Source organism: Phragmites australis, chromosome 2, assembly GCF_958298935.1.
Source record: "Phragmites australis chromosome 2, lpPhrAust1.1, whole genome shotgun sequence".
Classification (NCBI taxonomy): domain Eukaryota; kingdom Viridiplantae; phylum Streptophyta; class Magnoliopsida; order Poales; family Poaceae; genus Phragmites; species Phragmites australis.
Window position 1 is genome coordinate 37,809,508 of NC_084922.1, and position 128,267 is coordinate 37,937,774.

Sequence of the window (128,267 nt, forward strand, 5' to 3'; positions counted from 1 at the left end):
CTGGGGGCTACGACAGCCCCTCAGGTGAGGCCGCGGTCCGGGCCCGCCGGGTACAGCGATCGGTGTACTTTGTCAGTGAAGTCTTCCGGGAGGCCAAAACAAGGTACCCCCAGGCTCAGAAGCTGCTCTACGCCATGCTCATCGCTTCCCGGAAGCTGCGCCATTACTTCCAAGCGCACAAGGTCTTAGTGGTTACCACGTACCCACTGGGACTTATCCTCCGGAACCGAGAAGGCACCGGGCGTATTGTCAAGTGGGCGGTGGAGCTGGCGGAATTCAACCTGCATTTTGTCAGTCGCCAGGCGATCAAAAGCCAGACACTCTCTGACTTCGTGGCAGAGTGGACACCCGTCCCCGAGGACGTCCCAGAAGAGATTTATGCATATCCCGGGCATCATGCGCCCGGATACTGGATCATGCACTTCGACGGTTCCCTCTCGCTGAAAGGCGCGGGGGTCGGAGTGGTTCTCACCTCCCCAACGGGTGAAGAACTCCTGTACGTCGTGCAGCTGCAGTTCCGCGCATCCAACAACATGGCGGAATATGAAGGTCTCATTGCTGGCCTCCGAGCCGCGGTGGGCCTCGGGATTCGTCGCCTCCTGGTCAAGGGAGATTCCCAGCTGGTAGTCAACCAGGTATCCAAGGAGTACCAGTGCACGGATCCTCAAATGGCGGCGTACGTGGCGGCAGTCAGGAAGCTGGAGAAGCGCTTCGATGGCCTGGAGCTGCGGTACATCCCTCGCCGCGACAACGCTCTGGCCGACGACCTCTCCCGCCTGGCCTCCTCCCGTGCGCGTGTCCCTGCCGGAGTCTTTGAAGAAAGACTCACACGGCCTTCCGTCCTGCCTGCCGAACAGGGCGAAGGGGAAACCTCGAACTCAATTCAGGGGACCCCGGCGGCGCCCTCAGTGGGAAGCCCCGTCAGGGTGCCGCCGTCCGGCCAGTGCGCTGCACTTGCTGAATGTTCTCAAGATGCCTCGTGGATGGACGACATCCGAGGGTACTTGAAGGAAAAGTTCCTCCCCGGGGATGAGGCGTCTGCCGAAAGAGTTGCTCGGCAGTCCAAACGCTAGGCCATAGTAGATGGGGATCTCTACCGGCGTAGCGCAGGCGGTGTTCTCCTGAAATGCATCTCCCGGGCAGAAGGCGGCGAGCTTCTCGCTGAGATCCACGAGGGTGAGTGCGGTGGCCATGCATCGTTCCGCACGCTGGTCGGAAAGGCCTTCCGGTAAGGTTTCTACTGGCCTACAGCCCTCCAGGATGCTTCCGAGCTGGTTCGGCACTGCAGAGCGTGCCAGTTCTATGCAAAGCAGCTTCACCAGCCAGCTCAGGCTCTTCGCACCACCCCCCTGTCATGGCCTTTTGCGGTCTGGGGGCTGGACATTTTGGGTCCATTCCCCCAAGCAATCGGGGGCTATGAGTACCTCTACATCGCCATCGACAAATTCACCAAGTGGCCGGAGGCGGTCCCAGTCATCAAGGTGACCAAGAACACGGTGCTCCAGTTCATCTGCGGCATCACCAGTCGTTTTGGTGTCCCGAACCGGATCATCACCGACAACGGCACCCAGTTCACAAGTGCCCTGTTCGGGGACTACTGCGAAGACCTCGGCATCAAGCTCTGCTTCGCCTCCGTCGCTCATCCTCGGAGCAACGGGTAGGTTGAGCGCGCCAACGCGGAGATACTAAAGGGGCTCAAAACCCGGACCTATGATGTGCTCGCAAAGCACGGGAAGGGGTGGGTCGACGAGCTACCTTGCGTGCTATGGGCCAATCGGACCACGTCAAGCCGCGCTACCGGGGAGCCTCCTTTCTTCCTCGTGTACGGCGCTGAGGTGGTCCTCCCCTCCGAGCTCACTCTAGGCCCCCCTCGGGTGCATGCCTATTCTGAAGGCGAACAGGAGCAGCAGAGGCGCGACGACGTCGATTACTTAGAGGAGCGCCAGCGGCGTGCCGCCGTCCGGGCGGCTCGTTACTAGCAAAGTCTGCGGCGCTACCATCAGCGCCATGTCCGGGCCTGGTCTCTCGAGGTGGGGGATCTAGTTCTCCGACACGTCCAATCACGCGAAGGAAAGAATAAGCTATCCCCTATGTGGGAAGGCCCCTTCACCGTGATCGGGGTCCCGCGAGAAGGCTCCTTCCGGCTGGCTGCAGAAGACGGGCAACCGCTCCCCAACCCATGGAACATCGAGCACCTGCGCAAGTTCTACCCGTAGATGGCCATGTTCGCGGCTCAGGTCAACCAGGCCGGGGGCTTCCCCCCCCCCCCCCGGCCCAAGTTGACCGGGGGCTACCACTAACTGGGTAAGTCACCCAACCTTGTAAAAAATTGTCAATTCAGCATGAATGTTAAAATGCAATCATGTGTCAATTTCATTTTTCTGGATTCCATATGTTTAATCTGTATGGTGAGATGCTCGATTGTGCGAGAAAAGTTCGCTCTCTCTTTTTCCCCGCTGATAAAAGAATCCCGATCGGTATGCGTGCGGGCAGTTGCCGCTGACTTACGTCTGATGTGGTAGGCTGTGGTGTTCGGTGTCGTGGCAGGCTCCCGGGTACTACCGAGTCCCTGGGCGCCCTGGGTAATCCTATCGCTCGAGCTGCTCGAGTAGTCCGGAGCCTAGGCCCCAGGGGCGGGCTGTCGGTGCTTGGCCTGGTCTGTCATACCCGGGCGCCACTGAACTATAGGACCTCTGGGTTATCCCTCTGTCTGCTCTTGTCCGCCGGTCTGGGTATTCGAGAGGTCTCGGGTTGAAAACGAGAGCAGTTTATAACAAGTACCGCACTAACAGAGCGCACCAAACAAGGAATTTCTCCATTTTCTCTTCAGTCACAGATCGACAATCAAATCAAAAGCAGCTCAACCGCGAGGGCCTCGATGCCTAGGTCGCTGCTCGACCCCAAGGGTCCTCGGGTGGTCCTACCGCTCAAGCATGAGTGGTCGAGATCACCTGACCCCGGGCTCCTCGCGCGCCCCTTGGTGCTCGGGCGCCCCGGCTGAGGGAACCAAGTCCCCAGGCACCCTGAGCTCGGAGCGCACGCCCCTCCTGGATCGGTTGGCCGAAAGGCTGACAGCTGTCCGGTGAGTGGTTAAATTTAGACGAATTTGCATTCAATAATATTTCATTCTGAGTCATCCTCGGGGACCCTCGTATTCTAATCTGCCCGGTGAGATGGTCTCCTCGCGCACAAAACCCTACCGCGTGTCCACTTTTTCCTAGAACGACAGAACGGTCCATAGAAAGGTGTACCGTGCGTGCAGTAATGTCCGATCGAAGTCTTTCATGGTGGTCGTGGTGTTCGGTCCGCTTTTAGGGCCCCGAGCACTACCGAGTCCCTGGGCGCCCTGGGTAATCCTATCGCCGAGCTGCTCGAGTAGTCCGGAGCCTAGGCCTCAGGGGCGGGCTGTCAGTGCTCGGTCCGGTCCGTCCTGAGCCTGGACACCACCGAACCATGGGGACTCTTGGTCACATTCCCGCCCACGCGTGTCTCCGGTCTGCTGACTGAGTGGTCGCATGGTGGAAAAGTGTTCACCGGTCATGGCGTGCTCCGTGCTAGATCGACCTATCTCCCGAGCAAAGAAGTTCGTGCCTTTGTCTTTTGACTTAGCCGATGCAGACTCGCGAGGGCTCAGGGGCTGAACGCACCGAGAAGGACGATTGGGAAAACTTCATTCTCAGGGAAGGAAAGGTCGGGGCCGGTCCGACTGAGTACTCCTCGGGGCATCAAGTGAAAACAGCGGAAACAACACTAAGTACTCAGGAGAATACTGGAGTTGCGACCCCAAAGAAAGGCTTCCATTATATTCACAAAGAAGGATAGCTGTTCTAAGGGATCACTCCCATATTTACATCAAGTCAAAAAGAAAAGAAGAAGAAAAAGCTACTACAAAAGCCTAATCGGAGTCGGAGTTAGAGCCTTCGTGGCCGCTCCTCGGGGCTGGGGGCAGCGGCACCTCCCGCTTGAAGCCGGCCGCCACCATGGCAGCGGTGCTCCGAATTGCCTCCCGGGCAGCCTCCTCCTCGGCTTCGACCACCCCTTCCTGAGCCGGCTCCAGCGGGAAGTTCGGGTCTCGGCTCCGGTAGCAAGCCAGGACGTGTTCGGCCATTACTTGGGCCAAACCACGCCCCTCCCGGGCGGCGAGTTCCTGGACGGCCCAGGGCAGCACCTCGAGGCGCTCGCAGACCTGCTGGAAGCCTAGGGCGTGCCGGCCAGGGCCTCCCACCTTCGTCTCCACGATGAGTTGCCCGAGTCCAGCCGCCGCCACGAACCGCTGCATCCGCTGGAGGATGTCATCCAGCATCAGCTGCAGGCTGGCCCGCTCGACAAAGGCGGCCTCGAGCTCCTCCTTCGCGATCCGTAGCTGTTCCTTGAGCCCCTGGCTCCCGACCACGCCAGAAGAGCCGGCGCCGGGTGCATGGCCGGCGGCCAGCTTCACCTGCCCCGCCAGGTCAGACAGGGCCTGCTCGCGAGCGGTCAGCTCCGCCTTGGACTTGGCGATCCGTTCCTCCCTAGCAGCAGCAGCTGCCGCCGCCTCAGCAACCTCCGACTCCCGGCGGGCCAGCAGTTCCTCTCGGGCGCCCAAGTCCGGTGTGCTGGAGCTCCTCTGCCCAATGTTGGAGATCGGCGCGGGTCCGGTCGACCTCGCCCTCCTGACGAGCTAGGTCAGCCTGGAGGGCCTCTGCTGCCCTCTCGCGGTTCACAGCCGCCTCCTCCCGCTCCTGTGCCTGCCTCTCCCTGGCAAGGGCCTCGACAGCCTGCTATCGTGACGCCTCAGCCAGGCGGGCGGCGTCTTACCGCTCCCGCGCGACCTCCGCGCTGATGTCCTCCCAAACCTTCCGCTCCCGCGCGATCTCCGCGCGGGCCTCCTCCATAGTGCGCTGTTTGTCCTTGTTGGCGGCGCGCACCGCGATGAGGCTGTCTTCGAAAGAGCGCCAAGCAGTGGTAAACTGCGCTCTCTCCGTGTCCAGAGCGGCGCGCTCCGCCTCCAGCTGCGCCACCTCCCCCGCTACGGCCGCTTCCAGCCGCCCGGTCACCTCTCGGGCGCTCTCAAGCACGACCGGGAGAGGGTCGGCGGGCTGGCTGGGCGGCGGCTGGGCGCTGGGTCCCCTGTGAGCCTCCTCCGGGGGGCTCGGGGTCCCCAAAAACTGCCGCACGGTCATCCGCCCCGGGCTCGGCGCGCTCGGGGCAGGCTCGGACGGAGCCGAATGCTCGAAAGGCGGCTGCTTTTCGTCTCGGCCACCGCGTTCAACTGCCCTGTCTCCGCCGCGTCCGCCGGCCCCATCTCCGCCGCCGCGTCCGTCGGCCTCGTTTTCGCCGCCGTGTCCGCTGGCCCCGGCTCCGCCGGTGCGCTCGGCTCGGGCGCACTCGGCTCGGGGGCTGGCGCCGGCCTCGGTGCCTCCGGCTACCCCTGGCCTTCGGCGGCGCCCGCAGGCGGCTTGCAGGAGAAGGACAAAGACTAAAATCAAAATCCAGAGCTTAGTTCGGACAAAGCATGCCCAAGAAAGAATGAAGGACAAGACTTACACGGTTGTGGGCCTTCGGTACTGCCATTTCACCGTCGGAATCCTGAACTCCGGGCTCGGAGGTGCCGGCCCAGAGTCCTCCCTCCTCCTCTTCCGCCGGGGGTTCTGTGGGGCCGCCACATGGTCTCCGGGCGTCGGGTCGGGCCCCATCCGAACAAAGCGCGGCTCTAGAACTAGGAATGCCGCCCCCGCCGATGGCGACGACGGGGACTCCGACACAGGAGTGAAGAGCCAGGGGCGCTTCCCCCGGTCCTCCGGCGCCGGCGCCGCTCCGCTGCCGGCGGTGCCTTCTCCTCCGGTGTGGTGGTTGCTGCCCGCAGCGGCCCCACTGCTGGCCTGCGGCTCGCCGCTCACGGAGCCCGGGCCACCAGTCCACGACGAACCGCTCGTGGCCCCCTCACCGGCCACCTCATCCAACCCGGGGATTTCTGCGACCTCGGGACTCCGACTCCTCTGCCGGTCGACTAACCCCTGGGCGTCGAACTCCGGCAGCTTCGCCTGGATCGTCACCCGCTCGGGATTGGCGCAGAGCGCCATTTCTCTCCACGGGAGCTCATCTCATCCACCACGGTCACCACCCGGAGCATGCCCTTCAACTCCGCCGGGCCCAGGTCCCAGCTCGCGCCGATCTGGGTCCAGGTGATGTCTTCAGGCCCGGTGTAGAGCCAACAAGGCCGGACCCGCTCCCGCAGGGGCGCCAGGCGGCGGCGCAGGAAGTCCGCCACCACCATCACCGAGGTCGCGCAGGAACCTGATGCGCTCGAAGACCGGCTCCAGCCGCGCATTCGACGGCGGCGGTACCTCCCAGGTCACCTTCTAGGGCTCCGCCGCCACCACCTCCAGCAGGATGAGATGGTCGTGGGGGTTGACGTCGACGTAAAACCAGTCTCGCCGCCACTCCTCCCACTTGCTTCGCAGCACCTAAGGGATGTATCGCTCTCCCATGCCGTCCCGCAGCCGGAGATTGCAGCAGCCTGCGACTTCTACGATGGAGTAGCCCCTCTTCTTCCCGGCCGATCGCAGCGCGAAGAAATGCCGGATGAGCGTCACCGACGGCGCCACTCCCACGAACATCTCGCAGAAGTGGGCGAACACCGCCAGGATGACGACCGAGTTGGGGCTCAGATGCACCAGCTGAACGCCGTAGGTGTCGATGACTTGAAGAAAAAACATTGAGAACGGCGGCACCAGCCCTGCCGCCACGAAAGATGTGAACAGGACGATGCGCCCGGGGCGGGTCATCGCCGGTGGGAAGCTCACCGGCGTCACCACCAGGGCCCCCTGCTGGCCCTCGGGGACCAACATCTTCCTGATCTTCCCCGCCGCCTCTTCGTTCATCAGGCGAGACTCCGACAATACGCCATCCGGAGTCCCGTCACGGCGGCTTCCTCCAGCTCTCGGCATTTCATCGGGGGGGGGGGGGTGATGGTCTGGACGGCGGAAAGGAAGATGAGCTCTGATCGCCTAGGAGATTCTAAGGGCTCAAGAGCGCGAAGGAAGCAAGAGCAGGATCACGAGATGGCGTAAAGAGGAGGTCGGTTCGCTCCCCTCCCCCTTTTTTATACCTCAGAGAATTCAAACGTCTCCTGCCACAGCACACTCGGCGGGATAGTTTCCTCGATCGACGCAACTGCCAGGCGAGTCTCCCACAGGTCGTGCGGTGTCAGCGGTTGCCAGGCGTACTTTCCTCGATCTGCGCGGCTACCGCACGTGCCGCCCGTCCCGTTGTCATGCCCTTCGGGAGTTGTGTGGACGCGTGTCCATTCATCTCCCCGTTGGGCCGTACCAAAGGCCCGGATCGAAGGGGTCACCTTCCGAAAGCTTGCCACGTGGCGTCCACGCCGGCTTCGTCCTCGTTCGCGACGAAGGGCCCATCCGCAGTCTTTGGGTCATCGCCTGCCAATGGGCCCGAGAGCTACTGTCGGTGTATCAGGAACCGGGGGTCCCCGAATAGCGAGGCCAGACCAGCCATCCGCCACATGGCGCCATCCCGCGAGGTCTCTCTTGTGGGATGAGAAAAGGTCAAGTGTCGGGAGAAGGTGCCCGGGGCCACGATCGGTGGCCCCCGAGTACCCCAGTACCCCGATGATCCACGGAATTCGAGTATCGGGAAGAAAGTGCTCGGGGAGGTGCCCGGTCACCCCCGAGCACCCTAGTCCCCCGACGATCAGAAGAGCTAAGTTCCGGGAGAGAGTGCTCGGGGCTGCGTGCGGCAGCCCCCGAGCGCTCGATTCCCCGAAGATCCGTACAAGAGTGCTCGGGAGAGAGTGCTCGGGGCTGCACGTGGCAGCCCCCGAGCACTCGGTTCCTCAAGGGTTCGTGCAAGAGTGCTCGGGAGAAAGTGCTCGGGGAGGTGAACAGTACCCCCGAGCACCCGGCACCCCGAGGACAAGGATAGGCATTCTCGGGAGAGAGTGCTCGGGGATGTGAGCAGTACCCCCGAGCACTCGGTACCCCGACAACCCAGAAAGGCCCCCGAGGGGCCTGCCGATGAGGTGTCGACCAGCCAGAGGCCCAATGCCGCATTTAATGAGCGTGCGTGGCCTGTCGCCTCCAACTGCTCCCACCGCACTCAGCGTCAGTTCCTGCCACGTTTTGGCAGAGAGGCGTGGGGTCATTAATTGCACAGGTCCCGTCCCGTGCCATCCGGCTTGTCTCGGGATAACATCGTGAGGATCAAGGCGTTCTGTCTACCGCACTGCTGTGGCAAGGGAACAAGACAGGGCGAGCACGCCGGGTTGCTCTGCGGCTGCCCGGTGGGCCCTCTCCACGGCGTCCGTTGCTAGGGCATTTATGGTGACTGGCGACCGGGCGTGCGACGCATTTTCCACCCCCGGTCACTTCACCCAGAAGAAATGATGACGCCCTTTCCATTCATGGCATCTTGGAACTCGTGCCCCCTCCTTCCCATTCGGGGCATGTCTCGGCCGGCGGGTATTTAAAACAGCCGACGGCACAGAAGCAAGGATGGATCCCTCCTGAAGAACAACGAGAGTTCGGGAGTAGACACAAAGAACACAGCGCAAGAGAGACACTGTGAGCAAGGTTGAGCACAGTTCCAGTCCGAAGAACAAGGAGCCTGAAGCTCTTAGTTAGGCCAACATTCTTGTAACCAGCAACATCCTTGAGGGACTTCCTCAGGACAGTTATAGCATCCATACAGGAGTAGGGTATTACGCCCCCGTGCGGCCCGAACCTATCTAAATTCCGGTTACTTCTTCTTGCACTAGGTCATCACCCCCACCACCGGCCGTTGCATTTATTCCCATTTATTCCTCCGACGAACTTATTCAGGATCATCCCTCCGGCCGAATATCTAAAAAGGGGTCTCTCGAGATCCTTGCGACAGGAGTTAATCCTCCGACAGTGTCCTCTTCAGGTTCATCCACAAGAGAGTCAGAAGATGGACTGTCTGGATTCTGAAGAATGTCCAATAGTTCCTCCACCACATGTAACGATGGCCATTGTTCCACCTTTCTCCACGCTTAAAGCACAACCCTCTAGCTCGGGGATAAGTTCTTAGAGTGGCCAACTTGTCATCCTGTGAACGACGGTCAGATACTCGAGAGCTTTCCAGTCCACGACGATCGACTGCCAGTCCATCGGCAACTGAGCGTCCTGTTGATGTTGGAAAAACTAGATGAACTCCGTGATTTTGGTGCTGCGAAGCTGCAGCTTTTTTCTGTGTTTGATTCTTCTATTTATTTGCAAAACGGAGAGAGCATGTGTGAGCCACAATCGGCATGCTGCTGGTGCCATCCCACGAGCTCCGATCAAGCCGCACATCGCGCGCACGACCAGCACTACGCTGGCTGATGCTCAACTGCCTAACTGAACGAACTGACAGAAACAAACAGAAGCAAACTAACTAGCTAACTAACTAAGTATCAAGCATGGATTGAAGTGTCAATCTTCCCCCTTAATGCTGGCCTGATGCTTTGAGCTCGACGACGCCGGCTTCACGCGCATCTCGTGGAAAGGGCTTCGTCAGCAAATCCGCCAACTGCTCCTTTGAGCTAACGAAATCCAGATCAATTTGTCCATCCACCACGCACTCCTGAATGTAGTGATACTTGGTATCTATGTGTTTACTCCAGTCGGGCGTCGATCCGCTACTTTTCGTTGGTGTCATGGTTTGGACTTTTGCAGTCTTCGTCTGTAAATATTCTGCTCAAGTTATCCTGAAGTCGCTTTCGTGTGGACCGTACTAGTCATCTTAATATGTATACATGGCATTTGGACTAATGTTTGCATGCGATTCGCGTTGCTCTTCGTCCTATGATGCATTTGTGAGCTGTTTGATCATTGCTGTGTGGATTCTTCGCTGCTTCTGGATTCAGGTACCTACTCGTTGTCTTTTGCTGAGATATTCAATCGCTTTCATAGCAGCAACGACAGTCTCAGAACATTGTGCCGCCCAAAACGTTGGTTTACCACGTCCTGGGCCGGAGCTACAGGACGCCACGGCGCAGGCTTCGTAGCTCGTCCGCGCCTCCTGGGCAGCGACATCGTCGGCATGGCGCACAGCGCAGAGAAGCGGTCGAGCTTCTCACCTCGACCCCCGTGCAGGAGGAGCGCGCGTGCGGCAGAGGATGGTCCGGGCGTGGCCGCCGCGCGAGGTGGACGGGCTGGAGAACCACGACGCGGCGGGCGGCGGGCATGTGGCGAGTATGCTGCTGCATACGCGCGCTAGAGAGCACGGCGGCGCTGTCGTTCGCGTCGCTGCTGATCAAGTTCGTGCGCGGCTGGGCCACGTTTCGATGAGCTCTCGAGGCTCGCCAGGCAGGTTCACGGTAGAAGTCGGCGTGGCGAGCTAACCAGCCCTGCCACTGCCAGGATCTGCCGAGTGCACCATACGTGTCAGCTAGCCTCGTGGCCATCAGGCGTTAACGACATGGTTAAACCATATTAAGCCTCTAGAAAACTGATGATCCATTGATGCAATGAGGGTTTGTGGCCGTCAGGTGGCCCTTTCAACTCTTCAACTGTATAAATACATTGTGGCATTACCGCATTACTGTATATTGAAGCTGTGCCAGCCTGCCAGTGCCCTCAATGAGCTGGTTAATGCATGAACGGTTAGCTCTAAGACTAAAGCTAACAGTTTCTCTTCGGAGATAAAATTCTCGTTATGAAGAGATTTTTTTTTTTACCGTTTCAACGGTTTTCACAAAGTGATTTTTAAGATTATTCTCTTTAAAATAGAATTATCTTTTATTTTTTTCGTGATTCCTTTCGAAAAAAAGTTATTGAAGATGAGAGAAAATAAAAAAAGTATAAACAGGAAATGAAATTAGAAAAGAAATAAAATAAAAAAACTATAGTTGAAAATGATCTAATTAAACAACATGTTGCTTCACCCACGGCATGGACAAGGAATTGACGACCGAACAAGCGGAAGCTGCACTGTGAGCGTTGCTTATCCCTGACGAGAACGCACGTCTCGGTTTTCGTGGCGCTGATGCCTACCTGATGCAACGAGGCCGTGAAGGAAACGACGCGGTTCAGTGAAGTGAAAGCTCGTACCACGTCCGTAGTTGCAGCAGTAATCTTCGTACGAGCGCGTCACGCTTCCTGTCCCCCGTCTCTGACAGCAAGATTCTCTTCTCCCGTCCTTCTGCTACAGTGCTGGGCAACTGGAACAAACCAGCGACAACGAGTCTTCTCAGTCAAGACTCACAAGATTCATTTGAGAAGATTCAGGGAAGGGGTTGCCAACGACGGAGATTAGAGGACTAACTTTGTTGCCGGTTTTAGAATAGATCCTGCCAGAGAGAGGCTGGCCGTGGGAGACGAATGACCTTCGGTAAGCCAGTGCTGAGGTGGGGAGCGTGAAAAAAAATTGTTAATGAGAGAGGTGTGAGTAGAAGACAGAAGCGAGCCAGCGTCGTCGGTTGAAGAAAGGTAGAGCTCACAGTCTCTGCCAAAAAAACCCAAAAAAACTGTTAGATAGCAACTCCTCTGAACCAAAGCTTCGACAGGAGGGAACCTAGTGCTCTCTGTTGCTCTGGCTGTGGGACCGGATCAATACGCACTGACAATCACTTAGAGGCGTTTGGTTGAGCGCCGAAGGTTGGATGGGATGGCCACGGGAGAATTATTCGTTCAATGTGCCGGATGGAGCGATCCGGCCGATTCGGCTGGATATAGCTATCCAGTACTGCGTAAGTGTGTGTTATGTTTTTTTTATTTAATTGACGATTTTATTTAAAAGTATAAAAGTGGTCTAAATTTTTTAAATATTTTTATAAGTAAACTAGAGTTCACTGGTGACTCATTTTAATTGGTTTGATAAAAAAAAGACTAAATCAACATTTAATTAAAATTCTTAAAAAAGTCTACCCTCATCCTATCCACTCTTATCTCATCAACCAAATAAAAATATGACTCATGCTATCCACTCTCATCCCATCAACTAAACAGAAAATTGATTCATTTCATCTATCTTAATTAAATAAAAAATTAGATCATCCCATCTAAAAATATGAATCGTCATATCCCATCTAATATTGCTCTCCATCCAAATGCACCCTTACATACGGGCCCTACACGAGAAAGACTTGTGGGTCACCATTGTCATTGAGTGTTTACAAGGAAAACCACGTACGCGCGGGAAACCACTATCCATTTCTTCCTATGACCCACGTCCATTTCCTCATCATGCGGAGGGATAGGGTACACTTCCCAATTCCCATTGCCCTTGAAGGAGATCACAACCGTCAGTGCACGCGAGAACCTGTTTATTTTCTCTCATCTTCAACAGCTCATGTTAAAAAAATCATAAAGGAAAGAAAAAAGAATCTTTTCATAGAGAGAATGACCTTAAAAATCTCTCGTAACAAGAACCGTAAAGAGAAACCATTAAAATGTTAAAAAAACAAAAATTCCTTAAAAAATCCTCATCCACGAAGAGACTCCTTCGAGATGGTCTTATATACATGCTCCCCTTAAGCCATGAGTCCATCTGATTCTAATCTCCGTCACACAAGTTCAAAACCCCAAGGAGGTTGGATGTAGATTCATATAAAATTCAATAAACAAAAAGGTTGAGAATACACTAGGACAACAAGTGCGCTTCGTGGACCGTAAAGAGAAACCATTAAAATGTTAAAAAAACAAAAATTCCTTAAAAAAAATCCTCATCCACGAAGAGACTCCTTCGAGATGGTCTTATATACATGCTCCCCTTAAGCCATGAGTCCATCTGATTCTAATCTCCGTCACACAAGTTCAAAACCCCAAGGAGGTTGGATGTAGATTCATAGAAAATTCAATAAACAAAAAGGTTGAGAATACACTAGGACATATAACGATGCCACTAAATGGTCTGTTCCGAGAGCGGTAAGCACGTTGGGTATTATGCTCTTGTTTCTATATATATGGAATAACACCAATGATCATGTATATTTCTGTCACTAGATGGATTGACACAGAATCTCTGCTAAGATGAATCTTTTATCTTCTTTGAACAGCAAAAATAAAACAAGATATTAAGAAAAGGACGAGTAATACAGTGATATAAAGTGATTTTGGTCTAAATTTCTTTTCAACTATGCATATAAAATTGTAGCATATGTGTTGTATGCTTTTGCATGTATGACATCTCTCTTAACTAAATATTTAGAAAAAACCTTCCTTTCGAGCAAATTTGCTAGGGAAATACCATTCAAAGTCTAGAGCTTAAGTTATGGATTTGTTAGTCTTTTGAGATAAGATGACTTTATATCAAAGTTAGCTTTAACTAGTGCAAAATCTAATACACATGCTAAATTTAATTGAAAGTTTTAAACACAAACTTTGATTCCTTTTTTTTTCTCTATTTATGTGAATATTCTTCTATCATTTTCCTATTTTGAAGATGGTGATTGGAGATGAACTTAAACTGCCTCCGGTCTCTTTTCCTCAAAAACAAGAGAGGGTCACTGCTCAACAAGATGCGGAGGCCACTTCTCAGGAGCAAATAGAAGAAACTTAGTAGCTAAAGCGAAAGCGAGGTGACCGACGAAAAACCAAATACCCACGGGTCATAAAAAAACCAAATACTACCCCAAATAAGATTATACAGATGGCCTATTGAACAAAGTTGTTTGTAATATGTGTATATAGTAGACGGTTGGTTGCCCATTTGAAAATCTTTGGTAATCACCGACGCTTTCTGGCAGACGAAACAGAAACCGTCTGCTATTAACTTTTTTAGCCGTTTATACTGACCTTTTTTTGGTAGTGTAGGATCAGATGATCATGACGAACCCATTCCTCAAACAAGGTAGATAGTGCAAGTTATCTTTTTTTCTTTCTCGACCAATAAAAATAGCCCAGCCAGAGTAGAAACAACCTCTTATCACCATCCACACACTAGATGCTGAGTGAAACCTAAAGTATATATTCCAAGTTATCCTAAGCGAATTCAGTGTAGGGTGAAGTGCGACTAACTTTCAGAGTATTTGGTTTGAGCAAGGGGTTAGTGATGGATCATCCCATCCTAGCTCTAAACCTAAGTGAGTTGTTTGATTTGTGGAATGAGATGAGTTGATCCATCAACATCTTATTCCTTACAGGTACATGATTAGTATAAAGATGAGGGTTGCCAAAATTCATGGGATGATTCATATTACCGTTTTTAAAGAATCTATGATGTTTTGGAGATCAACATGGTCTCCAACAAGCAACTTCAATAGTCATTTATACAAATACGCTGGTATGAGAAGAATCACAAATTTTGTCTGTTATGAAAATGCTTTTCATGATAAATATAACTGTAAGTACCATTTTCACAAGTTATTTTATAGGTAGAGATGTTTGTACTATTAAACTGAGGATTGGTTGTTTTCTACACAAACTTGAAACCTTATAATTGCGCCAATAGAAATTGTACAACATGAGTTGGAGCCGCACGTCACCTTTCCAAGGTACACGCTGATTGCAACGTAAGTATATATTCCTAGTAATTTTCAAAGATATATTCCTTGTTCTCACAAGGGAATTTAAATGATTCAATGTATTGTGAAATGCAACCAATTGATGAAAATATATACTCCATTGATGAGGTGCCATGTTACTGCCAGCTATCAGTTGTAGAGGCAGAACTTAAAAACCATATAGGCTAACATGGTTTTCAGTTTTGCAATGTTTAATGGGATTTCCCACTAGATACTTCTCACATATTTTACATGTATTTTGAAAATAAAATCTGTGGGTTCAACCCACGGCCGTAAGCTGGGTTTCGCCACTGCCAAATTAAATATCAATTACCAATCATCTCTCTAAGACTAACAACAAACGACCTCAGTCACTCTCTCCACTTGTACAGATCAACAGATATTCCACATAGCAAGCCTCTATAGACTGCTATCATCAATGCTTTTGTATGAATAGCAAGCGTATCCCAGCAGCTATATATGTGAGGTTTTCTGCCGTTCTGTTCTGTACTTGCGTAGTACAACGTTTGTGCGATGATAGATATTATACGGGAACCACAGACTTGGACACATATGTTGATAACTAACATAAATCATCGAAGGAAACACAACACTCCATACAAAGCATTTCTTAGGTTTACTATATTCTCACGGAAAGAATATATATATATGTCATATCATGGATAAATTCTCTACACCACTAAGATGAACCTATGCTCCACATATCATGCGGTAGATGCATTATTATGGCACTATAAAAGAATGGCTAGTTCTACCACCATGGACTCAAGCAGCCAAGAGTGCCACCAGAAAAAAATTATCAAAAGCACTCTCTATTCACTGCTCATTCACACGACACCGACATGTCTGCCAACGGGGTGAGCAGGGTCTTCACCCCTGTGATTCAAGGCAAGAACCAGCAGCGCAGCATGAACAACATGCAGGTAATTAAACCTTGTAAGCATTCTGGCAAGCATTAAAGGTGATGTACAGCCTCTCCCAATACTCTAACGTGGCTTATTTCTTAGACAGTAAATAATCTTGTAACGTAGGAATTTTTATGAGGTGGCAAACAATCAAAGAAGAGAGAGAGCTAGTGTCTTGCTAAAGACATAAGCTAGGCATATCCAACATAAAAAACAAGTTAAGAAATACGTTCAGGTGTTTAATGTTCATATTCAAATGTTAGCAACCAATGGGAAACAATTGATAATTGAATGAGGGCTCATCATTTGAGGTGTGGAAGAAACTATGCACTGGGGAGAGAATTTATATAGATATACCTTCGATCATAAATATTTGTCGCTTTATTAAGATTCGATCAAACTTTTAAAATTTTGATCGTCAATAACTTTCAAAATATTTAGTTTAGAAACATAAAAATTATATATGTAGATTTGTTTTGAAAAATACTTTCATAATATTATATTTTTATTAGATATTTTAACTATATTCTAATAAAAAATAATGATCAAAATTATATCTTGGAAACCGTAAAAATTCAAAAATGACAAGTATTTACGACCGGATGGAGTAGTGCCCATGTTAGGTAGAAATAAATGAACATTGCACTAAAACATTTGTATTGAAAGTGACCAAATAACCTATTTTTCTTACTCTTGTAGAATCATAACACGGGAAACAATACAAGTGCCCCTGTGACCGGCACGTCGCTCACCGGTGGCTCCTTGCTAAGTGGCAACTCAGTTAACGGACCAGCACCGCCGCAGGTGAACTCCCCAGTCCCCACACCCCTCCCCCCTTTCCTTACTTAATTATCAGCGGTTTGTCAGAAAGAAAATGCCACTGAGTTATTTGAAGGACTCATCTGATGACATGGAGAATAAGTAGGCCCACGGAATCATGGGCATCGTCACTTGGAACCGGACGTAGTGATTTCATAGGAATCCTGTTGGGTTTATATTGTTCCTCTGATATAAAAGGAATTTGCTCTTTGTTGGAATCTGTAGAGTGTTCTTATTTTGCCATACTTGTTCCAATGAAATTTACTTATCTTCCAAGTTTCAAGACCAGAATGAAAGGTAAGAATTTTGCCTAGCAATTTCAAAAGAGTAATATAGATCCATTGTGTTTATTTGGTGAATTTGCTATATGTTAATTCTGTTACTCATCTTTCGAGTGAGCCAGTGGGGTTACTAGCTAGCTAAGACTATCTCCAACAGCTACATTAAATTTTCATCATAAAAATACTATTACAGTATCCCCTATCACTATTACAGCATTCCTTATTTTTTTCCATCTCCAACAGCTACCCTATTTCTTACTTTCTACTACTTTTTTCCTCCCTCCGGACCCACGGTCATCCTCTGTAAACAGTGCTGCTACAGTATTACAGATGCTACAGTACTCTGGCAAATTCACAGTGCCATACTCTCTCCACAACACTATGACGCACTGTAGCAATAGGTAAGAGATCCGTATGAGATGCTACAGTAGACAGTAAAGTACTGTAGCATTAGAATCTGTAAATTTGAGGATTCTGTTGGAGTTAGCCTAACAGAGTAATACTTCGATTTTTTTCACATTAGGTCCCAAGCAAGTCTACCTTTGGCATCGGGGGAAATTCGAGCTTCTGAGGTGGCAGTAGCAGGACCACGGTCCAGCTACCAACCTGAACTAAATAGCACGAACCTGCAAGAATAAAGCACGTACTGCATATGTAATGTACGTCCAAATAAAATGACCTTACCGCGTATTATGGAGTCTTGTACATGTATGCTTGAATAAAGTGATGGGCCTAGCTAGCTCAGGGCTTAGCTAGAGAGCCGATTGACGCATATGGCTTCGACTAAAAAGCAAGGCAGTCTGTTATGCTCAACATGCGTTCATTGAACGTCTTATCACTTCCTTACATGTGTTAAGCGAGCTCTCGATTTGTTATCGTGAAATAAAGTGGTTAATCGGTGATTCTTAATAGCAAATGAAACTACACACCCAAACACGCGTACAAGCACGTGAGTGCTTCTACAGGAGACCGAGGAAGAAGAATATGACCAGTATGGATACATCAAGGGAGATGGGAAGTAAGTTTTATAGAATTTTATTTAGAAATTTATCTTATAATCTAATAAATAGGCTAAAAGGAGATAGTGGACATATATTTTTACAGAAGAAAGGATCTTTCGTAAAATATTATCCTATCTAATAGCATTAAATGTTGTAGAATATGACTTTACAGGCTAGCACAGTGGCGCACAGAGACATAATATATAGAGCCTTCAGAGTAAGTGAGCACATCTTATCCTTCGTAATAATAGTTTGAATTAGATATTAAGATGAGCAGAGATTTTCTGTTTAGATCCTCATCTAAGTTCTCCTTCTACTCCCTACAATATAAAGGGATAAGAACCACATTTATATGAGAGTGAGATAAAGTCTGACAACTAGTTAAAACATCATCTGTAATCAACTGAAATCCTCAGTAACACACAAGATATAGGGGTATTATCCTCTGAAAGACCCGAACCTGTGTAACTTTATGTATCCCCAAGTTCACCATCTACACATATACAGTTCCTGAAACACCGTTCACGCACCTACCATACAACATACCACGAAATTATTGTAAATGATTAACCCTCAACAAACTCCATACACACAGTAGATCATATACATAGTAGATCGAACATATTCATTTAATATCATAAAGTCACACATATATCATGTCACAAAATCATACATATAAACAGAAGTAAAATATCAATATTATATAACCTCACAACATTTGCAAAGCAATCTTCATTCTTCATTCTTAATCAACCCGTGTCTGACAATATATAAACCAACAAATTAGTTTTAGCACATTGAATTAAAAGAAAGTAATGAGTTCATTTGATATTTAACTTATAATACATCAATAGACTGCAAGATGCAAGCATTTTCAATATATTGAATTGACCTATTTCTGTTGAGATTACAAACCTTACTCATAAAGTTCTTACGATCATGAAATTCGCCGCTCTCCTTTAAGATCTCTACATTTATGAAATGGATGAGCCGTTTTTTAATATACATAAGATCCACCTTCTCGAGACTATTTGTAAGAAATTTATGTCTATAGAAAAAAAATTAAAATAGTTAGACACAACGATAAAAAAACGTATTTTAATATACTATAATTACACTAATTGATGGATATACTGATGGATTAAAGCTAACAATTTACATCATATACTAGGCAACATAGTATCGGCAGAGGTTGATACCCTGCGGCTGCTTGTGACACTGCAGAAATTTGTGCACAATAAATTTAATTCTATAGAATACATATTATAATGGTAAATTGATTTGCGACGGATAAATTATTACCGAAAACTTATGTTGTGGGTCGCCGAGGGTTTATCTCTCCATACAAGCCCACCTATCGAAGCATACTTCTCCAACACCCTTGTCAGTAAGTCTGTCAGATCTAAATACCTCTGTGTTGTAGTACATTGAGTCGAGGTATATGCAGTGTTGTTTGTATGTATAGATACAAACTAACATCCAATGGTCTCGGTAGTTATACGGTAGAAGAATAAGGCTAAAAACATGCCAATGAAACAACATGTAAACAGGACCATCAGTATCCACCATCATGTATATTCCAAGTACTAGATAGCATGAATAAAAATTGAATAAATGTGCTCTCGAAAACAATATAACAATTGTCCTCAGGACTAACATGGTCCTTCTCCCTAATTCCCTAATTGTCCTATCGAATTCATCATCAATTAGACAATGTTCCTAAATATTCAGCTAGTAAGAAAACATGAACAAAGTTCTCATTGATCAAAGAATCATCATGGGTAATACTGCAGTGTTAAGCTAAAGTGCACATACTCGAAACAAGACTAGAAGGTCACTGCCGAGACCATATCTCATACAAAAACAAAATTGAACAACAAATTGCAAAAGGGATAGTAACAGCAATTGGATCACCAATTTATCTAGTATGAGATATGTAAAACTCACTCTGAAATCCACTGCAGCACTAATCTAGAGATCAAATGAACTGATTGCACATAGGAGAACAAAACCACCAGGTGTATCTCAATGTACACTTATTGCACATAGGAGAACAAAACCACCAGGTGTATCTCAATATACAAGAATAGAACTGAGACACACACTAATTAGCCTCCAGGTGCTATCGATTCAACCAAACAATTAGAGATATCACAGGCCTAAGCTAGAATACTCAGAGAACATGCCCAATTCTTAGTATATATATTCATCATCGAGCAAAATCATAAGTGAACCTTGCTATCTAGATCAGCAGAGAGGGAGGACAGGTGAACCTTGAGGGAGGTCGCCAGGAGGGGGGCCGTCGGGGAGGAGCGCGGTCACCAGGGATGTCACCAGGAAGCACGTTGGAGAAGGAGGCGGCTAGGGTTTAGAAATGAACTAGGTGACGGCTCTACCTTATGACCCATCTGTACTAACATTAGTACAGACGACTATTTATAAAGAACCGTCGGCATTAAATTTAAAAAATTTATCACCTATGCACAAAGCAGAATGTATTGCTGCAGGGCAATGTTGTGGAACAGTGGGCCGATTTGGTTGCTCTGCATTATAAAATCATATCCGAACTTTGCTTAATCCACTGTTTCGGGAAAAAGTAGACAATACATGAGTACAGTGATATAAATCAGGATAATCTCTGAGAACTTGAATCAATATACTAGTACATAGATCTAGGATATGAACATGATAAAGTTGTAGATGAAAAGAATAAAGAACTTGTGTAGGTATGAGGCATTAAAATAAATTCCGCAGCAAGTAACCAAGGTTCTGAAAGTCGGTAACGGATAATCATTTGATCATCCACCTAGCAGTGATTCTACGGCCTAGGCAGACCGATTATGCAACCTAACCGGTGATTATACAGCAACAGCTAGGGGCACCCATTTCTTGTACAAAGCTTACTGCCCATTTTTAGAGCACTGAAGCAGACTAAATTATACTAGCGCAGCCGCCAGTCATACAAACTTTTTATGAAGGTAACCCTGACTTCCAAAGTCCTGACACTACAAAAGTTCCAAAACAACTGCTACAAAATATGAAGTAAAACTCCAACGCACCACAGTTTCAGAAGACAACTAAATCAGCTGGATTCAGTCTTATGTATAGCTGTACCGACTACATGTACGAATACATCACTGCATTGTTTTAAGTGCGCACATATATAACGAATTCCAGAAAGCTACTAATTTAACTAGATATATGGAGCAGAAACCTCTTTTTTAGCGAGGAAGGAGAAAGTTGTTTCATTAAACATAAGTTAAACAATATGGTGAAAAGTTTCCATTTCCTAAAAAGAAATACCAAATGTAAATTCTTACCAGTGGAAGAGTTTTCTAAAGTCTGCCCAGATGATCTGGCACCACAAGCATCCTCGCCTGAAGGCCTTTTGCAGGAATATGATGATTTTAATTGTTTAACAACAATCGTCATTAGCTTTTGTGTTAAAGCAACAGTAGCTCCCTGGTCACACACCAGACGTCTTTCATAAGGAACAGAACATATGGGCATGTGGCAAAGACAACCAAAGACAGTAATGGATGGCAATTACCTGCCAGAAGGAGTAGCAACCATCAACCAATTTATTGGTTCGTCCTTGAAATCCACATTCCAATCCTTGGCGAAACGCCACCCAGCCCTAAACAGTGACAACAGTCAGTAAAAACGCCAGACGGTTTTGTATTAAAATAATGCTGCAACAGCAAACAACACATGTATTGACTCTATGCCGTACAATCAAAAAACAAAGGACTACTAAATGAACAAAGGGTTCCTATTCAAATATTCCTGTTGCTAAAAACATGAAGTCAAAGTAACACAAAACACACATCAGAGTAGAAGTAAAAATAAACAAATAATGGGATTGGAGGTTTGTCTTACAATCAAGCTAGGCAAGTTCAGTTTCTCTGCTTCATTAAGCAGGATCAATGCAGCCAGCCCACAAAACGTGTACCTTAACAAAGCAACTTTTACTTAAAGTTCTAAACAAATAAATTAGAAACATTCATAGAAAAATCTCAGAAACATACCCACCATGAACTTCAGCATAGGGTTCCCCAGCAATACCACCTTCATAAGTTTGACATCTGGAAGCATTTAGCATACGAATTGACTGATCATTCTATAGGGAAGGACTGCAACCAAGCATTTGCAGTTGGAAAATTGGCAATCATATCAACCAAAGCAAACCTTGCTATGTAATCCCCAACACCTTTTGCCAGTTCCTGATGTTAGAGCAAGCTGGCAGCCTAACATCAACAAGAGGAAATATCAGAGAATTGCAAGGAAAACACGAAGGACCGCAATAAACTCACTGAGATTGCAGTATAGCAAGCACGGACATCAATTTCACCACCTTCATGCATTCTGGCAAGTTAAAAAAGGTGCAGACATCAGGGTGGAAGGAACTAAATATGGAAAACAAACATTTCCTCCCATGATATATTACTCATGAAATGCATACCTGAAAGCACCTGATGTATCTTTCACCCGAAGCATAAACTTGTGCAGGTTGTCCCTGACAGACAATGTAGAAATTGAAACCAAATGACGGGTGCATAGTACATGTTGCCTAAGAGCAACCATAAGAGTTACCTATTTATCGACAATAGTGCTTTTTCACTCCCTATAGTCACAAGTGTATTTAAAGCAGCATAAGTTGTAGCAAGATGAGGCAACTAAAAAAAAAAAGGTGAACAAGGGAATGGTGTCAAAAAAATAGTATTTATAAACTCTCTTGAACGAGTCACAAACAACAAACCCAAATTCGGGAAATCAAACAATAAACAAGATTCATGGTCTACTCCGAACTGCCACAAATTGAACTAAAGAAGATAAAATCAAAGCACCCCAATAATTTAGCTTTGCTAGCTAAAAAATACCTTTGAGTGATATAAACGCCTCTGAAACACCGATACTTCAAGAGTATCCGTATCGGATACCATATCCGATATCGATACGTGTTGGATACGTATCTAGCAAGTATCCAAAAATAATAATTATGGATACTTGTCCGATATTTCGGGGACACATCCCAGCTCATTTGCGCCCGCATGACCTAACAAGTCGCCCGCAATCCCACACGCCAGCCGCCGCCTGCCTCCCATGATGCCCTCACAGCCACATCAGGTGGCAACGATGAGTTCCTCTCCAACTCTCCCCCTTTTTAGATTAATTGGTTAACAAAATTGGCCGGTGGTCATGATTCATATGGAGTTGAAACAATTTTGCATGTTGTAAAGATGACAAAGCAAATTAATGTTGATATTGTATAATTTGAACTACCTTTTGTCATCTCATATGCAAATTACTGATGAGTTAAATCTAGGTATATGCTCTGGTTTGATAGCACATGTAGGCAATAGTAGTCTCTGAGTGATTCAGATAATATAAGCATGCCCTACAAACTTATTACTTTTTTTAAAAAAAAGTAAAACATATCCGCATATTGGGTTTCCTGGGAAAATGACGTATCCCCGTATTTGTATCAGTCCGATACACGTATTCGTACCGGTGCTGCCTAGATAAACGCATCTCAGTGGATAGCCAAAACATAAATAGATACTGCATATAAAATGGATATTCAGAGACTTTGATCACCTCAAAGTGGCCTGTGGATGTTATTTTGTTCATTCACATGAACATGTTAAGTGTACCCTAGATTAGTCCAAACAGTCAATTTAAAAGACATTTAATGTGAATGAAAGAACAAATATCTCTGTCCCTGAATTATCAGGACATGTTAAGTTTGATGAATGAATTGCATAAATCTCATTTAAAAATTTGACACAAAATGTTAACCAACCAAAAGCTATTATCCAGCCAAAAGTGGTAAACTCAAAATGTTGTGAGGTTGGAGCAAACCTGTCCAGGTCCGCCACCATATCCACCATCTTTGTCCTGAAACAATAATAATAACATCAGCATAAGAAGAGACCACATGGTGATTACATGTAAATGCAGATGGATAGCTTCAGTAAATTTGTTTTGTATAATAAAAATCCGCCTGTTCAGTTGTTATGCATAAGCAAATTCACATTGATCCGTAAACTATTTGTAAAGGAAAAGAACAAGTAACCAAATGACACGAAATAAAGGTAAAGTATACGCGCCATCCTTGTATGAAAAGAAATATGTGTTATAATTCAACTGAAGAACTCAATCATTTAGGCTTAGCATTTACTATTATGCACAAACTGACTAAATTTTTGTGACAGCTGATTTATTAGTTCCTGAGTATGTATGTCTGCAAAAGTACATATGGACTGAGAAAATCTATTCAGACATCTAGTTCCACAACTTAAGCAATTTGGCCAAGCAAATTTATCCATTCCATCTTGCTCTAACATCAGGAAAGAGAGTGAAAGAGTCATCAATAAATACCTTCAAGCATAAATTTTTTGAACATTGAAATGCAAACTGTAGCAAGATTAGCAGACAATTATATAGCAGCTGATTAACAAACCTGACATCGAGCTAAGAAGTCCACAATATCATCCTCGAGATTATCATCAAGTACTTCGTTCAATAAAGCAAGTGGATGAACTATCCAGTAGCACAGCCAAGGTCCGTCCACTAGAACAATTAAAGACAAATACCAGCACAACTATGCATTAGTGATATGAATTTAAACAGAATGTTCCGCAAGATAACTTAGCCATGGACAAACATTACTTGGCATCGAGCACATGAAAGTTTGGCCCGAGATGTCTCAGCCCTTTCGTCAAAAAGTCGATATGCTGATCACGCCACCGCTCTAGCCTGCAGCAGAAAGCAACCCAACAATCAGAAAACTCAGTATAAGGAGGTGGCGCACATCGTAATCTCAACTCTCAAGCGAGCATTTGTGGAAGCTCAAAGACACTATCGTACAACACCTAATTGGCGGTATTAAGCTTCTGTAAGCAACGATGTTAGCAAGCCAACCAGGAGTCCAGGAACCCAGCATCCCTTCAACTGTGATGGTGCTATAGGTGAAGTTGTCGAGCTAAAGTCTATCAAAAATCTCTAATCCCCAAACAAAACCAGGCAATCAGCCTTTCTCCACGCGTGCAGATCCGCCACTCCACTACCGGCGCAATCACTAGCCATAACAGGGGAGTGCTCTGGGGGATGCTCAAACGACGGATTTCGTGTTGGACGCGGCTCCGAAGAGGACGCTGTAGATGTGGACCACCTTGGCCTCCACATTCATCTGCTCCACCTGCATCACCGTGAGCCGGGGCGGCTCCGCGGCCTCGTGATCCGCCGCCGGGTCGCCCCCGGTGGAGGAGTCCGCTGCTGCGAGGAGTCCATGGGCGCGGCGGCCGGGGCCGGAGTTGGAGGCGGACCGCTCTCGCTTTTGCTGCGGTCTGCGGCTGCGAGCTCCGTGCCGCCGAACGAACGGATCCTAGCGAGAGGCGAACCATGTGCCGTGCCCGTGCGGGTCTCGACCGCTTTGTTTTGTTTTTGTTTTTTTTTTTGTTTGAGAGAGAGGAGGCCGCTTTGGTGCTGTGACGTTTCTGACGTGCGCCCCACCAGAATTTCGCTGACGCGGACGGGGAAAGGGGTGAGCCCAACCCTTCAGGGGCAGGGGAGCCAATTGGTCCGACCCAATCACGGTCCGAGGTTTATGCAACCCGGCCCAGTCCCCACTCCCCAGCAACGCAACGCACGGCCGAGCCGCAGGGCAGCGGTTCTGCTTTCCGCTTCGCCGTCGCGAGGGTTTTAGAGGGGAGAACACAGGGAACGCCGAGAGGTTCATAGGGAGAGGGAGGGAGATGGCCGCCATGGTCGGGGCGCGCAGGGCACTCCTCGCCGCCCGCTGCTCCCCTCGCGGCGCAATCGCGGCAGCGGCCGCACCCGTGTCCCCTTACCGGCGCGTGGATTCGCCGCCCAGGTACCCTGCGCTGCGGCTGCCTCGACGACTTGTTAGGCCCTTTGACGGTGTCCATATTCCTTTCGCCAATCATGTGTGTTTTGTCGCTTTTGCTGGTCTTCTGTAGTGATTCGTTTCTCTGAACTTTTGCCCCGATGTCATAAGAACGAAGCCCAGAAATTTACCCCCTTTTCCCGGAACGCTATATTTTTTGGTAAAGATTTTGGATTGCCTGTGGTTTCCAATTAAAACATGAAATGGAAAATATGAAACGCATACTCCTACTCATGCCACCTTAGAGACAGCAGATTGTAGGTCACGTATGCTGAAACGCACTACTTCAATACTGATTTATAGTACTTTCATTACCACATAGTTGAACACAATGATTTCACATATAAAGTTGTCCAAGTTAGCGTTATTCTAAATACATGTTTCCTCTGAAATTCACTTGCCGTGTTTTCTTGTCTTGCAGTATTCCAGCTGAAAGAGGTGGTCTGCAGTCTCTGGTTCCACATCGAGGCGCTGGCAATCTCGCATCTGAACACATTGATGGAGACTACCACCATGAGTGGGGAGCAAATAGTGCAGGGAGTTATGGAGACCTTCGTTCAAAAAACCTTAACCACCAACTTCAGAGAGATTTCCCTTCGTCTGGTTCTACAACAGGTGTTGATAGAAATAAGGGCGTGAATGTTGGTGGCTGTGGCAACACACATTATGGAGGCAATTGTGAGCAACCTTACGGAAGTGGTGGATCATATGGTTTTCCAAACAGTCATCAGCCATATGCTAGTGCAAGAGTGAATAATGAGACACCTAAATATAGTGTGAGGCAACCTTATGGAAGTAGTAATCCATACAATCAGGAAAGCCTTAGTGAGGATCTTCCAAGTGCTTGTCAGGAGTACAATGGCACGGAAGCTAATAATGGCCTTTCTGGATATGGTAAAGGGCAAACGTTTCATGATCCTAACAGATACGATACAGGATATAACACCCAAAGTAACCAGAAGATCTATAAAGGAGAGGCAGCTACTTCTGGGCAGTATGGATATGGTCCTTCACGACAATCATGTCCCAACTTAATTGGAAACACGTATCATGATTCTAATGGATATGATGCATATAGCTCTGGATATAACACCCAAAGTAACCGGAAGATCTATAAAGGCGAGGCAGCTACTTCTGGGCAGTATGGATATGGTCCTTCACGACAATCATGTCCCAACTTAACTGGAAACACGTATCATGATTCTAATGGATATTATGCATATAGCTCTGGATACAACACCCAAAGTAACCAGAAGATCTATAAAGGAGAGGCAGCTACTTCTGGGCAGTATGGATATGGTCCTTCACGACCATCACTTCCCAACTTAATTGGAAAAACGTATCATGATTCAAATGGATATGATGCATATAGCTCTGGATATAACACCCAAAGTAACCAGAAGATCAATAAAGAAGAGGCAGCTACTACTGGGCAGTATGGCTATGGTCCTTCGGGACAATCATGTCCAAACTTAATTGGAAATGATGAGCAAGTCTTTCAGAAACAGAAATGTATTAATCATAGATCTGGTGGCAGTTATCCAGATCAGCCTGGATATCCTGCATCCCAGTCCCAGTATGCAAATCCAACTGGTTTCCATAAGGAGCATGTTGCAGGGTTTCAGCAAGGCAACAATAGTGATTTTGGATACAAGGCTTCACAAGCATATCAATGCCCTTTTGTCACTAGCAAAGCTGACACACAGAGTAATCATCGAGGATATTCTATGAACCTAAATGCCGATGTGCAACACCGCCCTCATGGAATTTATCAAGAAAAGCATTCACATATTCAACCTGCTGCGTCATTTGGGAATCACTTGAACAGTGCACCACATCAAGATGGCATATATTATCAGTCACTACCTGGAAACCCTTCAAGATATGGATCGCCTAATGAAGTAAGAAGCAAATACAATGGTACTGTTGAGGAACTGGAGAAGCTATGTGAAGATGGCAAAGTAAAAGAAGCTTTGGAAGTTCTGGCTTTGCTACAGGAAAAGAAAACTGTACTACATGCTCCTCAATACTATAGATTGATGCAAGCATGCAGTGATTCAACTGCTCTTGCAGAAGCAAGAGTAATACATAGTCAAATATCTGAATCGTCACTTGCTGTTGACACAGATCTTCAAAACAAAATTTTGGAGATGTATGCTAAATGTGGTTCAATGGAAGACGCAAAGAATCTTTTCGATACTATGGATCATCATGATTTGACTTCTTGGAACACTATGATCTCTGGTTTTGTGCATAATGGTCTTGGTGAAGAAGCAATTGATTTTTTTTATCAGTTTAAGGAGACAGGGGATAAGCCAGATCCTGGCATGTTCAAGCATATTTTCTTGGCCTGTGGAATCTTGGGCTCTGTTGATGAGGGTATGTTGCATTTTGAATCAATGCAGATAGATTTTGGTATAACTCCTACCATGGAACATTATGCCAGCACTGTTAGTATGCTCGGACAGTCTGGCTACATTGCTGAAGCTCGTGAATTTGTTGAACGGATGCCTGTGGAACCAAGCATTGATGTCTGGGAAAGCTTGATGAATATGTGTCGACTTAATGGCTTTTTAGAGCTTGGAGATCTTGCGCTCAAATCATTGAGCGTTTGGACTCTTCTAGGCTGAATGAACAGTGTAAAATGGGTCTTCTCCCTGTTGACGCTTCGGACCTTGCGAAGGAAAAAGAAAGGAAAAAGGCTAGTGTTGCTGAAGCTAGGAGCAAGGTCCATGAGTATAGAGCTGGAGATCGATCCCACCCTGACACTCCGAAGATCTATGAAGAGTTGAGGTACTTAGCTGCTCATATGAAGGAAGCTGGGTATATCGCTGATACTCGATTCGTGCTTCACGATGTTGACCAAGAAACTAAAGAGGATGCTTTGCTAGCTCATAGCGAGAGGCTGGCTATCAGTTACGGTCTTATAACTAGTGCTGCCCGTTCACCTATTCGTGTTATAAAGAATCTTCGCTCCTGTGGAGATTGCCATACGGCTTTGAAGATAATCTCAAAACTTGTTGGTCGTCTGATCATCGCAAGGGATGCAAAGAGGTTCCACCATTTTGAAAATGGTGTGTGCTCTTGCAAAGACTATTGGTGAACAAGATACTAGAAGACCACATCATTGTCAATTTTGATCCACAAAACCACAATAGGTTGTTTATATGCTAAAGGTAGGTTGTTGCCTATCTAATATTTAGTTAGGCACTAGTTTCATGTCAGGGATATGTTGTATGATGTCTTCTTTGTAACACTATGCCCGGTTAGTGTTCTACTTTGCAGTTCATGCGTTTAAGCCAGAAGCATATTCTTTAACTGCTGATGCCCTTGGTTTATTTACTTGCCACTGCAAAATAATTAGTAGAATGAACTAGGTTTTGATCCCCTGGTATGTAAACTTTGATTCAGCTGACTACAGAGCTTTCTGACTGCTTCATGTACCCCTGTTTGGCTTCAGCTCTGACTTAGATTTTCTTTGGCTCTGGAGCCTTTCTAAAGAAATTGGCTATTAGAGAAACTGAAAAGCAAAAAAAAAATGTATTTGGCTTGAATTGCTTCCCTCTTTGTTGGCTTCGCTTGGATTAAGAAGCTATAGATTCCTTGCAAAAGTAACTTCCCCCTCGCGGTTTGCTTTTGTTGGCTTGATTTTTCCAAGCCAAATGGTACCTTAGCCCTTTTCGAACTCAGGGATTTCACATGAATTTTGCCTGAATTTTACAGAAGTCCACGAAAATCTAATGTTCTAAATTGAACCTTAGAATGTGCACCTTCTTTCTTGAAAGATCAAAATGTGCACCTTCAAATGAAGAAATACGAATAAGCTATGCTGCCTTGTAAGGTCCAAAATTTTAAAACACATGTAAGCTATGTTAGCAGATTTGAACTCCAATCGGCGGCACCACTGTCAGTTGCAGACGGCAAGACGTTCACAGCTTGTGCTATAGACCTGGTCCACGGAGCCCCCCGGCATTCTCAAATCTGCAAAGGGCCCGAGAAGGGTTTTAGAGGGCAACCGCACCATCGATGGCGGCGGCGGTTGGCGGCGCGCGGCGAGCCCTAGCGGCGCTGCGCTCCGGTTCCCCCTCGACTCTTTCCGCAACGCTCTCCCGCCAGGCTGTGGCTCGCTCTCCGGAGCTGGCAGCCGCGTCTCTGCCGCGCGCCTCTCGCCGGCGACTCGCGATCTCGAGGTAGCCTGGCGCTTCTGATTCTCTCGCGAAGCATTTTTTTTTTCCTTGCTCAGATTCGGTGTGGTCATCGTGTCACCAGGTTGCCGGTGGCGGCGCTCGGCGGCGTGCAGTGTTCGCTGATGCCGATGCACAGCGCTACGGCGTCGGCGCTTCTCACCTCCATGCTCGGGCTCAAGCCCGGCTCTTGGGGCTGGCTCTCAGAAGGTATATTGGTTATACTCCGTTTCTTCCACATCTGCGCCGTGAATGATGCATGCCATTGTTACTTAAGGTAGAAAGTTGAAATAAACTCTTTACTGAATCAGATCGGAATTAGATTTCTCGTTCTCACCTTCAGTTGATTATCAGTGGTGCCTTGTGAGTAATTATCTAGTTTACTTGCATTTTCCTTGAACGATACTGGATGGTTATAGAGCCTAGGCTAAGGGCACTTTAAAATGAATAACTACGCCAAAAGTTGAAGTATAGTATTAAGCTATGCTAGTGGTTAGCACAAAGCGTGCGCCAACGCAAAGTTTGGATCGAAATGCTTGATTTCCTCCTCCTTACTTGTGTCTTCTATAGTGGATGGGCTTGAAAAACTTCTGTCTAATTTGCATTCCTTGGATCAAAATGCTTGATTTGCCGCCTCCTTACCTGTGTCCTCTATAGTGGATGGGCTTGAAGAACTTCTGTCTAATTTGCATTCCTTTTAAGTTACCTGGATGCCATTTCTACTTAACATTGTCGCCGCCATGATTAGGATGCACTTGTCTAAGAGATCCGGAATGCACAATATCTTGAGATGGATGTTATTGTTTGTGTTAGCTACAGCTCTTTTGGCTTCCTAGCAACAACATTTGATTATGTACAGACTTGGGAAATCTCTTCTTGTTATGTTCTTTAATTTTGCATGCATCTTGGCATATTTCTTCTTTTTTAGAACAGGTATTCATATATTGCACATTTCCTCACCTACTTGTCATCACCTCATACATATATATATAGTTACTGTCGCACCACCCCCAGTTACAATCTAAAAAATAGTAGAGTTACAATCCGTAAGATAGAGAGTTACAACCAGACGGAAATAAAAAAAAAATTGAGTTGTAATTGCATTATAGATAAACGTAACTCCTAATGAATTTCTTACCTAATGATCTACAACCTAAGGAACGTGATTGTAATCATAGTACAATCTAAAACGTAATTCGCTAGCTTTTCGTGTTGCAATTATGTATTTCTGAACGCGCGGTTGTAATTGGTCTACCTAGCGGATTGTAACTGATAGTTGTTTGAGTTGCAACTGGAGGGTGGCGCAACAGTAAACTACAATGCGCCTAGGTACATAATAGACTCGCCGTATGTGTGTGTATCCATTTTTCATGTAGTTCGCATAATAGACTCGTTGCGTGTGTGTACTCCTTTGTCACTAAATGAAATAGATATACTCCTTTGTCACTATGAGTGTACTAGTTTTCCATATAAATGAAATGGATATACTCATTTATCACTATGAGTATACTTATATATTCATTCTAAGATACTCCATATGAACTACATGAAAAAATAGAAAAGTAGTCCATCAATTTTATTAGATTTTGATAATACCTTTGTATTTGTACATAAAATGTAATATACTCAAAAAAATATGTGCAAACCACCTAAAAAACTATACATACTACTTGGATGATCTTATTACTTACATGCTCCATGTACATACCATTTATCACATGAGATACTCTCTATTTATGAGATACGTATGTGGGAGTACATACTCCCAGGAGTACCGATATATATATGTGTGTGTATACATATATATATATATAGGCAGTTACTAGTGTGGACTTTTGGTGATTTTGTTGGCTGGATGACTTGATGAATTCCTTTTCCTTGCCAAAATGGATATATTCTACTGACAAATAACCCTATGTTTTATGGGTTCACATTACGTGTAGTACCTCAATAGTTTATGAATTGACACGTATGTGCATGTGCATTTGAGCACCTTCAGCAAGTACTACCCTTTAACTGCTTAGAAGCAGTTTTAGTTATAAAATAGACCACAGTTTTTTGGTAGTGCAACACCTGCCTGGGCTCTGCTTCTGTGTATTTCTTGTAATGTTTTCATTCACCCCTTTGTTTTGGTATGTTGTTCTAATCTATTGTTTATCTGGTTTGCATCTTCAGGATTTGCTACACCTCTATAACAGGAATGTGTTTCGGTCACAAGCTTATTTTGTTTAGCCTTTCCACCACTGGATTTCAATAACACATGTTTCATGAGTTGTGGACTATACCCTCGAGTTTTTGCTGATGGAATCTGTACTAAAAATTTGCAACCTATAACTTATGGTCTTATGTGCCAGTTATCTTATTCTCCCAAGTGATGGTGTTCATCGCTATATCCATATTCTACGAATCTGCATTATCAATTTTTGTTGCGCAATTTCCTCATTTTGAGTCACATGGGATTTTATCACGATGCTCTGACATATTTGCCATGGCAGCAATGCATATTTAACAGCATAACTGCACAAGTTTTAGCAGTATCCATGCATTGTTCTCAGACGTAATATTTCGTGTTTGTTGGCGCCCAATTTTTATTCTCTTGAACTGATAGTGTTTCTTTTTCTTTTTTTTTTCCAATTGCAATAAAGATACGTATAGAAACCACGAGTGCGCCTTACCTTATATGCATGACGTGCATTGAAATGCATGGACTGCAGGCGACACACTTCCTATAACATCCCACAAAGTGATCCTCTCTTGGGGCCTATTTGGAAAGGGGTTAACTGGTACCAAAAACTTAGGAATTTAGTTCAAATGATGCCTAAAATCTGAAATTCCCAGCGCAACCCCGCTTCCAAATAGCTTTTTGTTTATAAACCTTTAATGTCATGTTGGCATTCACCTGTTCAAACACCGTATTTGGTTCAAGTAGTTTGTTGCATATCTAATTTATCACTATTTTTTCTTCTGATGCCCAATGTTTTACGCGGAATTCAGCTCGGGCTTCATAACAGTTCGCAACCTTCTCACAGATAACTGGCTACTGAGAAACAGTCAAACCAAAAGCGAGCCCAAAGACTATCATAAATTTTCAGAGCATGCATGTTCTATCTAGGAACGAACAGTTTCATTCGCCCTCCTAAGCATAACTTCTACAGTGTGCATTTCCTGCGCCGAGACTGATCAAAATTCACTCTGGCGACCTCGCTTTCTTAACAACGTTGTGCCTTCTTTTCCAGCGCTTCATCTCCAAAACGACAAAAATAGGTTGGCATGTGAAATAACAGGACTGCGTAGGAGCTTCTTCAGAGCCTCGGCAGCAGCATCACATCTGCAGCCAACATGCAGTCCTCTGAGTAGGAGCTTGTTCAGAGCCCGTGTTTGCTGAAACAGAAAACATTCACTCATCGCTATCCATGTGTTATAGCCATGACTGTATCCGCGCCCTTATCTTCGCCTTCAGAATGATCTCCGGAATGCGACTCTTGCTGTGGTGTTCCATCGTCCTCTTGAGCACTCTGAAATAAATCGAACAGGAGTGCCCGTATTCCCTCCCGAAGCCCTGAAGCTTCTTCATGGTAAACCATTTGCGTCCGAACTAAGAACCAGTGAGAGCATTAGTAGTCAGTGCTCGGCTTTGCTGGTGAAGAATAATAACTAAATAATTTGATTTGTACCATACAAAGGTTCTCTTTCGTCAACCTCTCTGTTGCCTCTTAAATGAACTTGTCATCTAATCTACAAAAGCACGAATTAGAACAATCCTATGTACACCTCACAAAAAGTCCACGAAACTATCAACACTCTCAGATCGATCAACATCTAACAAATCTAACAAACAAAATTTGTTAACGGTGTTTCTTTCAATCCAATAACCAAAATTAAGTTTTCATCAACTGTTAGAAATCCATATCCACCCAACAAGTGTCCACGAGATTAACTGAATAGTCAGATCTGAATCCAATGGCCGCCTCCGACGTGCTGGCCTTTGCCATCCAGATCGCATCGCCCCTGCTCGCCTAGACCACACGGCCACCACCCTTTTCCGTCAAGAACGCGCCGCCCTCGGTCGCCCCTGGTCGCGTGCTCTACTTGCCTCCCAGACTCCGGTGGCTGGTACTCGATGTACCTCCTTCCCTTCGCCGTCCTCCTCCTCCTGCTGCTCCTCCTTCCCCACCCCGTTCTCGTCCTCCGACCCTCGTAGATATAGGAAGGTACAGCTGATCTTTCTTTGCTTTTTTTTTTACACGAACATGTTTTCTGCATTTATGCTTGCTGTGTGTGAGCGCACACTTAGTTGTCGCTGATGATCCGAGTCACCTTTGGATGGTTGCTTTTGTGATGACTCCTGTAAACTATGAAAGCTTGGTTGTAGCAGTAGATGTGAGGAATCTCTGTTGTTATTTTGCTGCTGTTGATTGGATAATTTTTTATTTTCCTTGGCATTATTATCATGCATGATTAGATTGTTTCAATTGCAGCATGAAACTGTGCACATATGAGATTAGGAGAGGTCTGCCCTAGGTGTTCGCTTAATTGGCCTTGTATAAAAACATTTAGGGCCCTTTATCATCTTTTGGATATTGCTAATTGCACTTCACTGTGTATAGGATGATCCGTTGGAAACAGATGTGCATGCGCTGACGCCTAATTAGCATTTAATAACCTACCTATTGCAAAGTAAGTTAAAAAATTATTGCTCTCAGATGCATAATTATTCTCCAATATTGCAATGTGGATAAGATTTGAGTGTCAGCTCCCAAGCAGGTGTACAAGATATTACCTTGTCATGAGCATACTGTTTTTCCCCTGAAGCACAATGTTTATGTTCAAACATACATGCATGTGTGGATGACTTCTCTACCAGAAGGTGTGTTAGTGTTTTCAACACAATGGAAGAATTGTCTAGCCAATAAAAAGTCAGATCTTGTGATACCAATTCCTTATAACTAACTGTAAATCTTTTTCTTAGAACAACTATCTGAAAATCTTGTGATTGCTGTGATCAAATCAAACAACAAGGTAGATTGTACCTTATTTGTTTTCTCAATTTTGTTTAGTGTATTATGTCTGTCGGCTATAGTAGATGAAGGGGTAAATAGCTGCGGAAATAGGTGAGAGTATCAATGTTCGGCAACATTATTCTTACCAAGCAAATTGTTATGTTAGTTTTCCCAATTGGTCAGTGTCTAAATTATACAATCTCCATGAACTCCAGACTGCATCACTACAGTATAACAATGGTTCAGTCCTGTTTCCCACTTAGCTATCATTAGGATTCTGCAATATAGATATTGAGGTGTAGCTGTGTTTAGTTTGGTCCATCCTAGTGTGGGCACTTGGTAGTCCTGCCGTCAACAGTAACCTGTTGTTTTGATTGGGATTCTAGGCTTCTAGCTCCCTTCATCATATTGTCATTTAGACACCCTCTGCCATTGGAAAATTGAGGAATACACATTACTTTCCAGTGATTGTGGGTGCACGTGTTGAAATGAATGATAAGTTTGATTCTCGCATGGTTAATTTGCTCTCTGAAAAGAACTGAAACCACTTGCCTAGGAAGTGGTTGACTTATTGACCTTCAATAACTGGAACTTTCTATTGTAATTCTCTGGAATATCATAGTGAATAGCTGACAAGAGCACTTTGATCCCCATGATCTAATGGCTCTCTAAATTCATTCTGAACTGTTGAAGTTTTACCTCTCAAGAAATAGAATACATCAATTACCTCTTAAGAAATAGAATAACTCCCAGCAGATTACTTTTTTGAGAGAACAAGAGGGGCAAGCCCCTACTGATTAATCCAGCATATTACTTTGATTGCTATGGTCCTAGGTTTCTTAAATTTCTTTCTGACTAAACTACTTTATTGCCAAAAAAAAATTCATTGAGGTCCTTGGGATAGTTCTCTAAGATGATATTTTCTGTAAGACATTTGCATTAGAGTTCATGTGTTTGATTGTTATTATTCATTCTGTCATGTTCTATCAACGTACTAGAGATTTGTGTATCCTTCTGAAAACTCTAATTTTGGACTATAAGACATCTAAATCTCATCCCTATTATTATTGTATAAATTTCTTTTTTTGATTAACATCAGACTATCTGCCCTTGAAGTTTGCTACACCATCCCACATATTTTTGAGAGAACAGGAGGGGCAAGCCTCTACTGATTAATCCAGGAAATTACTTTGATTGCTATGATCCTATGTTTCTTAAATTTCTTTCTGACTAAACTACTTTATTGGCAAAAAAACCATCGAGGTCTTTGGGATAGTTCTCTAAGATGATATTTTTCATAAGGCATTTGCATTAGAGTTCACATGTTGATTGTTATTATTCATTCTATCGTGTACGGGCAGCGTACTCATGATTCGTGTATCCTTCTGAAAACTCTAATTTTGGGATGTAAGACATCTAAATCTTATCCCTATTATTATTGTGTGAATTTCTTTTTTATTATTAACAGCAGGCTATCTGCCCTTGAAGTTTGCTACACCACCCCACATTTTTTTTGACTTGGTTATTCTTTTCAGGTCGTCCCTTGTAGAAAGCTTGGATGGCATAAAGGGGTCCTTCAGTACCGATCAAGGAAGCAAGAAGAGAAGTTTCTGCGAGTCTGCTATAAATTGTAAGCCTCCCTAACTTATCGTGTGCTCTGTAAAATGTTTCGCTCTTCCGAAGACCACCAACGCAGCAACACCATTGTCTCTTCAAGAAACGATGGCAGGGTGTGCATGGTGACCATAAAACGACGGCAGGAGGCCCAGAGCGCTGATGGAGACCAGATAAAGGCGGTGGTGGAGTGCGGCATGCGTGGGGATGGGGTTTGTGTGAAATTGGGATCGGGGTCGCGTATGTGATGTATTGCCGAGGTCCGATGACCATACAACAGACGAGTGACATTGAATTCAATTTTAATGATAACTTAAGGGCCTAAGTATATTGTCATAGTCATGAACCTGAAACCTGTGTACAAACCTGTGAACAAATATAGAAATACCAGACCTGCGCAAACTCATTTTTGGGAGGATCCTGTGAATCAACTTCACTGATAGCACAACAACATGGTTAAATGATGCTTCGGTTTTGGTTGGAACTTGGGAACAACAAATCATAGTGGTTTTGTTTTGATGTCGACATTGTGATAATATTTTACACTCTTTAATTTAGTATCCTTTCTTGGTGATATTATTTTCCTCAAAATTGCTTGTGGAGTAGAATGCCCTTCGAACTTGAATTGTGTGTATCTATACTCTACCTGCTTTAAATCTCTCATTTAAACAATGAATGCATTCCTTGCAGATGGCCCATCAATCAGATGCGGCGTCATTTCGGGATGGGAAGTGTACCCCATTTCAAGACCTAACAAACACAACGAGAAGTGGTAAATTAATGCGCCTACAATATGCAGCTACTTCTCATGCTCCTATCTGACGTGTTACTTCTCATGGAGTTGAAACAATGAGTGTGGGACCACAATGTGTAGATCGTCTTCAACGAATAAGGCAAATGATAAGGGACAGGCAGTCCCAACTGTCGAAGCAGCAGAAAGATGAACTTAATAGAGAGCATCGTGGAGAACGTCAACAAAAGAATAATGAGGCAACCAGTGTCAATGGAAACCTATGATTGCCTTTCACACCGTGCTCCATGATTAAGGTATATGATATTCAATGGTCTTATGGTCGTGTGTGATAATACTTAGCTACTATCCATGACTAACTTTGAAATGGTGAGCAGCTACCCGACGGCCGAGATGTGCATTCGTACTAAGTAATTTTGTACAGACTGTTGAAAGGATTGTCATTTCCGGTTTTCGTTTCCGGAGATACAGGTGGTAAGTTAGAAAAGAAAATAGGTTAGCTGCTGATCTTCTAACGTATGTTAACATTCATTCGAGCTCATTTGTCAGGTTCATTCCACATAAATCAGATAGGAACAACACAATCCGCACTCACCAGGTTGCACACCTACGTAAATGTAAATTCAGAAGGTTTATTCCACAAAACTCAGATGGGAACATCACAGTCTGCAGTCACTGGAGTGCAGACCAACATAAATGAAAACTCACCAGGTTGTTTCTGGTTATTTATTTCCACCATCATGTGTCCATCGCGTGCTTCTGATGTTCAGTTTTGCAAATCTATATTGAAATTATATTTTTATTGTCGTATATTTTGTTCATTCAGGTATTTTCCAAGTAACTGGGATGGGAACGACACAGTCCACACTCACTGGGTTGCATACCCCAAAAATTTTTAGGACAATGGCAATATGTGATAAATATATGTCTCTGATCATTTCTTTATTACATAAAAGATTCATAATTTCTGAAAAATGAAATTATGGTTACCTGATCATCCCACTGCATATCCATGTGTGGTGTTTGGTTGTTCATTTTTGTATCACACCATTATGTGATCGTCAAATCAGATGCTGATGTTCTGTTGTACAAATTCATAATTATTTTCCCATTTTTCAGTGAACCAAACTCCAACCACCAGTTCACAAATCGTACATCAATCGAATTTTTCCACACAAACAATTGGTGGCAGCTGTCCATTTAAAGACATGAAAAATTCCATTAAAATAGGTAACATTAGATTTGTAAACCCTAAGAATACATGCAATTGTCATTACAACATACTAATGTCTCTTATATCATTTTTGTAGGTGGCCTTGGCATTTGCAGTTTGGATGGGGCTAGGCCGTCCATTGAACAACCACTATGTTGTGATTCGGTTCAGCGAAAGAAACAATTGGAAACGGATAGGCGAGCCCAAATGACGTGGTGTTGCTGCTTGTGCTAACTTATATACTTGCAAAAAGAGTTTGAGATGGTCTGTGAATGCTCTGTATTTTGGTGGCAGGCCATTGCATCAGTAGTATAATATTTTGACATGCCATCTAAAATGTATGCGCTGCCCAAACTTGTGTTCTGTGATGGCTATTTTTTGCAAAAATGAAACTGATGGTAACTAAGTTCTAAGAGAATTGATAGTGGTGATTATGCAGTTCCTTTGTTATAGCTTTTCTCTAAGTTGTGAGCTTGTGTATTTATGGTTCGATAATAGAAAATGAAAGCAATTGCACGTGTCCAGTTGTATGCTGAGACGATAAACAAACAAATATATGTAAACATGATATATTAATTCAGTTTATATGTTCTAATTGTTGCAGAAGACTAGAAGCATTCTATACACGATAATTACAAAATAAGTGCACATACATTTGTGCTTCACTTAAAGACTTAGAACTTAAACCATTGCAATAAATTAGTTGGTATCACATGATAACCGTCTCCCTGACATGAATATGGTTAAGTGTGATAGCTCAAAATACTTCCTGTGGTAATATCTCCTATGTGGGTTATATATGCCAAAATACCAAAAAAAAAATGAAAAACCCAACAAATGCTCTATTCATGATGCACCACCGTTACTATTGCCACCTGCTTGCAGCCATTGCATAATACTTGCAACCCCCATCCTCTTCCTCTCCCTCTCCCTCTCCCCTATCCCCACCTCTATTTCTAGGGCTACTAGAAGCCATCTTAGACATCCTCTCTCTTACAGTTGATGAACTTTCAGGTACATGAACACTTGATCTATCTCGTTGACTTGATTCTTCTAGAATGGATCTATTGCTCTGCAGTAAGAAAAATTCAAGTCAGCTTGATATGATCCGCATGCATGCATGCAAGCATTTTGTGTAGAACTATTACCTTGTGCTTCCTCTTTCTTATCTCTAGATCCGGCCTTAGTGCAATGGAACAACTGTGATAATTATGCCCTTCCTTATGACAGTTAGAACATGTAATTTATGTGCTCCTTACCCTCCCACTATATTGTGGAACCTCATCTACTCCTTTCCTCATATTCTTCTTTGGCCTTCCTGGGTGCTTAAAGAATTTCGAAGGATCAATGTCTGATGTATTAGTCCTAACCCAGTCATGTTCTCCTGAAACATGATATATGAGGTGTTGGTAGGCTCTCACATAAGCTATTTTGTGAAGTAATCACTCATAAAGTCCTCTGGATGTCGCTTTGCCTTGTATATGGCTGACACAGCATGCTTGCAAGGTATTCCAGTTAGGTCCCATTTAAAGCAACCACATTTTCTAGTCTCCAAGTTTACTGCATAAGTGGACTCTCTACAACTCACTTGCCAAATATCCATGCCTGCACAGATAGCCCTGCAGTACCTTGAATCCTTTTTCAATAAACTCGAGCTTCTCAACATAATGGGGTGTGATTTCCCACTGTGCCGACTGCCCACCTTCCCTCTTGGAGCAACACTTGTCCATCAGTTTGGTTCTAACTGAATCAAGCATTGTCACTAGTTATTGAACACCTCACTGAGGTTATTTACAACCAAGTCAGTTTTACAGTTAGTATCAAAGGCATGCCTCGTCCAGTGCTTTGTGGGTATGTCATTGAGCCACTTCCATGCATCCTCATTCTCCTTTTTCAATGTTGCCATTGCAAAGTCGAACTTACCCTTAGTGAAAGCATACATAGCTTGGTCCATCAGCTTTTTAAGGTCTCCACCTCTGTACCTAGCAGTGCAAAATTTTAATATATGTGTCTTTTGCAATATCTTTGCTCACATCCATGGAACACCTTCTTGATGGCACTAAGAAGGCATTGCAATTAAGACAAAGCATTAGAAGTGCCAGTAGTACAAAATGTGGTAACAATGAAGTGTTTGGGTGTCCAATTACTCACTTTTTGCCTATCAGATATGATGGGTCCAACCTCCAACTTCATCACCCTCTTCACCAAGTGCATGCTTCAGCTCCTGTAGAAACCATGTCCAATTTTCTAAATCCTCTCTACTGACTACACAAAATACCAATGGGTACAGGTTGTTGTTGCCATCCCTAGCAGTTGCAGCAAGCACTTGTGCTCCATTGGTGAGCTTAATAAAACAACCATCAATGCCTGGAATAGAATGTCAAATCGACATCAAATTCAAATAAATGTTTAATAAAGGTTTAATAAGAACACTAACCTATAAAGGGCCTACAACCATATGTAAATCCTTCTATCTGAGCATATAGACACACGAAGAGTCCATAAAACCTAGGGTTTCTACCAGGTTGTGGATTCTCTATTGTTGACACAATGCATCTACTCCTTGGATTTGTATTTATCATAGTCTGCAAGTAGTCTCTCACCCTCAAGTACTGATCCTTATGATTTCCAAGAACCTTCTCACTAGCTTTGCTCCTAGCTCTGTAAGCCATTGTCGGTGACATGGGAACCGGGGGTCCCCGAGTCCCGAGGCCAGGACAGTAGAGTGCCACGTGGCGCCTTCCCTCGGGGACTTTTCCTCGAGATCCGAGAAGACCAAGTTCCGGGAGAGGGTGCTCGAGGCCATGAACAGTGGTCCCCGAGGACCTGAGTTCCCTGAGGACCCAAGAAGTATAAATTCCGGGAGAGGGCACTCAGGGCCATGAACAGTGGTCCCCGAGTACCTGAGTTCACCGATAGCCCTAGCAGACACAGTTCCGGGAGAAAGTGCTCGGGGCTATGAGCAGTAGCCCTCGAGCACCCGAGTTCCCCGAGGACCAAGAAAAGGTATATCCAGGAGAGAGTGCTCGGGGTTATGAACAGTAGTCCCCGAGCACCCAGAGTTCCCCGAGGACTTGAGAGGCCCCTTGCCGATGGACCCCACAAGGGCTCAGCGGTGAGGTGTCAATTGGTGAAAGATTCGATGCTGCATTTAAGAGGGAGCATGGCCTGTCACTTCCAACCACTCCTCCTATACCTACTATCAGTCCCTGCCACTGCCTAGCAGGGAGGCGTGGGGACATTTAATACGGTGGGTCCCATCGTACGTCATCCGGCGCGTCTCGGGATATCGTCGCAGGGCTCGAGGTATATCGCCTGCCGCTCTGCTGTGTCAGGCTCGCTCTAACCGGGCGGGCACGCGGGGTTACTCGGTGGCTGCCCGGTGGGCCCTCCCCGCTGCACCCGCTGAAAAGCAGGATGATGACAACAGGACCAGGCGGGGGCACGTTTTCAACCCCCTGTAACATCAAACTGCAGCCCATGATGGTTGCTTTCTATTTATGGCGCCTTGGAACTCGCGCCATCCTTTTTGGGCACGCTAATCGCCCCGACGGGTTATAAAAGGGGGGCGGACTCCCCGGAGAAAAGAGATCGAGCTCGCTGCAGATCAAGTTCTTCGAGAAGACAACGGCTTCTTCAGGACCGAGACAAGCTGACGAAGAACAAGAAGCACGAAGCTCTAGACTTAGACAAAATGCCTTGTAACACAAGAGATCCTCAGAAAGGCATTTCCAGAGCATTTATAGCATTAATACAGGAGTAGGGTATTACGCTCCATGCGGCCCGAACCTGTCTAAAATCTCCTGAGCATTTATTTCCACTAGCATCCGATCATCCATCCCACCTGCATCTCATTTACTCCCATTTGTTTCACGTACGAGGTAGATTCAGAATCATCCCCCCGGCAGAATCTCAAAGGAGGTCCCTCCGGATCCCCGCTTGTGGAGTTCATCCTCCGACAGCCATCATCTTGGTGATGTCAACCCCATATGTCCCCATTGCCGAATCCATCAATGCAGTCACCTTCTAGTCTGGGTCACTCCTTATTTCATCCTTGTACACCTGACTAAGCCATGTACTATTGACTCTTATGCTCTCCCTCGTAGTTCCACACATGCGAGGGTCAACTATCTTCTTTATGGTAACTGTGTGCTCCGCTGCAATCTAAGATGCATACATGTAAAATGGGCATATCTCTCTTTTACAAGCAATTATCACCCTGTCTGCGTCATTTCTCATGTATTTGTAATCTCTACTTTGAACTATATGGCGGCTCTTTAGAGCTCTCCTGTACTGATGCATATCTTGAAAACACATTGGCTTGACAAGCTAAGTGTGATCCAATATCTTGGACTCATCAAACTATATCCTTTCAACAGTGAGCCTTTTAGGCCTACTCCTTTTTCGTGCTTTATTGACTTCAATTTCCTCTGCATAACGGTCATCATCACTTGAGCACAATGCTTTGCTATCATCACATGGATGATCAGATATTACATTAAGAATAACACCATCAACATTAGCTGTGGTCTCACTATTTTTAGAATTATCAGCCTACTCCTTTGGCTTGTGTCGGTGACACAGGAATCAGGGGTCCCCGAGTCCCGAGGCCAGATCAGCAGGTTGCCACGTGGCGCCCTCCCGCGGAGATTATTTTCGCGAGGTACGAAGAAGACTAAGTCCCGGGGGAGGGTGCTCGAGAACATAAACAGTGGTCCCCGAGTACCCGAGTTCCCCGATGACCCGAGAAGACCAAGTGCCGGGAAGAGAGTGCTCGAGACTGCGAACAGTGGCCCTGAGCACTCAAGCCCCCCCCCCCCCCCGACAATAAGGAAAGCTAAGTACCGGGAAGAGGGTGCTCGGGGCTACGAACAGTGGCCCCTGAGCACCCGAGTCCCTCGAGGACCCAAGGGAAGTTAGTTCCGGGAGAGAGTGCTCGGGGCTGCAAACAGTGGCCCCCGAGCACTCGGTTCCCCGAAGACCCGAACAGCCAGTTCCGGGAGAGAGTGCTCGGGGTCGTGAACAGTGGCCCCCGGGCACTCGGTTCCCCGAGGACCAAGAAAGGGCATATCCAGGAGAGAGTGCTCGGGGCGGCGAACAGTGACCCCCGAGCACTCAGTTCCCCGAGGGCCTAAGAAGTCCTTCGTCGGTGGCCCCCATAGAGGCCCAACGGTGAGGTGTCAACCAGTGAAAGGCCCGATGCTGCATTAAGAGGGCGCGTGGCCTGTCATCTCCAACTGCTCCCCCCATGCTTGCTGTCAGTCCCTGCCACGGCCTGGCAGGGAGGCGTGGGGATATTTAATGCACAGGTCCCATCGCGGGACATTCGGCACGCCTCGGGATAACATCGCGAAGCCCAAGGCGTCTCGCCTGCCATCCTGCTGTGTCAGGCTTGCTCTGACTAGGCGGGCACGCCGAGCTGCTCGGTGGCTGCCTGGTAGGCCCTCCCCGCGGCGCCCGTTGAAAAACGGTATGATGACTTACAAGACCAGATGGGGCGCGTTTTCAACCCTTCCCGTCACCTCGCGCAGCAGCCCATGATGGTTGCTTTTCATTTATGGCACCTTGGAACTCGTGACATCCCTTTCTGGGCACGCTACCGCCCCGGCGGGTATTTAAGCCGGGCGGGCACCCCAGAGAAAGGGAGAGGCCAGACTGAGTGAAGCACAGACAAGCCCGACAAGCACCGAAGAACAAAGAGCACGAAGCTCTAGACTAGACAAACATTCTTGTACACAGCAAACACTCAGAGAGACATTCTCAAAGCATTTATAGCATACACACAGGAGTAGGGTGTTACGCTCAGTGCGGTCCGAACCTGTCTAAAAATCCCCTGACCATTTACTGCTTCCTGCATCCGATCCTTCCATTCCACCTGCATCGTATTTACGCCCATTTATTTCACTCGCAAAACGAATTCAGAATCATCCCTTGGCCGAATCTCAAAGGGTCCCTCCGGATCCCTGCTTGAGAAGTTCACCCTCCGACAGCTTGCTAGCACTAGACCCTTGAGTAGTAATAATGGACTTCTTTCCCGTTCTATCCTCTATTGTGCATACCTCAATAGGATCTTGGATGGAAATAAGTCTTCTACATCTGTATTGCCCTCACAATAATCATCTACGTCTAAGTATGTTACTACTTCATCTTCATATTCCTCTGAGCTTGAAGAAATATTTTCCCCTCTAATTGGTTCAATAAGACCCACATCATCAACCTCAGTAACGCTTTTGCCCTTCACCTTATCAGGGGATGCAGCACTATTATCTTTCCATCCATCCTTCATGACATACGAATTCAGAACCTTCATACTTTCATACCCCCTAAGCATTGCTCTGGCTTGCTCATCATCTTCAATCAACACCATGCTCTTCAACCCCTTGCCATTTTTCTTGCTGTAGTATATGTAGTCCGATGAAGAGTACCCAAGAGGATCAATCATGTCTACGAGATTGAAATAGTATAGGAACGAGAATGACGACTAGAGGGGGGGTGAATAGGCGCCTCAACAAATTTCTTTCGAAATAGATGGTATTTTCCTATTTCTCACCCAACGCACCTCAAAACGCTCAAGCGGAAGCAAAAGAATTAAAGAGACAAAGCAAGAAGACTACTTCAATGGAAACATGACTCCACAGATGGAATATGAACCATATGTTCCATTCAGGACCATTCCATGTGTCTTTGTGCATAAAACTCGCAACTTCCAAAGAAACTAGATAAGATGAACACCGGACAAGATTATCCTCCAAGATGATAGTCTAGTGGCAAGGGGACTCAAGATCCGCTCAAATACATGAGTATGTGAGTATTTAAGCCACTAGCATCAAGAAAAATAACCCTGCAAAAGTGAAATATTGCAGCTCAAAGAAAAAGATCACCGGGCAAGAAACCTCTCCAAGTTGATGATCTAGAGGCAAGGGTACTCAAGACCCATGAGCATACACTCATATGTGAGTTTTTATGCCTCTAGCAACAAGAAGAATGATCTCATAAGGTGCTGAAATTTCAGCCCAAAAACCAAAACGAAAATCGAAACCGAAAATCGAAAAACTTGCAAACTTGAAAGGGAACCAATAGAGGGAAACTAGAAGGAGGGGAATTCAAGCATATGCAAAAATATAAACTTAATTACTCAAAGAGATCAGCCCTATTTTAGACGGATTACAAAGATTTATCTCTCAAAACTCTCACCTATTACATAGGCTAAGCACTCATCCTTCTCTCCTCTAAAATCCTAGCTCTAAGGCTCTCAAATGAGTGGCACAAGGGGGCTCAAGTGGCTGGTTCAAAGCTCTCTCTAGCCCTACCCCTCTACTTATAGGCCTAGGAAACTTGGCTTTTAAGTTTCCTAGCTTTTCCCTAAAATATCCCTCTCTTGTTCTGCACTCATACCTACCACTGAGGGCATTTTGGTCTATTTTCTTCTCCATTCATCGGACGGCCGCGGCGCCTTCACGACTTAGCTTCGCCTCGACGCAAGCTTCGCGATGGTGCCACATACTCCTCCAGTCCTCCCACAGTTTTGAGGCCAAACCACGAAACCGCCTGCACGCTTCTCAAAGCGTGACTCATCGCCTTGCTTACACCTTAAGCAAGCGCTTCGATGTCGACGCGTGTACTCCGTCATGCGATCCTGACCGCCGACAAGTCTCTCCCGCTCCCGATCCTTCGGGCCGCCTTGTCACTTGCACCGGTATTCCTTTCGCTTGACTTTGTCAACACGCCATCTCCATCCGCCTTCAATGCTTTGCTTGACCTCCACGTGTTCAGCTAGGATCACCCTTGACTCCGCCCGGCCTTCTTGATCGTCTGGCACCAAACACTCCATTTGGCCTCAATCATCCCGCCGTCGACCGCCAAGTTGTATCCATCACCTGCACACCATGAGACAAGCAAACACATATCTCCAACTCCAATTCCAATTAGTCCATAATCATTATGCTCAAATAAAATCTCAAATCAATTCAAATCACATCAAAGCTCATGCAAAACCGAAGATCATCAAATCAAATAAATGACAATGTCAATCACTCATCACAAGAAAACCAAGGCACATTTGAACTTGGTTTCTCAAATAGCAAATCAAGTCTTTGTTCATCTTCTTTGGCACAAAAGTTCTACCATCAGTCGCACCATCATAGTACACATTGACTCCACTATTCCTCAAATAACCTACATGCAAAATCCGTAGATAAATGGAAATTAAAAAATATGAACAAGTTGCATCCGTGACTGGTGACTAATTTGCATCCAACCAAACCCTAATCCCTTAGACAAATCAACAAATCCAACCCAAGCATGTATCGCAACACAAATTAGGAACAAAAGACCAAATCTTGGTTTAATTTCAGCCCAAATTGCTAAGCTACATCTACAGCCCACACGTAGTGCTCAACCATGGGAGTCAAAGTGCAACTGAATCGGCAAGGAAGTAGATGTGCATATCTACTGCAGGAGCTAGAACCCATGTCGACTACAGATGTGTCGGTTCCTTTACCTGATCGTCGCCCCTAGTCCTCCACCATGTCCCTCGTGGTTTCCCACCTCCCTGCTCCCCTTCTGTCTGTGAACAGGGTGTGTTAGCTCATACAACTCAGCCTTATATGCGAGCACGCGTCCACATCAGGAGCGAATGTGGTGTTGCCTGCCAAATCACCTGGCTTGGGCAACCATGTCAGCACCGACGAGTGGGCCCAAGCCATCCAAGATAGGGATTGGTGTAAAACATGTGGTTTTGTGTTAAATGGTATAAGGATCTATGGTTCTATGCAAATAAATATATAACATGTGGTTTTGTGTTACAAATAGTCTAAAACCTGATTTTCTTTGAAATTGGCTCAAAAAATGACCTAATCCTAGCACTCACACACACTATCATGATCATCCACCTACCACCGCATCAATGCTAGCTTGGCCCTGTCTGCAGCTGGAGTACAGTAACAGTGCCCAACTGTTGACTTGCATGCATATACATGCTAGTATGTCATATGATCAATAGTATAACACAGGATGATCAATCTTGTGTCGATCAAAGCGCTAAGAAGATGAAGTGATGGAGTAGTAGAATGTGTTTGATCGTGCAGAATCTGTTGATCCATTGGCCGTGTGCATAGGTTTCCAGCGTAAACGAGCCGACACGCGCCGATTATAATTTTTTGTTCACGTTGATGGCCTAAATTAAACTTGTATTATTATAGTGTGTTTGGTGCATAGTCAAAACTTGCTACTATTTGCCACATCTAAAATTAGTTAGGTTTAACCAAATTAGGTATCTGTTTAATTCATAGCCATAATTATGACAAGATTCTCTTCCTACTGCTATGGTCTCTCGCATCAGTGACTCAAAAAAGTGTAGCAAAATTTTCTTAAGCGTGCTAAAGTGTGAGAAAGATTTTATCGACTAACCTTGGGTAAGTGTGAGAAAGATTTTATCGACTAACCTTGGGTAAGTGTGACAAAAAATTATAACAAATAATAACAATGTTAGCATATGAACCAAACAAACCTTTAGTCTCACTAGCATGTTGCGTAGGCAGAGAGCTACCCACCTGACACGGACCAGGGCTAGGGGCCTCTTCGTCGTTGTCGCCCCTTGACCTTTGCCTCTCATTTGACACAAGTTCCTTTCCCTCCTTATCCCTCGGTGCTTAGGCACTATTCCTATGTAATTAGCTCTGCCTTGCCTTATTATTCTTTGCAGATCAATGTGTCTACCTAAAGGTGGGATTGGATCTTGTCAATTCAAAGTCCAATTGGACCCAGGCTGCTTTGGACCTAGTTGGATGTGTCTTGTTTGAACTTGGATATCCATCATCATGAGGTCCAATAAAATCCAACATCCATTAGATAGCAAACCGAAAAAGTCCAGTACCCATTGAAACTCGGTGGGACACTTGGTTCTCCAGTGGCCATGCTCTCTCCCCCACCTACTGCTCAACGATGTCCTCTTCTCCATAGGCAGCACTCGTGCCTAGTAGTGGTTGAACAGGCCATGGGTGCCGCAAGGAGCAGTGAGCTACTGTGTGGTGCTGTGTGCATCAGCGTCTTGGTTGCGGTGTGGCCACCACCGGCTCTAGCACCAAGAGCATGCTGATGAGCTTGGCAGTCAAGGTCGTGAGGTCCACGACCATGGTGAGGAGCACCCACGCTGATCGTCGACGTTCGTTGCAGAGAGGAGACAATAGTGAGTGGAGACTGGAGAGCTCTGGCTGGGAGTTCGGGATGAGGGGTCTGCCATGAGCACTTGCAGCTTGGTACTCGAGTTGCATGCGACAAAGACGTTGAAGACGCCGCGCTGCTGTATAGCAATTGGGTTGTCACAGATAAGAGCCGAACTTGTGTGATTATAAAAGTCAAAGCCTAGATTCATTGCTGCTTAAGCGATCCAACCAGTTCTCTCTCCCACCTATTTTTTCTTTATTGCCATGATTGGATTATCATGGATAGATTTGGATTTTCAGGGGTTTGGATTGGATTGGACTCGATTCTAAGCACTTTGTAATATGTTTGGAGTGGACAGTGGGTTTTTTTAGTTGGATATTAACCGGATTTCTCTATTTGGATTTGGATTTCAATCCATCCCACCTTTATGTCCACCTCGATCGGTACAAATGCCAGTCAATACTCAACTAATAAATACGCCGGTTGAATTGGGTAGGGAATTAGTAGTAGCAAGAAAACGGGTACTGATTGGACAATTCATAGACTCAGACACATCTATCATGCTTCATGTTATTTCGTGTATCCAAACAGAGTTGCGAGAGATAAGGTTGGTAGAATTGTATAGGCAAAATTTGTTATAGGACACCTTGAAGTGTGGCTTTTGTTGCAGGATATGATTTTTTTTTATTTCGCTGGTGGACACTCAATGGATATTTGCTTGAAGACATCAGGGACATTAAAATAATCGTTTCCGGTCGAATAGGAGAGAGAAACAGTGGGAAAGGTCAGAAATGCCCTTAGGCCCACCAGATGCGAAAAAAAAGAAAAATTTAGGAAAAATAAAAATTAGGAAAAACCATAAAAATAGAAAAAAAATCAGGAAAATTAGGGGGAAAAAAATGAAAAATCAGAAAATAGAAAAAAATCCGATATCAATTGTAACAATGGCTAAATTTAGACTTGAAATTTTGACCTTTTCAAAACAGAACACGCCTTATATTTTTAAACAGAGAGAATACTTTGTTTTCTTGCTTAGATCTTTAGTATAGATGGACTAAAGTGAGTAGGTTAGTTGCTTAGTATGTCATCACCTCCATTCCTCCTAACAATAATATATGGCATGGACAACATTTGACATGTCACTATTCATAGACTAATATATTCTTCATTTTACTCTTTGGTTTCTACTTAGATTATACTCTCAAAAAGTTAAATCTAGTTTCTACTTAGATTATCTGAAAATAAATAAAGCGGGACTCATGTTTTTCCACTCCTCTACTTTGCGCAACTTCTTACTTAGCATTTTTCGTAACCATCACTACCTAGACAGAAGTAGCGTCCCTCGTTGATTTGAAACCTTGGGATTTAATAGAAAGTTTGAAATCTTGGTGCAAAGATGCTAGATTTTTTTCCTTTTTTGTTTTTTTCCTGATTTTTTTCTTTCTTTATGATTTTTTTTTCTATTTTCCTGATTTTTCTAATTTTTTCCTGATTTTTTTCTGGTGGGCCTGAGGGTATTTCTGACCTTTCTCCCTGTTTCTATGTCATATTCAGTCGTAAACGGTTATTTTAATGTTTGTGATATTTTCTAACAAATATCTATATTTTTTAGTGTGCACCAGCAAAATAAAAAAAATCATATCATGTAGCAAAAACCACACTTCAAACATGTCCTGTAATAAATTTTGCAAATAGTATATGGTTACGAGTAACTCGTCCTAATGAATCGCTTTTGCCGGGCGCGCCTACCGCGTACTAAGATTTTCTTTCACTGAGAAGACATGAGCATAGATCTCAGTCTCAGCCTTGGTGATGAAGAGACTAATGGAGCAAAACCCCCAAAACTTCTTTTATTATAAAAAGTGAAGTACACAAAGAATTGAAAAGGAAACAATTTACTTTGGTTGACATGCATGCTAGCGGAGTAGCAATACTTTACTACACTTTGTTCACTGAGTCCTCGGGAAAAAAAAACATTTGTCCAGTGTTCCAAGATCGTTGCTCGGCACGGTTCCCAGGCTAAAGCAAGTAGGTTATCACAAAGCCCATGGCTTCCAGCCTTACGCAAGCCAGTGGAGCTGATGGCCGCCGAGAAAGATATTGCCTGGTACTCGTGGGGAGAACGCGGAGCGGGGCAAAGAATCCCATGGGCAGGCAGGCAACAACCTGACGTCCTGACCTCGTGAGCAAAATGGATCGATGGGGGCTGACCTCATTTTTATCCGCACTCGTTGCCGATTTGCCTCCATCTCCAGCTTCGAGCCGGCGCCCCGCGCCCGGCGGTAGCCACTAGTAGCTAGCAGGCGGGCCACGCCCAAAAATGGGTCGGGGACGAGCGATTTCCTCCGCAGTTTGTCCCGGGCGGACGCGGTATTTTGGTGCGGTTGCGGTGTGGCCGTGACCGTCCCCGTTCTATCACGCACTCTCGCTCTCGGCGGGCTGTGCCTGTGGCTCGCGAAGGAGTTGTGCTTGTGTTCAGATCGCTCAATGGCCGTAGCCGTCGGGTCGTCAGTCGTCACCTGGGCTCCACCGACCGGGGCGGCGCATTTGTCTATCACACCGGGGCCCTGCCTACGCGGCACCCCGCCACGCACCCTAGCTAAGAAGCTAGGCCTGACACGCTCACCCCCACCCCCACCCCACCCCCCCCCCTTTGTTTTCTCCTTTGTTCTACTCGCTGTTTGTTAATTACCTTTTGGAGGATCCATTCCTTTTCAGCTCGTTGCTTTGGGTGTGACTGGCTTGTACGGTGTCTTGATAGCTTGAGAAAAAACATACTGAATAAAGTTATATTTGTTAAAAAAATATTTTTGTTAGTTGTATTTATTTAGACAGACTGAATTGAGTTTTTGTTTGATTGGTTGAATCAGATGTAATAATTAATGATTATTTTTATAAAGATTATTTTGTGACACTGGTCAGTGAGTCTGTCTGTATGAGTGAATGCAACAACCTATATGGGTTGAGTTGTTACAGATGTACATTTGTATCCATCAAACCAAGCTAAAATAGTGCATACGAATAACTAAAAATATTTTTTTTGAGATTATATGCATAAGTCAAGTCTAATTGTATGAAATAACTAATCACACCTTTTGTATATGCAACTTGCATGCATGATTGTACAGATGCTGTTGGGTAAACTAATAAAATGTGAACAGCTATTCAATCAGCTCTATTTTAATTTTATGCCAAGGAATCGCGTAAAGCTTGTCGATATGGGGCATATTGTTCTCTTGTACGAAACTACGAATTACGAAGTGTTGAAAGTAGTGTTGTTCGATCTCTTGACGAAAATTGGTCCTTCGGTCAGGATGTACGAACTACATACGAGTGCTTCAAAAGGGTCACCAGAAAAAATGTGTTCCTTTCGCACGATGTATGACGTATCCTATACAAAGGCGAGATTCGTATCTTCATTCGGTTGTATACCCAGTATTTTAACTTCTATATAGTCTAAGGCAGGAACTACACCGATGTACTCGGTCACTGGCCACAAAAAGCTTCATCCCTTCCCTATCAATGTAAGCAACTCGGTTATGGTAGGAATGGTCCTGTAACAATCACAAGAAGAGAGTAAAAATGGTGTTACCTCGCTAGAGTACTGTTGTATGTCGCTCATTGAAGAATAGGCTTGTTCATTCCTGGATTTACTTGTGCAAAAGAATTTTTAAATTTTTGTGAACTAGCCCTAAAAAGAAGCTGTGAATTCTCTGTACTGAAAGTGCCATTAAATGAACAGAAAATGAATATTTATTCGGTGGTCGCTACCCGATGACTTGCTCTGATTTAAAAACAGTACGAGCACTGGCATCTTCTGAACCCCCTCTCGGAGCAATGGCCTGTTTGGTAGAGTCTGACTAAATATTGGTTTATGGTTAAAGTCAAGGTCATGTTACATTAGAGTTAAAAAGATAATGTTTAGGGGCAGTACCAAAATCAGAGGGGAAATGGTGTTTGTATTAAAACCAAATTAATATTAGTCCGAACTACGAGTATGACATGTGTGGTCCATATATCATAAAAAATTTAACATCAAAATATAGCCATGTTGAATTTTGAATTGTTGAATTAATTGCAAGGGATCCAAAAGTGAAAACGGATCATAAATCAGATTCATCATTTAGGAAATATTCACATTTGAAATTTGTTGTTCCAAAGACCGATGCATTTAACTCAATGAATCAAAGAACGTCACCTCAGTAGCAACTGGACAAGCAGCCAAGCCTAATTATGTCGGCCGATTTGTGCGCTCAGGTTTTGTCCAAGACTTGATTTAGGCTTGTACAGAGAAGGCCAAATTTTTATGGACAGCACCAAACTATGACCTTCAACCAAATAAAGGACTAAATACCTAGGCAGAGCTAAATTGTGGCTTGGCACAATAAAGCCTGTAATCAAACACGCGCTTAGATAAGAATAGTGATTGCAAAACCAGAATATGTTGGGAGGTCAAACTCATTGTGCCAGGTGACGACGAATGACATGGTCTGATCTCCGATCCATTGGTACTGTCATAGTGGTGGACGGTACGGTGGCGGAAGGAGTATGGGAGTGGATGAGTAGTCGCTCGGAATCGGTAGACTTAACTTATCAGAGCGTCCATTTCATCCCCCAAAGCGTGCTGCATGGGCAACAGGGAGGCACGTACGTCACACCAGACAACCCAAAAGGAGCAAATGCGCTGTGATCCACAAGACCACAAAGATCATAGCACATCATAGTCACCTTCTGAAGAAAAATGAAACACCATAGTCTCAGAATAGTGGGAGGAAGCCAACCTTCGAAAGAACAACAATACGTTTAAGATCCACCGAATTTAAATCCCAGTGTACAAATTAGCCTAGATCACCATGTGTCTGGGGCTTAATTTTTTTTTTTGTGGTGGCAGGCGACACACGTAAGTTTGCATAAAAAAGCAAACAAGATCAACTATAAACTGATCGTGTCGACCAAATTGTTTTTTCTGTAGAGGTATATTCTTTTGGAGAAAATTACACATGCTCATATTTTCTGCATGCAAACTCACACCAATGTGATTGCAAGAGTAGACCAAACATGAAACGCTTGCACTATCAACTGATGACCAGTGTAGTTCTTTCTTTTGAGATGATGTTCAGTGTGTTTTACTAGGAAATGGTCCCCAACAAGAATACCACGAAATCCAACCCCAGTCATAAAAGCTACCCAAAATCCAAAGATCCCCCAGGGCCCCGCACCTTACCTCAAACGAAAACACCACCCGAGAAACTGTGCAAGCCTGGACCCATTTTTAAAACTGAACTCCACGTAGCCCACCACCAGCCAGCGTTGCCCGCGCCATCGTGCACCGTAAACTACTAGTCTACTGCCCCTACTGGTCCTGCCTGCGCTCCAGAACGCTACAAGATGAACTTGTTCGGCCCATTTGCCCCGAAACCACCCGCTCGGCGCCATTCGACACAGCACCCGGCGCGGCGCGGACGCCGAGGCGGGTGAAGGGGTGACTAGCCTCGCGCCGTCGCGCGTGCGCCGTGCGGTGCGGCGTTGCGCGTCTTCCCACCGTCGCACGGTTTCCACCACCACACCGCACCGCACCGCGGGGCGGGGCGCCGAGCCAAGCCGAGGGGAAGTGGTGGGTGTGGAGCCAGTAGCGACAACATGCGCTAGAAATACTACCGGCTTTTTTAGATTTTCTGCCCGCCTCGCCCGCAACCCGATGCTGCTGTACTCCTTGCTCTTCTCAGTCCAGCTATTCCCCCATAGACTTCGCACCAACCCCTCGCACACACCGAAGAGAGGGAAAAAAAACTTCTTTTTTCGGAAAAAGGAGAGAGCGAAAATAATACTCCTCCTCTACTGTCCAACCGCTGACATCAAGGCAGGACAGGCAAGAGAGACGAGCTCGGCGTGGTGAGGTGAAGCTTAGGGAGTAGCCAGCTGGCTGCATTGCATTGCATTGCATTGGACGGGAGGGATCGCTGCCGCCGCGGGGGCTCGGATCTTGGCCGCCTTGGCGCTCGAGCAGCTTCGCAACTGCTGGTTGCTTGGTTTGGTGGTTCGCCCATTGGCGGCGAGGGTCCAGCGCGGCGTGATCTGGCGCGCGGCCACTTGCGTTAGGAGGCCTGGATCTTGAGGCGCCCCTGTCGCCGCCGCAAGCGTCCGGGGGCAGTGGGCTCCGTCGCCACAGTTCACTGAGCTGCCGGCTGGGTGCGGCGGGCGGGAGATCTGACCGTCGGCGCGGAGCTGCAGATCCCCTGCCTGCGTGGGCACGAGTCGTTGTTGTGGAGCTTCTTGCGGGCGGTGGTGGCGATGGGGTACAGGTACGTGGATCCCTTCCTGCCCCCGCAGCAGGCGGCGGCGTCTGCGTACGTCGCGCCGGCGGACGGGCAGCCGCAGGCGCCGCGGCCGCCGGGTTGCCCGTACTCGTCGTCAGCCTCGGCGCCTCCCGTCTCCGCGTCATACCATTCTTGGCCTCCGGCGACGTCGCCTCCGCCCGTCAGTAGCCCGCCTCCTGGATCCCCTCCACCAGAGCCATTGCCATCGTCGCCGCCGCCACTGGTAGCATTGCCGCCGCCGCCGCTGGCATTGTCTCCTCCCCCACCTGACGCGTCCCCTCCATCGCTTCCGCCGTCGTCCCCACCCCCGTCGCCACCTCGAGTCGAGGTGAGCGCCCCGCCTCCCCCGCTAGCGACGGACCAGCCGCGCGTTCAGCCCCGAGTGTACCCGTCACCGCCACCGCCATCCCTTCCCCCGCCGCCGCCTCCCAACGTCTCGCCGCCGTCGGCGCCTCCATCCGACTCACCGTCGCCATCGCCTGCTCCAGCTGCACAAGCTCCAGCTCCCGTGCGGGTTGCTGCCTATTCGCCTCCCCCGCCAAGAATCGCATCTCCACCGCCTCCGCACTACCACGTCAAGCCGCACTACGTGATGCCACGCTCGCCCGGGAAGTCGCGTTCGAACTCGACCCACGCAGCTAGTGGCAGCGGCAAGAACATCGAGATATCCAGGGAGGTGGCCACCACCATTGTAGCACTCGCTGGTCTCGCCATGCTCAGCTTTATTGGCGCCACCATTTGGTTCGTCAAGAAGAAGCGCCGGCGGATAGAGCCTCCGGCGACACTGCCCACACAGCAACCAGCTCCCCCGCCACCGCCCAACTACATCCCATCGTCCGCTGGATCCTCACTGGCATCCGGTAAGAGCACAAACACTGGAGTTTATTATGCATTTTCTAATTTTAGACATCAAGCTGATGTGAATTATTTGTGCTGGCCAGATGGGTTCTACATTAGATCACCGGGGTATCCTTTCATGAGGATCAGTTCTGGGAGCCATGGATTTCCATACTCACCGGCCGACTCTGGTATAGGGTACTCCAGGATGCTCTTCACGCCAGAGAATTTGGCAGCAATCACAAATGACTTTGCAGAGGAGAACCTTTTGGGAGAAGGTGGATTCGGGTGCGTGTACAAGGGTATTTTGCCAGACGGTCGCCCTGTTGCTGTCAAGAAGCTCAAGATCGGGAATGGGCAGGGCGAGCGTGAGTTCAAGGCTGAAGTTGATACTATCAGCAGAGTACATCATAGACATTTGGTTTCGCTAGTAGGCTACTGCATCTCCGATAGCCAGCGGATGCTTGTTTATGATTTTGTTCCCAACAACACGCTTTACTACCACCTCCATGGTGAGAGTGTTTTCTTTCGGCAACTTCATTGGCGCAATCTACTTATGCATTGCTTATCTGATCATTAAATTTGACCTCTTAAACTGCAGTAAGTGAAGCAGCTCTTGATTGGCGAACGAGGATTAAGATTGCAGCTGGAGCAGCTCGTGGAATTGCTTACCTGCATGAAGATTGTAATTTTTTGTGGCTAAACTACTCCTTCAGCAATTCCCAAAAGTAGGATGTTTTTCTTAGTATTTCTTTGTTTTTATTAATCAGGTCATCCACGGATTATACATAGAGATATTAAATCATCCAATATTTTATTGGACAACAGCTTCGAAGCTCAGGTATGTTGTTAGTGTATGACTCTGAAGTCTAAGAGTCCAGCATTTTGATGTGATTTTTTTTATCATATTTATTGTCTAAATTTTTTATCTACTATGGAAACTATCCAGGTTTCTGATTTTGGACTTGCAAGGTTAGCGGCTGATTCCAATACACATGTCACCACACGTGTCATGGGGACATTTGGGTAAGTAATGAAGCATATTGGCACCATCTTGCAATCTTCGGAGTTTATTGGTTAATCTACGATCTATTTCTGATCTAATTAACTGTTTACAGGACTAATATGGTATATCATCTGCAGGTACTTGGCTCCAGAGTATGCATTGTCCGGCAAGCTGACAGCAAAATCTGATGTATATTCTTTTGGAGTAGTTCTTTTGGAGCTTATTACAGGAAGAAAACCTGTTGATGCTTCTCAGCCACTGGGAGATGAGAGTCTGGTCGAATGGGTGAGTTCGTTTTTATAATATTATGGGCTTATTGTAGGTCCTAAACTGTGCATATTGTATGTCACACACACACATACACACACACACACACATATATGATTGAGGTCGTCTTACAAGTGAGAAGATCTATAGTTACGGGGTTGAGATCCACAAAAAAAAACATGATCGTGTTGTCAACTCCAATGGATATGTCTACACTGCCCAAGCTTGGGCTGTTGATTTCCTGTTCCATGTATGTTGATTAATGTACATTAAGTTGAGGTGAAACTTCTCAAATTTAAGGTCTGGTATCATGCAGCCTCTAAAGCTCTGCTGATGCTTTCACTAGTTTATTCTTTTCCGTTAAAAGCTGAACAACCCTTATATCTCTTTTATGACATGGGCCTTGCTTCTGGCCGTGGCTGCCTAATATGTTTAGTCCTTTCATTGGTCCTATTTCCATAGCACGTCGACCAAGCGATCTGGAGAGAACCAGTTTGCAAAAGGTCCCAGAGAATGTAGCTTTTATAAAAGTAGGCAACCTGATAATTCTTCCAGAGTGGCACACAAAAAGTGGCTGGAATGCTAGAGACTAATTTAATGTCGTCTTCATGCCGTGGTTCGTCATGAAAGAAGCTAGATGGGAACTGGGCAATGACCCAAGCAGTGTGAAGCAGGACCAAGGGAAAGACACATTATCATATACCTATTGAGATTGTTAATCGAACTGACACATTACACAAACAATGCCTAATTGATCTAAATACATTCCTTCTGGATATTGTCCGGTGTTAAGGGTTTCATGTTAGCTTAATGTATTTTGTATATAACAAAAGAAGCTGGTGATGCTAATGCTTAGTTTTTTGAAGTAGTTGGAAAGTCAATATATCTGTTATGAACTTATGAACAAGAACATGGATGTTGAATGTAATCAAGCAAAACAGGTTGCAACAGAGGCTGTGGGAGCTTTTTTTTCCCAATACAATTTTCTATTTAAGCATTTTCCATTGTGTGATCGTAGCATTGGACTTAGGACAGGTTTACCACTGTTATGATCTCAACTTTGTGCATGCTGGAATATTTTCAGGCTCGACCCCTTCTGATCCAAGCAATCGAAGATCGGAAATTTGGGGACCTTCCTGACCCAAGGATGGAAAACAGGTTTGATGAAAATGAGATGTTTCATATGATAGGAGCTGCAGCTGCATGCATTCGACATTCCGCAGCAATGAGACCGCGGATGGGGCAGGTAAAAACATGTTTCAGCATTTACTTAATTACTGAATGTCTGACACCAAAGGACCAAAATGTGACTTAGTCCCTTCATCTCTCAGGTGGTTAGAGCACTAGATAGTTTAGCAGACTCTAACTTGAACAATGGCCTTCAACCGGGCCGCAGCGAAGTATTCTTAGAACCGCAAACCGAAGAGATTAGATTGTTCCAGCTGAGGGAATTCGGCAGCCGGGATTGTAGCGACGAGTTGAGCCAAGCTAGCTGGAGAAGTCGAAGAGATTTGTGAACAGATTCAGAACAAGAGCATTAACATTTTTTTGGTCATTCTTTACATGTAATTATCTCTTTTACATGTTTTTCCCCCTCCCTGAGGCAATTCTTGTTCCCCACGGAATAAATTTTGCATTCTTTCAGGAGATAAGTAAATCCTCTTTTTTCAATGAAGAATATAAAGAAATGTGGCTCCTGGCATTCTCTGATAAATAACAGTCTTGTTATGCTCGTTCACTGCTTTTAGAGCAGCCAGTGGTCAAATTGCTGCCCTGGCACTGCAAGTCTCTGTAAGGATAAGGCTGTAAAGCTTACTGGTGGTTGCTTAGAAACTCTTCAGAGTCCAGGAGCTGTTTTGTGCACAAGTGCAATCATTGGTACGTGCTAATGCTGCTAATTTTTATTTATGAATTGCATGCACCTTGCACTCAATTATTTCGCACCCTCCGTTTTGTCAAAAAGGCTGGGCACATCATTGAGATTGGCATGGATCCCATCTCTCGCGCATCTATTCGGTCGATCGTGTTAACGCGCTCGCAATAATTTGGACCGGCAGCCACATGATCGAAAACCGATGGCAGATGGCAATGTCTTAACAGAAAATAAGCCTTACGATCTGCGTGGACGGAGCGACTACACTGTACTTTGGTCGGCCGGTGTCGCTATTTTTTTCCTTCCCCCTTCGTAACGTTCTTTTGGGTGGCCTGTGACGGGCCGAATTAGCATCAGCGAATATCTGACGCGGAGATGAGCCCAACGGAGACGGGAGCACGGGTGAACCTGGTATCATTTGCTCGGCCCACACGAATCTTGCTAGGAATCGTCGGCTGGCATTTTATCAATGGGCAGACGCCAGATGAACGAGGCTCACAGTTTTGTGCCCAAAATTTGTTACTTTTCTTTTGTTCGCCAGGCCTTATTTATCAGCTCCGTGGCGTTTGTAACGTTTAGTTATTCCGGAGAATTGACTATGTGCAGTGTAAAGGTGGCTAAGTGGGTCAAGTTAAATGGATCGGTACGAGACACGATCATTTTGGTTCGATTCAGACACAGCACGGTACGGCACGATGGTTAACGGGTCGGATCGGCATGGTACGACGGTTTGGACCGTGCTTGGGTCGGAGCCGCGGCACGACGGACCGGTACGGCCCGGTCTGTTTAACTGTTCATTTTTTAGTATTTATATAATTTATTTAGATCTAATACTATATAGGATATGTTGTGCAATGGTAGTATGTTTGACTCCAAAGTAGAAGGTTAGGTGTTTGATTCCGAGTAAAAGTAAGTTTTTGTGATTTTTTCTAATTTTTCGCAGGCTAACAGGGCTGACGAGCAAAAAAAAAAAAAAAAGTCATCGGACCTACTGTACCACGGGCCAGCATGGTACAACCCGGCATTTAATGAGCTGTGTCTAGGCTGGAGTCGTGGCATGTGGGCCGGCACGGCACGACCCGTTTATCTAACGGGCCTAAACGGGCCGTGCATTAATGGTCCGTGTCGTGTTGAGTTGGGTCACCCATTTAGCTACCTCTGATGCAGTGCAGAAGCCGGAACGTTATTTTACATCGGAATAAAGTTTCCTTTATCTAAAAAGTTATTCTAGAAAATAATTTTTAGAATATTTATTGTATTATGTTCATTATCTGAGAAGCTAAAACAAGTGAAGCAGCGGAAACCAACCGATGCGTAGCCCAACAGTGTGGCACTTTGGTTGCTTGGTTGAAGATCAAATTTCGATTAACCCAAAATTATGGTTGTGCGGTTGTGTAGGTGGACTTTTCATACTTACAATTTAAGGATTTGAATAGGATCGGTAAGATACCTACAATAGACAATTATTTCGATTCTTAAAGAAATAGCATGTATCTCATTTAACTAAAAGTTCTACACGTTCTCAATTAAACTTTTTATCATTGAATAACCTCCGTCCATCACAAAACTCTTTGCACAATTTACCGTGCTGATTGAGAAGAGAAGACTCCTGTGGAGCGAGCACAAAGTTTTTTAATGATGTCTGAAAACAAAAGTTAAATAAGATTGCACAATTCTTTTGCACGCTGTTTAGCAAATAAAGCGAAAAAAAAAGGTGAAACGAAGAAAATCTTCAGAAATCCGATGGCATGAGCAAACCTTCTGAACCCTACTCTTGCCTTCCCAAGTTTCCATCCCGAATTCTTCACCTCGGCGGCCTCCAGCGCCCCGGCGACACCAGCGTCGTCGCGCCCTGCTCACGGCACCCGCCGCCACCAAACAACCCTTCGTCGCCTGACCACGCCGCCTCCCTCCACCAAGTTGAAGAACGTCACGTCGAATTCTCCTCTCGTGGTCGTTGCCCTCCTGCTACTCGGCTCCTCCTCCTCGCGCCCCCTCTACAGTAATGGAAGTGCAGATCCATTCGGACTTGGATTGATTTCTTCATCGTTGGTAAGGAAACCCTAGCTTGCTTGGATTGATTCCTTTGTTCGATTAGATAGTTTTGTTATGGTTTTCGCAATCAAATCCAAATCCTTATATATATATATCCAATCCGCCCCTTTTTCTACGATTTGTTTGCTGCTACCAATTTATTCTCCAAATTTCTCGTGGGTTCAAATCTACGCTAAGCCCGCCCCTCAAACCCCTTTGCCTTCCTTGTTTCCGTATTCAGAGCTGGGAAAACGGAAAGAGGGTACCCTCCGCCCCTTCCCTCGCTTGATGTTTTCTTACCTTTGTTAGTCGGTTTGTTTGTTTTGAGTGTCATTCAATCCATGCTGATTGTGGTGAATAGGGTATAATACTTAAGTTGTGTGTAGCAATTTGCAAGTGCTAAGACTATTTTTGTGGAGAAACATTTGAGGGAAACCGGAAAGGGTACATAGGTATTCTCAGTTGACGGATTAGGTCCAGGACAACAATTCTCAGAAAAGATGAATGCCGTGCCTTCTAAACATGTTGCGTTCGATAAATTGCCTTGTTGCATTTGCTGCCAATCATGAATCATCTACGGAATTCTCCCCACTGATTTCATGATTTTGATAACACGGCCAGGTAGGGGGGCATGTCTACAAAGAGAAGAGGAAGTGGTCGCCGTGGCCGTGGCCGTGGAAGAGGTGCTGTGCCAGAAAATGGCATGGATCATGAAACCCCTGCACCTTCTTCGCCAAGTACCACTTCTGACAGAGAAGACCATGTTGAGCTGATTTCAGAACAATCCCCAGCTTGTTATGTTGGACCGACGGAACCTGTATCCAACACATTACTCAACCCTAAGATTAACCACCGTTCTGATGCAATCTTTGGTGATCAGGTTAGTCTATGAACAATTTGGCTTGTCGTAGTTTATAAGAAGCTATAGTGTAAGAATAAATTATACAAACCTTTAAAATTTGACGAGAAATCTTAGTTCATCAGCACTGAAATCTGAATTATTGCAGGCTGTGGAGCAGTTGAAGTTGCGTCATCACAAACCTTTAAAATTTCATGAGAGATATCGCCCTTATTTGAGGGATGCAGGCTTGCTTGGGCTTTCACAAATTTGCCAGAAGATGCCTCAGTTGGACAAAGCCTTGATTACTGCCCTTGTTGAACGCTGGAGGCCAGAGACCCATAGCTTCCATTTGGCCTCTGGGGAGATCACTGTTACACTTCAAGATGTTGCAATGTTGTTTGCTCTTCCTATTGATGGCCGTTCGGTTTGTTCAACCACTGATCATGATTATGGGCAAGTGGTCCTTGATTGTCTAGGTCACGATGCAAGGGGGGCCGCAATGCCTGGAAAATCCTTCTTGCATTACAAATGGCTAAAGAAGCACTTCTATGAATTACCAGAAGAGGCAGATGATCTGACAGTACAGAGGCATGTTCGAGCATATATCCTTAGCCTTTTATGTGGGGTGCTCTTTCCTGATGGGACAGGAAGGATGAGTCTGATATATCTTCCTCTGATTACTGATCTTTCACGTGTTGGTACATACAGCTGGGGTTCTGCAGTTCTGGCATTCCTATACCGATCTCTTTGTTCTGTTGCCTCCTCCCACAATATCAAGAATATTGGTGGTTCATTGCTTCTCTTGCAGCTTTGGAGCTGGGAGCGCTTTCATGTTGGCAGACCAATGGTTCGCTCTCCTCTATGCCCAGAGACATGCATCGAACAGGATTTACCCCCAATCGGCTTTCGTTGGGTGGGGGCTCGCACACAGAGTGACAACGCTACTCGCTGTCTTAAGCAGTACAGAGATGAGCTGAATCTGCAGCGTGTAGATCAGGTGAAGTGGGATCCCTACCTGCACATAGAGTCCTCAAGTTTACCACCACTTTGTACAAAAGATGCGGACCTGTGGCTTACACAAGCTCCATTAATAAATTTCCCTATAGTTGAAATGTATTTGCCCGAGCGAGTCATGCGGCAATTCGGGCTTCGCCAATGCATTCCACCACCTTTTCGGCCTACGCTACAGTCATTGCATCGTTTTAGTCGACGTGGCAGAGAGCGTGAAAATTGGGAAGAAACACACCATGAGTATATTCAGGAATGGGAAGCCCGACGGCAGCGCATATTTCGAGATACGGAACAATATGATCCATCTTCTTATGAGGAGTACCTGCAATGGTACTCAGGAGCTACACGACGGTACCTTGTCCCAGTAATAAGTGATGATGCTGAAGCAGGACCTTCGGCCCCACCTGATGATTCCTTAGATCTTCAGTATCAAGCAAAGTCTCCGATGATCCGCAAAGTGGTAAACCTAAATTACTTGTTCAGTTCATATGATAATTTTCTGGAATCGATTTGCATGCACTGCTGTTTGCAAGACTTGAATATAGTTTCTCCAATCCAAGTATTATGTATATATGAATCAATATATAATTTGAAGTATTTTCCTAACTGTTTTAGGTTGATAAACTGGAAGGTATGGTGAAGAGGGCCAAGAGAGCCATGACATCTACAGCTGATATGACTACTCAAGCATTGGTTGCTGAGTTCCTGCATGGCTTTCAAGATGTCCTGCAAGACCTTGGTGAGATCCAGAAAAATGGTGGCTCAGCTGTTCCACCTTTTGGTTCAGATACTAGTCCACATGTTGACTCAGGCGCCACTCAAGAGACACCTCAACTTTTGCTTGAAGCAGAACAAAACACAGATGCCGATCAAGAGGCTGAACAACAGGAAGATGAACTTAACACAGTGGAGCACGCTTCATTGACCCTCGAGCCTATGGATGAGGAAAACAACTTATCCGACAATTTGCTATCTGAACATCCTTCACTGGCTGTGGAGGAAAATTGCATTTCAGCTGCACCAGCCACTGAGATGTGTGATATAGCCACTCCTGCGACTGACTTGGTTATTCCACAGCCTAGTGAGGATCTTCATCAAGATGAATATCTAGAGGACCACCCTGAAATAGACCAGACTATACTGATAGTGGAACCTAAGCTCGAGGAAAATGACAGTTCAGATATTGTGTTCCCACTGAGCCCTCCATCGCTAATGCTGGAGGAACAGCGCGACTCAGCTAAGGCAGCAGTGGAACAGGGTGACTTTGCCACTCTAGGTACTGAATCATGTACTGTACAACAGAGTCTGGATGTAAGAGAAGCCGAGGATGAGGAAAACCTTGGCACAGCTGAGAACGACGTAGCGATGGTGGAGCATACGGATAAGGAAAAGAACAACAATTCTAATGGATGTACTGTGCAACAGAATGTGGATGTAAGAGAAGCCGAGGATCAGGAAAACCATGGCACAGCTGAGCACGACGTAGTGCTGGTGGGTCATACGAATAAGGAAAACAAAGGCAGTTCTAATGGTGTTTCTTCTTCCTGCCCTGCGTCATCAGCCATTATTGATACCATCCAAATCGAGCAGTGATCATCTTTGTGTTACCTATGTAGCGATTAGATGCAAATTTCTGCAGATTTAACGTGAGATGTAGCTCTTTTGTTGCTGATAGTGTTGGGTTGATTCTGTTACTTATTCCGTCGTGGTTAGCCTGATGATTTGACCAGACATTTGAGGTCTTATTATTCATCCAGAGTCTTCTCAATTTTTTTTTTTGACTGAAAGTCTTCTCAAAATTACAGGTAGGCAATTAACATTAACGCTGGAAATGTCCACCCCCTACTTTTGCATCGGTGATAATCTTGCAGCTGGACCGGTGGGCACGGTTGGCATCCTCGCCGTGTTCTCCATCTCAAGCGCGCTCCTACGCCTGCTTGGTGCACTTGAGCGCAACGTCGGCGGCGTTCCAGACGCCGTTGATGTCGTACTCCTCTTCTGGAGGCGCCATCGCCATCATGCGCGCGTCCAGCACGCCCTCGATGTCGCAGCGCCCACTGGACGATGTGGGTGGCCCCGGGTCGCGCAGGATGGACGGCCGCCCCGTGATCGCCTCAAGCAGCACCCCGAAGGCGTACACGTCCCGGTGGGCGGCGGCCGCGGCCGAATTACTCGGATTCGCATCGGTCGGGCTAGGGAGACGATGGTGTTGGAATGGGCCACTTATGGTATATTCATGAATTTTTGAAACATACATCTCATATCGCTAGTTTAAAGAGAGTTGAACATATTTAAATAGTTAGTTTTCTCCTTCATCTAAAATAGAAACACATTGTGAGAGAGAAAAAGAGGGACTTTGACTATACATACACATATTTTATGTATTTTTTTTTTAAAATCATATGACTTGTGACGAGCTTGGCGCGTACTGTGTAAATATGTAGTCAATCGTGCAATATTCTTTTTCTTTTTATTATGATGATTTTGTTCTGTTATCAAACTTTGTCATCATCTTCTCTCGTTGTGCACCGAGGAGGTGAGCGGGATCTTCAAAATTGATGTTATGTAGAGATCTGCACAGGGCGATAATCAGGTTTTTGAGCAGCGCTCAGTGACCGACTCGTTTTCGACTATTTCCTTGACGTCTTGTGCGCGCAACTTTCTTAAGAAATATGCTTTTTATTTGAATTACGTACTAAATCTGCTAGTTCCAGTGTTTGTATGTAAATTTCCATGTGCAGTTTTTCTTCTAATAAAATATAGATTTAAAATTTGTTGCATATTTCCAACAGATGGTGTGGGTAAACGTACGTACTGGGGGTCGAGGTATCCGGGCGTGCCGGCGACGGTGGTGGTCACATGGCTGTTGTACGCCTTGCTCAGGCCGAAGTCGCCGATCTTGGCCTCCAGGTTCGGGCCCAGGAGGATGTTGCTCGTCTTCACGTCCCTGTGGATGAGGGGAGGGCTGCACCCCTTGTGCAGGTACTCGAGCCCTGCACACATGCATCTTGCAAACATTATGCTCCCACCAAGCTTAAAATTGCATTCGCAGTTCAGAAGCGGAGTTTTTTCAAAAAAAAAAAGGTATCTACAGTAATTTCAAAAATAATATATAAATAACGAAAATTACAAAAATAATAACTATTCGCATCTTGATATTGGGAAAAAGGAGTTTTTACATCCTCAGTATGCGAGAAAGGAGTTTTCGTGTCCTGAGCGTGTGAAAAATAATATTCACGGGCTCAGGAAAAGAAACTAATTTTTAAATTTTTGCTACAGTGATAGGAGCAGTAGCTGGCTTCCAACTCGAAAATTCTTGGATGAACAGTGCTCACCCATTTTCCGAATTTTTCTGCTTCCCTATTTCTCTTTTTTGACAGTAGGGTTGTTGTGCTCTAAAATTTATAGATTTTTTTAATAGGTCCTATAATTCATGACGAATTCATTTTAAAAGGATTCATCTTAATAGTCTCTGTAGGTTCCAGAATAAAAACTCCAAAGAAGACTACTTTTAGAACTTCTGGTAATTTTTAAGGTCTAAAATAATTCCTAAAATTCTAGAAAAATTCACTAATATTCCTCTCATGCGGCATAATAATTTCTAAAATTATTTTCAACCCTAGATTACTTGGTGAAAAAGTAAATTCTTTACAATACTCTATTTATATGTATTTTTATCATTTCATGTGATATGTTCTTTTTAATTCAATTTGAATTCAAACAAATTCAAGCATGCACAAATTCATCTAAACTCTTATGGAATGCATATAAATATAAATGTGCACAATTTAGGGTGTGACATCAAATAAAATAGAAGGCTTGGGTTTGATATACATACAAGCCAGTCAAGTGAGCACGTGGGTGATAAATGGAAAGGAGTGCATCAAGTTCATTAAGGGAGGCAAACAAAATGATCTCACCACACAAGTCAAGCAATATAAGGGCCATGCACCTCAATCTATCTTTTATGCATCTTATATTTTGAAAAGAAACTATCGCGGTAAAGTGGTTGCTCTATATGTTGATGTCCGCACAAAGGATCGAGTTGTCAAAAGGAGCATGTGGGTGCTAAAAGTGCTTTTGACTAACATGAAAGGATCCAAACAAATTTAGATAGCTAAAACAAAAGAATAACTTGTTTTTTAAGGTATACTCCTCTAGTGGATCAAGTTGAATGCTTGATAGTGGATGCACAAATCATATAACCGAAGAAAAGAGAATGTTCTCATCATTTGAAGAAAGTATAGGATCTCATGAAAATATCATTTTTGACCATGATAGGAAAGGAGAGCTAATTGATTTAGGTAAAATTGTTATCTCTAATGATCATTCTATCTCAAATATATTATTAGTCAAATCTCTTAGTTATAATTTATTGTCCGTATCACAACTTTGTGAATTGAGCTACCATTGTCTTTTTACTAATGAGGGTGCGACAGTCTCTAGAAGGGAAGACTCATCAATAGCTTTCACCGGTCGTTTGAAGGATAAGTTTTATCTTGTTGACTTTTCAACGGATAAAGTGAGGTCTAAGACTTATTTAATTGCTAAGTCTAGCATGTATTGGCTAGGCACTGTCGACTAGCCTATGTTGGCATTATGAACTTATCTAAACTTCTAAAGAGGGAGCACATCCTAGGACTAATAAATGTTTCTTTTTAGAAAGATAAAATTTATAGTGCATGTCAAGCGGGCAAACAAATTGGAGCTCCTCATCCTACCAAGAATCTGATGATGATCACAAGGCCATTGGAGCTTCTTCACATAGATTTATTGTCACGTCCCAAAGCCTTAATTACGTAATTAAGCCTAATCATGCTTCATAACCATTAGATTTAATTTTGAGTAATTTTGTTTCGGAGCATTAGAGCTCTTGGTTTTAAACCAATTGGATGAGAGAAGAAAATTCATGAGAAATAAATGAATTCACAGTTGAAACGGACTTATTCTCTAATACGTAGGCCTCACCCGATGGGCCAACCACCCCTCAGTCTCTTGGGTAGTAGCACACCTACCCACTCTCTCTCTCTCCCTCACTCCCACCCGAGCTCCCTCTTCTCTCCAACCGGCAAAGCCAAAGGAGCCCCTCCCTCCCTCAAGCACTCTTTCATTCTCCCCAAAATCTAACCTCAAGATAAGGAATAGAGGTATGAATGTGTTACTAATGTGATCCTTAACTCCTAAGCACCTCATCCATCCAATTCATTTTTGTTTTCCTAAAGAATTCGAGTTGGTTTTGATGTCGTTTGGTGTTCTTGGTTGAAGCACGAGGAGTATCAGCGTTCTTCCTCTTTCCGAGTTTTTCCACCTTCCACCGACGGTGAACCTTGGGTGAGTCTCCTAGGCTCCCATGATAAGGATGCGCGTTTTGGTGGGTTGATTTCGAGTTTGGAGCTAAGTTTCTGAAGTTCTCGAAGCCTTAAGCTTTAGAGCAAAAAAAAGATGATTCAAATGAGTTTTGTGCTAGGAATTGTGTTGCTAGGTTGGTGAGTGAGTTCTAGACTCTATGAAATATCTCAAACATATTTTCCTTTGGTTTGGAGAGGCTCTCAAATCAAATCGTCCAAGTTTTCCATCTCGAAGTAACCTCTCTGGACAACTCAAATAGTCCGGGTAGAACCCGGATAATCCGGGTAGACTAGTGAAAACCCCAATGAATTGTGTTCAAATAAATTTAGGGTTTAGGGTGCAAGTTGAGTCTAGAACCCTTTGTATAGTTTATATGTATGTTTATGTAGGATAGATTTAACATGCAAGTTGAATTGGTCGAAAAGACGTCGCAAAACATGTATTCTGCCGGAACCTGTAGGTTCACCCGGAGACTCTGAGTTCAACTCAGAGGTTCCGGGTGATCCTAACCAAAAATACCTGAGGATCCCCACCCGGAGGTTCACCCCGAGACTCCGGAACCCATAGTCTCCTGCCTCTGTTAACTTTTCAAAGTTATTTAAATCACAAAGTTTGCTATTATTTCACATGTCTTACATTGTTAGCTTATTGTTATGCATGTAGTAGCATACATTGTTGTACTTCATTTATACTCATAATTTCACGCGTTCTTCTTTAGTGAACGAGGATCCAGAGCGTGACACGAGTCTGGTTGAAGGTGATATCGAGCCACACGGGTTCTGTGAATTCTATGTGGGTAGCATCAGACAGTCGCCTGAGCAGAAAGGCAAGCATGTAAGCATATTTCTCTCATTAATTTGGATCATATGTATCTAATATGATAACATATGCTTTATGTACGTTATGCATGTTGTTGAGTTGACATTGGGTTTGGTATGGATATAACCTATATTGATGCATTACATCCACTATCTTGAGATATTGATGATCCCTATCCTTGTAACTAGGGTTTAACTTGATGATTGTCTAGTTTAAAAGTTTACCGAAATACTTAGCCATGCATAGATTCTTCGGTAGAAGCCGAGAGGTGATTCAACCCCATTCATGAGTTATATTCTTTAATTACTGTCACATTAATAACAATATTTGGTTGATGGCGTTATTTGGTTGAGTAGTGAGGATGAGGTGAGATATGGGCGGTGTTAGGGGTGTTTCTCCTACCCTGATGTTGAGTCCCCTAGGGTAGGTCAGGAGATAAACCAGGACACCATAGACCACTTGTGTCGCTTAAACACTGATCATTGTTGCAGTTGGCTCTAGCACTTACCGTACTTACTACATGTCGATTTAATGGTAAGATAAGTCGAATACCTCTGTAGTTGTAATTATTTAAGCTTGCACATCGATGGTGTGAGTAGGCAGGCTTGTAAGAGACACTTGAGGTTGCTCCGGGAATGAATATAAGTGGGCTCTGCACCGATCAATGCCTGATTCGAATGGTTGGGGCTTATTGGGAAATGTTGGTACGAGTACCCTTTGGGTGGACCTGTGTGGTCACTTAAGCCGTATGGTCCTTGAGTCTTATGGGTAAAGTTGTACCCCTACAGGGTGTAAAAATATTTCAAAATGTCACGCTCTTGATCATGAGTATGCTTTTATCCATTTGCAGCAGTCGTAGAGTTTCGAGTTTGGTTTGAGGTGGTTGATGGGTTGAGATGGTTATTTATAAAAATTATTACTATGACTCCTTTTACATATATGTTCAGTAGATAGATATGGGTTAGATAGTTGTGTTGTTAAGTCTAGATGCTCACATATATTTTTGTCAAATTTTACTTTCGCATATAATTTTACTTAACCATATGGCCGTATTCTTGCTAACATCCCAATTCATAATCCTTGGAGTCGGGTTATCTATAAGTACCCAATACGAATTAATTCTTGCGAGTACCTTCGTACTCACGTTGCTTTTTTAGGTGCTACCGGCCAGGACGAGCTGGTATTTGGCTACTTCACGCCCACCGAGAGTGCTGGCGAGCATGAGTAGGCAACTGCTGGAAGGTCGTGGTTTTGTGATGGGGCCTAAGGGCATATGGCTCTATCCTTCTTTTGTTGTTCATAGTTTTAGCTTCCGTTGTATAGTTCTTTTTGTCTAGAAGTTGTTTAGTTTTAGTCTCCTTCTAGCTCTCTTTTGCTGTAAATTGTAAGAAATTGTGGATGCTTAAGAATTTGTAATATAACTTAATTACTCGCTCTTTCTTAAGCTTTGTTGTGATGTGATATGTTGGGAAGGCATGCATTCTGGTCTTAGGCACAAAACATGTGCCAGGACTACCATAGCGACATTCTGATTAATTATTTAAGTGGTGATTAAGTAAATGATCAATTTAATGATTAATTAGAATACTGTTTGGACGGTTCCTCATATTTATTTGGACTGATCGCCTACATAATTATTGGCGGTAACAAATATTGTTTGGTTATTATTGATGATTATTCTCGTTTCACTTGGGTATTCTCTTTGCATGATAAGAGTAAAACACAAGACATATTCAAGAAGAGCCTAAAATGAATTCAATGTGAAGATAAAAAAGGGTGAGAAGTGACAACGAAAGCGAATTCAAGAATACACAAGTTGAATAATTTCTTGAAGAAGAAGGGATCAAGCATAAATTCTTAGCACTCTACTCTCGTCAACAAAATAGAGTTGCCGAGAGGAAGAATAAGAGCGTTGTAGAGTCGGTAAGGACCATGCTTGATGAGTACAAGATTTCGGATCAATTTTGGACGAAATCCGTCAACACAACATGTCATTCCATCAACCGGTTATATCTTCATAAGATCTTGAAGAAAACCGCTTACGAGTTTCTAACCAGTAACAAGCCTAATGTGTCTTACTTTAGAGTTTTTTTAAGTAAATGCTTTATTCTAAATAATAAGGCCAAATGTTCTAAGTTTGCTCCTAAAGTAGATGAAGGATTCTTGATTGGTTATGGATCAAATGCCTACGCTTACTGTGTTTTCAACGAAAACACCGGTTGTATTGTAATCACGCGTGATGTGACATTTAATGAATCCAACGGCTCCCAAGTGGAGCAAGTTAATTCTAATATTTTAGGTGATGAAGAAATTCTAAGTGAGGCAATAAAGAATATGACAATTGGTGAAACCAAATTTTAAGAGCCCTAAAAGCAACAGGTGGCTAATAATGATCAAGCTCATCCATCTTTATCAACTCAAGTGGAGCCACCAACATCAACTCAAGATCAAGACCAAGACCAAAGTCAAGATCAAGATCAAGATCAAGCTTATAACGACTCCAACAAATTCCTTGATGATGATGAAGTGGATGACATTCAACCACAATCCCAAGTGCACATCCGAGAGTTCATCAATGTATCCAAAGAGATCACCCGGTTGACAACAGCCTTGATGATATACATAAGAGGGTAACCACTCGTTCTAGAATTACAAATTTTTGTGAATATTACTCTTTTGTTTCCTCTTTGGAACCTTTGAAGGTACAAGATGTACTTGGAGATCCGAATCGGGTGATGGCCATACAAGAAGAGCTCAACAATTTCAAGAGAAATAAAGTTTGGTCATTGGTGGAAAGACCCAATCAAAATATGATTAGCACAAAATGGGTCTTCTGTAACAAACAAGATGAGAACTAGATCGTGATTAGAAACAAAGCAAGGTTGGTTGCTCAAGGCTTCACGTAAATAGAAGTTTTGGATTTTAGTGAGACTTATGCTCCCATTTCTAGGCTTGAGTCAATTCATATATTACTTGCTTATGCTACTCACTATGATTCCAAGTTATATCAAATGGACGTGAAGAGTGCATTTCTCAATTGACCTATCTCCGAATTGGTATATTTGGAGAAACCACCCGAATGTGAAGATCCTAAGTATCATCATCATGTATACAAACTCTATAAGACGCTCTATGGGCTTATGCAAGCACCTAGAGCATGGCATGAATACCTTAGGAACTTTCTTGTCAAAAAAGGGTTTTGAAATAGGCAAAACCGATACTACTCTTTTCACTAAAAATGTGATAATGACTTATTTATTTGCTAAATATATGTCGATGGCATGTATATTTAGTTCTACTAATAAACTCTTTTGTGAATAATTTAGTAGGATCATGACCAAAATGTTTGAGATGTCAGTGATGAGGGAGTTTAAGTTCTTACTAGGATTTCAAATCAAACAACTCAACAAAGGCACATTCATATGTCAAACTAAGTACAATAAAGATATGCTCAAGAAGTTTGACATGGAGAATGCCAAGCCCATCAAGACTCCTATGCAAGCTAATGGACATCTTGACCTCAACGAAAAGTGCAAGGACGTGAATCAAAAGGTATATCGCTCTATGATTGGTTCTTTACTTTACCTTTGTGCATCTAGTCCCGATATTATGCTTAGTGTGTGCATGTATGCAAAATTTTAAGCCACTCAAAAAGAGTGACATATAGTGGCCATTAAGAGAATTCTTAGATATTTGATTCATACCTCTTACCTTGGCTTATGATATCCTAAAGGTTCAACCTTTGACCTTATTGGTTATTCGAATTTTGATTATGTCAGTTGCAAAGTGGATAGAAAAATTACCTCTGGGACTTGCTAATTCTTGGGTAGGTCATTGGTGTCTTGGTCCTCGAAGAAACAAAATTCTGTAGCTCTATCCACCACTGAAGCCAAGTACGCTTGTTGTGCTCAACTACTTTGGATGAGACAAACCTTGAGAGACTATGGCTGCAACATGACTAAAGTCTCACTTTTGTGTGACAATGAGAGTGCCATCAAAATAGCCAAAAATCCCGTGCAAGAGAGAACACTCAACCAAATGGGATATCGATATTCGCCATGTGAGAACAAAAATATAACTAGCTGATATCCACACCAAATCACTAGACGAGCAAAAGTTTTGCGAGTTAAGAAGTGAGCTAAATATCCTACATTCTGGAGTATTCGGCCTAGCCCGGAGTATCCGGATTCTAGAAGTCCTCAGGCCTTGGGTGTGTCTGTCGAGTTGACAGAACCCACAGTCTCCGGGTTCACCCGGATACTCCAGATTCTGTCACTCAACCAGGAGGTTCCGAGTTCCCATTCGGGTGACCCCTCTCAGTTACGTTTTAAATCCCAACCCGAAGACTTTGGGTCCACTCGGATACTCTCGGTTATCTAGTCTTATACTCAACCCAAGGAGTTACCCCTTCATTCTATCTCTTTCACCTCCTCTCTCATCCTCCCACTGTGGTGACCTCCCCTCCAGCGATCTAAGGTTTTCACCATGGGATTTTCAGGTTATTCACTAAGTGAACTCATCTCTTGGTCGGATTGTCCGGCCCTCTATCCGAATCGACTCTGAGTACTTCGCTTGATCTCGAGGTAAACATAAAAACCGTTTCCTCCCGATCTTTCTATGCCTATCTCTAGAGTCGATTTCTTTGGTGAATATGCTCATTTTCCTTCCTAGAATCATGTAGTCTAAGGGTTTACAAATGCATTTGTTAAATTCCTCAAACCCTAAGTTTTGCCCGGGGATCAGGCAACCCGGATAGTCTGGGTTGAACCCGGATACTCTGGGTTGTCCAAATCATGTTCATCTAGTTTTGTTCCTCAATTCTATTTCTTGAGTAATCCTTTTCATATCTCAAGCATGTCATCCATGTCTATCTCAGGGAAATTCAAGATTTTTTATGCAAAAGATGTTGGTCAAGCTTATCAAAGGAGGACAACGATTAAGTTTGATCCATTAGCCCAACCGACTCTCCATCACAGCAGCCTGCTTCGGAGAACGAAGGCAGTGGCAGTGGACATGGTAGTGTACATGGTCGTACCCGTAAGGTGGTTCATAAGGTGAAGGCTTCACGTGTCGATGGCATTCACATTGATGAGGGGGCTCAGACCGTCAATGTGCCTCGTGGTGATGCTGTGCCATCTAGAGGAGGAAGGGGAGCAGTAGCAGGGAGAAGCAAGGGAAAGGCAGTTGTCTCCAGTTCTAGGGCTCAAGGGAAAGAGGAAATAGAGGAAGAGCAAGATGAAGAAAGAACTTCTGTGCAACCTTTGAAGCTTTGCAAGCCATATAATGGTGTAAGATTCGGTGAGATAGGCAGAAGAGTGATTGATTACATGAAAAGGTCTGGCAAGGTGGAAAAGGAAAGATATGAAGATCCATATATTTATGAGAAAAATGTGGCAGATCATCAGTTCTAGAATGATTTCCAAACATATTTCTATGAAGCTGTGATCCTCAAGAAGAAGAAGCCAGTCACCCCAATGCAGTGAATTGATTGGGACTATATGGCTAACAAAAATGGTCCTACCTTCAATGAGGTCATTGTAGCTTGTGAGGATAAAATGATCAAGAATATCATGGCATTGAAATATGATTTGAGTGATGAGATCATAGCACAATTTTATGCCACTCTCTACTACGACCATGAAGAAAACCAATCAATATTTTCAATGATTGAAGGAGAGAAATACAAGATCAAATATCGGTATTTTGCTCATTAGTTTGGATTTGATGTCCGAGACAGAAGCAAGACCAAGATTCATAATGAGCAACAACTTTCCTCTAAAGAAATGGACTTCATGTATGAGAATCGAGGTGAAGTGACTTTTGACACAACAAAAGGCATGAGAACATTCTACAAGTGTCTAAACTCCTTGTTCCATCTCACTTTAGCTCCAAAAAATGGTGATTCCACTAATGTTCAAGGGAACATAAGGAATTTGCTCGCTAGGATGTCCAATGATGATGATCCCTTTACTGTGGTGGTCTTTCTTTGGGAAGATATACACACTACATCTCGCACACCTAGTAGGAGTTGTGCCTATGCGCCATATATCATGTTTATTATCTAGAAGGTCACAAAGAAAAATTTCTTCAAGTAAGTGAAGCATGAGCCTTATAAGGTAAGGTTGGTGGGTTCAAAATCATCTTCATGTATGCCACCTTCTCCTCCAAGGTCAGCTCCTAGCTCAGCACAAAGGGCAACACCGAGACGTGCATCTTCCTCACATGACTCTCCATCCTTTATCAAGAGTGTCCTCAAAGCTATATTCAATGTTTGCACTCACAATACCGTAATATAAAGGAGCGAAAGACAAGATCAATTTGAGGTTGAGGAAGATTGAGGAGAGGCAAAAAGCTATTCATACACATTCGAGGATTGAACCTCCTTACTCTCTGATTGTCTTTGAAGAAGAAGTAAGCGAGTCCGAAGCTTTTGAGAATCCATGGGCTTGGTATGATGAAGCTCAAACTGCTACAGATGGTGCGGAAACATGTCATGCTCAAGAAGTTGATGAGGAAGAAACTGAGGAAGAGGATTTGGGTGGTGCCGAGAAAAGCTCCCAAGATGATGATGATGGTAGAGGCAGTGGATATGGAAATTGAGATGAGGACTATGAAGAGGGCAGCGGCTAGATGTTTATCTCTGCTTCTATTTCCTTTTTGGTGCTTGATACCAAAAGGGGAGAGAATGCATATATCTTCTTGTTGTCTGTTCTCTGCCTGAATTTAGAGTCTCCGGGTTCACCTGAAGTATCTGGATTTTGCTGTCTCCTTTATCTGTTAGAATCTTTATCGTTTCTGTTAGACATGTAAGACTCATTGTAATAATATATGGTAAACTATGTTATTGTGTGATAGTTATCGATCTTTAAATTTGTTAGACTTTATCTATGTTAGTGTGAGATCTTTATAACATTCTATGGTGTAATGTTTTGTTTCTCTCTTTCTTTTATTATGTGATATATCATGTCATATGCATCACGAATTATCATGTTCACTCACACTTTTTGTATCCCACATATGCTAAGATATAGAGGAAGCCCTCAATAAAAAAAAATCTTTTAAATATGTGCATTTGATCTTAGGTTCAAACTTATCTAATGCACATATTTAAGAGAAGCTCACATATATCTTAGAATTTTAAAAAATCTTTAATTCAATTATCTTTTATAAGTTTTAATCGTGTTGTCATCAATCAAAAAAAGGAGGAGATTGAAAGTGCATCTAGGTCTCTATATGCGATTTGGATAATTGATGATAAACGATTAATGGACTAGTAAGTTTATTAAAGTTATGAATAGGTTTTAGTCCAATCGAAGAAGTTAAAAGACGTTGACGTCTCTAAAAAAGAAAATAGAAGCAGGATGTAGTCACTCAATAGATTTAAATTGATTTTATTTTTGAATTTGAGTATAGGTATGTCGTACTATCAAGAGGGATATATATAGATAGACTTGAAAATATCTCAGTGCTCAAAGTACCCATTTAGACCAAAGAAGAGAGATACAAATCACCCCACAAACACAGAAAAATTCTAGGTCTTAGTATGTGCCCAAAGTCTCTGGGCTAACCCGGATACTCCGAATTTTGGTGTGTCAGCCGAAGTCTCCAAGTACAGCTCTGGCAGGGGGTGTTCGGTTACGGCTTTTGTATTTTACCCGGAGTCTTCAGATTGACCCAGATACTCCGGGATCTATCAATCATCCAGACTCTCCGAGTTGGATTCCGGATAGGGCTCTCGGTTACGCGTTAAAGTGCCAACCCGAAATCTCCAGGTCAATACAAACAACACTGTGACGGCTAGTTTTTATGGAAGAAGGGTATAAATACCCCCTTCCCCATCATTTATGTGATGTTGTTGTTGAACCAACTAGAGACAAACATATTCATAGCCATTCAATATCCCTCATAACTCCTCTAGTGCATCAAATCTTGTAAGATTTTGAGAGTCGGGTTGAGAAAATGAGATTGAGTGCTAGTGAGCATAAATCTATCTTTTGAGCACTTGAGTTCATCATCAAGCTATCGATTCGCGTTCGCTACTCTTGAAGCTTGGAGCTCCTAGACGGCAAGGCGTCACCAGGAGAGCACCCAGGCTTGTGGAGTGTCCCAGAAAGTTTGTGAAGGTCATCCTCGCCTCCGCAAATGAAGATGAAGCTTTGAGTAAGTTCAAGCTCGATCTTCGTGGTCGCTTGGTGAGGATAAGGATTGAAAGAGACCTGACTCTTTGTGAGCACTTCAACGGAGACGTAGGATCATTTGATCCGAACTTCGGGAAACAAATTCTTGTCTCCTTTACCTTCTTACATACTTTCTTGTTCTAGTTGATCTTTGGAGAAAGTTGTCTGATCTATATGTTTGCGAGTTTGTAGCTGCAGGTGGTTGGTGAAAATATCCTTAACCTTTGTTTGATACCTATTGTAATCCTTAGATTCAAGTAGACTTGCTTAGGTGTTCTTAGTTTTCGATTTCCTGTTCCATCCAGACTATTCAAGTTAAGCTCGGAGCCTCCGGACCTTGGAGTCTCCGGATTGACCCGGAGTATCCGCAATCTGTAATTCACTGTGAAGTTTTAATTTTCAAGAAATGTCTATTCACCCTCCCTGTAGACGACATCACGTACATTCAAGTACAAAGCATAATTGGGTGACTTGCATTGATGTAACAGACATTACATCTTCATCAAAATATAGCCTTCATGGATCTAATTTTGTTATGCACATTTTTTTTTCTAATAATGTGCTTCAAACAGATCAAAAATTGGATCTGTGGTTATAGAGATATTGTATTTTAACAATTGGAATCAACAAAAGATTTGATGCATGCAAGCTTGTCTAGTGAGTGACGTGACATAAGCTAGTTTGCTGGCTTCTTTGTTTTGTGCATGTAGGAGGTGGAAAAGAAGCATGGGTGCCTGCACCCAACTTGTGCGTAGCGTAAGTCTGTTCTGCGCGTATGCGCAAAATAGAATCACCGTATAAATATGTAATATGACCACTTTTAAAATAGACTCACCGTATAAATAGACTCACATGTCACCCACTCACGCCATTTTTTTTTCAAAATTATACAACCGTTTTAAAATTTTGTAACAATAGGCTACCATCGCTCGTTCATCGGGTGAGATATTGCTCTCGCACTATGAACGGGTGACACCTTATAGGTCTCGTCGGTTAGAAATAAAAAATAGTGGTGACATAGCATCTATCACCCGTTCATCGAGAGAGACCAAGGTGTCACCCAATGAATGGGTGACACTTTGTTGTGGCTGAATTTATTTATTTTTTTGGGCAAAATAGGCGTTTGTGCACCGTAATTTTTTGTTGCTGATTCATACAGTGCTATTATAAGTTTGTGCGATATTCACGATACCCAAATTTAACGGAAACGAAAAGTTGAACATGGTGATTTTATTAGGAACTACGACATACACGATGGCATGTACGGAATACGATCATTCTAACCTAAACAAGTACCACGTCTAAAACTAACATGCCTTAGGGAATGTATGAGGAACCGTCCAAATAATATTCTAATTAATCTCCTAAACTGCCACGGGTTCTCATCCTGTTGTGACGATGAGAATGAAGAAAGGTGAAGGTCAAATTCCGACATAGGTGGAAAATCAAACTTCAACTAATACTACTTTACTATGACTGATCTCGCTAACTTGGATCCGTATACTATATACTGATGAAATTGCATGTTCAAAGACATGATACAAAATGAGCAATGAAACATGAAAGCATGCTCGCTTCTGAACTACACGTACCTTCCTCAAATGCATCTCACTCCATCAAGCATCACAACTACATACGTTATACTTATGGGCATAACATAGCAGGTTCATACATATTGGCAAGAAGATACACAAAAGAAATTTTAGTGGGTTGCTTAGTCAAGTTAACCACTTACTAAACAATGTTCTAATTATGTTTAGGCTACTTAATTAAACCAAGCTCTGATACCACGCTGTGAGGAACCGTCTAAATAATATTCTAATTAATCATCATAAGGATCATTATTCATAATCACAACCTCGATGATTAAACAGAATATCATCCCGGTAGTCCTAGCACGTGTTTTGTGCCCAAGATCGGAACACATGCCTTCCAACATTTAGCATCACAATATAGCTTAAGAAAGAGCAGGTAATTAAAGTTATATTGCAATTTCTTAAGAATGCAACCATTTTCAATAATTTAAATAAAAAAGTAACAACATCTACGCAGCGTAAACATAAACCTATACAACAAAAGAGAGTGGAGCCACATGCCCTTAGGCTTCACCCCAAAAACACGACATCCGAGAGTAGGATGCACTACTCTTGCCCGCCACCCTGATCGGCAGCCACGAAGTAGCCAAACACTAGCTCTTTCTCACCAGCAGCACCTGAAAATGCAGGCATGAGTACGAAGGTACTCACAAGACTTAAACCATATAGAATACATATACATAGCTCGACTCCAAGGATTATGCATTGAGCCATTAGCAAGGAAAAGCCACATGGTTAAGTTAAACATAAGCGACAAGCAACCTGGACACATATGTGTGAGCAACTAACTTTACCAACAACAACATAACTCTACCCTGCCATAACCAACTGAACATAAATAACTGGAACCATTATGAGCATACATGTAACAAAGACCAACTCAACCATCTCGCACATATCCAACCATCAACCACAAGCAAAAACTCTACGACCGATGCAAATGGACAGAAGCATGCTCATGACCGAGAGCGCGGTATTTCGAAATATTTTTATACCCTGCAGGTGTCGGTGTATTAGGAACCAGGGGTCCCTGAGTCCCGAGACCGGACCGGCCATCCGCCACATGTCACCATCCCGCGGGGTCCACCCTGCCGGGTAAGAAGAAACTAAGTCCCGGGGGAAGGTGCTCGGGGCCGTAGCCTCTAAGATTCCCGAGCACCCCAGTTCCCCGATGATCCGCAGAATCCAAGTACCGGGAAGGAAGTGCTCGGAAGGGTTCTCACTTACCCCCGAGTACTGTAGTCCCCCGATGATCCAAACACCGAAGTGCTCGGGAGAGAGTGCTCGGGGTTGCACGTGGCAGCCCCCGAGGACTCGGTTCCCCGAAGGTCTCACCCAAGTGCTCGGGAGAGAGTGCTCGGGGCTGCACGTGGCAGCCCCCGAGGACTCGGTTCCCCGAAGGTCTCACCCAAGTGCTCGGGAGAGAGTGCTCGGGGCTGCACGTGGCAGCCCCCGAGGACTCGGTTCCCCGAAGGTCTCACCCAAGTGCTCGGGAGAGAGTGCTCGGGGCTGCACGTGGCAGCCCCCGAGGACTCGGTTCCCCGAAGGTCTCACCCAAGTGCTCGAGAGAGAGTGCTCGGGGCTGCACGTGGCAGCCCCCGAGGACTCGGTTCCCCGAAGGTCTCAGCCAAGTGCTCGGGAGAGAGTGCTCGGGGCTGCACGTGGCAGCCCCCGAGGACTCGGTTCCCCGAAGGTCTCACCCAAGTGCTCGGGAGAGAGTGCTCGGGGCTGAACGTGACAGCCCCCGAGGACTCGGTTCCCCGAAGGTCTCACCCAAGTACTCGGGAGAGAGTGCTCGGGGCTGCACGTGGCAGCTCCCGAGGACTCGGTTCCCCGAAGGTTCGCGCAAGATCGTCCGACGACTCGAAGGGTCCCATCGTCGGGGTGTCAGCCAGTCAAAGGCCCAATGCCGCATTTAATAGGCACGCGCGGTCTGACATCCTGACATTCTCAGCTGCCCACGCCCCAGTGTCAAACCCTGCCATGCACAGGCAGGGGGGCGTGGGTCCATTAAATGCACGGGTCCCGTCCCGTTTCATCCGGGTGCCTCGGGATAACGTTGCCAGAATCGAAGCGCTCCGCCTGCCACCCTGCCCTGGCAGGAGAACAAGACAGGGTGGGCGCACCGGGCACCTCTGAGGCTGCCCGGTGGGCCCCCTTAATGGCGCCGGAGGGCATCCACAGTGACGGGTGGTCGGATGCGCGCCGTATTTTTCCACCGCCCCTGTCACTTCGCCAAAACGGAATGATGGCGCCTTTCTCCGTGGTGCCTTGGCACTCGCACCCCCTCCTTCCCATTTAGGATATGTCGAGGTCAGCGCGCCTATAAAAGGAAAGGATGGAGAACACGTAAAAGTGTGTGTGGAAAAAGAAAGAGGACGCAGACGCTCGAACCCATTCAAGCCAAGCTAGAACACGAGAGCCTCAAGCTCTCTGTAAGTTGCTCTCTCTTGTAACCAGATACATCCTTGAAGAATTCCCTTCGAGGATAGATATAGCACTCACACAGGAGTAGGGTGTTACGCCCCCGTGCGGCCCGAACCTGTCTAAACCTCGGTGCACCCATCTTTCTCGCACTAGGACGATCATCTCCCACCAGCCACCGCATTTATTTCCGTTTCCCGCTTATTTCCCAAACAAGCTCGCTCAGGATCATCCCCCCAGCCGAATCTCTAAAAAGGGGGTCTCTCGGGATCCCTGCGACAGGAGTTCATCCTCCGACAGCAGGGGATACTCCTGGACCCACACGACACGAGAACCATATGGCTTGTGCCACCCGCTAAAGTACACACAAAGGGGTACTCGTGTCAACCTTTCCCAATAAGCCCTGATAATTTGAAACATGCATCGTTCGACGCGGCGGTACTAGAACTACTCCCGGAGCAAACTAGTACCACTACAAGCTCGCCCGCTCACACTGTCGATGTTCAGGCCCCAAATGACCACAGCTACAAAGGTATTCAGCTCGCCTTACCATTAGATCGGCATGTGGTGAGTACAGTAAGTGCTAAAGCCGACTACACCGACAATCGGTGCTTAAACGACGCAAGCGGTATACAGTGTCCGGTTTTCTCTTCTGACCTACCCAAGGGAACTCCACATCTGAGCAGGATAAACACCTCCTAGCACCACCCACGTCTCGTCTCATACTCACCACTCATCCAACAATCATCAACCCATATCCAACATTGTGATCATTATGAAAGTAAATAACGCCTATGCTCGCGAACGATGAAACAATTCACCGCTCGACTTTTACCAAATGACCTATGCATTGCTAAGCATTTCAATTTAACTTATAATCTAGACACTAACAATATACTCAAGGCGACAAGGAAATAATGAATAATAATTCAAGGTAGAAGTAATGCATTCAACATAGGATCTACCCACTTGTACCCGATCTCGACTCGACACATGCAAACATACATAAGCATAGTTTATCAATTTTAGACTTATTCAATTGAACAAAGATGCAATATGTTTAGTTGCTTGTCTTGCTGCTCAGGTGACCGCCTATAATTACCCACGCAACACTCACAGAAATCCAGGAGGTGGGCGTCGTCTTCAACTGCAACCACGTCACGCTCCAGCTCCTTGTTCACTAAACAAGAACACGTGCAATGATGAGCATGAATGAATGCAACAAGGTATACCACAATGCTTAATAACATGATAGAAGTACAAGACATGTGAATCAATGCAATACTAAACGATCTAAACGAAATCTAAAAAATAACAACCACCTGGAGTATCCGGGTTGGTCCGGAGTATCCGGGTTGGGACCCTCTGGGTGAACCTCTGGAAGAGGCGCTCGATTACTGCCTTTTTATTTGATTGGACCTGAGTATCCGAGTGAATCCGGTGAAGATGCTCGGTTAGCCACTTTTCTAACTTAACCCGGAACCTCCGGGCTGGTCTGGACTATCCGGGCCGTGCCGGACACTCTATGTGAGGCTCCGGGAGAGGCTCTCGGTTAATCGTTAACGCAATTACCCGGAGTCTCTGGGTTTACCCAGATTATCCGGGTGAGGCAGACTTATGTTCTTCCACAAACTTTCCCTCGGTCGATTCGACTCACATTACAAATATGTGCTACACAAACGTGTGTATGCCCTATCCAAAGGATTCTAAACCGATCTTGCACCCTAAACCCTAACAAATTTTGAACACAATTCGATGGACGATTTCTGCTGAACCCGTAGTATTCGGGTGAGGCCTGAGTATCCGGGTCAGCCTAGAAAAGCTGTTCTCGAGTGGATTTTTGTCGATTCGAGTTGCGATTTTCTCCAAGACTAAAGGGACATGTTAGGGATATTCCAAGGATCCTAGAACTCACTCATCAACTAGCAACACGACTCTATAGTTCAAATTTGTCTAAAACTCCATTTTTCTCCAAAAAGCTCAAGAACTTCAATAACTACTTGATTCTTCTATGAAAACAAAAATGAATTGGATAGATGAGTAGCTCATGAGCTAGATAATGCATATATACCACATGCATACCTTGATCTTGCTCCTAGAGAGAGAAATCCAAGGGAGAGTGAGAGAGCCTGAGTGGGAGAATGAGAGGCAGCAGCTAGAGCTGCTGAGTGGGAGGCGTGGGGAGTGAGGGAGGAGAGAAAGGGAGCAGTTGGTGCTGCCCCTTTTGGTGGTTGGGATGGTGGGCCACTTGTGGGGCCCACATGTTAGAGAAAGGAGGTTTTTCAATGCGATTTCTATTCTTTTCTCTCCCAAATTTCTTTCTCTTATCCAAATGATTTTAAATGAATTGTTTATAGTTACAAAAAAAATCACACAAATTTAAACATAATACTTAAAAAGCATATTTATGCTTAATTATGTAATTACGGATTTTGGGACGTAACATACCTCCCCCCTTAAGAAGAATCTCGTCTCAAGCTTCGGCACGAGTCGAGGAGAGGACGATGAGTCTAGGAACCACGCTGTGAGAGATATCACGCGGTGAGATACGAAACCTAATGCAATACTTTTATTCAACATAGTGATGAGCATAGACATGCAAGAGATTCTAATTGTGCAAAATTTACACAACGCTTACAAGCTCTCAAAAAGCTCGGGATACTCGGAGCGAATTTTATCCTCACGCTCCCAAGTCGCTTCGGCTTCCGAATGGTTGCTCCATTGGACTTTAACAAACTTTATGGAATGACGCCGAGTTTTGCGTTCTGCTACGTCCAATATCTGGATCGGTCGCTCACAATATGTAAGATCCGGCTGCAACTCTTGGTTTGCAACTTTGATTACCTCGGTCGGGACTTGGAGGCACTTCTTCAACTGCGAGACATGAAACACGTCATGCACGACAGAGAGAGACGGTGGCAAGTCCAATTGATAGACTACCTCTCCACGCCGGCCAACAATTTGAAAAGGCCCCACATAGTGAGGCGTTAGCTTGCCTCGAACTTGGAAACGTCGGACGCCTTTGAGAGGCGAAACCTTGAGATATACATAATCTCCAATTGCAAACTCGAGGTCTCAACAGCGGTGATCTGCATAGCTCTTTTGCCGTGATTGTGCTATGAGAAGACACCTTCGAATAGCTAGAACATGTTCTTCGACCTCTTTGACCAAATTCAGGGCTACAAAAGCCGTTTCGCCGGATTCGAACCAATTCAACGGCGTTCGGCATCGTCAGCCGTATAGAGCTTCAAATGGCGATATTTCAATGCTCGTTTGGAAGCTATTGTTATATGAGAACTCGGCAAATGGTAAGCAAATGTCCTACCTCTTCCCATAAGTGAGAACACAAGCCTGGAGCATGTCCTCTAGAATCTGATTCACCCTATCAGTTTGACCGACAGTTTGAGGATGATACGCAGTGCTATGGAAGAGCTCGGTCTCCATAGCTTCATGAAGGCTCCTCCAGATTGAGAAGTGAACTGAGTGCCTCGATCAGAAATTATCTTCTTCGGAATCCCGTGGAGGCAAACAATCTGAGTGAGGTATAGCTCTACGTATTGCTTGGCCGAAAATGTGGTCTTGACGGGCAAGAAGTGAGCGGACTTCGTCAACCAATCCACAAGGACCCAAATCGAGTCATAGTCATGAGAAGTCTTCGGCAATCCAGTAATGAAATCCATGCTGATCTCCTCCCACTTCCCAATACTCAATTGTCATGATTATGGACCCTGATTCGTTGTTCGGGTTGTTCACAATCTGGGCGTGACGAAGGCTAAGTTGATGCTCCTGTGGCTAGGCTCAAGTTTGTCTATCGTGTAAGTGTGTCCACCACAATCACCACCTCCCAATACTCACCCACTTCCCTTGAAGCTGTGCACCCTCCACAGGCAACTCTCATTCACACACTTGATATCATATTACTTCTTGCTTGACTTGACAATATAAATTTTTTGTCAAAGCAAAATCTCCTATTGAGTCACAACATGATTTATGGCCTGACTGGTATGATACATAGCACCATCGGTTATCTCATTCTATGTATACTCCCAGGACACCTGATTCCCCTCATTCACGATAAAGTTGTTAAAGTTGGGATTGTTCCAGTTCGTGAGAATAGGAGCATCGTCCTCATTATTTAGCATGTCATACTCATGAGCTTCGTTATCCTCAAGATCATCCCGCTCCATCTGTTCAATTAAATAAGGGATTTGTTTCCCTCGTCTACCTCAATGTCGGTTCAATCAGATAATCTGACAAATGTTTAGTATCCAGATCAGCATCCTCATTACCCTCATCCTCATCATACTCTTCCTCATCAACCTCCTTCTCCGTGTACCTCCTACCTTGCATCTCCCCAACTGTCTACGCATTCTTTCATTACACAAGCAACATATGTGGCTAATCTCTTTGCACAACATCCTACATGTACATCCTCCATATTTGAACTTTCCTGAGCGGGTACACCGCCCAACACACGCCATCTTTCATACTATTGTTCATAATGCTAATTGTCATCTCTTGAACCTTGAGGTTTATTTTGAAACCCCACATCAACCATGTGTACAAGTGTCTGATACTTTTTTTTGCATAGGTTTAGAAATACAACTATCCATTGACTCAAATACAGACAATACTACTCCTTCCGAATCATATAATATTTTACTGTTCCCATAAAAAATTTAAACTACCACTTATCCGACATATTTGCCAACCATCGACAAGAGACCCTAACATTATTGCGACAAGACATAAAATTTACGTAAAATTACATCTATAATAATGCAATATTAATTAAAAATTAATCTACATCGCAACAAAATATCTCTGAATTGCTACATCAAACACCTCTAAATCCTACATCTACTACTTTAGTTATATCTACACCATGTCTAAATCCTATATCTAATACCTAACATATATCTAAATACTACATCTAATTACTAAAATATGCGTACAAATAAGATCTAATTGCTAAAATATACGTACAAACATGATCTAATTGCTAAACTATATCTAACCTTAATTCTAAACCTAGATCTACATTCTAACCTACGTCTAGTGACTATTCTACTGGGTTTGTAAAAAAATCCTAGATCTAACCTCTAACCTACGTCAAAATCTAACACTAGTGACTATCTTACCAGGTTTATAAAAAAAATAGATAAAAAACGTACCTACTTCTTTTAGCAGGATTTCGTCTCTAATTTCTCCTCCCTTACTTGAGCTCTCCTCCCTCTCTGCTGGCTCGGTTGGATACAAATGAGACGCTAACGTTGGCATAGCCGACACGATCTATTTTTATATCTAAAAGGTCTCGCTCGAACAGTGGGCAATACCTTTTGGATGGACCCACTAGGTGTCGCTGAATGGGCGAGACTCCATGTCAGCGTCATTTATTTATTCCGGATGAATTGACTCTCGCTGGATGAACGGTGTATATTACACACATATATATACTACCACCTGGGGCAGGGTCGTTGCCAGCTGTTTGAGTTTGAGGGCTTTGAGCCTAGCCCCGTCGCTGCTAGGCAATGCAGACGTATAGTTTATTAGAACTATTTTTTATGTTAAGATTTGGGTTGAAGATGTATATGAAGAATTAATAGATGGTTAAATATCACATATGAGTTATAGACGATTAAAATAATCTATGTGTTCTCGTCCGTTCGTGGCCTTTTTCTAACAGTGGAATCTGCCCGATAACATTCTACGCAGAATTTGGCCAAATTATATCGGAAGGTAAACAGCACCACACGAACCAAACCTACCAGTAAATGGACCATAGTGGCATTCCAGGGATAGATATGTGATGCTACGACCTTTTTTTTTTCTGAACCTAATTTGTGATGCAACTCTCGATGGAGTGTTGGATGAAGTATGCGACCTTATCAATCAAGTAGCTATGTTCGTTTTTTGAATGGAACAAGTAGTTATGCTGATAGAATAATACTAGCGTTACAAGCGTACATGGAAATTTCGAAGCTTTGTTTCCCGACCGAATCGAAACAAGAAACAATTTTTTTATAAGAAAAGCAAGAAACATTGAATCTGGCCCACGGGGTTGACAAAACGAAAGCAGAGTCCAAATAGTGCTTTATGGGACTGTTTGGTTGTTCATCATGGTCAAACCAAAATTATGTCATACTAAAAAAAAATTCGCTACCATTTGATTAAAAGCCAAATTTTGGTTTGGCCTAAGAAAAATTTGGCACGTCCCGGCCAAGCCAACTCTTCACAAAATCATGGCCACTTTCAGGCGGACAATTCCCTCGCCCGGTCTGCCTGGGCAGCTAAGCTCCATGCAAGTGTGTAGGTGGCACAAGGACATAGGGTAAATAAACATTTAAACGATAATATCTCTAAATTGTAAGTGAGAATTATAATCTATTTACACCACTGTAATTCTTACAATTAAATGAACAAATGAAGATCCATATCGACTGTATTTAGAAGCTAACATTTTTATTTACATGTGGAGCCACTGTCATGCACATGATCAAATGAATTTTGGCATAGTTGTCATCTAGACATCATCTTATTAGCTAAATTTTAGCTATGCCTTAATTTTGGATGCAGCCAAATTTTAGTTTGGCACCTTGGGGATAAAGGACACTTTTGGTTTGTAGCCCTAATCAACTCTACCAATTTTTTAGCACACCTCAGATAATTGGCTGCTGTTTGGATGACCTCCAACCTTTTGGCATGTCCGAGCATTTCAATTCTGCACGCGGGCGAGAACAAGAATGAGCAAAATACTCACTTGTATTTTGGCTGCCCAACCAAAGCGGACTGCGATCCCCTGATATCTCGTGTTGTCGTTGACGCATCAGATCGGATCCACACGTCAATAATGATGTCAAGATGACTTCAACATCATGAGATTTCTTATACACGGATTTCAAAACTCATATATTAACTAGTTCCAAATTATTATATCTACTAAGCAGTATATTCAAATTACAATCTGTTTGCACTGTTATATTTTTATAATTAAATCTATAAAATGAGATCTCACTTAGGTATGTTATGTTCGTAACTTTGGTAAAAATTAGCAAGATTGAAATCTAAATAACATTTTTTCTTATGTATTTTGGTATTGCTCGTGAGTTATCAAGAATGCAATCTAAATAACATTTTTTCACCTATATTTTAGCATTGTTCATGTTTTTTGACATCAAAATTTTGAAAAGACTAGTTAATGCTCGAACCCAACCAGCCTGAAAACCAAATAGCGCCTATATTCCAGAGAGATCGAGAAGCCCAAGACAAGTAAAGGCTTGACGAGGAACCGAATCCTGGAGGACACATGGCAGCCGGTCGCGCGGCGAATCCACCACGCCCCACCCACCCACCCCGCCGGTGAGACCGCGCGTGGCGCCATCTTTTTCTTCTGTCTCTGTGTCGCCACGCCTCGTCGTCGTCGTCAGTTTGCGCGCCCTCGTCTCGGGAAAGAAAGAGCGCCTTCTCCACGGAACCCTAGAGCAGATACGAACAAGCAGCTCCTCGAATCTCGAGGCCGCGATAGTAATTCTTCTTGGTCCAATCTCGTTTCGCCGCCATGGATTTCATGAAGGTGCTCGATCAGGCCGTCCGGGAGATGTGAGAATCGCTTTCTTTCGGTTCCTTTTCTCTGTTTGTGTAAAGGACTTTTGGTAAACAACTTTTCTTCTACCCTTTTATGCAGAAAGAGGGAGGTGAACCTCAAGGTACTCAAGGTGCCCGAAATCGAGCAGAAGGTTGGGACTTTCTTCTCCGGATTCTGCCGTCAATTGTCAAATTTTGATAGTCGGATGATTTACGGTGTATCGATGTGGTGAATTTTGCGATTTGTATCATGACATGTTCACGAGAGTCTTCTCAACTGTAGGTTCTTGATGCCACAAGCGACGAGCCGTGGGGGCCTCATGGTTCCGACTTGGCGGACATTGCCCGAGCCACCAAAAGATAGTGGGTGCCAAAGCTCAATTTTCCCCCACCTCACTTGCTCTTTGAATTTAGGGTATTGAGAAAACATGTTTGATTGTTCGCTGCTTGCCCTGTTTTGTCTGCAGTGATGAATGTGCAATGATCATGAATGTGTTGTGGCAACGGCTGGGGAACGCCGGTGCGAATTGGCGTCATGTGTATAAGGTAGGATGTAATTTTTTTGAGAGTAGTGATAAGATGGAGTTGATTGTTGGTGAATACACTGTTTGGATTGTTTCTTCATAACTGGTTGTTTATCTCATTTACAGGCATTGGCTGTGATTGAGTATCTTCTGGCTAATGGCACTGAACGTGCCGTCGATGACATTATTGACAATAGCTCACAAATTGCGGTATGTGTCATCAGCTTGCTTTGGTGGAAATTTCACTGCTTATAACACATGCCTTTGTCTGATGCTTATTTTCTTTGGGAAGACATTTACAAGCTTTGAGTATGTGGAGCCTAATGGAAAAGATGTTGGGCTTAACGTGCGAAAGAAGGCTGAAACTGTTCTGGATATTGTGGATGACGGGGAGAAGCTTCAACAAGTCAGGGAGAAGGCTGCTGCTACGAGGGATAAGTGAGGCATTCACGGCTGATTTACCATTTACAGATGCAGTACAGCACTGATAGCAAAAAAAATCACATCTGTACACGGACCATATGTGTAGGTACTTTGGTTTATCATCGACTGGAATGACATACAGGTCAAGTGCAACATCATTTGGCAGTGGCAGAAACTCATCTGGTAGTCTTTACGGAGGCACTGGGAGTTCAAGGGAAGCTGACGCAATCAGGGATAGCTACAGAGGCAAAGAATGGAGCAACAGCGGTAAAGAAACAGTGTCAGGTTACAACACAGCTAGAAAAATGTCAAAAGAAAATACGAACGGTGCAACTAGCTATAAGTCAACAAAGAAAGAATGGCATGGCAGGAGGTACCTCTCCAATTTTTTTATTAGACCTGTATTGGTTGTTTTTTTATCTACTTATTGAGCAATGGCTTGAAGAGCACCAGAATCCACTATTAAGTGATTATTTCATAGTTAGTTTTTTGTTTATTTTGTTGTTTTCTAGAAATCATGATTCTTCAACATCACATTCGAAACCATCGTCAAATATGAGTGTCACATCTGGAGGCCCAAGTTCACAGAAAGTGAACAATGAAGATGATGATGACTTCAACCCACGAGGATCTTCCACATCTGGTCATTAATCTCTACTGTCTCTCGTAACATTATGTGGTGATTGTTGTATCAGAGTGGTCCCATTGTGTTGGTAGCCATTGTTAATTTTGTTATGTGTGTTCTGATGCTGGCGTCGTAATGTTTCTGGTTAATGGTTATCAGAATAGTGACATAAGATGCAAGATTTTTCTATGGATTTACTTTTGTTTGACCACATCCATCATTTTGTTGTCAGACATTTTACTTAGTTGTCTTTCAAATGCGTCTGGAACAGCCAATGCGAGCTCTAATCACGTGGATCTCTTTGGACCAAGTTTAATGGATGACCTTGTCGACACCACCGCAATGCCAAATGTTGGAACTGCTCCTGTGCCAGAAGTTGATTTATTTGCCAATACAGCTTTCCAGTCAGCAAATGCTCCATTAGAGACAGCAACTGGCTCTCACTCTCAGGTTTACCCTGATCTAGTGTCTAGTGATATCTTTTTAGCATAATTCACTTCGTTTCACATCTCCTTGTTAGATTATCCTACATTAATATGATGCAAAAGCTGCTCACAGTTAAAGAAAATAATACTTGACAGCTGAAACTTTACATAAATATTTTATGAATAACACTTGGTAAATCTTAAATCCACGGCTTCTCATATTGTCATCGTTTCCCTAACTCACTGCCTCATCTCAATTGCAGGATAGTGTTGATCTATTTGCGAGCAGATCATCTTTAGGTAGTTCTAACAAATCGTCAGAGCATAATCTATCTTCCCCTGCACATCCTTCTGCCTCTGCCTTTGATCCCTTCCAACCATCCTTTGCCACATCATTCCCTTCAGGCACAGGGTCATCAGTGCATGACACCCCAAGCAAATCGTTACAAGAAAAAAAACCCACACCTCAACATGCTAGTGCCGCATCTTTCGATCCTTTCGCTACAATTGATGGATCCAACGCATTTGGTGCATTCGCTTCAAATACAAGTTCAGGTCTTACTGAACCAACACATAATCCTACTGGAAATGTCAAAATATCTGATCGTAGTCCTTTAGAGGAGCTGAATTTTGGTGCCTTAACTTCACAAATGGAATCGCCTACAGCAAGTGCCATCAAACCCATGAATACGTCCCCCACAAAGCTGGAGCCGGTCTCTATGTCAGCATCAAAACCAGATTTGAAGAAAGGGGCTTTCCAGGTCAAGTCTGGCATATGGGCAGATTCTTTGAGCCGTGGGCTTATTGATTTGAATATAACTGCCCGTAAGCATCTCTACTTTGTTAATTATAACCTATTTGCTCTTTTTTTATGCATGCATTTGGTGTTGCCTCTGCATTTCCGTTTTCCTGTTAGAAACTTTATTAGCTATATCAGAACATGAGTTGCAGCTCTTCTTCCTGTTTTTCATGTACAGACATTTTTGCTTTCCAACTTCCTAGACGCAGTGCTCCTGCCTTGCTTTCAAAAAAAGAAAAGAAAGAACTCTAGCTCCTGTTCTGTACATGCAAATATTTAAGACTATATATCATGAGCTGTAGTCCCAGTTCTGCACATGTAATGTTGTACGTAGTAATTTCTTTATTAGTAGCAACAATGAACAACATATTTCAAGACTGTAGCTTGTCTCCTATTTTACATATAAAATATGCGATGGAATTATGTGCTACAGTTCACAAAACAAAAGAAGGCAAGAGTACACTCAGTTAAGACTGCAGGAGCATGGAGGAGATCAGCAAGCACAGTTCAATAGCTAAATATTCTATATACTGAAAAGGAAGAATCATCGTTTCTTATAGCTTATGTGTGTTCTATCGTTGTAATATGCAGCAAAGAAAGTTGATCTTTCAGATGTTGGGGTTGTTGGGCAGCTGAGTGATGGATCTGAGGAGAAAGGACCAGCTGCTCCGTGGTACACGGGAACGACAATGGCCACTGGATCAGGCCTTGGAGACTTCAAGTGATCCATATTCAGGATATTCTCCTTTACGTTGAGTGGGCATTTCTCCCTATCCATGGTTCTTGCAGAATTGCAATATCTGATTTCTTGGATCATTTATGCAATTTTGCACCTACACATCTCGCCACTCAGTTTCTGAGATGATCAAGTACTGCAAAATAACTGTAATCTGTGAACTTCATGTGCTGTAGTTTTGTATCTATTAATCAGTGCAAAGTAAATGTGTTTTTTGTGCACAAGTGAATAAAGCCTTTTAAATTTTTTTTTCTAGAAGGCCTTTTTGTATTTTTCGAGAGTGCCCTGTCTCGGTTTTCAATAGTACAGGGCTCCTGTAAATTTGCATTCTCTATTTGTACATCGGAAAATTGGCTGTGGAAGTTACAAGAGGCCTAAACCAGCACCTTAGAATTGTCTTCTGGCCGATGAAGAAGGCACGGTACTCGCTTGTGCCGTAACGATCAAGAATTGATTTCGCTTATTTATCCCTCTGGCTCATAGTTGTTGAATTAGATAATTTCGCATTTTATTGACATAAATAGCATCATAATTTTATTAGTGACAAATTATCAATTTATTTCTAACGGAGGATAATGGGCGTGTTTAGTTCGGGGCTCCTAGAAAGCTAAGCTAAAATTTAACCATACTAAAATGGAAGCAAATAAAGTTGTGTTTGCTTTGCTTCGACGACACTCATACGCTGTCGCCGCCCTCAGGAAAAGGGTTGCCATGTACGATCCCAGCGGCGGCACGCTCATAAGAGTGGAGTTCGATCTCCAATGCCGAGGGTCGATCTCCAAGCGCATGCCAGTGGAGGAGCCCGTGTGGGATACGCTTGTCCCGTTACCGGACACTGTGGCCAACGACATGCTGTACCACGAGACGGCGAAGTCGATCACGGTCAGCGGTAAGCACGGCACGGTCTCCTGGGTGGACGTGGACCTCTGGCGTGGATCCTCCTCTGCAACGTGCTCGACGAGTGCCCAGTGCTCCGCAGCGTCCCGCTTCCCACGCCGGCAAAAGGCAACTGGGATCTCCTCCTCCAACAATGTAACCCCAACTTTCTCCGGGACATCGCCATCAGCCGACACAAAGATTCTATCAAGTACATTGAGATGGAAATCCAAGAGTGTTGAAGACCATCCCTGATTCCTACCTCGAATGGGTGCGCCAAAACTCAAGCAACTCCAGGGTACTCCGTGATGGTTGGAAGGCCACAACATATAACATGCCAATCCCGGTTGCTTCATGGGAGGACTGGCGCGTTGACTGTGAAGTAGACACTAAGGACCTCACTATGGACTTCGGCGACCCAAGGCATTCTAACCTGCTGTCTAAGCTGAGCGGGAGCGACACCAAATCAAAGCTGCAAAAACTTACAGTTGCATACCCCACCATGAGCATGGATGACGATGTTGTCTTCATGCTTTCTAGGAGCAGCACCAGCCACATAGACAAATTGGAGATGGTGGTTTCTGTTGATGTAAGGAAGAAGATGCTGCGAGGAGTAGCCGAACTTGATATCCAGAAGAACTTCATTTTTATGCCCACCTATTGCGTCGGTGAGATCTCCAGATGTCTGAGGAAGTAACTCTTGTATACTGGTACCCGCTACGGATTTATGTGTGTGACTATCCATATGAATGCCCCGCTTGCCATGCTGAAAATCTAGGGACTCATCATGTTGGTTTCTGGTTTAGAAGGGTTTGAATGACCAACTTATTAAGGCTACTGCTTAGCAAGTTAGTGCACTTAATGCAGGAGTCTCAGCTTGATGGTGACTATGTGATGCAACGGAAGGGTAGTAACTAGTAACACGGGTCGTTCCGTACAGTGTGGTCCAAGTTGTGTATCAGTTGATTAAACAAATCCTGACAATCCAATAGAAATAGATTACTGAATAGTGTTTTGCTGAATTTGTGTTGTGCTTGTGAGGCAACCTTTCTTTTAGGAGAGCATAATTGTTGTAGAAGTTGACTCACATGCGCACAGCTCTCACTTTCTTTTAATGGTGGCGATAGAATTTGTTGTAAATTTTGGAAATTTTAATGTGAGAAAAATTCTTTTGTGGGCCAAATACTAGCAGTTGGCTGGGCCTTCTTTCTTTTGCTGGGCCTAGGACCACAGTCGTCCGGCATAAGCAGTGGCCGGCTGCTAGGGTTCAGCATGGGTTGCACCAGTTGAGGATGAGGTTGGGAGTGCATGGGTCAGGCACTGGATGGTGGCAGCGAAACGGCCGTGCTTGAGTCCTTCGCACGTTCATGGGGGCTCTAGGCGCGACAAGCGCAGCTGGTTCTTCTGCTGGTCACTGGATTCGCCTAGGGGTCGCTCAATTGGAGGGGGCGCACACGATTAGGAGGTGAAAATCCCTCAGCCTCATCTGTGTGCGTGTGAGTTGCTTCCCCTTTATCTACCCCTCTCCTCACATGGGTGGAAACAGATTGAATCACATTTTTTTCCTCTGTTCCTTCTCGGTTTGCATCGGTGAGGTTGGGCCCAAGGTCACCTCGTGCTTGGTCGTTGTACTTGGTGCCGCGAAGAAGTGGTGGTGTTCGGAGTTGCGCAGTTGAGGCTCACCCACATGTTCCGTTGCAGTGTGGTGAGGTTTTATATCTCCGTCTTCCTTCTCGTCGGTGGCAACAACGGGAGATAGGATTTCTGGGGCTGCGACCTTTAAGTCGTACCTTGCCTCAATTGTTAGCTCATTTCATCAAATCTTTCTATGAGTTTTTACCTCTTCTTTATCCCGAACAGTACGGTTGCATGTGTATTAATGTTCGATGATGATGAAATTCACTGAAACTAGGCATGTATTCTAAGTACAATAGACTGAACTTGTGTAGTTCTCTGTCGCTTTGCTAATTCTGGCAGATTGTGAGGGTTGTGTGTTGGGACTCTCGGTTTAGTTTCTGTATACTGAGTTCTGTGACTCGGTTGCTTCTATGTGCACTGTCTGCTAACCTGAATTCCTGGATATGGTGCTACTGTAATTATTGGAGCTGTAGAATTTGATGGTCTATTCTCTATTTGAGTTGTTGGTCTGTTGCTCACTTAATTTTAGTCTCTGTAGATTTTGTTTTATTTTGTATTTCTGAATCTGTTCAGTAGCCCTGTCTAGAAAGCTTTACTAAGTTTCAGAGAATATTTGTCAGGTTCTGGTTTTATGTGTGATCTTAGTTACATGCCTAGTTTTTAATGTGTAATATGATCAGCTAGGGAGCAGAACCTTGTTGTTTTGGGGCCAGTTACTTAGAACCTTTTGAGAGCAATTTTATTACATCACCTTACTGTTTAGTTCATTAACTAAAGATGGTGAATGCTTTTACTTCTGAACTGTTATACACTCATGCAAGATCATGTTCAATGGCTATGTGCTTTTGTGCTGTCTCAATTTTATATGCGGGATTGTTTCCTTGCTCATTTTATTGCAATTTATACAACAGAATTATGTCAAATTGAGAATCCAAACAGTACATTTAGAACAGATGCTTGTTGGTTGCGTGAATGGCGAGCTTGTATGCTTGTTGGTTGAGTGAATGGCGAGCTTGTCCTGGCATTGTAAATGGCAGGGAATAAGCAGCCAACAAATGGTGTTCAACCTGTTCCTGGCCAAAAGCAGCACCTTATGAGACACAGTATTGGAGTTCCATCTAAGGCAAAATGACGTTCCTCTGGGTCTTACTTTAATAATAAGATATTTGACCAAAATCAACCTGGATGAGTAATTCTTGATGCGTTTTGTTGTTTGTATGTTTTTTTTGTGTGCTAGTAACAGGCATGGGTTCTTCTTGTTGTTTTGATCTAAAAGAAACATGAACTATTCTATTTGATGCAGGCACAAGAGAAGCGCTCAAATTAACTGAAAAAGAAGCGCTCAAACCTACTGAAAAGGAAGAGCTTAAACCAACTGAGGTGAAGTGAAGGAACTGTCCAGCAAAATGTGGCGTGGAAAGAAGCATGCATGGCGGCGTATCAACCTGTCAGATGCATCAATGCATGGATCACAACTTGACCAGATGGGAGCTAGTGAACAGATGCAGGATGCAAACATTGGCGATTGAGGCGCTTGTGTAATTTATTTAAGTAAAATATGACACAAAATAAGTATCTGGGTTGCGTTAATCGCAGTTTGCAAACTGGTTTGAGACTTGAGAGGCGGCGTTGGTAAGTAATCAGAGTAGTACTTGATTTACGGAATATGATCCTCTAACGTTTATAGAGCAATGCGATCGAGAAACAGTAAATTCATAATCACTTTTGATAACAGTTTATTTGCGTAATATCTTCATGAACAGTAGCATCAGAGATCATATTCTGCACTGTAGCAGTAGCTCATGTTAATGGCTCCTCTGACGTTGAGGCACAACGTCAGTCTGGTGCATTTTGTGTACCTGTGATCAGCTTACTAGAGCTGAAGCCATGTATTCTATCGTATGAGAACTAAGTGATAATCGGTGCAGGGATCCCCATTCGGTTTGATATCTTCGAACACTGTATTCTTAGGCGAAATTGGTTCTATAACACCAAATGGTTATGGATCACATTAATAGCATCGAAACTTATAATAGCATTCGTCTGTTTCTCCACCCTTCGCCGTTATCACAGATCACATTAACCTCACCATTCTTCAGTTTTTTTTTTTTAGGCTCTATTCTTCAGTCTTCATGATGAAGGCGTACGTGAAGGACTAATGTAGAATATGAATCGTTATTAAATGATGAACCCCTTTAGACCATTCGAGTCCGGCATGTTACAGATGAAATGATCCCATATTCGATTTTGGTTTCTTAGGTAAACTCCAGAGAGATAATTTGTGGGTGGGTGTCTGATATGAAGAACCATCTCATCCTAGTATGAATTAGTCCACTATTCATAACGTTTCATGATTTTAGAGAAATGTCACTATTACTTATTTTTACACTAGATTTAAATGGGAGGCTATGGACTAACCTATTTCATTCATTGAAGTATCAAGCAATTCTCAAAAACGTTTTCTGGATGATGATGTTGGAAAAGATGAAAGAGTTGTATTTTCAAAGAAAATGTTTCTTTACTAAAACCATTATTATACAACAAAGTGGGACCGATTGTGTGTTCGTCGTTTCGAACCGCTGTACAGGTTATTACATGAAATAATCGATCGGTAAATCCAAGCTCATGTTATATCAATTATCACGACACTTGCATGTGAGAAAATTGAAGTGCACTGCCAATCCGCCACTATGCATTTTACATGCATGGCATAAACACACACCACCTTCACTTCCAAAACCTTTTCCGCCTCTCCTTGCCCTTCTCCTTGTGCTCCGCGCTCTCCTCGCCCGCTTTGCCGTGCACCTGCCGGTCTCCTCCCGGAGGCATCGGCGCGAGCCCTTGCGGAGGCGCCGCGTCCCTGGACTTGTTCACCTTCTTGTCCCGCGAGAAGGACCGGAACGCGAGCAGACTCGACTTCGCGGCAGCCACGTCTCGCTTCACGCTCGAACCCTCTGACTTCGGCTTCTCCCCGCGCACTGGGTTCCCGTGGCCATCGGCGCTCTGCGTGTCGGACCCGTCGGAGTCGTGCGCCGGAGGTGGCGGCGGCGTGGTGCAGCCTTCGAGCTTGACAGTGTCGACGTCCGGCGCCATCTCGGCTGCGCGTGCATGCTCTCCGGCTTTCGACGGCGGCGCCATGTCGCGCTCTGGCGTCTCCGGAGGTGTCGCGGGCGAAGAGACATTTGCCCCGCGCGTGGGTTTCTCCTGCGCATGCGTTCCGGTTGGGCTCGCAGCGGCGGCCTCCTCTGCGGTTTCTGTTTCTTGGTTCGGCTGCTCCTCCTGATGAGCCGCAGCTGCACCGGTCTCGTCCGCATTGTCAGAGCCCGGTGCCCTCGCGTCCGGTGCTACAGATGGAGGAGCGAGAGTTTCGGCCGTCGGCTGCTGCGATGGCGTCGAAGGGGCAGGGGCCTCAACCACGCCATTGGAGGCTTCTCCCATGCAAAAACGTAGAGATGTCAGGGAGAAATTGAGCATTGAGAGCTTGATCAAGCTGAACCACAGAACGTGCAGAACAGTTAAACGAGAAAAGAAAAGGTCATGTCCAACGACGGGAACGTGTGATGCCCCGCTTTCGGCCGCCGGCTCCGGCTGTGCAACATGAAGAAAGTCAAGAGGATCGTGGACGGTCGGCGGTCTGTTTGGTGGGGCCACGGGAAAGAAATGTTGAGCGATGGAAAGCAACCACCCGTGAGATCGCCGCACCAGACAGGCAGACACATGGTCACACAGGAAGTTATATTGGAAGAAGCAGCATTCCTGGAACTCATCGGAAGAGCTGCCGGCCGGCTAGGGCTCACAGCTGATTATATTTGGCTTACCCATTACCTTGCTTGAGAGGAACCGCGGTTGCAGAGGATGGATGGCCATGGCCATCACAGAAGATGAATACACAGGCATAAATTAAGATCATGCATCCAGCAGGTAACTTGCCGTTTGCGTTCTGATGCAAATGCCACAAATTGGAGCTTTTATTACGTGAACTATCGAGATAGTGTTCGAGTGTATTCGTTCCGAGAAATCAGAACGATGCAAATGGAGGCAGAACTCACTGAATCTGCAGCTTTGGCCCATGACCTCAGCCAAATAGCAGTAGCTACTGTACACAACTAAGAACAGTCAAAAGCACGTTATTTCTCACCATTTGCCAACAATGATGAAGATTGCTTCTTCGTATCCTCTCCGTTCTCCCTGTTGTTTGCCGCCTTATCGGCTTCTCTGGCCGCATCGATGTCCTTCTGGCCCAGAAAGCTCGGCTGGTTGGTTGAAGACAGCAGCCTTGCCCACATCCTGTCAGTTATCCTCACCTTGTTTCGTGTTGATGTTACCCTCTGTTGTCAGAATAAATTTTGGAGTCATGCTAATTGCAAAGGTAACATTAAGAGAGAGAAGAGAAAACTATCCCCTCTAGAAATCCTAATCGTGAATTTCATCAAAACTTTCTTTCCTTCCAGATGGCACATCCTAACTCTTGTGGACGCAAAGATACAGAAGAAATTTTAGTTGAGTTTCGATGTCTACCAAGGTACTTGCAAAGTTTCAAACAAGTGCAGTGCGATGTGATTGTTGATGGTGAGTGTAGACTCCTTATGCGCTCCTTTTATGAAACAGAAGGCTTGTTTAGCACTAAACTGAATTGGATTCACTTCTTCAGTTCTTCTTGGGTATGCAGTGTGCAAGATTGTGTCAAAATGTAAGCACAAAGTTCGGGCATCTTAGCATGATCTGTGATGACAGCTACCACTGCCGCAAAGAAAGTGGAAACAAAATTCATTGACCCATAAGAAAATATCGGTGGCCCCAACCAATATGCCCATTTCCTAAAACTTGCATTCAACTAGCAGAAAGGGGTATTCTATCCCTGTTTACAAAAGGATATACTGAAAGTTATACTCACATGAAATGGTATATACGCATGCCTGCCATTGACCATTCCGATTGTAAAGCTATATCCTGCCATTGCTCCATGAATGGCACTATGTGCGAGCAGTGTGCAGTAGACGTTGTCTGATGCATTGCTCGGAATAGCTCGGATCATGTAAGTTGGATCTGCATTAGAAATGACAAACTGTTCTTGACAAATTCCTTGACACGCTATAAAGTACAAACTAACACTGCACTGAAGAAGTAAACATGAGAAAATTACCTATGTATTTAATAGTCATCTCCATTTTCTTGCTCTTGCAATAATCCTAACCGATAAGACAATAATGCAACATTAAAGAATTGCTTAGAGAACCTTGGAGCAACACTGTAGTATATTAGTAATCACTAATCAATAAGACACAAAAGAACGACGGACATGAGGGTTCCTCTGATATACTAACACCACATAGTGTGCATGGCTCCACACCAAGAGGTTGCCAAGCCTTGTAAGCTTTACAGATAGTTACATGCATTATGCATCTAGAGTACTAAAGTAGAAATTTATATTTGACATTGGGGGATTTGCATCCATATCACCACTTTAGATGCACTTTTCATCTATACCATCAGTTGTGTCAATGACAGGTGGGGTTTGGTCCTACATGTCAATAACATAAGCTAGTGGTATAGATAAAAAGTGCATCTAAAGTGGTGGTATAGATGATATTATTCCTTTTACAATATACTTTACACCCAAAGCTTGAAAAAATGAAGTAATTTAACTATGACCTACAGCTAAAGTTTTGAACCTAATAAATAAGTTATAGAACAAGGTTTATGAACCCACGTGAACATTTATGCCGAGGCATCCAGCTAGCTATTAGTAACCATGCTCTGAACCTCCACCTAGACTTATATATGTTACTTAACTGGTGAGTATAATACAAGTTCACACAATAATTTTTCCTTGGATGTAAAGTTGCTGTCCCTTCCAAGGTTTCATTTTACTTTGCCTATGGTAGACTAGTTTCAAACCCAAGGAACATGTCATAACCATTTGTGTGCATTCTTGTAGTTTTAGTGGAAACTAGAAAGATGTGCACAAAGTGCATGTCAAAGCAACATTTCAAACAATTATAATTACGAAAGGTGAAATTAAAATGGATTTGTAGTCTGCGCGGGAAAAACTGATATAAATGTACCTTGATCTTGTGAGTTAACCAGAGACCAACATCAAGAAGCAGCTTATTTCCAGATGCATCTTGCTGATCTGCAGCAGGTATACTTTGAGCAATAAGATCCTGTCCTGCTCCCTCTGCCACAACAATAACCATATGGTTGTTCTCCTTCAACCTCCTTTCTATATACTCGAATAGTCCACCCTCCCCTTCCAAATAAAACGGTGATTCGGGAATCAAGCAGCAGTCCTACATAAGATGGACATGAATAATTAGTTCCATCTACCATGAAGGTAAATGAAATATCAGAACATTAGCGGTCACATGTTACACAATGGCAGAATTCAAAACAGGCAACAGAGCCAAATATACAATACAAGACACTTGAAGAAACTACAGAATATTGATCGGAATAGTTGGGGTATAAATAGAAGCAAATAACTCACCACATCTCTGCTTGCAAGAGTAGCATACATTGCAATAAACCCTGCATTAGCGAGGAACTGTCACTGTAAGGACAGCAAAATGAAATAGCTAAAACGAAAAAAGTTCAGGAATCCATTATGCTTTGACACAAGGGGTAAATGGTTTTCAGTTCGTAGGCAGGAAAACTAACCGCTATAACGACCCATAAGCTTCACAAACCCTATTCCGTTCTCAGCACTTGAAGCTTCCACATGAGCTGCATTAATGGCACGTTGCGCCTCTTCTACAGCAGTATCGAAACCAAATGACTTGTCTATAACCTAATGGAAGTGTATACAAATAATCAGTATTGATCCAGGCCTCTGCACATACAGCCTTCCAAATCAACAATTGCGCAGCAAAAGCTTCTTTGCAAGAAAAAAAGGAAACAGGTAGACAAATTACCGCTATATCATTATCAATTGTCTTGGGAATACCAGCAACAGCTACTTTTAGGCCGCGTCTCCGAATTTCCTGTCAGTAATTTTAAAAATACAACTCAATCAAAATTTCAAACTTCTAGATCAAAGTCTCTACAATGTTTGTCAACAAAAAACCCTAATGGTAGTATTCAAACCACATTCAACACTACCACATGAGGTCCCTGCTGCTTGCGCGTGCTTGAACAGACGTTACAGAAGTTGTATGTGCAAAAGAAGCGGTTTGACAATATCTAAAGTTCTGAACCAAATCTGGCAGATATACTCATGAGTCGTGATAGTGGTTACCTTGAATATCTCGTATGCTCCCTTCTGAGTTCCATCTCCTCCAATGATGTACACCTAGATGAGTTACTCAAGAATATTTACTCAACCTCCAAAATAAGAAGGATTGCACGAAAAACACTAATCAGCAAGCATGTACCTGATTAATTCCACGATCTTGAATGTTGTCAACAATCTTTTTGGTATCATGACCACCACGTGATGTTCCAAGAATTGTACCACCTCGTTTGTGGATATCATTAACACTCTTTGGTGTCATGGGAAGATAGTTGCTCGAATAGAAGCCCTTGTATCCATCCTGGTAAATTGCATATAACATGTTCGGTGATAACAGAAAGGTTTCATGCATAGACTAAGTACAATTAAAAAATTGATCTCACTGATGCACTACAATCACAATGTGTACTCATTATCATGGCAAAACCGCTAGCTGGCACAAAGTTCATAGTAGTTGTTAATGTGTAATCACGCAAATGAAGGGCCCACGTCAGGCAATAAAATTTGAAGATCCCAGAACTTGCAACTATCTCAGTATAATACATTCGAAATGATTTTTTAATTGAGTTTGAAGTTGTGTGCCAAACATTGTTTATTCACTTTAGACTTGCATGAAATGCATTGCAGAATTCCTATTGATTTCTGCCAAGAGTTTAACAGGCCAAAGATCAAGACTCTATCACTGTTTTTTTTCAAAATAAAAATAAAAATTAATAGATTAGTTAAAAACTGCAAGGAATGACATTCTAGATCATCTATGCTGGGGTTTAGGTAATCTAGAATGACTCAAACCTGTATTCCGAAGACATTGTTGACATTGTACATGTGGGACAAGCCACACACCAACTCTCTGATGACAGTATTGAGCCCAGGGCAAAGGCCTCCACAAGTTACAATGCACGCTTTCACTTCTTCTGACTCAAAATGCACCTAAGGTTTGAAAATTTACGTCAGACTATTTAAATAATGCATTGCTCGCAAATGGTATAGATGTATATCGAAGGCATCATACCCTCTGACGAGGTCCAGCACGACGGAAGTGAACTCCTCGTGGACTGTTCTTCTGAACAACCACCTGTGGTAGCACAAAGAACATGTCACTTCACCAATCCATACTGAAACAACATCAACATATGGAAGCATCAATTATGCTATTCTTTTACCTTTTCAGGTACTGTATCGTCTGCGTTGACAAAATACTGCCTGGTGAATGTATGAAGAAAACATTCAGTTTAACAGATTGCATAACGAGCATGATTATTACAAATCGTCCAAAAGAGGTAGCAAAGTCAAAATGAAAGAAATCCTCACTTGACGGTTGAATACGCTGGATGGTCTTGCAAAGGATTTGGAAAAGTCTGCCAGAAAGATTGAACAGGGAAACCATTAGCTCAATCCTTGTAATGTCACCTTGAAAACGACTTCATTTTAATATAAAATTTAAAGAAAAACTAGAAAAATAAATTGCTGCATATCCCGTCTCCTCTTAATGCACACCTAAATGGTTTATTACAGCAAGGAGAATTTGTTGCCAATCACAAGTAATTTCTTTCTGTTAAGAATAAGACGAGCTGCTCCTAAAGTAAAACTACGCTCCATTTTACCGGGTCAAACCTCCCTTTCAGAAGCATAGAAACAACAAATCTGACAACCTACGACATAGACGCAAGGAAACAAGAGATCCACACGGCAACCTCAATTTCGCCAGGAATCGCCAAGTAATATTACTTTACTCTTGGATCATATCCAGCTAATAAGCTGACTAAACACCGGCCGACTCGCCAATGTGCAACTTCATAAAAATGTCCAAAAATGCAGCTCCCGCCTCGACCAATCCCCAAATACCAGTATACCACGCAATAAAATCGCAGCGTAACTACCAAAAACTCCGCCTAATAACTACCATAAATGGCATTATTCTAGAGAAATTTAATAAATGGCACGGCCAAAGCTAATGCCTCATGGCTTAATCGAGACCCCCGCGACCAAAACGATCCCCAGCACACGCAGCACCCAATTCATAGCATTTGTTGTACCCTGGAGCATCGAATCCAGCAACGAAGCAACCACAGAGCACGGGAAGGGCGGCGGTACTCACTGCTAAGTCGGGGAGGTAGTCGGTGAGGTGCGGGACGTCGTCGAGCAAGTATCCGTAGTCGCCCTCCTCGAGCTTGACGTAGGTGGCGTCGTCGTCTCGGAGCGTCATGGCCGATGCGTTGCGGAGCGCGCGAAGGTTGGGGTACGAGTCGCGGGAGATCCGCACGCACGTCGCCGAGAACGGCAGCGCCGCCTTCCCGGGCCCCTCCTGGTACGACCGTTGCGCCGGCGAGTCGTGATCTGCCTCCACCGCCACGCCTAGCCCCGCCTCCTGCTCCTCCTGCTCCTCCTCCTTGGGCAGAATGATGTGAGACGACGCCATTAGGGAACTCCCCCAACTTTCTAGAAGCTCCTCGATCGAGCTCGGGGCTCTCGGCTGTGTGTGTGGGTCTCAAGCGGGCGTTAAAAAAACGGTTCCCTCTTACCGGAAGCCGACGAGGGAGAAGTGCGGCGGGTTTAAATACTCGGCGAGGGGCGAAGCAAGCGTGGAGAAGGGGCCAGAAGGAAGAGGAAGAGGAGAGGGAGAAGGGACATTTAATTTTTTGTCAAATTTATTAGGTGAGTGATAATAAATTTATCGTTTTAGTTTATATTTAGTGATTTAGGTGATCTTATATATCAATGAGAGATCAAATTGACACATGATAAAGATTCGGAGCTTAGAGTTAGGGAATGGTGGTTTCCTGTTTGATGGTTTCTGCTGTCGGCGAGAGGGCATGTTGTTGCAGTGTTACCGATGATGAAATGAAATGGGCTTCTTATGTGATTGTTTATGACTCGTTTTCTGGTTTAGGATTTGAAAATACAGTTTGTGTAGCCTGTGCTGTGAATAGATAACAGCACATCATGGATGTTCCAACTTGAGAGAATTCTCTTTGGGTTGACGGTTTGCTTGTTTGATGTAGAAGGGTTTGACTAAACGATGGCTGCCATTTTATCATTCACTTTAAAATTAAAATAGTAAGGGTCGAAAAAGGAATGATTCATGCATCTAAGAAAAAAATTCGAGTCTTTCACCACACAAACGAGGCAATGAACAAGTCATGGTGGGAACAAAAGTAGACAAAGGTGTTTTTTATGGAAACAGATTCTATTAGACTTTTGTCTCAGCTAAATTGTTGGCCACACGACTAGTTAAAAAAATTGAGAAATGATTAACCGTAGATGAGGATCATCCCCAACTAGACTAGCATTATTCTTTGTTAAAGTATCTGCTACCGAATTACAGTCACGGGTACAGTAAATGATCCCAGCTTCAATGAATTGCATCAGTAGCATACTTCGAGATTCTATCGCCAAAACACCCAGAGGAGAAAGATCAAAAGTAATTCTTTTCAGAGCAGCAATGAGATTCAACGTGCTAGACTCAAGAATGATTTTGGTCATACCCCAAATGCTCGTCTAACGGAGAGCTGCTAGCGCTTCTTCCAGTAGATATGAGGACTCTGTTCCCCATATCTTCGTTTTGTTTGTTTGTGTACCAGCACTATTTGGTTTGTATCCCCACATGCCAAGCCAAAAATTAACCACAGATAAAACCTAGGTATGACCAAAGTTTAGTTAAAATTGAGATGTTTAGATCATGACCATGCCAAACTTTTAAAACAATGCCAACAAAGTAGTGTGTGAGTATAACATGTGGGGCACCATGGCTTAAACATTTCTAGCGATAAAATATAGATAATATGGGCCTTGATTTGTTGATTAAATTGCAAGGAGTATGGTAGTTCAATCAGATTAGAAATTAGAATCATAGTTTTAAGAGCTATGTTCGTTTGAATGTTTGACCCAGTTTGAAGCTCTGAGATCTATATATGATTTGAAGTTTGTGAGATAAAATAAAGTGATTTAAATATCTATTTTCAATCCAAAATATAAATAAGATGTTTAAATCAAAGACTCCTAATCTGCTCACAGCTCCCGTTCTAAATTTTCTAGAACTAAGATGCCTAACTCACGAATTTTTAAAATTTTAAAATTCTACCAAACAGACCTTTTGTTATCCAATAATTAGTGCAAGTGCAGTGGGATTTGATTGCTCTATAGCTTGCTGCCACATCACGGTTTCGTGGGATTTGGCAGCTTGGGCTAGCAAATCCGACCAGAACTTGTCCTTTAGTTGGGAAGAAATTGGCTGGGCATGTAAAAAAAAAAAATGGCCGGCCAAATTTTAAATTCCAACCAGATGGTATCCAAATTCTTTAGGCATGATCAAAATTTGACTTGGCTATTTATGGTCAGAAACCAAGCAGCCCCAGACGTCCCAAAAAGTCCATTCATGCGATCCGGAAAAGCAAGGACGCCTAGAACCAGAAGACATCGAGCGTCCAGTAGGAGGAAAATAGAACACGGAGGCATCCTTCTAGATCGACGGACCCAATGGTGGCGAAGAACCCACCATCCTAAATTCCAGATCAAAAAAACAAGTAGCGTCGCCCAGCCACAGATAGCATACAGATCGCTGGTTTTGGGCCAAAAAGGCAGTTGTCCCCACGGGACATCAGCATATTACGCGAACAACTTCGGGAATCAGAATAACGTTGTGGCTCCTTTCCATTTCACCTTTTGATTCCGAAGCAATGCTTTTTTTCTGGCAGTTCTTTATTCGAGGAATGGCACTGCTCCACCAAAACGAATCAAGGAACGACGGTTATGGAACTGCTCCACTAATAAGGTCAAGGAGACCAAAGAAGATTAAAAAAACACCCCATTTCGAATTGGGACAGACTACAGCATACCGCTGCACCCGTCATGTCTCCAGTTTACACCGGCAGCGCAGCAGGCCATCAGCACCAGGACCGGTGTGCATCAGATGCAAAACCAGATGACAAGAAAACTGCTTCAGAACCTCCACATGCCAAATAGGAATTGGACTACAGGCGACCTATAACAGGAAAGCATCAGTTACCAGGTTAAAGAACATCGAAATGATTTAAGATGTATACTTTCAGCTACATGAACTCTTCACCCGCGAGGCCGAGCTTGGCTATGCTCATTGCTCAGGACAACAAACATGATGGCTACAATAGAAAGGAGTTACATGTATGCTGTAGCAGATTTTTTACAAATCCATATAGCAGGCAAAAGAATAGCAAATGACATAGTCAGCCGCATTGCTATTTTGCTCATAGATATCCAAGGAAAAATCGAGTATAGATGATTTACTCCAGCAAATCGGTTAGGGCCATAGCCGTTGCCAGCAGAGTTACATATCTGCACATTGCAAGTCATGCAGACACCGCCATAGGCTTACTTATCTCGAATGAGACTTCGGACTCACAGACTCATAGCTGGGGACATGAATAACTGCAAGAATAACATTCGAGTAATCACAAGTCCACAATGACAACATCTACTACAGAAAAAGGGAATGAAGAAAGCACTGTGACTAGTCAGAACATAACATCACCCCATGAGCCCATCATAAGGGGTGAAGAGATGATCTTCTTGGTGGTTGAAGAAATGGCATTCAAAATGATTTCTTCAAGATCATTCAAGAAGTTCTCAATGGGTTTCCTGCAATTTCAACAAGCCGAATTACTGAGATTCACAACCAAGGAAAGAAAAAAAAATGAAATGGTGGTCTATTGCCATAATAGTGATAAGCAGGTTACATAATTGAAAAGTTGTGGCAAACTCATAGTGCACGAATTACTGCAGAGGTTAGCATAGCAAAACAGTTTACTTTATCTCTATTTGTAAATGGTGCAGGTAACAGCTAGAATTACAGTTCACATGTTTATTCGCAATGAAAGAAACAATGTTCTACGTGTAACTAGCAAAACAGTATAGTCCATTCACAACCTAAAGGAGCAAGGAATAATGCTCTTTGTACATATAATTTAGGTGACGTCAAAGATAATACAAAGAAAATACTAGAAAAAATAGTGTAACTGTAGGATATCTACAAGAGAGATAAGACAATCATCAAATATTCTCTTTCCTGAGTTTCACGAAAAAAAAATAGGATAATTTATATTTGATACGAGGCTTACAGTTGTTGCATGAATTCCAAAAAGACCAGAATGATTGTGGATACTGTTGAATGCAGAGAACGACTCAATCTGTTGGTAGTTGTCTAGATTCCAAGATCTGCAAGTAAAACCTCATCTTTAAATACTATTTTTTTTAAAAAAAAATACAAGTTGAGTCAATTTTAATTAGGATGTAGAATTGACAAGACATACACAGTCAAGAATACATGCCCTTCCCAGGACCACCAGCAGAGAAAGAACATCCTCCTCCTATGAGCATCTGCAAAAATATTGAAATTGTTCATATAGCACATAGCTTTATTGGAAATGAATGTACAATAAATCTTCATTTTTCACATCTAACATCACCAGTGTACTAGTCACTAAATTATAGGGTGTCTCAATGAAAAGGAATGATTGTAGTATGGAGTTTTGCTCATGAATTATAAGTCACTTTGGTGTTTGTCAATAGTACCTGAAGGATAGTCACAACATGGCTCTTTTCTCTTCGTACCATCCAGCTAGTACTTCAAAAGCAAGAGGTACATGTGTCTTCTGTTCCCAAGAAAATAAGTCAGGAGTATAGAAGTAAACCATATATGCATCATCATGAATAATCAGTAAGGACCAAATAGCAACAAGAATTCACTGCAGAGTCTGCTTGACAACGATAATTTCCTCCTACATAAACCGATTTGGGCTCTTCCTGACACTTCACACAAGGAAGATCCGACAGAAGTGGCTCCGCAATTGACACTAACTCATCATGCCCAACTCCTGATGCTGCAAGGACCATCCTTGGACCAGTATAGTTTTCCTGAATCCCTCAACATATGCAAATGTCAAAGCAAAGCATTTCTAATTTAATAACAATAACGTAAATGAAAAATTGACAATTGATGGGTCTTACAGCAATGAATTCATCAAGGATGCTACTGTCCAATCTATGTACAGCAGATACCGGTGCCATCAGGGGCTTTGACAGTGCCCCTGAATAGCCAGCTGAACGGTGTGCCTCCAAAAGTAAGCCTTGATGATCATCAGAAACTTCAGCTATTTCTGCTTTGATCTTCTGCAGCTGTAGAGACAACAAGACATCATTAATACATTGAATAGGAAAATCTGAAGTGCTTGCCTTCAAATAACAGATTACCTGCTCTTTCAGCCTTGAATGCGTCATATGTATAGCAAATCTGTTCACGAGAGGCAGATGCAGATACATTCCCACCACATGAACTAGCCGCAAATAACTCCTGTTGGTGGTGCTCTTGAAGGCCATTCGCTCCAATAGATGTGAAGCACCAGATGACTCAGGTCTTTCATATATAGAACCAAAGTCAATGTACAGTCCCACTGACGCAGCTGGACTCTGCAGTGAAGTTATAGAAAAAATTACTTCCTTGCAGATGCAGAGAAAGAGGAATGTAATGAAAAATCTAAAGGCATGTAGTGTTGTGTATGTGATACCGGTGATGTTTCTGAGGCGATTTTGATGCCGTTCGGAAGAGTGGTGATGCCTGGGAGAGGCACATCGAGAGGAGGAAGCAGGCTTGACCCCCCCCCCCCCCCCAAAAAAAATAATAATAAAGAAGCCAACCAAATATAAACCACCTGAGGACTGCTTTACGACACTTGTACTAGCAAACCTACTAGAACCATGTCGCTGCAAGTACATGAACAAAATAAGCATGTCTTTACTCTTCATGATTAACGAAAATATGAAATAGAAAAGGAAGCAGATTGTGTGGTGGCGAACACATCGGATAACATCACCCAAAAGCTATGTTGAATACTGAAAAGCTTGCACATGAAACAAAATTTTGTGCACAGTATAGTACATTTACAGCAAACAGGTGTTAGATACTTAAAAGCTTGAATACCATGACTAAATTTACAGGAAAAATAAAGAGTATTGATTTAACTTGTATGCTCTTCTAGAGTATTAACTATGGCATGTTAGTTAAGCGAAACCACAGTTGCTTCAAACATGTGTGAATACACCTTAGAAAAAATAAACGGTATAACAGTATCTAACTGAAAAATGACACTAGTAATACAGTTATTGAGCTAGCTACCAATTCACCAACTAGATAAGTCATATTCTAAACACTTCTAGGAAACTAGCCAATCAAAACATGCTCTAATGGCACAACACCTTAAAAAAATACACATGAATGGGGCAGCAGTCAAGCATTTAACATAACCACGTACATCAACTGCAAAAATGACACAAAAATCACACGCCGAGTTACTTACTGGGGAGCTGAGTGAGGAGTAAATCAGTGTTTGAATCACATTTGACATGGAATCCCTCCCTCAATACAATGCTGATGAGTAACTCCTAACAGGAAAGAGGGTCCAACATTCTTCTCCAATCGAGTGGCATCACAAAACAACAACCAAATACCGTGCACTCCGCGCCCGTTTGACGGGAACGATCAAAGGTAGACCGGTCAGAACCGCTAAGCTATAACGCATAGATCGGTCACATGCAGCACCCGTGAACAGACGACTCGGCCCGTCAGGCGGCGGGAGGGATCGGGGAGCGGGCGGAGCGGTACCTTGAGAGAGCGGAGGTGGCTCCTGGCGATGCGGTACATGGCTGCCGTGGCCCGGGGACTCGGTAGGCGGCGAGGGCCAGAGGCCGGGGTAGATTAGGGGAACCGCCGGGAAGGTGGCTGGGGCGGCGCGGTCGGAGGCTTTGTGCGACGCACGTGGGCGTGTCAGAGTATGCGGCCGGCGAGGCCGCGAGGGCGTGCGGCGGTTGAGCTCGGTCGGAGGGCTGGCGACCGGGTGGATCAGGTGGTGGTCGGAACCGAACTGTGCGCGTAGGTTCGCCAAAAAAAAATATATATTTCGGAAATAAAAATTTATAAAAATAGACGTCGGTTAAAAAAATCTGTCGTTAGAGGCGATAGATTTTTTTTAAAAAAATGTTCTATTACTGTTAAAATTCAAAATACTATCAAAATAGTTATAATTTTTTTAAAAAAATTAGTGATGTAGAGTATACTATGATCTAGATTTTTTAAAAAAATTAAACTTTATACAATAAATTTTGTCTCTTTTTTCTCATTATAAAAGTAATTGTTTGAGTTGAAAAAAATTAAAAGCTAGATTATAGCATTCTCTACACTATATTTTTTCATAACTATTTTGATAGTGTCTTAAATTTTGATAGCATTGGAATGTTGTATTTTCTTAATTATTGGCTCATTAGAAAAATGAGATGTTTATTTATTTAAACTTGTTGCTAGTTTTGCAAAAAAAAAATTCAAACGGACGTCCATTTTTATAATTTTTTATTTTCGAAGTATGAAAATAAAAAAAAATCGCCGGATGGCTGGCGACCGGGTGGATGTGGTGGTCGGATCCGAACTATGCGCGTAGGTTCGACGACGAGGGGAAGCGTTCGTGGGTTTTCTGGAGCCTGGTAAGTGGTTCGGTCATTCGGCCCATTTTGCTTAGCTAGCTGCCCGGCTTTAGGCAAGTTTTGGACCGTAGTGCTGCCTCTTTGCCTTGCCTGGGCTGACGACTGCTGATGCTTTTTCAGAGGAAGAAGCGCTTAGTTGGTGCTTAATTTGGGGTAAAAGTTACCTTGATGAGATTTGGTGCTTAATGTTTTGTATTCTTTTCGATTGGTTAGTTTTACACTCGTGGATCACATTTTCTTGAGACCGATCGTGGACACTTGACCCACCAATTGACCTCATTGGAGTTCACGTCAGAAGTTGGAGATAACGAGACATCCACAAGAAGCTGGAGATACTGAGACATCGAGTAGCTTGAACACGACGAGAGAACACGTGCTTTCGTATTTTACTAGAAAAAGGGCGCGTCTTTGCCACGCCGGCTGACCCTCCTCTGTTGTGTCGTCTTCTCCATGTGGCACATGAGAAGGCTAATAAAATGAAGATAATCACTTATGGCTACAAGCCTGATACATAATCTTAAACAACTCAGACTTTGGATTGTACACATGATTATGCGGTAATCAAAATTTACAAAAACAACAAAAATCCAAGAAAGGCCCTGATGTTTGTGTACCTTACTGTCTAACTTTTTTGTTCTATCTAGGTTCCTAATTTGAATTCTTCTTATTCATCTCATTACCAGATTTTGAATCGGATAGCTGACTAAAGACATAGCAGCAAATATAAATCATTTATAGACACCCATCACCAAGTAACTGCACAAAATTACATATAACCATGTAGCTGTACAGAATTTCTGTGACAAATTACAGTAGTATACAATACGAATCAAATTGAAATTTGAGAGGTTGATGAATGCAATACTATTTCTGTGACAAATTATAGTAGTATACAATATGAAGCAATATGAAGCAAGGTTGATCAATGTAATACTATTTATGTGACAAATTGTAGTAGTATACAATATGAAAACATTATGAAAGCAAGGTTGAGAGAAAAATGAGGCAAGATGAGCCAGATCCCTTCATAACTAAGCTCTAGAAAGAAATTTGAAATGTATTTGACAAACTAAGAATACTATATGATCTTTTGTACTTTACTGTTGTTGTATAAGAATTTGTGTGTATGAAGCAATGCAGCAACAAGCGCTACAAACCTACTTCTGTGTGAAGCATGGAGGTAGATTTATTCACACCGCTTGTTCCAGAGACAGTAGCCCGCGTGCAAGCCAAAATGGGAGGTCCACCTTAGCACCTTTTTCAACCTGGATATCAAGAAGACAAGAACATCTATTTTTAAAAAGGTATTCACAATGCAAGGCATCCAATTCAACTTTCAACGGTAGACTGGCCAATATAAGAAACCGAACACTACATAAGAAGAATCTCAACTAACTACTATTCAACTTTGTAAAATTCCAAAACAATTCCATTCGAGAATTATCGCGACAGAAGAGATTTTTCAACATATCTTAAGCAGATATATATACCCGAACAATAAAAATACATTCATCATATAGTCATTGAACAGGCACTTACACAGTTACTTTCGGTGCCAGAATCTAGCGGGACAACAGCATTTGCAGTTACTTGATAAAAAACAAAAATAGGCTGCACTCAGAGCAGGAACATATTCAGGTCGTCTATTAAGACAAGCGTGCAAGAGAGAGAATAAAGCAAGCATCCTTAACTACCACCAACTCCGTGAGGATGTCATCAATGTCGTAATAACCTTGCATCTCAACAAGCAGACACAGTCACTGCTGTTAACTCTCAAATTCTGTGCGACCAATCTGCATCACATCAATGAGCAGCAGTTAGTAATTTGTCTCGCATGATTAATAGCCTGGATGTAATTCGAATTGTGGTTGAAACATCTCCTGCAGGCTACAGGTGTGTGTGTCTGACTCGATTGGGCAAATCGGCCCAAAGTCTTACCTGGCTTCAACCATTGAGCAGTGTTTGAACGAAATCACAAAGGATTCGAAGTGTTACCTTGCAACGGGTGCGAGGAGGGCGAGGCAACTTGACGGCAGTAGCGGGCGACGAAGTAGCGGGCGACGAAGAAGGGGCCGGCGGGGACTTAAATCCTAGCTACCGCAAAAATAAGAACGCGGAAGCACCAACTGCAGCAAAATCACATGGGAAAATCTAGGTGGGAGGGAGTAGATCCCGTCGGGGCAGTGGGCAAGATAAATTACTGGTCATGCGAACTCGGTGCGCATGGCGGCGCCCTTGACCTTGGCGCCCTGTGTTGCCTCGACTACGACGCGGGCCTCCGCGGGGGAGCGGAAGAGGACGAAGGTGTAGCTACGGGATCCGGAGCAGGTGAGGGCGCAATTGCACGTGCCATGCGGGGCAAACAGAGCCATCACGTCGCCCAGAGCGTGTTCATCTTCAGGGCCCCTGACGCTGCGCTACCCCCGCCACCCCCGGCGTCCTACGGAGGAGAGGCGTCCGTAGAGGTGGAGGCAGACACTTCGGGGGACCTCGCGAACGGCGGCTCCGACAACATCAGCCGACGCGGAGGGAGAGGACGGCGTGGAGAGCACGAGCGATTTTTCACGAGCGCAGTGGCACGTGGAGAGCACGGGTGAGCTGAAGTCTTCCAGAACGAACGGGGAGGGTGAAGATGCGACCGCACAATCGTGATCTGACGGTTCTCGTTTTCCTGATGATGTGGATCAACGAGGACGCGCTCTCGGTACGCGCTTTAGAGATAAGATTCCAAAGAAACGTGTAAGGTTCACAAGATTATCGGTCAGTTGGCACCGAAAAAAGATGAGGAAACACCATGAACTCGGATAAAACCCACATTTGGAGGATAATAGACGAAAAAGGATGATCAGCAGACATAGTACAGTTATAGCTACAGATTCGATGCATCCACAGGCCACAGCTCCACGAAGACGATACATGAGGTGGTCGTCGCCGAGCGCGACGTGCGAACGCGATCGGTGTCATTGCCTGAAACGCATAAATCTATCCAGCAGTACTCTCCCGTCCCAGGAGGAAAAGATCGCCCCGAATCTGATCTTTGGGTGGACGCCACACGGTCACACAGACAACACGGCAGCAGCGTCTATTCCACAACAGTGATCTTGCCTGGACGCCTGTGAATAATACTAGTAAAATGTAAGGCCAGCCTTCCCCAGCAACAGATATTTTAGTCACAGAGCCTATCAGGTTTGTCGGTTTGTAAGCCTAATCTAATCATGCAGTAGGCGGGGCAAAAATCTGTTGGTATTTTTTTATCATTACCGTTTTAATCCCAACTACCGTCCTAATTGATTGGGCCATCTCTCCCGTTTTGATCAGAAGAATAATCAATCGATAGTTACGGTGTCATCTCACATGCGCTATATAAACACATAAGTCGATACCTAACGTGTCATGGTTTTTCCATGAGGATAAGTTCTCCTTAAATACTTAAAACCCTAGCGATTACTACAGACGCATCAGTAAGACGAAGAACATAGCCACCGTTACCATCAGCTACACTGGAACACCGACTACATTGTCTACTACTGCTACATCTACATCATGCCGGTGACGACATCGCTGACGGTCTGCATAGCATCATCACCACACACGGCTACACCTATATCACGCTCCTCACCGATCGCTCATGGCATCTCTGAATGCGATACGTCCATATGATTCCTCTTAAGGTGGTGTTTGATATTAGGGCTAATGATCTTGTCATTTAAGAAGCAAGTTAGTTTCATATTTGGTATTGTCTAGACCCAATTAGTCCTAATAGTTTGATTTAGTATTCGGTTGATGTCGTTTTATGACCAATAGGGCCTAATTCTTTCGGTTTACATAATTAGCTGTCAATTATGAATCTTTAAGATGAATTAGGCTCAGATCAAAACGTGCATTCATGTTTTAGGATGTTTATGTCTCAGATTAAATGTTTTATGGTTCAGATATGGTAAATCCAGCTCAGGTTTAGCATGTAGAAGGAGAGGATTAAGCAATTTTTTTAAAAAAACTCTTAGAATCCTCTTTCTACACATAACCCTAATCCCCAAAATCCTTCCCCGATCTGAAACCTCAATGGAAAATCCCAAAAAAATTCTGAGCCTAAATCTCTAAATCTGAATCCAATCCCAATCGGGAACCTATGTCAAAAGAGAGAGGAGAGAGGGGGCTTACATTTTTTCACCTCTTATAGCTAACATAAGACCGCCAGAGCTTCTTTCCTTCTCCGCTGGCACGCCTCCCTCCTCAGCTCATCCACCACACATGGATTCCTCATATCCGATGTAGCTTCTGCCGCTCCTCATGCCGCACATGGTGGTTTCTTCGGGTGCCACCACAGACCCACCGACGGCGCCGCGCACAAGCCTTGTCGCACGCGTGCGCCAGTGGGTAGTTCCTAGACGGCGCCGCTCTCTATTTTCTCTCTATATCCATCTCTTTCTCAGTTTAAGGCCAGCGGCCATGTGTCGCTAGAATCCGCCACCAGTTCTCGGACGATGCAACCTAGGAGAGGCGAAATGAAATTAGGTTTAGAGTTTTGGGGTCGGTTGACAGTTTTGATCCAGTGGAAATGACGATGAACTGTCAATGATGATGGACGGCTGAGAAGCGTCGAGGCTGATGGGCCGGCATGCACGTGGCTCCGGCCGGGCTAAGCCGAGAGTCCCTTTTGGGCTATTTCTTTAAGCATTGGGATTTTATATTTTCTAATATTTTATCCAGGATTTTTCAATGTTTAACTATTTATGCAATGGATAATGGTCCAAAAATAATGAGAATTAATATACAAAATCATGATTAAATTTCTGGATGAATTGGAACCAACGAGAAGTTTTTTTCAGAGAATTTTATGATCGATTTATGTAGGTTCATAATTACTTTTTGACCAAAGTTGACTGTAAATGTGCATCATTTTATGTGTTAGTTCAAATTCTTTTTTCATTTTCTGCCCAACGGTGATACAGATTAGAGTTTTAATTTTAATTTTCTACAAGATTTTAGTCAGACCAACGTATGGTTATTTTCGTGTAAATTATTTCTTTATGATGATGACATACATGACTGCCAAACTTAAGAGCATGAAACTAGAAATATCTGATGGTTTTCTTATCCATTTCATTATGACATCTCTTCCTCCTGAATTTTCTCCCTTTAAGATTAACTACAGTACTTAGAAGGAGGAATGGATCATGATCAACTTGATCGCGATATGTGGTCAACAGGAAGAGAGGCTAAGGGTTGAAAAGAAAGATTTTGTTAACCAAGTTAATAACCCCAGAAACAAAAGGAAATTTTAAGGAGATTTTAACTCTAAGAAAAACTATGTTTCGTCACTAAGCACGACAAGGAAGTGCAGAGGGCGCCCAATGCATCTGCTCCTTCTGCTCCTGCCTCTCAAGAACCTAAGGATGACGAATGCCACTTCTACCTCAAGAAGGACCACTACCAAAAGAATTGTGTTGGTTTCCTGAAGTGGCTGTCACGTCCCAAATTCTATAATCACATAATTAAGCATAATTATGCTTCTTAAGCATTATGTTTAATTTTGCGTAATTTGTTTTGTGACTCTAGAGCGATTCGTTTAAAGTCATTGGCTGAGAGAAAGAAATTCAGAAGAGAAAAGAATTAAAGTCGCAGTTAAACAGACCTATTTCTTTCTAACATGTGGGACCCACATGGACCCACGCCTTCTCCACTCCAAAAGGAGCAGCTCACCTGCTCCCTCTCTCTCCTCCCTCACTCCCACACGTGCAGCAGCAGCTACAGCTCCCCCTCCCACTCAAGCTCTCACTCCCTCTCTCCATTTCTCCCTCAAATCCGAGCTCTAGAGAAGTATTGAAGGTATGCATGTGGTACCATTGTATTCTAGAGCTCATAAGATACTCATGCATCCAATTCATTTTCGTTTCCTCGAAAGATTCGAATTGGGTTTGATGTCTTTTGGTGTTCTTGGTTGAAGCACAAGGAATACCGGAGTTCTTCGATTTCCCTCCATTTCCTCCACTTCCCGACGGTCATCCAGCTCCACAAGCATCTTGAGTAAGTCTCTTAGGCTCCTCATAGCAAGAATTCGTGGTTTGGTTGATCGATTTCGAGTTTTAGCAAAGTTCATGAGTTTTTGAGATTTTGGACCAAAATAAGGATTTAAATGAGATTTGAGCTAGAAATCGAGTTGCTAGGTTGATGAGTGAATTCTAGACTCCATAAACCATCTCAAACATGTTCCTCTTTAGTTGGAAAAGATCGCATTTCGATTTGGCAAAATTTTTCCCAAATCAGAGAAGTTCTAGGAAGTGCGGAGTATCCGCATAAAAGTGCAGATAGTCCGCACCAAAGTGCAGAGGGTCTGCACTTTCTGGAAAAATGGCAATTTGAATTATATTCAAGATTTTCTTAGGGTTAAGTTACAAAGTTAGTCTAGAACCTTTAGTATGGTATATGCTTAGAAGTGTGTAGCATAGATTCAAGTTTGGAGTTAAATCGATTGACGAATCATCGAAAACACATTTTCAGCCCAGGTCCGGAGTGTCCGGACAAAAGTTCGGAGGGTCCGCACATGTTCGGAGTATCTGGAGAGTTCTCCGGATAGTCCGGAGTTTGCCTGAGTTGCGCAATGTCCGGGTGTTCCGCATAATTTTGCGGATAGTCCGCATATGTTCGGAGGTTCCGCACTTTCGACAACTTTTCAAATTGGTTTGAGTCCCAATTTTGTTCTAGCTCGCATATTTGCACTTTTAACATGTTTTGCGCATCTTATGCCATACACTGTTGCATTTCATCCATACTCATGGTATTGCACGCGTTATTCTTTTTAGAGTTCGCCGAACCGACGATCCCGGCGAGCGAGGGCGATCCGGAGACACCCCACCTTTGTGAGCCAGTGCATCAAGGCAAGCAACTAAGCATATTGATCATCTTGTGTAATTGGATAAGTCTAACATTGATTAAATATGCTTATGTATGTATGAATGTTTAGTGAGTCAGTGTCGGGTACCAATGGGTAGAACCTATGCCGGTTGCATTCTTCTACTTTGAATATTTGTGTATTTACATTCCTTATAGTCTTGAGGTGTTGTCAATGTTTAGGTATGAGTTTGACTTATATACTTAGCCATGCTTAGGTCATTCGGTAGAAGTCGAACGACGGCGCATCCTATTGTTCGCGAGCATGGGACCTTCTTATGATTACATACACTTGTTGAGGTTGACATGGTTGGTGAGTGGTGAGTATGAGACGAGATGTGGGTGGTATTAGGGGTGTCGTCTGCCTCGGTGGAAAGTCCAGGGGCAGGTCGGGAGAGGAAACCCGAGCACCGTAGACTGCTTGCATCATTTAAAGCCGATCATCGGGGTAGTTGGCTTTAGCACTTACCTTACTCACCGCATGCTGATCTAATGGTAAGGTGAGCCGAATACCTTTGCAGCTGTGGCTTTGTGGGCGTGGACATCGACGGTGTGAGCGGACAGGCTTGTAAACGGTACTAGTTTGCTCCGGGAGTAGTTCTAGTATTGCTGCGCCGAGTGATGCATGCCCCACACGGCTGGGGCTAGTTGGAAAAGGTTGTCACGAGTAACCTCTTGTGTGCACTTTAACGGGTGGCACAAGCCGTATGGTCTTCGTGTCGTGTGGGTCCAGGAGTATCCCACTGTAGGGTGTATAAACAGTTTGAACTGCCGCGCTCTCGGTCATGAGCATACTATTGTTTCATCTGCACCCGATTGTAGAGTTTCGAGTATGGTTTTTGGTTCGGTATGTGGGAGATGATAATTGTGGGCACTTGTTACTTGTTGATATACATGTTGTTTATAGTTACACTTGTTCAGTTGTTAGTTGCAGGGTAGTTTTCATATGTTTTGGTTAAGTTTCTGTCACTCACACATATGTCTAGGATGCTTAGTGCTTATGTTTTACTCAACATGTGGTTCATCCTTGCTAATGATCAATGCATAATCCTTGGAGCCGAGCTATGTATATGCGTTCTATATGGTTTAAGTCTTGCGAGTACCTTCGTACTCATGTCTGCGCTTTCAGGTACTCCTGTCGCTGAGGAAGATGCGGTGTTTGGCTACTTTGTGCCCGCCGATGCAGGTGGTGGGAAAGAGCAGTGCATCCTACTCTGGATGGTCATACTTTCGTGATGGAGCCTAAGGGAATATGACTCCATCCCCCTTTTGTTGTATAGCTTTTAGTCTTCCGCTGCTTAGTTCTTTTGCTAGTTAGGAGTTGAGCAGGTTTTAGTCTCCTCCTAGCTCTCTTTTGCTGTAAATTGTGATAATTTGTTGCATGCTTAAGAATTTGTAATATAATGTTAATTACTCACTCTTTCTTAAGCTTTGTTGTGATGTCTTGGAAAGGCATGTGTTCCGATCTTGAGCACAAAACATGTGCCGGGAGTACCGGGATGATATTCTGGTTAATCATCGAGGTTGTGATTATGAATAATGATCCTCCTGGTGATTAATTAGAATATTATTTGGATGATTCCTCACAGCGTGATATCAGAGCTTGGTTTAATTAAGTAGCCTAAACACCATTAGAATATTGTTTAATAAGTATGTCAAACCCACTAAGCAACCAACTAAAGTTTACTTATGCATTTTCCTATCAATATGTATGAATCTGCTATATTATGCCCTTAAGAATAACGTTTGTGGTTGTGAGGCTCACTGGGTGAGATGCATTCGAGAAAGATACGTGTAGTTCAAAAACGAGCATACTTTCATGTTTTATTGCTAATTTGTATCATGCCTTTGAACATGCATTTTCATCAATATATAGTGTATGGATCCAAGTAAGTGAGATCCGACATAGCAAAATAGCATTAGTTGGAGTTTGATTTTCACCTATGTCGGAAATTAACCTTTGCCTCTCTTTCTTCTCATCGTCACAATAGGATGAGAACCCGTGGCAGTTTAGGAGATCTTCCCGATGGTTCTAATGAGAACAATCCTTCGCCGCCTCCACCGCCGAGCATGGCGGAAGTGCTCATGAGAATTGAGAAAAACCGCCAGACGAATCAGGCGCTCCTCGAGGCCCTCGTGCGCAACACGGCCCCTCATGGAGGAGGTGGGGTCGGGCGCCGAGATGACTTCTCGGATTTCCTTAGAACTCAGCCGCCTACCTTCACGCGTGCTGAGGATCCACTCAACACCGACCATTGGCTTCGCACGATCGAGCAAAAGCTCGCTCTCCTTCGGTGCGAGGACCACGAGAAGGCGCTCTTCGTCGCCCATCAGCTTTAAGGCCCGGTGGGCGCGTGGTAGTCCAACTATTTGGCCATGCACCCCGCCAATCTTCGGGTGTCTTGGGCGGAGTTCTGCTAGGCATTCCAGGAATTCCACATTCCCAAGGGTCTTATGAAGATCAAGTGACGGGAGTTCATGGACCTCAAGCAAGGAGGCCGATCGGTGATGGAATATGTGCAGGTGTTCAACCACCTTGCACAATGTGCTCAAGATGAAGTGAGCACCGACGAGTGGAAACAATACCGCTTCATTAACAGTCTTAATTCGAAGATGCAAGACTGGTTGTCGGCGCACGAGTTCGCCAATTTCAACAAACTTGTGAGCACCTCGCTCACGGTGGAGTTCAGCTCAAGAACCACCAGGAGGAGAAGAAGCGCAAGAGGGGTCCCTCGCTTCCATGGGGGGGGGGAGCTCTCAACGTGCCCGCACTGAGAGTCGGCTTCCACCATCTCACATGTCAGCACCGACTGCTCCCCAACCGATATGGTTGGTGCAACGTTTGGCTTTCTCCGCTCCACAGGGTTAGCCTACAAGACCCGTCGGCTCCCAAGTGAGCGTGACAGGTGGTCCCTGCGGCCTGTGCTACAACTACAACCGTGTTGGCCACTACGCTCGGTATTGCCCCTACCCGAGGCTGGGAGCCGCGGTGACAGCCCCAAGGCCACCACCGGCTCAATGTGCGCCACAGTCCCCCTAGGCGACCCATGTTCCCAAGCGTGGCCGAGCACGCCACACCACCGTCGAGGACGTTCAGGAGGGTGACACCGTCCTGATGGGTACACTAGAATCTAGAGGAAACTCATACACACTTTAGAAGACATCAAAGCTATTAAATTGCTTAAAGTGATCGTCTAAGGCGATTAAGCACAAGATTAGAGAGTGTTTAGTGCTTATTGGCCTAGAGTGAGTTGTAGCTAGGTGCTACAGCTTGAAGAAGGGATCAAGGAGTGATCCTACCTTGTATCGAGTGGTACGTCTGCGCTTTGGAGTCTTAGTGACTCACCGACATCTTGGGTCTTAGTGGTTCAAGCTTGTTAACCTTTCAACTTTGTGTGGAGAGGCGACAAGACACGTGTACGGAGACACGGAGACCTTGCCTTGGTGGCTCAAGCTTCGAAGTGCTCATGACAGCAAGTGACCGAAAGAGATGCTAGTAGTGAGATATTACCTTGGTGGCTTAGTGGCTCATCGTGATTGAGACATTGTCTTGGTGACTTGGTAGCTCAAGAGTCGTGACCGGAAGAGACTTGACGACCGGGAGTATATCCTTGGTGGAGCTCCAATGTGGACTAGAGGTGGTATTCATGCCATCAATACTATGAGATAAAAATTCCTTATGCCGAGTTTGTCTCTTTACCTTATTTACGTTTCTGCATTTACATACTTGCAATTTACTTTGCTAGAGTAGGTTACAATCCTCTTAAGCGATAGAGTAGACACACTAGATAAACCTAGAGCAAATTTAGATATAAATTGAGATATGTTTATCTTGTGAAGTTTTTGGAGCTAATTTGGTTTAGGTTTCTAAGCGTCTTAATTCACCCCTCCTCTTAGGACGTCACCTGTTCCTCACAGGATTCCTTACCGTGAGAATATTAAGAAAGGGGAGCGAAGTCTTAGAGTGGCCAATGGGATGGAGGCTAAAGTTGAAGCTGTCGGATCCCTTTCATTAGTTCTTGATAGTGGCTTCACTCTTAAACTGAATAATGTAGTTTATATTCCTACCATGAGGAGGAATCTCATTTTTAATTTTGATGGTAGATGATAATGTTTTTTATTGTAATTTTGGAGACAATAAGTGCATCCTTAAGTTTAATTTATATGTTATTAGTCTTGTCATCCAACAAGACAAACTTTATATGCTTCCTCCTAAACAAATTTATAAATTTTTGTAATGTTAGCCATAAGAGAAAGAGAAGTACAAATAATGAGACATCTTTGAAACTGTGGTATTATCATTTAGGCCACATTTCGAGGAGGAGAATAGAGCGTCTCATTAAGGAAGAGATTCTTCAACCCTTAGACTTATCCGACTCTGACCACTCATAGATTGCATTAAAGGAAAATAGGTTAAGCAAATAAAGAGGGGGGGGGGGGCGACTTGGATCACATGCTTATTAGAATTAATTCATATGGACATTTGAGATCCTTTTCTTGTGACATTGATTGATGGTTTTGATTCTTTCATTACCTTTACTGATGATTTCTCCAGTTACAGCTATATCTACCCCATTAAAGATTGATCTGAGTCTCTCGATATTTAAGGCTGAGATAGAAAATCAACACATCCTAAAGATTAAAGTGGTGAAGTCGGATCGAGGGGGAGAGTATTATGGGAGACATGCCTCTTACGGGCAAATCTCTGGTTCCTTTGCTAGATTCCTTTGGGAAAATAGCATAGTAACCCAATATTCTACACCTGATGAACCTTGGTAGAATGGGATAGCTGAGCGATGCAACCGCACAGTTATGGACATAATGCGAAGCATGCTCAGCTATTCTAGTTTACCAGTTGGACTATGAATGGAGGCACTTAAGATAGCCGCGCATATTCTCAATCGGGTTCCCAGTAAATCAATTCTAAAAACCCCTTATGAATTTTGGACTAGGAGAAAACCCTCTTTGAAGTATTTACGTGTGTGAGGTTGTGCAGCTGAAGCTAAAAATTTTAATCCACATATTGGAAAGTTAGATCCTAAGACAGTTAGTTGTCACTTTATCAGGTATCGTGATAGGTCAAAAGGATATCGTTTTTATTGTCCAGATAGGATCACTAAGTTTATTGAAACAAGACATGTTGTATTTCTTAAGAATGGGGATCTAGAGTACAAGGAAGTTGATCTCGAGAAAAAACGGGTTTATGTTACTACACCGCCGATCCAAGAGCCCTACATTCCTGTGCTCTAGGTGGTTGCACTTTCATTAGAAACTAACGTCAGTGCACCCCCCCCCTATTGAGGTCTTTGAAATTCCTAATGATACACCTAACGATGAGCCTCAGCAGTCCCCTGCAGTACCCAATCTTGGTCTTGCAATGCCTAATGAACCGATCAAGATATCACAGTATGACAGGAGACTTGTCATCTCGAATGATTATGTTGTCTACATGAATGAGGATGTTAATGACATAGGGAAGGTATAAGATCCTAAATAGTATAAAGAGGCAATGATGAGTGAGCATTCGCCTGAGTGGCTTAATGCCATAAATAACGAATTAAAGTCTATGAGCAATAATGATGTATGAGATCTAGTAGAAATCCCTCTTGGAGTCAAAATAGTAGGCTGTAAATGAGTCTACGAAACCAAGCATGACTTTAAGGGGAACATCGAAAGGTTCAAAGTAAGGCTTGTATCTAAGGGCTTCTCGCAAAGAGAAGAGATTGACTATAATAAAACTTTATCTCCTGTATCAAGTAAAGATTCCTTCAGAATAATTATAACGCTTGTATTGCATTATGATTTAGAATTGCATCAGATGGATGTGAAGATGACATTCCTTATTGGTGAATTGGAAGAAAATATTTGCATGGCTCAACCGGAAGGTTTCGTCATAGAAGGTAACGAACATTTGTGATGTTGCCTTACGAAATCAATTTATGGTCTAAAGCTAGCTTCTAGGCATTGATATCTCAAGTTTGATAAAATCGTTAGAAATTTTGGTTTTAAAGAAAATAAAGTTGATAACTGCATTTATGTAAGTTTAAAGGGAGAGAATTCACCATCTCAGTTCTTTATGTGGATTATATCTTATTGGCCAACAGTGATAAGGATGTGCTACTTGAGACTGAAAGGACAATGATGTCGCCTAGAGGGGGGTGAATATGTGATTTTACAAAAACTCATCTTTTACCGTTGCCCTAAACTTACAATAGAAAATAAGCTAACGGATTTTTTTACAAGTGAAAATCTTGAATATGCTAAACTCAACCAATGCACAATCACCCTAAATAAGTGTGAAAGTTACAATCCTAGGGTGATAAAGATTATTCAAAACTAGCAAAAGATATGCAAGAAAACTCTAGTTGAAAATCCTAAAAACATCATTTACCAGAGGTTACAGGTTCAATTCGGAACCTCTGGGTTCAGATATGATTATATAGAATCCGGAGTTTTTGGGTTAAATCTGAAACTTCCGGGTTCAGCAGAGAATGAACTCGAAACTAAAATTAAAGTACACCTAAAGAGTTCTATCTCAAATCAAATAAAGTCGTGTATTCCAAGTGATGATTCTAAGTAGATCCACAGAGAACCTATAACCAATTTCACACGAACAAGTAGATCAAGCAATATGCACAAATATTAAGCAAGAACTCAAGAACAAGAAAACAAGAGAGGAGACACACGATTTGTTTCCTGAAGTTCAGACACCTCCACTAGAGGTTCCTACATCTCTATTGAGGGGCTCAATCACCTTGAACCTGGTCTCTCTCAACTATTTTTCTCTCCAAGCTCGATCACTCTTAAGCTTGGCTTACAGTCTTGGTTTTTTTCCTTGCAGAGGCGAAATCAAAACCTTTACAAACTTCTCACAGCACACCACAACCTTGAATGCTCACCGGCGACGCCTAGCCGCCTAGAGTCTCAAAGCTCCAAGAGTAACAAATACGATGATGAACTTCTTGCCGATGAACCCGAGTGCTCAAGATGGGAGATACACTCACTTGTACTGAAACTTGCAATCTTTCAACCCAACTCACTTTTCTTCTTAAATCACACACTAGATTAGAGTGGGAGGGAGTTCTTTTGATTCTAAAAGGTTTTTCTTTCGTGCCCAAGCAGCAGCAAACAAGGGTGGGTGAGGGGTTATTTATACACTTTCCCCAAAAACTAGCCGTTACACAGCTTTTTGTACTGACCTGAATCATTCGGGTCAACCTGGAGTATCCAGGTTGGCACTTGAACGCGTAACCGAGAACCCTGGCCGGAGTACAACTCGGAGGGTTCGGACAACTACTAAAACCCATAGTCTCTGGGTCAACCCAGAGTATACGGGTGAAACACTTAGGCCCTAACAGATGACCCGGCTCGGAGCTAAACTCAGAGACTCCGGCCAACCCGGAGTATTCGGATTAGTGTAGCATCTAGGCACCTAGGTAAGTGGTAAGTGTTTCGGTGATTAATGACAACCATATCATTGTGACTAATGCATATGTTTTAAAGAAAAATCAAATTCTTTAATTCACAATGATTGAATGGTTTTTCTTGGTCCCTCATAGAATTCTATTGGTCGATCAAAGGACTTTTGTGTCAAAATTAAGGATCTTCTAGTTCTTAGTGTCACAAGGTGATGAAGGACACTTAGAGTAGTTATAGATCTTCTTTTTATCTTTTGACCGTACTATAAAGATGGGCTAAGTGTTATAGCTTGACCTAGTTGAGTCTAGACATACTTGGATGCACACTTGCGAAAATCTAGCACTAGGTAGCTCAACAAATCCGTGGGTGAGAAGTTGAGAAGTTAGTACTCAAAGTCGATTGAATTGGACGAGTTCCAGAAAGTTTGTTCTCACCGGATTGTCCGGTATGAGAAGGATTATATTCACTGGACCATTTTACTTCTCTGTAAAGATTCAAAATGAACTCACCGGATTGTCCGATGATGGAAGAAATTTTGCACCGGAGCATTTAACAGAAAAGTCATTTTTTTTGAGAAATTTGAAGTTACATGCACCAGATTGTCCGGTGATCTGAATGACTCATACATCAGACCATTTAACAAAAGGACCATTTTTCTGTAGAAAATCATAGTTGAACTAACCGGATTATCCGGTGACTTAAAGGAGTCATCACCGGATTGTTTAACAGAAGCTTAGTATTTTTGGAGGAAATGGAGTATAACTCACCGGACTATCCGGTGATGCTATATGGAAGAAAACCAGAGCATTTTTCAACAGCTACTGACAACTGTCAAATCAGCTTGTGGAAAAAATTAACTCGCCGTATTGTCCGGTGTTAACAGAGGCATGTGCACCGGACCATCCGGTGTTCACAGAAAAAGTGAGTGGTTAGGCAACGGCTAGATTTGTACTTATAGCCTATATATACCTCCTCATTTGGTTTCATTTGTCTCTCTTGCAACCCAAAAGCATTCATACATATTGTGTATCATCTAGAGGCAAGGGAGAGCACTTGAAGTGATTTGCAAGTTCTTAATTGAAGATTAAGGACTCCATTAGTGCTTCAAGAGTAGTGAGTATGCATCTAACTGTTGTTTTAGGCTTGATTGGGATCAAGTGAACCAGTTAACTTGTTACTCTTGGTGGTTGGTGACACCTAGCCGGTCGTGGAGATTGGATGTGTTCTCGATGAACTCTTGGAGATCTTGTGGGAGTCCTGGGAAGCTCGTGTACTTGGTTTGATGCCTGTCAATCTAGAGATGGAGAAGTGGCAATCACTAGTGAGCACTTGAGTCTTGGTGACGAAGGGGGAGCGACATCCTTGTGTGGATGCTCCAACGAGGATTAATGGAGAGTGCCAACTCTTCGATACCTCGGGAAAAACTCGGTGTCCTCTTTCCCTACTCTTGTTACATTCTGCATTTTACTTCTTGCCTTTCCTTCGTGCAAGTTTCAATTCCACACTTTACTTATGTTCTATATGCTTGCATGTTTGTGCTTATCTTTCTAGCTTGCTAGATCGTCTAGTTGCTTTTATACATTCTAAGCTAAGGTTACTCCTTGTTCTAGAAATCGGTAGTTGGTTTAGTTTTTTATTAGCGCCCTATTCACCCCCTGTAGGACCATTAGATCCTTTCAGTCAGCACGGAATGTCCGAGTTCAGCACAGCTGATCGTTTGAAAATGGTGATAACTTTTGATCTTGATGTCCGATTTTGACGATTTTAGACTCTACAGAAAGCTTATTAAGAGGGCTACACATCGCAACTAAAATCATAATCTCAAATACATAGGATAAAATTAGCAATACTCCAAAACCTAATTTGGACACTTCCATATTTTTCGCATCGGATTCCTTAAGTGAAATCTCACTTTGGGTTGATTAGAAACTATTGAGCACTGGGACACGACAAATAGCTCTACGGTGTATCCCTTTTAATAGTGTGGCATACATATACTGAATTTTAAAGATAAAACACATTTGAATCATATTGAGCCTTTGAATACCTTCAAGTACTGCTCCTTTCCTTTAAACCTAGAGGGTTACCAACTTTTATATCGTTGTCACTTCATTTCTTCTTGATTCTTCATGTTATTGATGCAAATCACCCGTAGCTTCCCATGGTCTCCCACGGTATTGGCGCAAAGCCTTCACTCGCTCTTCAGCATCGTCTTCGTCCTTTGGCTCTAAGTCATTTGCTTGTCCCTCACCATGGATGGTCCATCGTAGCCGAGTCTTGCTTGCCCTTCACTGTCTTGACATAGAAAAAACCACTTTGTATTCGACATCTTCAAGGAATTCACTTTATCATATATGGAGTTCACTCTTGTTCTTCACAGGCATATATGACTTCAATTTAACTAATGACTTCTTATGGATCATAACCCTAACTCACTCTCAAGCACAAAGCATATGATTTAGTTCATAAAATTCTATTGACAATGGTATACCTTTAGTTACTTGATCTCTATAAGTAACTTAGCATTCACCCTTATCACCAATCTTCTATGAGTTTTTTTCTCTCTTATGAGCATCACTAATATCTCAATGACTTTGATGCAATTCTTTGAACTCATGGGAATTATGAACGAATCTGCTTCATCATTTATACATCTCCTATAGAATAGCCTAATAATAATTCTTAATATAATTGTTAGTCTATAGGTATTGTTATTACCTTACCTGAGCATTACTAAGAG

General features: G+C 43.9%; 8 protein-coding genes, 2 long non-coding RNA genes and 1 pseudogene across 11 annotated transcripts; 6 read left to right on the forward strand and 5 right to left on the reverse strand.

The window, feature by feature from the left end:
- Nucleotides 1-17,604: 17,604 nt before the first annotated feature.
- On the reverse strand, nt 17,605-24,945 carry LOC133908679 (protein farnesyltransferase subunit beta-like). The gene is made up of 15 exons (XM_062350803.1): nt 24,341-24,945; nt 24,143-24,229; nt 23,934-24,043; nt 23,333-23,368; nt 22,064-22,146; nt 21,933-21,986; nt 21,825-21,835; nt 21,659-21,717; nt 21,503-21,538; nt 21,021-21,107; nt 20,791-20,932; nt 19,948-20,013; nt 19,744-19,831; nt 18,773-18,986; nt 17,605-18,688 (listed from the first exon to the last, which is right to left on the reverse strand). Exons 2-14 carry the CDS (start codon nt 24,156-24,158, stop codon nt 18,803-18,805), a joined length of 972 nt encoding a protein of 323 aa, XP_062206787.1. The 5' UTR covers nt 24,159-24,229; nt 24,341-24,945; the 3' UTR covers nt 17,605-18,688; nt 18,773-18,802.
- A 184-nt stretch (nt 24,946-25,129) lies between these two features.
- LOC133908677 (pentatricopeptide repeat-containing protein At4g32450, mitochondrial-like) lies at nt 25,130-28,779 on the forward strand. Its single transcript, XM_062350801.1, is given in 3 exon segments — nt 25,130-25,346; nt 25,801-27,965; nt 27,968-28,779. Coding segments are annotated over 3 exon segments (2,799 nt in total). The 5' UTR covers nt 25,130-25,227; the 3' UTR covers nt 28,483-28,779.
- Nucleotides 28,780-29,342: 563 nt separating this feature from the next.
- On the forward strand, nt 29,343-31,934 carry LOC133908680 (protein NUCLEAR FUSION DEFECTIVE 6, mitochondrial-like). The gene is made up of 3 exons (XM_062350805.1): nt 29,343-29,569; nt 29,649-29,773; nt 31,739-31,934. Exons 1-3 carry the CDS (start codon nt 29,406-29,408, stop codon nt 31,756-31,758), a joined length of 309 nt encoding a protein of 102 aa, XP_062206789.1. The 5' UTR covers nt 29,343-29,405; the 3' UTR covers nt 31,759-31,934.
- A 1,571-nt stretch (nt 31,935-33,505) lies between these two features.
- LOC133908682 (uncharacterized) lies at nt 33,506-38,599 on the forward strand. 2 transcript variants are annotated; one of them, XR_009908244.1, is made up of 6 exons: nt 33,506-33,774; nt 34,171-34,240; nt 36,099-36,193; nt 36,868-37,224; nt 37,306-38,158; nt 38,239-38,599. It is a non-coding gene; the product is annotated as an uncharacterized LOC133908682 (long non-coding RNA). The 2 variants fall into 2 exon arrangements; XR_009908245.1 differs by lacking the exon at nt 34,171-34,240.
- A 15,308-nt stretch (nt 38,600-53,907) lies between these two features.
- LOC133908678 (proline-rich receptor-like protein kinase PERK8) lies at nt 53,908-58,603 on the forward strand. Its single transcript, XM_062350802.1, has 8 exons — nt 53,908-55,482; nt 55,564-55,971; nt 56,061-56,144; nt 56,230-56,300; nt 56,409-56,485; nt 56,603-56,750; nt 57,817-57,978; nt 58,064-58,603. The coding sequence occupies exons 1-8, from the start codon at nt 54,597-54,599 to the stop codon at nt 58,247-58,249; spliced, it is 2,022 nt and encodes a 673-aa protein (XP_062206786.1). The 5' UTR covers nt 53,908-54,596; the 3' UTR covers nt 58,250-58,603.
- A 1,704-nt stretch (nt 58,604-60,307) lies between these two features.
- On the forward strand, nt 60,308-64,266 carry LOC133908683 (serine/threonine-protein phosphatase 7 long form homolog). The gene is made up of 4 exons (XM_062350808.1): nt 60,308-60,657; nt 61,261-61,519; nt 61,647-62,951; nt 63,107-64,266. The coding sequence occupies exons 2-4, from the start codon at nt 61,271-61,273 to the stop codon at nt 64,082-64,084; spliced, it is 2,532 nt and encodes an 843-aa protein (XP_062206792.1). The 5' UTR covers nt 60,308-60,657; nt 61,261-61,270; the 3' UTR covers nt 64,085-64,266.
- Nucleotides 64,267-64,418: 152 nt separating this feature from the next.
- LOC133906670 (probable LRR receptor-like serine/threonine-protein kinase At2g28960) lies at nt 64,419-85,205 on the reverse strand. Its single transcript, XM_062348641.1, has 4 exons — nt 85,145-85,205; nt 81,973-82,035; nt 65,307-65,484; nt 64,419-64,683 (listed from the first exon to the last, which is right to left on the reverse strand). The coding sequence occupies exons 1-4, from the start codon at nt 85,203-85,205 to the stop codon at nt 64,419-64,421; spliced, it is 567 nt and encodes a 188-aa protein (XP_062204625.1).
- A 2,935-nt stretch (nt 85,206-88,140) lies between these two features.
- LOC133908684 (clathrin interactor EPSIN 1-like) lies at nt 88,141-92,441 on the forward strand. Its single transcript, XM_062350809.1, has 11 exons — nt 88,141-88,454; nt 88,540-88,591; nt 88,723-88,802; nt 88,907-88,985; nt 89,090-89,173; nt 89,256-89,401; nt 89,493-89,759; nt 89,899-90,029; nt 90,283-90,461; nt 90,700-91,261; nt 91,827-92,441. The coding sequence occupies exons 1-11, from the start codon at nt 88,414-88,416 to the stop codon at nt 91,958-91,960; spliced, it is 1,755 nt and encodes a 584-aa protein (XP_062206793.1). The 5' UTR covers nt 88,141-88,413; the 3' UTR covers nt 91,961-92,441.
- A 4,537-nt stretch (nt 92,442-96,978) lies between these two features.
- LOC133908686 (ATP-dependent 6-phosphofructokinase 6-like) lies at nt 96,979-104,301 on the reverse strand. Its single transcript, XM_062350810.1, has 15 exons — nt 103,812-104,301; nt 103,025-103,071; nt 102,877-102,916; nt 102,726-102,788; nt 102,506-102,643; nt 101,856-102,014; nt 101,720-101,773; nt 101,397-101,465; nt 101,143-101,272; nt 100,973-101,013; nt 100,551-100,775; nt 99,629-99,674; nt 99,380-99,531; nt 98,624-98,813; nt 96,979-97,913 (listed from the first exon to the last, which is right to left on the reverse strand). Exons 1-15 carry the CDS (start codon nt 104,130-104,132, stop codon nt 97,213-97,215), a joined length of 2,376 nt encoding a protein of 791 aa, XP_062206794.1. The 5' UTR covers nt 104,133-104,301; the 3' UTR covers nt 96,979-97,212.
- Nucleotides 104,302-106,148: 1,847 nt separating this feature from the next.
- Nucleotides 106,149-110,813, reverse strand: LOC133908687 (mitochondrial-processing peptidase subunit alpha-like; annotated as a pseudogene).
- Nucleotides 110,814-112,127: 1,314 nt separating this feature from the next.
- On the reverse strand, nt 112,128-114,259 carry LOC133908688 (uncharacterized). The gene is made up of 2 exons (XR_009908246.1): nt 113,213-114,259; nt 112,128-113,010 (listed from the first exon to the last, which is right to left on the reverse strand). It is a non-coding gene; the product is annotated as an uncharacterized LOC133908688 (long non-coding RNA).
- Nucleotides 114,260-128,267: the final 14,008 nt, after the last annotated feature.

Excerpts from the sequence above, each read along its gene's own strand:
- LOC133908678 (XM_062350802.1), top strand. The coding sequence starts at position 54,597 with ATGGGGTACAGGTACGTGGATCCCTTCCTGCCCCCGCAGCAGGCGGCG. Across the intron at positions 55,972-56,060 it reads GCTTTACTACCACCTCCATG|TAAGTGAAGCAGCTCTTGAT; the intron begins GTGAGAGTGTTT and ends CTTAAACTGCAG. Across the intron at positions 56,145-56,229 it reads TGCTTACCTGCATGAAGATT|GTCATCCACGGATTATACAT; the intron begins GTAATTTTTTGT and ends TTTATTAATCAG.
- LOC133906670 (XM_062348641.1), bottom strand. The coding sequence starts at position 85,205 with ATGCAAGGTAGGAGGTACACGGAGAAGGAGGTTGATGAGGAAGAGTAT. Across the intron at positions 82,036-85,144 it reads AGAGTATGATGAGGATGAGG|TGAACAAGGAGCTGGAGCGT; the intron begins GTAATGAGGATG and ends GTTCTTGTTTAG. Across the intron at positions 65,485-81,972 it reads CGCCCACCTCCTGGATTTCT|GGCTCGAGTACCTGCACAAG; the intron begins GTGAGTGTTGCG and ends GCATGTGTGCAG.
- LOC133908684 (XM_062350809.1), top strand. The coding sequence starts at position 88,414 with ATGGATTTCATGAAGGTGCTCGATCAGGCCGTCCGGGAGAT. Across the intron at positions 88,592-88,722 it reads TGCCCGAAATCGAGCAGAAG|GTTCTTGATGCCACAAGCGA; the intron begins GTTGGGACTTTC and ends TCTCAACTGTAG. Across the intron at positions 89,402-89,492 it reads GCTGCTGCTACGAGGGATAA|GTACTTTGGTTTATCATCGA; the intron begins GTGAGGCATTCA and ends CCATATGTGTAG.
- LOC133908680 (XM_062350805.1), top strand. The coding sequence starts at position 29,406 with ATGGCGGCGGCGGTTGGCGGCGCGCGGCGAGCCCTAGCGGCGCTGCGC. Across the intron at positions 29,570-29,648 it reads CGGCGACTCGCGATCTCGAG|GTTGCCGGTGGCGGCGCTCG; the intron begins GTAGCCTGGCGC and ends TCGTGTCACCAG. Across the intron at positions 29,774-31,738 it reads TTGGGGCTGGCTCTCAGAAG|GATTTGCTACACCTCTATAA; the intron begins GTATATTGGTTA and ends TTGCATCTTCAG.
- LOC133908679 (XM_062350803.1), bottom strand. Across the intron at positions 23,369-23,933 it reads ACTTCTTAGCTCGATGTCAG|GACAAAGATGGTGGATATGG; the intron begins GTTTGTTAATCA and ends TTATTGTTTCAG. Across the intron at positions 21,539-21,658 it reads GTTGGGGATTACATAGCAAG|GTGGTATTGCTGGGGAACCC; the intron begins GTTTGCTTTGGT and ends AAACTTATGAAG.
- LOC133908683 (XM_062350808.1), top strand. The coding sequence starts at position 61,271 with ATGTCTACAAAGAGAAGAGGAAGTGGTCGCCGTGGCCGTGGCCGTGGA. Across the intron at positions 61,520-61,646 it reads ATGCAATCTTTGGTGATCAG|GCTGTGGAGCAGTTGAAGTT; the intron begins GTTAGTCTATGA and ends GAATTATTGCAG. Across the intron at positions 62,952-63,106 it reads CTCCGATGATCCGCAAAGTG|GTTGATAAACTGGAAGGTAT; the intron begins GTAAACCTAAAT and ends TAACTGTTTTAG.
- LOC133908686 (XM_062350810.1), bottom strand. The coding sequence starts at position 104,132 with ATGGCGTCGTCTCACATCATTCTGCCCAAGGAGGAGGAGCAGGAGGAG. Across the intron at positions 103,072-103,811 it reads ACTACCTCCCCGACTTAGCA|ACTTTTCCAAATCCTTTGCA; the intron begins GTGAGTACCGCC and ends TCTTTCTGGCAG. Across the intron at positions 101,774-101,855 it reads AAGATCGTGGAATTAATCAG|GTGTACATCATTGGAGGAGA; the intron begins GTACATGCTTGC and ends TAACTCATCTAG.